This window comes from Salvelinus namaycush, chromosome 11, assembly GCF_016432855.1.
Source record: "Salvelinus namaycush isolate Seneca chromosome 11, SaNama_1.0, whole genome shotgun sequence".
Lineage (NCBI taxonomy): Eukaryota > Metazoa > Chordata > Actinopteri > Salmoniformes > Salmonidae > Salvelinus > Salvelinus namaycush.
In genome coordinates this window covers 33,266,307-33,408,238 of record NC_052317.1, presented here as the reverse complement: position 1 = coordinate 33,408,238, position 141,932 = coordinate 33,266,307, and the positions used below count along the sequence as shown (strand labels likewise).

Here is a 141,932-nt window from a genome sequence, read left to right as displayed (position 1 = left end):
CAGGAGAAAGACCAGGCAGACACCCTGACCAATACTTGCACAGAAAGGTAAGCAGAGGCGGGTTATTTATAAAGTGAATCAAAGTGAAGAACAGCAGATCAGGATAAATGTACTGGATAAATGTTACTTGTCATCATAGATCACCTTCACTTTGCTGCACTGACATAGAAGAAAGTTGTCACTTGGTTGAAACCAGCATCATGGAGGAAGAGGAAACTCCAGATGACATTGAGAGGAGCCACGCTTCAGCATCCGCATCAACTGACTGTGAGGAGGCCTCACTGCAGACCACTAGAGTTCATCTGAAGCTCAAAGACGAGGAAGAGGTCCTGAAGAGTCAATGTGCTGAAGAAGGTGTGATTTTAGAGGGTTATAATGGTGATACAGTGAACGAAGCCGAGGCAGAAAATCCACAAGAGCATTTACTGACGGCCTGTCATATTGTTTCCTGTGCTGAAGAGCCAGAGAACATAGTCAATGAGCGATCAGAGGAGGTTTCTAGAGATTCCACTGGGGATGTAAAAGAGCATCCTGAAAAAAGTGCTAAGAGGGAGAGAGTGGGAGAGAAGGAAAATGGAGAGGAGAAGAAGGTAGAGGAAGAGATGGAGGAAAGAGATGATAGAAACGGGGGAGGATTGGACAAACTAGAGGGAAAAGAAACAGCATGCGAGGGAGATATGGGCAAAAGAGAGGAGAGAGAGGTATTAAAGGAATTGGAAAAAACAGAGGAAAAGGATGTGGGGGTTAGGGTGGGAGTGGAGGAGAAGGAACAAGGAGGAATGATTGAAGAAGAGGATGACAGGATAGCAGGTGATGAAAGGGAAGTAGGAGAAGAGGACACAAAGCAGGAAGAGGTAATTTATGAAGAGATGATGAGCATAGTAGCGAGGGATGACATGATGGAAAGTGGAGAGAGGAAGGATAGGGAAGGAGAGACTGAGGGAAGCACATTTATAGAGGAGGTGATAGAAACCAAAGAAGATGGAGAGATGATTGGAGTACAACAGAAAGAGATCATGAAAGAGATAGATGAGAGTAAGGCAAGTGAAGAGATGAGTGCAAAAGAAGAGGCGAAGAGAGCGGTGGAAGGAGTGGATACCATGAGAGAGACTGAGGAAGAGGCAGCTGGAAAGAGGGTGGAAAAGATGTCGATTGATAATGAGAAACAGAACCTTGAGGCACAGCACGTTTTAGAGAGAAGACAAAGAGATATAGATCTTATAAAGGATGTTGTGGGAGAGGGATATGAGGAGGGAGAGAAAGAGATGGAAGTGGGAGATGTAATCAGGGAGGAAGAAGGAGATAGTATACGTGTGGTCCAACAGGAGACCGATGAGAAGAAGAAGAAGAAGAAGAAGAAGAAAGGAGAGATGAAAGAGCAACTAAAGACACCAACAATAGAGGAAAGAGAAGAAGACCTGAAAGAGATCAAGATAAACAGCAAAAAAAAATATGAGGGAGAAAACGAAGCGATGGATAGTAAAGTGGCGTCTGAAAAAGGGGTGGGGAGAGTGCTGGTCGTGTCTAAACAACAAACACCCCCTAAAGTGTATCAAGCAAGATCAGTGCCAGTGGTACCACCCAAGCCACATCACTGCAGAATAACTGCACTGAACCTCAGACAACAGCAGCACCAGAGGGAGAGGAGAGAGACAGACAGAGACAGTGGAAAGGGAAAGGTACACAGGACTTTGGGACAGCAAGATAAGGAGAGAAAGATGGAAGGAAAGCCAGAGGATGACAAAGTCAGCGAGACAGAACGAGGGTGGAATGAGGATGGGGAAGATGAGGGCAGAGGCAAAAAGGAGGCACAGAGTGGGGGGGTGAGGGAGAGGAGGAGAGATGTGGATGAGGGGGGAGTGAAAGACATGATGAAGAACAGTCCAATCAGTATGTGTTTTGATGAAGCTGTTGCCATGGGAATCAAGAGAGGGAGAGAGAAAGAGGGCAGTGAAAGGGAGAAAAAAAAAGAGAGAGGATATGAAGTACAATAAAGAGAAAGAGGTGGACATAAAAGCCAGTAAATGTTATAGTCATTGACTCTGTCTGGATGGTTAGTATACAAACGTATCATTTATGTATAGTTATATTTTCCATACTGCCTGTATTATTCAGCCTGGGCCTAGAACCCCGTCCCACTAATATTCAGGGCTACTCAGAAAACTGATCCTCTGCAGACCCCCCCCCCCCCCCCCCCTCTCCATCTGTAAATGTCCTCCTTTTTGTTGCTATTTTCAACCTATTAAACTAACTTACAATTTTTACTTGGTTTCAATCTACAAAGAGTTGTAAATTTACACCCAAGTATGTAAATCTCAGGTATCACATCTCATGCATAACCATGGGTATTGTGAGCAAGAAAATTGTATAACTTCTTATGAGCAATGGCTAGGTCATTATTTGTATCAATTCCATAAACCAATGCATTTTCTGTTTTTAATTCGTTGTTGTGAATAAATTTATTCTGCAGACAAAAATAATTGTCTTATTTGTATTTTCAAAAATTATTTTACAAGTAGGTGTCCTGACTGATTTCACAGAAATATCACAATATAAGGACATTTATTATAAAGTTTATGGTAACCCTTTCACCATTTTTCCGGAATATATATATCTATATATACAGGACCAGTCCAAAGTTTGGATATACCTACTCATTCCAGGGTTTTTCTTTATTTTTACTATTTTCTGCATTGTAGAATAATAGTGACGACATCAAAACTATGAAATAACACATATGGAATCATATAGTAACCAAAAAAGAGTGAGACAAATCAAAATATATTTGAGATTTGAGATTCTTCAAAGTAGCCACCCTTTGCCTTGATGACAGCTTTGCACACTCTTGGCATTCTCTCAACCAGCTTTATGAGGTAGTCACCTGGAATGCATTTCAATTAACAACTGTGCCTTGTTAAAAGTTGATTTGTGGAATTTCTTTCCTTCTTAATAAGTTTAAGCCAATCAGTTTGAGCCAGTGTAGGGGTGCTATACAGAAGATAACCCAATTTGGTAAAAGACCAAGTCCATAATATGGCAAGAACAGCTCAAATAAGCAAAGAGAAACAACAGTCCATCATTACTTTAAGACATGAAGGTCAGTCGATCCGGAAAATTTCAAGAACTTCAAGAAGTTTCTTCAAGTGCAGTCGCAAAAACCATCAAGCGCTATGATGAAACTGGCTCTCATGAGGATCGCCACAGGAAAGGAAGACCCAGAGTTACCTCTGCTGCAGAGGATAAGTTCATTAGAGTTAACTGCATCTCAGATTGCAGCCCAAATATATGCTTCACAGAGTTCAAGTCACAGACACATCTCAACATCAACTGTTCGTTGAAGACTGAGTGAATCAGGCCTTCGTGGTCGAATTGCTGCAAAGAAACCACTACTAAAGGACATCAATAAGAAGAAGGGACTTGCTTGGGCCAAGAAACACGAGCAATAGACATTAGACTGGTGGAAATCTGTCCTTTTGTAACGGCATTCCTCCTCCTCTTCATACGAAGAGGAGGAGTAGTGATTTGACCAAAGTGCAGCGGGTTGTGAATACATAATGATTTATTAAATCAAACGATGAAACACGAAAACAAACACTTGGAAGGAGTTTACAAAATAACAAAACGGAGTAGACAGACCTGGACATGGAACTTACATAAAATACACGCAGAACTCACGAACAGGAACAGACTACATAAACCGAGACAGTCCCGTGTGGCGCGACAAACACTGACACGGACGACAATCACCCACAAACAAACAGTGAGAACAACCTACCTTAATATGACTCTCAATCAGAGGAAACGTCAAACACCTGCCTCTAATTGAGAGCCATACCAGGCAACCCAAAACCAACATAGAAACAGAAAACATAGACTGCCCACCCAAAACTCACGCCCTGACCAATAAACACATACCAAACAACAGAAAACAGGTCAGGAACGTGACAGAACCCCCCCCTCAAGGTGCGAACTCTGGGCGCACCCCTACAACTCAAGGGGAGGGTCTGGGTGGGCATCTGTCCGCGGTGGCGGCTCCGGCGGTGGACGAGGACACCACTCCACCACTGTCTTTGTCCCCCTCCTTAGCGTCCTTTGAGTGGCGACCCTCGCCCCCGACCATGGTCCAGGAACCTTCACTAAGGCCCCTCCTACATAGAGGAGACAGCTCAGGACAGAGAGGTAGCTCAGGACAGAGAGGTAGCTCAGGACAGAGAGGTAGCTCAGGACAGAGAGGTAGCTCAGGACAGAGAGGTAGCTCCGGACAGAGAGGTAGCTTCAGACAGAGAGGTAGCTTAGGACAGAGGGACAACTCTGTACTAATGGCAGCTCCGGACTGGGTGGCAGCTCCGGACTGGGTGGCAGCTCCGGACTGGGTGGCAGCTCCGGACTGAGTGGCAGCTCCGGACTGGAGGGCAGCTCATGACTGGAGGGCAGCTCATGACTGGAGGGCAGCTCATGACTGGAGGGCAGCTCATGACTGGAGGGCAGCTCATGACTGGAGGGCAGCTCATGACTGAAGGGCAGCTCATGACTGAAGGGCAGCTCATGACTGAAGGGCAGCTCATGACTGAAGGGCAGCTCATGACTGTAGGGCAGCTCATGACTGTAGGGCAGCTCCTGACTGGCTGGCGGCTCCTGACTGGCTGGCGGCTCCTGACTGGCTGGCGGCTCTGGCAGCTCCTGACTGTCTGGCGGTTCTGGCAGCTCCTGACTGACTGGCGGATCTGGCAGCTCCTGACTGGCTGGCGGATCTGGCAGCTCCTGACTGGCTGGCGGCTCTGGCAGCTCCTGACTGGCTGGCGGCTCTGGCGGCTCCTGACTGACGGACGGCTCTAGCGGCTCCTGACTGACGGACGGCTCTAATGGCTCGGGACAGACGGGCGGCTCTAATGGCTCGTGGCAGACGGATGGCTCAGAAGGCGCTGGGCAGACGGATGGCTCAGAAGGCGCTGGGCAGACGGATGGCTCAGACGGCGCTGGGCAGACAGATGGCTCAGACGGCGCTGGGCAGACAGATGGCTCAGACGGCGCTGGGCAGACAGATGGCTCAGACGGCGCTGGGCAGACAGATGGCTCAGACGGCGCTGGGCAGACAGATGGCTCAGACGGCACTGGGCAGACGGATGGCTCAGATGGCACTGGGCAGACGGATGGCTCAGATGGCACTGGGCAGACGGATGGCTCAGACGGAGCTGGGCAGACGGATGGCTCAGACGGAGCTGGGCAGACAGGCAGTGCAGAAGGCGTTGGGCAGACGGCCGACTCTGACCCGCTGAGGCGCACAGTAGGCCTGGTGCGTGGTGCCGGAACTGGTGGTACCGGACTGGAGACACGCACCTCAAGGCTAGTGCGGGGAGCAGGAACAGGGCACACTGGACTCTCGATGCGCACTATAGGCCTGGTGCGTGGTACCGGAACTGGAGGTACCGGGCTGAGGGCACGCACCTCAGGGCGAGTGCGGGGAGAAGGAACAGTGCGTACAGGGCTCTGGAGACGCACAGGAGGCTTGCTGCGTGGTGCCGAAACTGGAGGCACTGGGCTGGAGACACGCACCACAGGGAGAGTGCGTGGAGGAGGAACAGTGCGTACAGGGCTCTGAGGACGCACATGAGGCTTGGTGCGTGGTGCAGGCACTGGTGGTACTGAGCTGGGGCGGGAAGGTGGCGCCGGATATACCGGACCGTGTAGGCGTACTGGCTCCCTTGAGCACTGAACCTGCCCAACCTTACCTGGTTGTATGCTCCCCGTCGCCTGACCAGTGCGGGGAGGTGGAATAACCCGCACCGGGCTATGTAGGCGAACCGGGGACACCATGCGTAAGGCTGGTGCCATGTAAGCCGGCCCAAGGAGACGTACTGGTGGCCAGATATGTAGAGCCGGCTTCATGGCACTTGGCTCAATGCTCAATCTAGCCCTACCAGTGCGGGGAGGTGGAATAACCCGCACCGGGCTATGAACACATACAGGAGACACCATGCGCTCTACTGCGTAACACGGTGTCTGCCCGTACTCTCGCTCTCCACGGTAAGCCCGGGAAGTTGGCGCAGGTCTCCTACCTGACTTCGCCACACTACCCTTTAGCCCCCCCCCCAAGAAATTTTTGGGTTGTACTTGCGGGCTTCCAGCCTTGCTTCCGTGCTGCCTCCTCATATCGTCGCCTCTCCGCTTTAGATGCCTCCAGCTCCGCCTTGGGACGGCGACACTCCTCTGGCTCTGCCCAGGGTCCTTCTCCGTCTAGAATCTCTTCCCATGTCCAATCCTCCTTGACCCACTGCTGCTGTCGTTGCTGTCCGTTAACCCGCTGCTTGATCTGGGTTTGGTGGGTGATTCTGTAACGGCATTCCTCCTCCTCTTCATACGAAGAGGAGGAGTAGTGATTTGACCAAAGTGCAGCGGGTTGTGAATACATAATGATTTATTAAATCAAACGATGAAACACGAAAACAAACACTTGGAAGGAGTTTACAAAATAACAAAACGGAGTAGACAGACCTGGACATGGAACTTACATAAAATACACGCAGAACTCACGAACAGGAACAGACTACATAAACCGAGACAGTCCCGTGTGGCGCGACAAACACTGACACGGACGACAATCACCCACAAACAAACAGTGAGAACAACCTACCTTAATATGACTCTCAATCAGAGGAAACGTCAAACACCTGCCTCTAATTGAGAGCCATACCAGGCAACCCAAAACCAACATAGAAACAGAAAACATAGACTGCCCACCCAAAACTCACGCCCTGACCAATAAACACATACCAAACAACAGAAAACAGGTCAGGAACGTGACACCTTTGGTCTGATAAGTCCAAATGTGAGTTTTTTGGTTTCAACATCAGTGTCTTTGTGAGACGTAGAGTAGGTGAACGGATGATCTCCGCATGTGTGGTTCCCACTGTGAAGCATGGAGGACTTCCAGGCTGTGTAAGGGCTATTTGACCAAGAAGGAGTGCTGCATCAGATGACCTGGCCTCCACAATCACCCAATCTCAACCCAATTGAGGTGGTTTGGGATGAGTTGGACCACAGAGTGAAGGAAAAGCAGCTAACAAGTGCTCAGCATATGTATGAACTCCTTCAAGACTGTTGGAAAAGCATTCCAGGTGAAGCTGATTGAGAGAATGCCAAGAGTGTGCAAAGCTGTCATCAAGGCACAGGGTGGCTACTATTTTGATTTGTTTAACACTTTTTTGGTTACTACATGATTCCATATGTGTTATTTCATAGTTTTGATATATTCACTATATTTCTACAATGTAGAAAATAGTAAAAATAAAGAAAAACCCTTGAATGAGTAGGTGTCCAAACTTTTGACTGGTATTGTATCTTATCACCAGTCTCAACATCAACAGTGAAGAGGCGACTCCGGGATGCTGGCCTCCTAGGGAGAGTTCCTCTGTCCAGTGTCTGTGTTCTTTTGCCCATCTTAATCTTTTCTTTTTATTGGCCAGTCTGAGATATGGCTTTTTCTTTGCAACTCTGCCTAGAAGACCAGCATCCCGGAGTCGCCTCTTCACTGTCGATGTTGAGACTGGTATTTTGCGGGTACTATTTAATGAAGCTGCCAGTTGAGGACTTGTGAGGCGTCTGTTTCTCCAACTAGACACTCTATTGTACTTGTTCTCTTGCTCAGTTGTGCACCGGGGCCTCCCACTCCTATTTCTATTCTGGTTAGAGACAGTTTGCCCTGTTCTGTGAAGGGAGTAGTACACAGCATTGTACGAGATCTTCAGTTTCTTGGCAATTTCTCGCATGGAATAGCCTTCATTTCTCAGAACAAGAATACTGATGAGTTTCAGAAGAAAGTCCTTTGTTTCTGGCCATTTTGCTGCCTGTAATCAAACCCACAAATGCTGATGCTCCAGATACTCAACTAGTCTAAAGAAGGCCAGTTTTATTGCTTCTTTAATCAGAACAACAATTTTCAGCTGTGCTAACAAAATTGCAAAAGGGTTTTCTAATGATCAATTAGCCTTTTAAAATTAAAATAAATCTGCCGTTTCCAGCTACAATAGTCATTTACAACATTAACAAAGTCTACACTATTTCTGATCAATTTGATGTTATTTTAATCGACCAAAAATTTGCTTTTCTTTAAAAAACAAGGGCATTTCTAAGTAACCCCCAAACTTTTGAATGGTAGTGTGTATATATGTATTATTATTCTTTCATTTTTTTCTCACAAACACTGCTGCTTGCCAGCTTCGAAAAGATGTGCAATAGTAGAAATGATTATGTTGTAAACATTTCACAGAGGCACTAGCACTGCATATTCGTTTTTGTGTAACAAGGGTGATTTTATTTGAAGAACAATGTCTAACACTGTTTCTTTCAGTACACAAATAGCTGCAATAATGGATGTGCTAGAAAGGCAGCTGTTGCAGAAATAACCAAACTTGTAGACGAGGGCACCGTCGTGCTACGGCTTGAAATGTGTCGGAAAGAAAATGAGATAGAAGGCCTTCAAAATAGTTTGCAACTTATTTCTCTTAAATGTTTTGCACACATTTGTTTACATCCCTGTTAGTGAGCAGTTCTCCTTTACCAGGATAATCCATCCACCTGACAGGTTTGGCATTTCAAGAAACTGATTAAACAGCATGATCATTACACAGGTGCACCTTATGCTGAGGACAATAAAAGACCACTCTAAAATGTGCAGTTTTGTCACACAACACAATGCCACAGATGTCTCAAGTTTTGAGGGAGTGTGCAATTGGCAGGCTGACTGCAGGAATGTCCACCAGAGCTGTTGCCAAAGAATTGAATGTTTATTCCTCTACCATAAGCCGCCTCCAACATAATTTTAAAGAATTTGTCAGTACGTCCAACCGGCCTCACAAACGCAGACCACATGTACCCACTCCAGCTGAGGACCTCCGCATCTGGCTTCTTCACCAGCTGATAAAACTGTCGGTTTGCACAACCAAAGAATTTCTGCATAAACTGTCAGAAACCGTCTCGGAGAAACTCATGTGCGTGCTAATGTAACGGATGTGAAATGGCTAGCTAGTTAGCGGGTACGCGCTAGTAGCGTTTCAATCAGTTACGTCACTTGCTCTGAAACCTAGATGTAGTGTTGCCCCTTGCTCTGTAAGGGCCGCGGCCTTTGTGGAGCGATGGGTAACGATGCTTCGTGGGTGACTGTTGTTGATGTGTGCAGAGGGTCCCTGGTTCGCGCCCCGGATCGGGGCGAGGGGACGGTTTAAAGTTATACTGTTACATTGATGCTGTTGACCCGGATCACTGGTTGCTGCGGAAAAGGAGGAGGTTGAAAGGGGGGTGAGTGTAACGGATGTGAAATGGCTAGCTAGTTAGCGGGTACGCGCTAGTAGCGTTTCAATCAGTTACGTCACTTGCTCTGAAACCTAGATGTAGTGTTGCCCCTTGCTCTGCAAGGGCCGCGGCCTTTGTGGAGCGATGGGTAACGACGCTTCGTGGGTGTCAGTTGTTGATGTGTGCAGAGGGTCCCTGGTTTGCGCCCGTGTCGGGGCGAGGGGACGGTTTAAAGTTATACTGTTACACTAATCGTCCTCTCCAGGGTCTTGACCTGACTGCAGTTTGGCGTAGTAACCAACTTCAGTGGACAAATTCTTAACTTTGATGGCCACTGGGCATGCTGGAGATGTGTGCTCTTCACAGATAAATCCCGGTTTAAACTGGTTTTCTGATCCATGCCCCTACTTAAATTTTTTTAAATCTGTGACTATCAGATGCATATTTGTATTCCCAGTTGCATGTTGCGTTTATATCTTTGTAAAGTGTAGAAACATAATTCACTCTACTTTCATATCACATCAAAATAATTTCACAAATGTAAAATAAACATTTACTTTACACTGTTTTAACCGGTTTTAACACTGTTGCAATCGACACACACAGGTATTCGGAGACGCAGATAGCTAATTAGCACAGGTAGTCCACCCCGTCTTCCGTCTGTTTTTCATAAACAAGCGCTGTAACATGGAAATATGGCCGTATGGGAACCCTAACCCTATAAAGGTGTATATCAATTGAATTTTAAATGAAAACATTTTTTTTTTGTCTATATGAAAGATAACGTCCTTATGCATCCAAAACCGTACTGCAAGTGATGCGTGTTAATGTTCAGACTGAGCGGGGCGGCTTTTAACAAAACTCCCCACTGCAGAAGACGCCTTCGAACAATGACTTAAGTGTAATGTAATGGAACTGAGAGTCATGGTCAAGGCTGACTATGTGCAGAGCCTTTTGTAACATAAGCAATGGTGTGTATTCATGGATGCCAAGGGAAGTTAGGCTTCCCAAAAATTGACCAAGAAAAAAAAGAAAATGTATCCTTCATCACTCTGTGTTTTCATAATTTTCCTTCAATTCGCAGGAGGCTGAACGTACACCATATGACCAAAAGTATGCTCGTCGAACATCTCATTCCAAAATCATGTGCATTAATATGGAGTTGGTCCCCTTTTCTTGCTATAACAGCCTCCACTCTTCTGGGAAGGCTTTCCAATAGATGCAGGAACATTGCTGCGGGGACTTGCTTCCATTCAGCCACAAGAGCGTTAGTGAGGTCGGGCACTGATGTTGGCCGAGTAGGCCTGGCTCGCAGTCGGCATTCCAATTCATCCCAAAGATGTTCAATGGAGTTGAGGTGAGGGCTCTGTGCAGACCAGTGAAGTTCTTCCACACCGATCTCGACAAACCATTTCTGTATGGCCCTCGCATTGGGCACGGGGGCATTGTCATACTGAAACAGGAAAGGGCCTTCCCCAAACTGTTGCCACAAAGTTGGAAGCACAGAATCCTCTAGAATGTCATTGTATGCTGTAGCGTTAAGATTTCCCTTCACTGGAATTAAGGGACCTAGCCCGAACCATGAAAAACAACCCCAGAGCATTATTCCTCCTCCACCAAGCTTTACAGTTGGCAATATGCATTCGGGCAGGTAGCGTTCTCCTGACATCCGCCAAACTCAGATTCGTCTGTCAGACTGCCAGATGGTGAAGCGTGATTCATCACTCCAGAGAACGCTTTTCCACTGCTCCAGAGTCCAAAGGTGGCGAGCTTTACACCACTCCAGACGACATTTGGCATTGCACATGGTGATCTTAGGCTTGTGTGTGGCTGCTCGGCCATGGAAACCCATTTCATTAAGCTCTCGACGAACAGTTATTGTGCTGACATTGCTTCCAGAGGCAGTTTGGAACTCGGTAGTGAGTGTTTTAACTGAGGACAGACAATTTTTCAGCACTCGGCGGTCCCGTTCTGTGAGCTTGTGTGGCCTATCACTTCCTAGCTGAGGCATTGTTGCTCCTAGATGTTTCCACTTCACAATAACAGCCCTTACAGTTATTCTGTAAGGGCAGAAATTTGACAAACTGAGTTGTTGGAAAGGTGGCATCCTATGTCAGTGCCACGTTGAAAGTCACTGAGCTCTTCAGTAAGGCTATTCTACTGCCAATGTTTGTCTATAGAGATTGCATTGCTGTGTGCTCGATTTTATACACCTGTCAGCAACGGGTGTGGCTGAAATAGACAAATCCACTAATTTGAAAGGGTTTCCACATACTTTTGTATATATAGTGTATATTACCCATGTCCTTGTTCAGCCATGACTCAGAGAAGAATAGTATATTACACTTCTTAATATCCCGTTGAATAGATAGTCTCGAAAGGAGCTCATCCAGTTTATTCTCCAGCGACCGCACATTCGCCAATAGAACAGAGGGTAGAAGCAGTTTATTAATTTGCCACCGTAGTCTCATCAGGGTGCCTGTGCGCCGGCCTCTATAGCACCGTCTTCGCCTGCTTCAAGTGTTGGGGATTATGGCCTGGTCCGGGATAATCAATATGTCTTTCACCTCCGACTCATTTAAGTACGAGTCCTCGTCTTAATTGAGGTTCTGATGTCCAGAAGCTCTTTTTGGTCATAGGAAACGATGGCGGAAGTACCAAAAAATAGCACAATTGGTCAGGAGCCCGTAAAACGGACACCATTCCTTCCAGGGCGATTCTTCCATCTTCATACTGTATGCACATTATGTTGGTTAACTTGAGTGTACTAGTCTGGAATGCATTAAAAGTCAGTTCATTTCCGTCTTTGGATTGAAGTCTCTGACTATTGACTATAATCTGAATATTAATTATACTGTGTGAATAAATCAGCCTGAGACTATAACCGTCCTACTAAGATTCAGGGCTACTCAGAAAACTGATCTCTCGCTTTCTCTTCCTCTCTCGCACATGCTCTCTCCCTCAAATTACTTTTAATAAATCTGCAAAGAGTTGTCAATTTACACTCAAGTATGGAAATCTCAGGTATCACATCTCATGCATAACCATGGTGTTGTTAAGGATGAGCAAGCAAATGTAATAACTTATGAGCATTGCCTAGAGATGTTTTTGTCATTATTTATATCAATTCCATAAACAAATGCATTTTCTGTTTTTAATTTGTTTTTGTGAATAAACTTCTTAGGCAGAGAACTAATTGTCTTTTTTTGTGTTTTCTGATTGATTTCACAGAAATATCCCCATATGTGGGCATTTAATGGAACGTTTACGGTTACCTTTTCTGTCGTCATTTCCGTTATCCGTCGTTTGGAAAGAGAACATATTTTTTCGCAGACAGTGCTGCTTGCCAGCTTCGACAAGCTGTACAGTAGTAGAAACAATTATGTTATAAACATTTCACAGAGGCACTAGCATTGCAAATTCGTTTGGTGAAACAACGGTGATTTTATTTGAAAACAATGTCTAACACTGTTTCTTTCAGTACACAAATAGCTGCAATCATGGATGTGCTAGCAAAGGCAGCTGTCGCAGAAATAACCAAACTTGTAGACGAGGGCACCGTCGTGCTACGGCTTGAAATGTGTCGGAAAGAAAATGAGATGGAAGGCCTTCAAAATAGTTTACAGCTGATGGAAAGAGAATTCCGGAAAGCTCAAAGCGAAGTAACAGCACGAGTGACAAATGACAGGCAACATGCTGAGGAACGTCAGGTTGGGAGTGGGACTCCACAAAAAGGTGAGGCGAGCTGACTCGATTTAGTGCTATCAAGTCAGCTTATTTTGTCACTGTTCGCGGTTTTGTTTGATACCTTATTATGGGTTCACAACTTTGAAACCTATTGTTATTCTCTTTTTTGATCAAATAATATATGCTTGAGTTAACTTTTTTTTCCTAATTTGCCACACCGAAACTAAAGTCCATGGTCTAAAGAAATGACACAATTGCCATATTATAACCAGTCTCACTTAAAACATATGTTGCCCCGTTAGACCTATGAGATTCCCTTAAAACACACCACCTTCATACAGTTACAACCAGAAGTGACTTCTTCGTAGCTGGTTAGGAGCATAAACGTAGGAGAATTAGGTTAGGGTTAGCTAAAATGCTCTCCTGACCTGCTACGGAAATTCACTTCCGGTCATGGCTGGTGTGTTTTTAGGGAGTCCCTTTGAACTAGATACTTTGAACTTTTTATGCAGATGTCATTCCTCGTGCTGAACAAATTTGCCTCAAGGACCCTCAGGATAGATTTTACTCAATTTAAAAAAAAGTGTACTTCTCAAATAACACAATTCGGGAATGTAGGCCAATGCTACATATCATAACTAACCCTTAGCTTTTCTCAAACTACGTTAAGACATGGCTGAGTCATTGATAAAACAGGAAATTCGATTTTACGTGTTCATTTATGACCTTTTGTAAATCCACTTCACAAAGACTTTACCATGATGAACCATGTTAATAAGTTGGGCATTGATACTGTATTTTAAATAAGTAAACTAACAATTCACTTTTTTGATTATGCAACACCAATGCTTAATTTAATCATATAAAATTGACTTCTCATGGACTAAAAGTCAGATTCACTCCAAATGTGGTCTTTGGACTCAACACAGTAACCCCCCCCCCAAAAAAACTTTTCAAAATGACATCGATGCATTTAAAGATTTGTATTTAACTAGGCAAGTCAGTTAAGAACAAATTCTTATTTACAATGACGGTATACCCCGGCCAAACCCGGACGACGCTGGTCCAATTGTGCGCTGCCCTATGGGACTCCCAATCACGGCCGGATGTGGTTCAGCCTGGATTCGTACCAGGGACTGCAGTGTCGCCTCTTGCACTGAAATGCAGTGCCTTAGACTGCTGTGCCACTCTACCAGTAGATGCATATTAGCACATACGCTAATATACTAATATGCATCAAAGGGTTTACTGGTACTCATTAAAGTCCCGTAGATCACTTCATTACTCCATTTTTGTTTAGAAAGCTCTACTATACAAGCTTCTGACTTAACTTCATTGTTAAAGTATAAAAACATGATACCAAACCTGTTCACAGGGTTGGTTAACTCTTGACATTCCTTGGGTCTCCACCGAACTTGGTAAATCCACTTTTTTAGTTTTAACGCTTGACATTTTTGGAATCACTTACAAAATGAATTACATTTGGATTCCCTGGTGCCACTAGGGCAGTTTAAAACCCTGATGATAAATGAGTTCACGTGAGGTGTGCAATTGTTTTGATTTACTTTAATAATTTGTGGGTGAAGTTTGACGTTCTAATGTAATGTTCTTGTTATTCTATCTTGTATGTTCTAGTTGTATCTTTTATTTTATGTCCTCAGGGAACCATTTGAAAATAAAACCCTGGTCTCAATTGGGCTCCCCTGATTAAATGCAAATTATTCAAATATTTTTCTCGTGAACCATAGGACCAAATGAAAATAGGCCCATGGTACATGTCTTAACATGAGCTTTTCTCAAACTAAGACAAGGGATTGGTCAAAAGATGGCTGAGTTATTGACAAATCAATAATCAGATTTTACGTGTCCAGTTATAAATCCACTCCACAGTGGCCTATCAACTTAAAACTGTTCATCCTTATCATGTACATCCCTAAGATGAACCACACAGAATTTGGTATTGACATCTCAAAGAACAGGGACACTATTAACTAATTCTTTGCATATGTAACGCTAATGCTCAAAATCATCTGCAATATCTCATGAATCATACGTCAGATTCACTCCAGATTTTGTATTTGAAGTCATTGAATTAGCCTCTAATGAATTTGAGATTGATTAGTTGCTGCTTTTAAAGTTGGCGAAGCTATCAGGCACCATATCACATCAGGGCTATAAGAACTGAACCGATGGACATGGGGCGAGGAAATTTCATATGTAAACCTTATGTATATGTCCTTAGAAGCTGTGTGAATATGAAGTCACTGCAACATTAGATGGCTGCACCAGACCAGTTGGTGGCTCTATAGATGTCATTGGCACCATAGGATACTAAAGCAATAACTATTGATCAAGTGGACTTGGTCTCAAGCAAATTGTTAGATTTAAATAATGCAGACAAACAATGTGAAATATTGTGATTAGTATATCGGTATAATCACATTGTTGCGCTATTATGTGGTCTGAACGTATTGAAGTGGATCTTTTTTTCTGGAAAATGTAAAACCTTAAGTCCTGCCGTTTGCGCAGTCTGCGACTATCTTTAAGTGCAATCAGTGAAAGCATTACCATGTTTATCTCTCAATATCACAAGGATGACGCAAGTGAACTTTAGTTTAATGCTGTACGTTTGAATGCAGGAGGTAATCATTCTTAAGTCATTACTTAATGTTTTGAGTTTATATACCAATTCGGAGGTCAGTTTGACTGGTTTATGTTAACTTTTGTGACATATTTTCAGCATTAGTGTATTGGTATATTGAGGTTCTTTGATTTCTGGGACTTTTATTATGTCTGTCTGTGTAAATGATTTAAATCTCAGTTGGTACATTCCACATTAGTGTTCCAAAATACTTCAATACTCTCACAGCTGTACTACTTGGTTTGTTATCCAAATGATCTCATGTCCTTTCTGTCATCCTGTGAACTCCATTCATTGTTGCTCGCAGCAATATTTTGACTTTATCATTTCTAATAATTATATAAACAGTCTACTCTACTTCCAGGTGATGAAGAGAACCAGAAAGCCCAAGCCATGCCTGTAGAGAACCCAGTAGAGAGCTTCAATGAGCTGCAGCGGTCTGGACACCTTGAAGAGGCGAGGGGTGGACTGGAGTTTCTGGTGAAAGCAGAGCAGGTGGAAGAACATGTAGCCCAGGGAACCATAGAAGATCAAGGAATCACAGAAAGTGTGGACTTTAGAATGGATGAGAGAGATAGTCAGCTGTGGTCCTCTGTTACACAAGGACTAAGTGGGAATAATTCTGGCCACCCAGATGGGTCTTACTCTACAGGGAGATGCTTACAGATGTTCTCATCTCAGGCAGATCAATATCCCGCTCCCATCCCATCCCATCCTTCCTGTATGTCTTTGTCCATTGTAGGGAAACCACTGGATGACATATTCAGCACTGTCCCACTGAAAGTGGAGCCTGAGAGGCATCCTGTGTATCATGACAATGCCATGTCTGAGTCCATACATGTTGTAGCTGAGCAGGGGCAGTACAGAGATACTCTACATCCTGTTGTGAGGGAGGGCTTGATTTTACAGCCCAGAATGCAGCAGCCAGGACCTTCTTCACATGTGCTCATGAGAGCAACTGAGAGCACATCAGAGTCACACTCACACAACCAAGAGCATATTCTTAATAAGAACAGATTGAAAACAAAGAGGATGGTAAATGTTTGGAGAGCTGTACCAAACCAAAAAGTGTTCATCTGCTCATTGTGTGGAAAGAGCTTCCACCGCCATTGTCAACTTGAAGCACACCAGCACTCTCATGCTGAAGTCAAGCCATACAGATGTATTGAGTGTGGGAAAAGTTTTACTCAGAAAAAAAGACTTAAGTCACATCAGAGTGTTCACACGGGTGAGAGACCTTTCAGTTGCAGAATCTGTGGCAAGATGTTTACAAGGCAGGACAACTGTCAAAGACATGAGCGATTTCACAGTGGACAAAAGCCATTTAATTGTGTTCAGTGTGGTAAAAGTTTCACGGTTCTCAGTAACCTCAAACTACATCAAAAACATCAATGTAAATTTGCCAATGTCAGAATGTAAGATTGCATGTTGTAAAGTGTATTTCTCAGCGTTGTACACTTAATGAACTGTTAATATCGATTGTTGATCCGTTCAACTGTACTGAGATTAGCAGGTTTAGGTTTCCAACATGACACTGGTTTCTAAATTATGAATTAAGTATTTTCTTTGCCTCACTAGGAAAGCAACAGTTGCATGATAGCTTGAATTTTCTTGCGCATATGCTCCTGTAGTTACGGTTAATTTTTGTGATCATAGCAGCTGTTTGAGTTAGTGCATTTTGGGGTTAAAAATTAAGTTGACATTTGATTGCATTGTAAAACATCTTTACAATTTCTTCAATGACTGCAGTGTAAGTACAATGCAAAAAAATGTGAAACTGTGTTTTTTGACAACTGTCAATGAACCCCTATTTTTGTTTACGGATAGTTGAATTGTTGCCACACAGTTCAACGGTAAGCTAGGCTGACTATGTAACTTAAATTGCATGATTAACATTATTGCTTGAGAATTGTGTATAGTGTTGGTTTTGACATTACTAATAATAGCCTAATTGTTTCTTCCTGTTGTAGCCACTGTAGGTGTCCACTCCCAATTGTGACTGTCAGAAGGATGCATTAAAGGCTTATTTTGGCTTGGCGTCTGCTCTAGGCCTGATTTCCCAAAAGCCTCTTAAGGCTAAGTTCATCGTTAGAACCTTCGTAGGAGCATCATTAAACCTCTGCGCTGTTTCCCAAAACCATCGTTAGCGACAGTTGCACTTGAAAATGCTCATTATTTACCGACTGCCTCAGACCACTGGTAGAACAGCTAAGTGCGTCATTAGATACTTCTTTTCCCTTCTGTGTCACTTTATACACTGAATATCTTTGCAAAACATAGAATCAAGATGTTTGTCTCTGTGACCGACGATAACTTCAGAACGAAATCGACCACACATACTAAGTTGCCAATGTCTTTTCAATTGTTACAAATAAGCGAAAGGCGAAAAGATGCTTCAAAAGAAAACCGATGACTGCATTAAAAGATAAATACAGTAGGATTATAGGCTTTGGTTAGATTCCTGGGACCACCCATACTAAAAATGTATGCACCATTGGAGGCTGGTGGGAGGAGCTATAGGAGGACGGCTCATTGTACTGGCTGAAATGGAACTAATGGAGTGGTATCAAGCACGCATGTTTGACTCCGTTCCAATAATTCCATTACAGTGAGCCTGTCCTATAGCTCCTCCCACCAGCCTCCACTCGTATGCACGCATGACTGTAAATCACTTTGGATAAAAGCGTTTGCTAAATGGCATATTTTATACTTCAAATATGTTGAAATCAAATTCATGTTCACTCAATTGAGCTACTGTCTAATTTTTGCCTCAATATATTATATTATCTGTAATAACAGGTGCACAATGATGTGCCAAATGTGATTTAGCTAAGGCTAAGCCGACTCTATTTGCAGTCATGGGTTATAACAGATCTCTAGGAGTTGACCCATCATCAATCTTGTGGCATCAATACTTTACGTATTTCTGAGCACCTCCAAGATGATAGCTACTGCAGGAACACCCCGAATTGCTGGTCTAGCAATACAAAAGTTGCATGTTCGTTTTATTCTAACCTTTTCTCCTAATCTTTATACACTGCTCAAAAAAATAAAGGGAACACTAAAATAACACATCCTAGATCTGAATGAATGAAATATTCTTATTAAATACTTTTTTCTTTACATAGTTGAATGTGCTGACAACAAAATCACACAAAAATGATCAATGTAAATCAAATTTATCAACCCATGGAGGTCTGGATTTGGAGTCACACTCAAAATTAAAGTGGAAAACCACACTACAGGCTGATCCAACTTTGATGTAATGTCCTTAAAACAAGTAAAAATGAGGCTCAGTAGTGTGTGTGGCCTCCACGTGCCTGTATGACCTCCCTACAACGCCTGGGCATGCTCCTGATGAGGTGGCGGATGGTCTCCTGAGGGATCTCCTCCCAGACCTGGACTAAAGCATCCGCCAACTCCTGGACAGTCTGTGGTGTGGCGTTGGTGGATGGAGCGAGACATGATGTCCCAGATGTGCTCAATTGGATTCAGGTCTGGGGAACGGGCGGGCCAGTCCATACCATCAATGCCTTCCTCTTGCAGGAACTGCTGACACACTCCAGCCACATTAAGTCTAGCATTGTCTTGCATTAGGAGGAACACAGGGCCAACCGCACCAGCATATGGTCTCACAAGGGGTCTGAGGATCTCATCTCGGTACCTAATGGCAGTCAGGCTACCTCTGGCGAGCACATGGAGGGCTGTGCGGCCCCCCAAAGAAATGCCACCCCACACCATGACTGACCCACCGCCAAACCGGTCATGCTGGAGGATGTTGCAGGCAGCAGAACGTTCTCCACGGCATCTCCAGACTCTGTCACATGTGCTCAGTGTGAACCTGCTTTCATCTGTGAAGAGCACAGGGCGCCAGTGGCGAATTTGCCAATCTTGGTGTTCTCTGGCAAATGCCAAACGTCCTGCCCAGTGTTGGGCTGTAAGCACAACCCCCACCTGTGGACGTCGGGCCCTCATACCACCCTCATGGAGTCTGTTTCTGACCGTTTGAGCAGACACATGCACATTTGTGGCCTGCTGGAGGTCATTTTGCAGGGCTCCGGCAGTGCTCCTCCTACTCCTCCTTGCACAAAGGAGGAGGTAGCGGTCCTGCTGCTGGGTTGTTGCCCTCCTACGGCCTCCTCCACGTCTCCTGATGTACTGGCCTGTCTCCTGGTAGCGCCTCCATGCTCTGGACACTACGCTGACAGACACAGCAAACCTTCTTGCCACAGCTCGCATTGATGTGCCATCCTGGATGAGCTGCACTACCTGAGCCAGTTGTGTGGGTTGTAGACTCCGTCTCATGCTACCACTAGAGTGAAAGCACCGCCAGCATTCAAAAGTGACCAAAACATCAGCCAGGAGGCATAGGAACTGAGAAGTGGTCTGTGGTCACCACCTGCAGAACCACTCCTTTATTGGGGGTGTCTTGCTAATTGCCTATAATTTCCACCTGTTGTCTATTCCATTTGCACAACAGCATGTGAAATTTATTGTCAATCAGTGTTGCTTCCTAAGTGGACAGTTTGATTTCACAGAAGTGTGATTGACTTGGAGTTACATTGTGTTGTTTAAGTGTTCCCTTTATTTTTTTGAGCTGTGTATTTATATTTCCCCTAACTGCCAAAGTAGATTCTTCCCATAATTATTCTTTGTTACAGCGCAACAAGCAACCTGGTCTCAGATAAATACGTCCTCCAATATGTACTTTTTTTTACACCTTTATTTAACTAAGCAAGTCAGTTAAGAACAAATTCTTATTGACAATGACGGCCTACCGGGAAACAGTGGGTTAACTGCCTTGTTCAGGGGCAGAACGACAGATTTTTACATTGTCAGCTTGGAGATTCGATTCAGCAACTTTTCGGGTTACTGGCCCAACACTTTAACCAGTAGGCTACCTGCCGCCCCATGATGTATAACAAGTTACATCATCCAATTCGGTACTTCCGGGTAAGACGTATGATACTATACATCCTCTAATTCGTATGATACTGTACAACCACTATTCTATTCATAATGTAACATATCATACTGAATAATACATGTTGAAAAATTCTGATATTCACCACTGCTCTTTCACTATATATTTCCATTCATATGTTAACACAGTGCATTCGTAAAGTATTCAGACCCCTTGACTTTATCCACATTTTTAAAATTTAAATGGATTAAATAAAGTTTTCCTCAATCTATACACAATACCTCATAATGACAAAGAAAAAAACTGGTTTTTAGATTTTGCAAAGTAAAATAAACAGATGCATTATTTACATAAGTATTCAGACCCTTCACTATGATTTTCAAAATTGATCTCAGGTGCATCCTGTTTCCATTGATCATCCTTGAGATGTTTCTACAACTTGGAGGACACCTGTGGAAATTCAATTGATTTGACATGATTTGGAAAGGCACATACCTGTCTATATAAGGTCCCACAGTTGACAGTGCATGTCAGAGCAAAAACCAATCCATGAGGTTGAAGGAATTGTCCGTAGAGCTCTGAGACAGGATTGTCGATGCACAGATCTGGGGAAAGGTACCAAAAAAATTATGCAGCATTGAAGGTCCCCAAGAACACAGTGGCCTCCATCATTCTTAAATGGAAGAAGTTTGGAACCACCAAGACTTCCTAGAGCTGGTCGCCTGGCAAACTGAGCAATTGGGGGAGAAGGGCCTTGGTCAGGGAGGTGACCAAGAACCCGATGGTCTCTCAGACAGAGCTCCAGAGTTCCTCTGTGGAGATGGAAGAACCTTCCAGAAGGACAACCATCTCTGCAGCACTCCACCTATCAGCCCTTGATGGTAGAGTGGGCAGACAAAAGCCACTCCTCAGTAAAAGGCACATGACAGCCTGCTTGGAGTTTGCCAAAAGCCACCTAAAAAACTCAGACCATGAGAAACAATATTCTCTGGTCGGATGAAACCAAGATTGAACTCTTTGGCCTGAATGCCAAGCGTCATGTCTGGAGGAAACCTGGCACCATCCCTACGGTAAAGCATGGTGGTGGCAGCATCATGCTGTGGGGATGTTTTTCTGCAGCAGAGACTGAGACTAGTCAGGATCGAGGGGAAGAAGTTTACAGTGGGATAAAATTAAGCATAGTGGGCAGAACAAGCAAGGAGGTGGGCAAAGCCGAGCTTGAGCTCAGTGCGTTTTGTGGTGGTGGGGCAAGCAAGTAGAAAATACGGAGTGTTGCACCGTGATTGGCTCAGTGTTCTGTCACTCATGGGGACACTACATCACTGCCAAGTCTAAGGGGAGAGCTACAAAATTCTAGCCCCTTGGGTGCTGCCATAGAGTTACATTAGAAGTGCCCATCCAAGAAGGCTCAAGGTCATTGGCCACAGATAAAATGACGTCAAATCACGTTATATGTACAGTAGCTTTGATTGGACTGATCATGTCAACATCATACTTTCAAAATCTTAAATGTTAAACAACAAGTTGGAAATCGCAAATTCAACAATGAGTGGTGTCGTGGTAATTTCCTGTATTACTAAATGATGAGAGTTTACAAACCACACACAAGTCAGAGTTATATTTTAAATTCCATCTTTAATTATATGAGCTTCACCATAGCCCTTTGACTCTCAGATCAATTCAGTGTCTATAAATGAATTCTCTGAGAGTGCTTACAAAATAATTCTTACTATCTTTTAAAGCCAAGATACACCCCTCTCAACTCACATGACGAACCACAGATCTTAGGAACTTCATAAAGGGCCTTTTACTTGAAAGAGGAGTATCCCATAGCCAGATAGCATTAGCTATAAATTATCGTTCAGTTTGGTCTCTTAGACGAGTTTCTACTTCTCGTTCTTGGTACTTTCTAGTACCAAAACATTACCTCATCCAATGGCATATATCAATTGTCAATTCTAGATACTCCCATCTCAAATACACCCCCTCTTCTCCCCACTCCTGGAGAAGCTCACTAAGGGGAGTGAACCTCTAGGTCATATACTATGAAAGATAAGTTCAACATCAGAGGGGTAATACAATATTTCCAGACACTGCCATACTCCCCCCCCCCCCAATGGGAAAATGAGGGAATGACTGGAGTACAGACATAGTGGAGCCCTTCACAGATATATTCATTATGAAGACAATGTTCAAACCTGACTTCTCCCTTTCTGATATTCTGCATATTACCAGACATGTAAAAGACAAGCCTGACCTCTCCCCTCTCTGGGCCCCAAGTGACTTTTCCCTAGAGAGAAAGGAAAATGCAACTGCCAACAGTATAGTCCAAAAGAACACATTCTAATGACAAGTATAAAGTAAATAAAACATCTTATTTATCTATGTTACTTAACTAATTCTGATTCAGCTACGACAGTGGTTTGGAAGGAATCAGTGACAGTGGCTAACATTAACTGCAAGAATTGCAAAGCAAACACTAGCCTGCTATTCAGTGGAGTGGCTGTGTGGTGCCAAATCTGGGATTAAGGGGCTCTTTTCCAAATTTAAAATGATAAACATTCAACATTGGCCATGCTGTCAATGAAGCAATGTTTTGTGCCGCGCTCAAAACAACTGTTAACTTGGAACTGCAAAAACTTGACTTCAGCGAGTTCAAGACAACTGGGAAGTCGGAAATAAACAAGCTCCAACAGGGAAAATAAGTTTTGAACGGTCATCCAACTCTGAATTGTAAATCCAGGCTCTTTCTAGAGCTACGAGCTGAAGATCAATGACGTCATCATGATTCGACCTGAGTTCCCAGTTGTTTTGAAAGCAACATAAATCCAGAGAATGCCAGACTTTGATGACAAAATTTGTCCGCGAAGGACCACCACACCACCCTCCTGTTCAAGTGAGCACAGCACAACAAGGTGAGTCAAAAAATGTATTGTATGCTGCTGCATAAATGATGTAATATGCCAGGGAGATATGTATACTGTAGCTAAGAAAGTAATACTAAGTGTATGTTGTGTAGGAAGATGTTAGTAGCCCATGTGCCTCAACCTAATAATTTGGTCTATTTACCCCTCTTAATTTCACCTACTGTTCTGACTTGGTAGTGCACATGTAGTCTATAACCTGTTTTAGAGAAATGTAATCATTGAATATTGTAAGAGCTTTCATTGTCTGCTGAAATGCCTCCTTTATTTATCCTACGGTGCTGACTTGGTGTACAGATTGCCTCTTATCTGCTTGTCGTCCCCTTATGCCATAGTTTGTACATCTTAATTGTCATTGGAAACCACATTTGTTTAAGCAAGTCAGCCATAGCAGCTATGTTTTTTTTTAAGGCAGTAAATGAGGCTGAATTAACTGTTTTGCTGCCAGACAAGGCACCGTTTGTCACCGTTATAGTGCAATTAATGTATTGGTTAGTGTTGTGGCATTGCTGGCATGCATCCATCCCACTTTAGTTTTTTTTCCTCCACCAATATTTACATGCTCAAATCGCCACTGCCTCTCAGGCTGTTGACCTGATTCAGATTGGGTTAAAGTAGTGGAATAAGGTGTTGGGTTTTAATGAGTATGGTTAGTTGGTAGGGTAATTAAAAATGTATATTATTTTTTTCTGGTCCCCCTTGCACATTTTGTATTACAAAGTGTAATGGGGCGGCAGGTAGACTAGTGGTTAGAGCATTGTGCCAGTAACCAAAAGGTTGTTGGATCGAATCCCCAAGCTGACAAGGTCAAATCTGTCATTCTGGCCCTGAACAAGGCAGTTTACCCATTGTTCCCCGGTAGGCCGTCATTGTAAATAAGAACTTGTTCTTCAGGATTGACTTGCCTAGTTAAATAAAACATTGTTCAGTTGGAGGCGGTAATGTAACGTATTGGATGCAAACCTCCGTTAAACCTCACCGAAGAAGAAGTTTAGGGTAAACCTTTGTCGTCATTTCCGTTATCCATCTTTCCAGACTTCTTTTTTTTACCAAACAATGCTGCTTGCCAGTTTCGATAAGCTGTACAGTAGTAGAAACGATTCTGTTATAAACATTTCCCAGAAGCACTAGCACTACATATTCGCTTTTGTATAACAGCAGTGATTGTATTTGAAGAACAATGTCTAACACTGTTTCTTTCAGTACACAAATAGCTGCAATCATGGATGTGCTATCAAAGGCAGCAGTTGCAGAAATAACCAAACTTGTAGACGAGGGCACCGTCGTGCTACGGCTTGAAATGTGTCGGAAAGAAAATGAGATGGAAGGCCTTCAAAATAGTTTACAGCTGATGGAAAGAGAATTGAGGAAAGCTCAAAGAGAAGCAGCAATACGAGTGACAAATGACAGGCAACATGCTGAGGAACGTCAGGTTGGGAGTGGGACTCCACAAAAAGGTAAGAGTATGTGCTTATAGCAACGCGGGTAAATTTACATACACTAGCGTTGCTTTCCATTGTATCCATAAAAAGGATGCCAGCTGATTCATGATTTTGACTGCCTGAGAAACACTGCCCGTCTGTCTCTCGTCCCGACTCGTTCATTACAATGGGACAGCTGGAGATAGAATGTTTCCATATTCAAAATGTTGCAAATGTCGGTGAGACAGACAAATCTCCGCTGTTGAAATCTAAATGTTAGTCTAAAAGAAATGTGAGATCATGTCTAGATGCTTTTTATAGTGGAGATTACGTTTATAAATTGCCTGGCTAGGTTGATGAGGCAGTGGATTGCACAGTCAGATGGAACAGAGTAAATAGGCATTTTAATGTCATTGATTTAGCTGGTGGTAACTTGTGTAATAGACACAGGTGGAATGCGGTTTTAATCATTAAGCATTCAGGATTAGACCCACCCGTTGTATAAGTAGAACATAAAACAATTTGACAAATAGTTGCACCCATGAGTTTTATTGACTAATGTCAATAAAAGGTCCGCCAAAGCTGATTAAAAAATGAATTGATATTAATGCTGTAAGTACAGGAATTGTTTTCTCACTGGGAAATGAATATCCAACTAGTCAGTGAAAACTGTAGTTGTGAGCTTGTTAAAGTATTAGACACTATGTCCTGGGATTTCCTATGATCTTCTATGTAGAAAAACCCCTTAGCATCTAACAACTTGTGTAGCTTGTGAAAAATGTTACGTGTGTGTTGGTGAGAGTCTAAGCTTTTCATAGATAGCTTTTAATAGTTTGTAGCTCAAACCATTCATATTCTACACAAACTTAAGGATCTGCCCTTGTCTCACAAACACCACTCTAGCTCAGCCCCTGTTAATCACAGACTAATGGTTGGTAACTACGTATGATATCTGGTATCTATGCAGAAGAACTGTAAGAATCCAATGGTACAGCCCAGTAGTCTGTAGCTGAAACACACAATGTTTAAAAGGGGTTAAAGTCCAAAAAGCATCACGTTACGGTAGGACTCATTGGGTTAAACAGGTCTGTTGTAACTTCTGGCTTCCCACAGATACAATTGAAAGCAAGGTTAGTATATGTAATATATATATATTTATGGCATTTAGAAGACTCTTTTATCCAAAGCAGCTTAGTCATGCATGCATATATTTTTTTGCATGGGTGTCCGGGAATCGAACCCACTACCCTGAAGTTACAAGCACAATGTACCAACTGAGCTACAAAGGACCACACCCCTTGTTGTAAATACACCCGAGGCGTGTTGACATTTGGTGCTATCAAGTCAGGTTATTTTGCATTGTTCAAGGTGTTGTTCTATTGCTTATTTGACTTTACAATTACTATACTTCCAGGTGATGAAGAGAACCAAAAAGCCCAAGCCATGCCTGTAGAGAACCCAGTAGAGAGCTTCAATGAGCTGCAGCGGTCTGGACACCTTGAAGAGGCGAGGGGTGGACTGGAGTTTCTGGTGAAAGCAGAGCAGGTGGAAGAACATGTAGCCCAGGGAACCATAGAAGATCAAGGAATCACAGAAAGTGTGGACTTTAGAATGGATGAGAGAGATAGTCAGCTGTGGTCCTCTGTTACACAAGGACTAAGTGGGAATAATTCTGGCCACCCAGATGGGTCTTACTCTACAGGGAGATGCTTACAGATGTTCTCATCTCAGGCAGATCAATATCCCACTCCCATCCCATCCCATCCTTCCTGTATGTCTTTGTCCATTGTAGGGAAACCACTAGATGACATAGTCAGCACTGTCCCAGTGAAAGTGGAGCCTGAGAGGCATCCTGTGTATCATGACAATGCCATGTCTGAGTCCATACATGTTGTAGCTGAGCAGGGGCAGTACAGAGATACTCTGCATCCTGTTGTGAGGGAGGGCTTGATTTTACATCCCAGACTGCAGCAGCCAGGACCTTCTTCACAAGGGCTCTTGAGAGCAACTGAGAGCACATCAGAGTCACACTCACACAACCAAGAGCATATTCTTAATAAGAACAGATTGAAAACAAAGAGGATGGTAAATGTTTGGAGAGCTGTACCAAACCAAAAAGTGTTCATCTGCTCATTGTGTGGAAAGAGCTTCCACCGCCATTGTCAACTGGAAGCACACCAACACTCTCATGCTGGAGTCAAGCCATACAGATGTCTTGAGTGTGGGAAAAGTTTTACTCAGAAACAAAGACTTAAGTCACATCAGAGTGTTCACACGGGTGAAAGGCCTTTCAGTTGCAGACTCTGTGGCAAGAGGTTTGCAAGGCAGGACAACTGCCAAACACATGAGCGATTTCACAGTGGACAAAAGCCATTTAGTTGTGTGCTGTGTGGTAAAAGTTTCACAGTTCTCTGTAACCTCAAACTACATCAAAAACATCAATGTAAGTAAATTTGCCAATGTCTGAATGTAAGATTGCATGTTCCGTGTTTTCCTCAGCATTGTACACTTAATGAACTGTTCAACTGTACTGAGATTAGGTTTACAATCAAGTATTTCAAGATGTCATCCAATGATTTTTAAATAGTGATATTCCAAGTATAAATACAGTAAAGTACACCACAAACTAAAGGGTAAGACATTTTTACTTGTGCTTTGTCATGTCTTACCTGGACCACCAATTGAGATATGCCTTTAGATTTATATTTTTATTTCACCTTTATTTAACCAGGTAGGCTAGTTGAGAACAAGTTCTCATTTACAACTGCGACCTGGCCAAGATAAAGCAAAGCAGTACGACACAAACAACAACACAGAGTTACACATGGAATAAACAAACATACAGTCAAGTATGTAGTTACACATATATAAGTATATATATATGTAAGTATGTAGTGTGTATGTATGTATGTATATACACACACACACAACTATTTAGTATACATAGTTAAGTAAATCAGGTGTAAATGAGGTGAAAAGGAGACTGGAGTACCACTTTAAAATGTTGAACCTTTTTTAATGTGATTTATCTTTGCCTCATCAAGAGAGCAACAGCTGCATGCTAGCTTATATTGCTTTGTGCATATTCTCTTGTATTTATGATTCATTTCCGTAGCACGTCCAATAGTGTTACTTTGTTGCATGATCGTAGCAGCAGTTCGAGTTAGTACATTTTGAGGTTAAAATAAAGTTTACATTTGATTGCATTGTAAAAATTGTAACATTTCTACAAGGAGTTTGCAGTGCAATGCAACGAAATGTGAAACTGTCAATCAACCACTATATTTGTTTACGGATAGTTGAATTGTTGTTCGACTGCCAGCTTGGCTTACTGGATGTGCAGAGCCTTTTGTAACATAAGTTGCATGATTAACGTTACTGCTTGAGGATGTTGTACCCTGTTGGTTTTGACATGACTGATAATAATAGCCTAATTGTTTCTTCCCGTTGTAACTAGGTGTCCACTGTCCCAAGTGCGACTGTCAGAAAGATGCTTCAACATTTGTTTTGGCCCAGAGGCTGAGACTTGCTGCTCCAGGCCCGGTTTAAGGTTAAGCTCATCGTTAGATCCTTCGTAAGAGCATCGTTAAATCTCTGAACTGTTTGCCTTACCCAGAGCTGCCAACTCTAACGCATTGGCCGTGAGACACGCATTTGAGCCTCTTCTCACGCATCGAAAAGTACTGGTTTTATTTTTCAAATTAGTCATTTTCAACTGTGCTCCAAATGTTATTAAATTGCAGGTGCTCCGATTTCAAAACCATCACAAGCGGAACCTTTATCATTATTGGCCTGTCTTGCCACGGCACTGTGAACTGCGGCACATTAAAGCATATGATTGGTCTAGTTATGTAATGGATCAAGATGATTGGATGCGCGTTTTAAAGAAAAAACACTCAAGATTAATGTGGTGCTGAATGGAGAGAGAGAACGTTCTCCGGAGTTTATAAAACTGTAAAAAAAGCAACACGGTAGTGCTGTTTTATGTACAATGCTGTCAACAAAATTAGTTTGCTGTTACTCCCATCTCTATTGCAGAATACAGCCTTTTGACAGCATGTACTAAAGTTGATTTAATCCACACTTGCATTAGTCCCCTCGTTTGGTGATTGGCATTTAGGCTGTGACATCGAAAAGGCAGCAGATGGAGACCGACAGTATATTTTAGCATGAAAGTTTGGTAGGGTGACCTGATTCTAGGGGGGAAATAAATATAACAATTATTTGGTTGGAGTGTAGGGTCGTCTAAAGGGCATTTTATTATCTATTTACTTTATTTACCAGGTCAGTGGAACAATTCTCATTCTTAACAATGGGCTAAAATATAGGGTAATTGATATACTTGTCACCAAGAACACTACTATTATTCCCCACACTTGTTTTATTATTCCGCTTCATCACAATTTTGCCAGTGTAATCACATATTTGAAATCTGATATGCCTAATTGTCTTTCAAAATGAATTATAGGAGGCTGTATTTTTTCAGCCATTCATAACCCAGGCCCTGCATGTCCCCAGGCACCCTCATTTGTTGACTTCTGTGATCGAAAAAGCCTTGGTTTCATGCATGTCAACATCAGAAGCCTCCTCCCTAAGTTTGTTTTACTCACTGCTTTGGCACACTCTGCCAACCCTGATGTCCTTGCCGTGTCTGAATCCTGGCTTAGGAAGGCCACCAAAAATTCAGAGATTTCCATACCCAACTATAACATTTTCCGTCAAGATAGAACTGCCAAAGGCGGAGGAGTTGCAATCTACTGCAGAGATAGCCTGCAAAGTAATGTCATACTTTCCAGGTCCATACCCAAACAGTTCGAACTTCTAATTTTAAAAATGAATCTCTCCAGAAATAAGTCTCTCACTGTTGCCGCCTGCTACCGACCCCCCTCAGCTCCCAGCTGTGCCCTGGACACCATTTGTGAATTGATCGCCCCCCATCTAACTTCAGAGTTTGTTCTGTTAGGTGACCTAAACTGGGATATGCTTAACACCCCGGCAGTCCTACAATCTAAGCTCGATGCCCTCAATCTCACACAAATCATCAAGGAACCCACCAGGTACAACCCTAAATCCGTAAACATGGGCACCCTCATAGACATTATCCTGACCAACTTGCCCTCCAAATACACCTCTGCTGTCTTCAATCAGGATCTCAGCGATCACTGCCTCATTGCCTGTATCCGCTACGGGTCCGCGGTCAAACGACCACCCCTCATCACTGTCAAACGCTCCCTAAAACACTTCTGCGAGCAGGCCTTTCTAATTGACCTGGCCCGGGTATCCTGGAAGGATATTGACCTCATCCCGTCAGTTGAGGATGCCTGGTCATTCTTTAAAAGTAACTTCCTCACCATCTTAGATAAGCATGCCCCGTTCCAAAAATGCAGAACTAAGAACAGATATAGCCCTTGGTTCACTCCAGACCTGACTGCCCTCGACCAGCACAAAAACATCCTGTGGCGGACTGCAATAGCATCGAATAGTCCCCGCGATATGCAACTGTTCAGGGAAGTCAGGAACCAATACATGCAATCAGTCAGGAAAGCAAAGGCTAGCTTTTTCAAGCAGAAATTTGCATCCTGTAGCTCTAACTCCAAAAAGTTCTGGGACACTGTAAAGTCCATGGAGAACAAGAGCACCTCCTCCCAGCAGCCCACTGCACTGAGGCTAGGTAACACGGTCACCACCAATAAATCCATGATAATCGAAAACTTCAACAAGCATTTCTCAACGGCTGGCTGGCCATGCCTTCCACCTGGCTACTCCAACCTCGGCCAACAGCCCCCCCCCCCCCCCCCCCCCACAGCTACTCCTTTACTCAAATCCAGATAGCAGATGTTCTGAAAGAGCTGCAAAACCTGGACCCATACAAATCAGCTGGGCTTGACAATCTAGACCCTCTATTTCTGAAACTATCCGCCGCCATTGTTGCAACCCCTATTACCAGCCTGTTCAACCTCTCTTTCATATCGTCTGAGATCCCCGAGGATTGGAAAGCTGCCGCGGTCATCCCCCTCTTCAAAGGGGGAGACACCCTGGACCCAAACTGTTACAGACCTATATCCATCCTGCCCTGCCTATCTAAGGTCTTCGAAAGCCAAGTTAATAAACAGATCACTGACCATCTCGAATCCCACCGTACCTTCTCCACTGTGCAATCCGGTTTCCGAGCCGGTCACGGGTGCACCTCAGCCACGCTCAAGGTACTAAATGATATCATAACCGCCATCGATAAAAGACAGTACTGTGCAGCCGTCTTCATCGACCTGGCCAAGGCTTTCAACTCTGTCAATCACCATATTCTTATCGGCAGACTCAGTAGCCTCGGTTTTTCTGATGACTGCCTTGCCTGGTTCACCAACTACTTTGCAGACAGAGTTCAGTGTGTCAAATCGGAGGGCATGTTGTCCGGTCCTCTGGCAGTCTCTATGGGGGTACCACAGGGTTCAATTCTCGGGCCGTCTCTTTTCTCTGTATATATCAATGATGTTGCTCTTGCTGCGGGCGATTCCCTGATCCACCTCTACGCAGACGACACCATTCTGTATACTTCTGGCCCTTCCTTGGACACTGTGCTATCTAACCTCCAAACGAGCTTCAATGCCATACAACACTCCTTCCGTGGCCTCCAACTGCTCTTAAATGCTAGTAAAACCAAATGCATGCTTTTCAACCGTTCGCTGCCTGCACCCGCCCGCCCGACTAGCATCACCACCCTGGACGATTCCGACCTAGAATATGTGGACATCTATAAATACCTAGGTGTCTGGCTAGACTGTAAACTCTCCTTCCAGACTCATATTAAACATCTCCAATCCAAAATCAAATCAAGAATCGGCTTTCTATTTCGCAACAAAGCCTCCTCCACTCACGCCGCCAAACTTACTCTAATAAAACTGACTATCCTACCGATCCTCGACTTCGGCGATGTCATCTACAAAATAGCTTCCAATACTCTACTCAGCAAACTAGATGCAGTTTATCATAGTGCCATCCGTTTTGTTACTAAAACACCTTATACCACCCACCACTGCGACCTGTATGCTCTAGTCGGTTGGCCCTCGCTACATATTCGTCGCCAGACCCACTGGCTCCAGGTCATCTATAAGTCCATGCTAGGTAAAGCTCCGCCTTATCTCAGTTCACTGGTCACGATAACAACACCCACCCGTAGCATGCTCTCCAGCAGGTATATCTCACTGATCATCCCAAAAGCCAACACCTCATTTGGCCGCCTTTCCTTCCAGTTCTCTGCTGCCTGTGACTAGAACGAATTGCAAAAATCGCTGAAGTTGGAGACTTTTATTTCCCTCACCAACTTTAAACATCTGCTATCTGAGCAGCTAACCGATCGCTGCAGCTGTACATAGTCCATCTGTAAACAGCCCACCCAATTTACCTACCTCATCCCCTTACTGTTTTTATTTATTTACTTTTCTGCTCTTTTGCACACCAGTATCTCTACTTGCACATTGATCATCTGATGATTTATCACTCCAGTGTTAATCTGCTAAATTGTAATTATTCGCTCTTATTGCCTATTTATTGCCTACCTCCTCATGCCTTTTGCACACAATGTATATAGACTCATTTTTTTCCTACTGTGTTATTGACTTGTTTATTGTTTACTCCATGTGTAACTGTGTTGTTGTCTGTTCACTCTGCTATGCTTTATCTTGGCCAGGTCGCAGTTGTAAATGAGAACTTGTTCTCAACTAGCCTACCTGGTTAAATAAAGGTGAAATATTGTAATTTTTTTTACAGTTTTGAATAAGTCATACAGATGAAATGCTCCAGGTCTCTCATATAATATTTTGACGTGTGTATTGTGCACGTTAGGCAGAGATGATTGGGGGACTCACACCTCATAAACGTATATTTTGTCTATGCAGAGTAAAATTATGGCAAGGATCTACAACTAGTAGGCATAAACCACCTGAATATTGATATTCATTAGATTTTTCTTGAACGTTGGATGATTTTGAGAAATATATTGTTATAACCAGAACATTTTCAAACATCCAGCACTTGGGAAACATCGATCAGGGGTGGCCAACCCTCCTGGAGAGCAAGCAGGATTTTTTCCCATCCCTATTTTAAAGAGTTCACCCAAAATACAAAATGTTTGTGTCCTTACCTTGAAAGCAGTCTATGTACAAGGAAACTGCAATCTATGATTTGGTTACCCACTGTCATCAACCATTAATATAACTATTTCCTGTGCAGGGCCTTGGTGCAGTGGTTACACTCTCCGGCACACGTCGCCTACAACTTTCCACCTGAGACCAGGGTTTAATCCCTGCTTCCAAACTTCCCACTGTTTTTCCCAATTTCATTACTGGCTGAAAAAAGTGTCAAACCACCCAAAAAACATGTTTCAAAAAAATATTAGGGGGGGTGCTAGTGACCGGCAACATGTGAAGACGCGTCTTCTTGGTGCTCCGATCCAGGGCAAACAATTTACTATTAATACTTGACCAACACCTCCCACCGTGTTCATTTTGTAACATTTAATTTGGAATCGAACCCAATTTACTACTCTGACTTTTTTGGAGTGAAAAATTTGGCCTTTTAATCGTTAAAATGTCTAGACAAGGTGGAGGTGGAAAGTTAAGTTCCTAGGCGTACACATCACAGACAAACTGAAATGGTCCACCCACACTGACAGTGTGGTGAAGAAGGCGCAACAGCACCTCTTCAACCTCAGGAGGCTGAATAAATCGAGAGCATCCTGTCGGGCTGTATCACAGCCTGGTACGGCAACTGCACAGCCTTCAACCGCAAGGCTCTCCAGAGGGCGGTGCGGTCTGCACAACGCATCACCGGGGGCAAACTACCTGCCCTCCATGACACCTACAGCACCCGATGTCACAGGAAGGCCAAAAAGATCAGCAAGGACAACCACTCGAGCCACTGCCTGTTCACACCGCTATAATCCAGAAGGCGAGGTCAGTACAGTTGCATCAAAGCTGGGACTGAGAGAGAGCTGTTTTTCAATCTCAAGGCTATCAGACTGTTAAATAGCCATCACTAACTCAGTGAGGCTGCTGCCTACACTGAGACCCAATCACTGGACACTTTAATAAATGGATCACTAGTCACTTTAAATAATGCCACTTTAATAATGTTACATATCTTACATAACTCATATCACATGTATATACTGTAATTTATACCATCTACTGCACCTTGCCTATGCCGCTCGGACATCTCTCATCCATATACTTATATGTACATATTCTCATTCACCCCTTTAGATTTGTGTGTATTGGGTAGTTGTTGGGGAATTGTTAGATAATACTGCACTGTTGGAACTAGAAGCACAAGCATTTCGCTACACTCGCATTAACATCTGCTAACCATGTGTTTGTGACCAATAAAATTTGATTTGATTTGACAACGGCCGAGAGTAGTAGAGATATACCAGTACAGAGGGATAGGCCAAAAAGTAAAATAAGTTTCAGTAAGATTGGATTTTTAGCATTTATAGCAATGGTTATTAATTGTACTGCAGGGATGGATCAGAAGTCTCAGAAAATTGAGGTTGTGGTGGCATCTGCAGAGAGGTATTTGGGTGTACGAGACTTAGAGTTACAGGATGTTAAGTGGCAATGTCCCATCCTTTCAGGGTGTAGTAGGGGGGGGTGTTAATTTTATTTTATATAATTTTGAAATTGGTGAGTATAGTGTTAGATGGTAGGGTATTTGTTTAGTACATTTTTATTTTTCAAAGTATAAGGGAGTTGTACTCCAGTCTAGTAGGTGTCGGAAATGCAACAAATTGGATGCCAACCGCCGTTAAACCTCATAGAAGAAGACAACAACGGCCGCGGGCCACAAAGGAGCAGGCCTCTGCTGAAGCCTCGGGCTCACCTGACACGGACTCTGATCCCCCCTGACATAGCCATGGTAATGGCGGCTATCATTGAATCTGAACAGGCTGTGCTGGCTAAGGTGGAGTCATTATCCACTGATCTATCCGCACAAATAGCTATTTTCGCCACCGAGGTCAACATAAAGATTGACCGCGTTAATGAAGACTTGGCGAGACATGACACCCGTCTGAATTTTTTTATTTCACCTTTATTTAACCAGGTAGGCTAGTTGAGAACAAGTTCTCATTTGCAACTGCGACCTGGCCAATATAAAGCATAGCAGTTCGACACATACAACAACACAGAGTTACACATGGAATAAACAAAACATACAGTAGAAAAAAAGAAAACAAAAAGTCTATATACAGTGTGTGCAAATGAGGTAAGATAAGGGAGTAAAGGCAATAAATAGGCCATGGTGGCGAAGTAATTACAATATAGCAATTAAACACTGGAATGGTAGATGTGCAGAAGATGAATGTGCAAGTAGAGATACTGGGGTGCAAAGGAGCAAGATAAATAAAAACAGTATGGGGATGAGGTAGATAGATGTGCTGTTTACAGATGGCTATGTACAGGTGCAGTGATCTGTGAGCTGCTCTGACAGCTGGTGCTTAAAGCTAGTGAGGGAGATATGAGTATCCAGCTTCAGTGATTTTTGCAGTTCGTTCCAGTCATTGGCAGCAGAGAACTGGAAGGAAAGGCGGCCAAAGGAGGAATTGGCTTTGGGGGTGACCAGTGAGATATACCTGCTGGAGCACGTGCTACGAGTGGGTGCTGCTATGGTGACCAGTGAGCTGAGATAAGGCGGGGCTTTACCTAGAAGAGACTTGTAGATGACCTGGAGCCAGTGGGTTTGGCGACGAGTATGAACCGAGGGCCAGCCAACGAGAGTGTACAGGTCGCAATGGTGGGTAGTATATGGGGCTTTGGTGACAAAACGGATGGCACTGTGATAGACTGCATCCAATTTGTTGAGTAGATTGTTGGAGGCTATTTTATAAATGACAACGCCGAAGTCGAGGATCGGTAGGATGGTCAGTTTTACGAGGGTATGTTTGGCAGCATGAGTGAAGGATGCTTTGTTGCGAAATAGGAAGCCGATTCTAGATTTAATTTTTGATTGGAGATGCTTAATGTGAGTCTGGAAGGAGAGTTTATAGTCTAACCAGACACCTAGGTATTTGTAGTTATCCACATATTCTAAGTCAGAGCCGTCCAGAGTAGTGATGCTGGACAGGCGGGCAGGTGCGGGCAGTGATCGGTTGAAGAGCATGCATTTAGTTGCATTTCGGAGCAGTTGGAGGCCACGGAAAGAGTGTATGGCATTGAAGCTCGTCTGTAGGTTTGTTAACACAGTGTCCAAAGAACTGCCAGAAGTTTACAGAATGGTGTCGTCTGCGTAGAGGTGGATCAGAGAATCACCAGCAGCAAGAGAGACATCATTGATGTATACAGAGAAGAGAGTCGGCCCGAGAATTGAGCCCTGTGGCACCCCCATAGAGACTGCCAGAGGTCCGGACAACAGGCCCTCCGATTTGACACACTGAACTCTATCAGAGAAGTAGTTGGTAAACCAGGTCAGGCAAATCATTTGAGGAACCAAGGCTGTCGAGTCTGCCAATAAGAATGTGGTGATTGACAGTCGAAAGCCTTGGCCAGGTCGATGAATACGGCTGCACAGTACTGTCTCTTATCGATGGCAGTTATGATATCGTTTAGGACCTTGAGCATGGCTGAGATGCACCCATGACCAGCTCTGAAACCAGATTGCATGGAGGAGTAGGTATGGTGGGATTCGAAATGGTCGGTAATCTGTTTGTTAACATGGCTTTTGAAGACCTTAGAAAGGCAGGGTAGATATAGGTCTGTAGCAGTTTGGGTCTAGAGTGTCACCCCCTTTGAAGAGGGGGATGACCGCGGCAGCTTTCCAATCTTTGGAAATCTCAGACGATACGAAAGAGGTTGAACAGGCTAGTGATAGGGGTTGTAACAATTTCGGCAGATAAGTTTAGAAAGAGAGGGTCCAGATTGTCTAGCCCGGCTGATTTGTAGGGGTCCAGATTTTGCAGCTCTTTCAGAACATCAGCTATCTGGATTTGGGTGAAGGAGAAATGGGGGAGGCTTGGGCAAGTTGCTGTGGGGAGTGCAGGGCTGTTGACCGGGGTAGGGGTAGCGAGGTGGAAAGCATGGCCAGCGGTAGAAAAATTCTCAATTATAGTGGATTTATCGGTGGTGACAGTGTTTCCTAGCCTCAGTCCAGTGAGCAGCTGGGAGGAGGTGCTCTTATTCTTCTTTTTTGAGTTTGTGCTACAGGATGCAAATTTCTGCTTGAAAAAGCTAGCCTTAGCTTTCCTAACTGCCTGTGTATATTGGTTCCTAACTTCCCTGAAAATGTGCATATCACGGGGGCTATTTGATGCTAATGCAGAACGCCACAGGATTTTTTTGTACTGGTCAAGGGCAGTCAAGTCTGGAGAGAACCAAGGGCTATATCTGTTCCTGGTTCTACATTTTTTGAAAGGGGCATGCTTATTGAAGATGGTGAGGAAGGCACTTTTAAAGAATGACCAGGCATCCTCTACTGATGGGATGAGGTCAATATCCTTCCAGGATACCCGGGCCAGGTAGATTAGAAAGGCCTGCTCGCTGAAGTGTTTTAGGGAGCGTTTGACAGTGATGAGGGGTGGTTGTTTGACCGCGGACCCATTATGGATGCAGGTAGTGATCGCTGAGATCTTGGTTGAAAACAGCAGAGGTGTATTTGGAGGGCAAGTTGGTTAGGATGATATCTATGAGGGTGCCCATGTTTACGGATTTAGGGTTGTACCTGGTGGGTTCATTGATAATTTGTGTGAGATTGAGGTCATCAAGCTTAGATTGTAGGATGGCCGGGGTGTTAAGCATGTCTCAGGTTAGGTCACCTAGCAGCACGAGCTCTGAAGATAGATGGGGGGCAATCAGTTCACATATGGTGTCCAGGGCACAGCTGGGGGCAGAGGGTGGTCTATAACAAGCGGCAACGGTGAGCGACTTGTTTCTGGAAAGGTGGATTTTTAGAAGTAGAAGCTCAAATTGTTTGGGTACAGACGTGGATAGTAAGACAGAACTCTGCAGGCTGTCTCTGCAGTAGATTGAAACTCCGCCCCCCTTTGGCAGTTCTATCTTGTCGGAAAATGTTATAGTTAGGGATGGAAATTTCAGGGGTTTTGGTAATGTTCCTGAGCCAGTATTCAGACATGGCTAAGACATCCGGGTTGGCAGTGTGTGATTGGGTAGTGAATAAAACAAACTTAGGGAGAAGGCTTCTAATGTTAACATGCATGAAACCAAGTCTTTTACGGTTACAGAAGTCAACAAATGATAGCGCCTGGGGAATGGGAGTGGAGCTGGGCGCTGTAGGGCCTGGATTAACCTCCACATCACCAGAGGATGAGTAGGATAAGGGTACGGCTAAAGGCTAAAAGAACTGGTCGCCTAGTACGTTCGGAGCAGAGAGTAAAAGGAGCAGATTTCTGGGCACGGTAGAGTAGATTCAAGGCATAATGTACAGACAAAGGTATGGTAGGATGTGAATACAGTGGGTGTAAACCTGTGCATAGAGTGACGATGAAAAAGATATTGTCTCTAGAAATATCATTTAAACCAGGTGATGTCATCGAATGTGTGGTAGGTGGAACTAAAGTGTTAAATAAGGCGTATTGAGCAGGGCTAGAGGCTCTACAGTGAAATAAGGCAATAAATACTAACCAAAACAGCAATGGACAAGGCATATTGACGTTAGTGAGAGGCATGCGCAGCCGAGTCCAGTGAGTGGCTTCTGGCAGCTTGCGTGCCAGGGCTAGCAAGTTAGCAGAAAGGCCTTGGAAGGACGTCGCGATGGATGAACGTCTGTTGTGGCCGCCTCGTGCTATTACGTCGCCAGACGAATCAGCAGGGCTCCGTGTGGTAAACCAGGCCAATTGGCAAAATAGGTATGGTTGCCAAAGAACTTGTCCGATGGGCCTCTTAAGCTAACAGTCCGATGTGCTCTGGACAGCTAGCAGGCTAACGGATGGGCATTCAAGGGACGGCGGAGCCAGTTGAGAAAACCCCCTCGGGCAAATCACGTCGGTGGTCCAGTCATGATGGGTCGGCGGGGGTCCGGGCCAGTTGACAAAATAGGTATTGTAGCACAGGGAGTGGCTGATGGGCTTCTTTGGCTAGCTGAGAGAATAGTCTCGAAGATGGCGCAAATATTTACTCCGACAAAGTGGTGACACTGGAAGAGCAAGTCACCCGGCTATCATCAGATGTTGTCAAACTCACTTGCAAAGTTGAGGACCTCAAGAACAGACAGCGTCAGGGGAATGGTCGCATTTTCGGGGTGAGAGAGGGACTCGAGACAGTAGGCGTAATGCAGCCTACCCTGTCCATAGCTAAACTGCTACAGGAAATGCGATTACGCCCCCACCCTTGACCGTGCGCACAGAAACATACAGTCCATACCGAAGAGTGGAGAGTCGCCCAGACCCATAGTAGTTCAATTCCACTACCTTCAGGAGAAGGATGTCTTCCGTAAGGCAGTGCGAGCGGCTCCCATCACCCACGACGGCTGGAATATTCTCATTTACTCTGACTATACAGCGGCAGTCATGAAGAAGTCAGCCTTCAACGAGGTGAGGGGCTTCTACACCGCTGTCTGGACACCAAGTTTGGCATTCTTTACCCAGCTGTACGGAAGATAACCACTCCCTCCGGCGAGCAGAAGACATTCTTAGACCCAACCAAGGCCAAATAATACATTGTCGTGCACCTACATCCACAGGAGGACAGGCAAAATAATACTAACTAGCCATTGTGGGCTCATACTGTGACCCTGCACTAGCCGTGCTAACGCGACCAAGGACCAACTAGTGAATTCATGTCTTGATTAGAAACCCTGCTGCCAAAAAATGACAATTATTCATCCAGTAACTTAACGTTAAGAATGATGTTATGTATAGGGTGACATGTTCACACAAGTACAATATAGTTTGAATAGTATTGTAATGAAACAGAGGGAGCAGGTCTCGGACCCTCGATCTTCTAGCCCGAAGTCCAGCGCGCTATCGACTACCGCAAAAGCATTTACAATACATGACACAGTTAGCTTTTACCAACTAGATGCGGCTGTACAGCCACCGTGATAGGTGGCGCGGTAATAATTAGCCTAGTCGCTACCAAAGTCTAACCACTGAGCTCTCTTTCCATGCCTTAATAGGATACCCAACTAACATACTGTGAGCATGTTTAATACATAGAAGTTTATACTCCCAAAGGACCATGTATTATCCTTTACTATTTTACTGTTTGTTCCGCCCTGGTGCTTGGTGGCGGATTGCACGGGTTTGCAGGTTGTATAGCCGAGCGAACACTGCAGGACGGGTATTAATTAACAAGCGTTTTCCAGTCAATTTTCGGTGTTCTTGGAGTATGTATGTGAATGTACAGTGGCAAGAAAAAGTATGTGAATCCTTTGGAATTACCTGGACTTCTGCATAAATTGGTCATAAAATCTGATCTTCATCTAGGTCACAACAATAGACAAACACAGTCTGCTTAAACTAATAACACACAAACAATTATACGTTTTCATGTCTTTATTGAACACACTGTGTACACATTCACAGAGCAGGGTGGAAAAAATGTGAACTTTTGGATTTAATAACTGGTTGACGCTCTTTTGGCAGCAATAACCTCAACCAAATGTTTTCTGTAGTTGCGGATCAGACCTGCACAACGGTCAGGAGGAATTTTGGACCATTTCTCTTTACAAAACTGTTTCAGTTCAGCAATATTCTTGGGATGTCTGGTGTGAACTGCTTTCTTGAGGTCATTCCACAGCATCTCAATCGGGTTGAGGTCAGTACTCTGACTGGGCCACAATCCTGACCTCAACCCGATTGAGATGCTGTGGCATGACCTCAAGAAAGCAGTTCATTGCATCCAAGTCTAGACAGATCCAGACCGAAGCCCAACAATGTCATTTCAAAATCAGGTGCAGTAATTAACCAATTTCTAGAATCCTATAATTTGTCTGATCTATGGAAAAGGAGCAATCCCAATGCTAAACAGTAGTCTTTTTTTCCTCCAGTCCAGCACTCATACTCTAGGATTTACTTTTTCCTGCTGGACAATAGAATTCTTTCTTTTGTAACTTAATAGCCAATATCACAGCATCTTTATCTCAGACCATAGCCCTGTCCAGCTAGATATCCGCTTTCCGGACAGTACTGTGTCACAACGCGTGTGACGACTTGACCAACTTCTACTATCCTGTAGTGCGTTTAAAAAAAACAACATAAACTCATATTGATGTCTTTTTACAGATCAACTGCACCCCTGTTCTGTCTCTCTCTACTGTGTGGGAGTCGTTAAAAGCATATCTAAGGGGCCAAATTATTTGACAACAAACAGCGCACCAAAAGCTTATCAGAGCTATCTCAACTCATTCTAGATGTGGACAACAGATATGCCTCTTCTCCGACTCCTGAACTCTACAAAGAGAGACTGCTACACCAATCGGAATTTGACAATCTTTCCACCAAACAAAGGGAGCAGCTTCTGTTTAAGTCGAGGCAAAGATTCTATGAACACGGAGAGAAAGCTGGCAAGTTGTTATCTCACCAGCTTTGACAATCTGCTGCTAGCAGCACCATACCTGAAATCCACATCACCAATGAACTTTCATGGTCCAAACACACCAAGACAGTCGTGAAGAGGACACAACAAAACATTTTTCCCCCTCAGGAGACTGAAAAGATTTGGCATGGGTCCCCAGATCCTCTAAAGGTTCTACAGCTGCACCATCAAGAGCATCCTGACCGGTTGCATCACCGCCTGGTATGGCAACTGCTCGGCATCTGACTGTAAGGCGCTACAGAGGGGTAATGCGTACGGTCCAGTACATCACTGGGGCCAAGATTATTGCCATCCAGGACCTACATAATAGGCGGTGTCAGAGGAAAGACCATAAAATTGCCAGAGACTCTAGTCACCCAAGTTATAGACTGTTTTCTCTGCAACTGCACGGCAAGTGGTACTGGAGCACCAAGTATAGGACCAAAAGGCTTCTCAACAGCTTCTACCCCCCCCCAAGCCATAAGACTGCTGAACAATTAATAAAATCGCCACCGGACTATTTACATTGACAGTGTACTTTTGTACACGGCTGCTACTCGCTGTTTATTATCAATGCATTGTCACTTCACCCCTACCTACATGTACAAATTACCTCAACTAACCTGTACCCCCGCACACTGACTCGGTACCGGTACCCCCTGTATATAGCCTCGTTATTGGAATTCTTATTGTGTTACTTTTTTTATTATTTTTTACTTTAGTCTATTTGGTAAATATTTTCTTAACCAACAGTGCAGTTCAAGAAGAGTTATGGGCTTGTAAGCATTTCACGGGAAGGTCTATACTTGTTGTATTTGATGTAGTGTTACATATTTACCTACAGAATAATACAAATTGCCCCGAGACCACGTTAAATAAATCTGACATTAAGGTAAGATTTGAAAGGATAAAGCTGATGTGAGAGCAGCTCTGCCTTTCTTTCGATCCCATCAGTATCAACACATGTGCCAACGACACACTTAGTGAATGTTTTCTCTGTGGTGTTTTGGGTAACGCAAGTGACTACGATGCAGCGGATACCAGTCCCTACTCTCTGCGGCTCTACATTGCGCCTCATCGTGGAAGGCAAAGTCCCACTGAACTTCTGGTGCGAACACAAAGTGAAAATCAAAGATGTAAACCACTGAGCCGATTTAAGAGCTACCTGGTTTCTAAAGTGTAGTCTCAAAGCTCTCCACTTTTATAAGGGTTTATTCAAACATATATTGATTTTAGGCCTATATTAAATTATGACAACCCCAAATGCTTTATTATATTGATTAAGCTCCACTGTTGGATTTTGATTAAAAGTAACTGTCATTTTATTCAGCTGGCTGAAAACCACTTGTTTGTCACACGCACACATCATGTATCCTGTCATAAACCTTGCACTGTTTTCTCATGGTCACACTAAGCTGAATGACTATTAGGCCTAGTTGATGGGTATTATAACCTACATCAGAATTGGAGGAATACACCATTTACTTGTTGATATAACTTGTCATGTTTCTCATAGCATGTCAAATAGTTTGTCCAGTATGTGTGTGTTTTATATGACTAGCGCTGCTGTTTTGTGCTGGCAGGTTGGGTTCTGTGGGAGCTGGAGCCCTGTGGGTCTGTTGAGGTGAACCAGGCAGTGCAGGCAGGAATTTAAAAGTCAGTTCATTTCAGTATTTGGATTGAAGTCTGACTTAATTATACTGCCTGTATAATTCAGTCTGGGCCTAGAACCGTCCCACTTAGATTCAGGGCTACTCAGAAAACTGATTTTCTCTCTGTAAATGTCCTCCCTTTTGTTGCTATTTTCAACCTATTAAGTTAACCTAACTTACAATTTTTATTTGGTTTCAATCAATCTGCAAATGGTTGTCAATTTACACTCAAGTATGGAAATGTCAGGTATCACATCTCATGCATAACCATGGATTTAAGGATGAGCAACCACATTTTAACCTCTCTGGGATATGTGGGACGCTAGCGTCCCACCTCGCCAACAGCCAGTGAAATTGCAGGGCACCAAATTCAAACAGAAATCTCATAATTAAAATTCCTCAAACATACAAGTATTATACACCATTTTAAAGATAAACTTATTGTTAATCCAGCCACTGTGTCTGATTTCAAAAAGGCTTTACGGCGAAAGCACACCTTGCGATTATGTTAGGTCAGCGCCTAGTCACAGAAAACCATACAGCCATTTTCCAAAGAGGGAGAGGTGTCACAAAAGACAGAAATAGCATTAAAATTAATCACTAACCTTTGATCTTCACCGGATGGCACTCCCAGGACTCCATGTTAGACAATAAATGTGTTTTGTTCGATAAAGTTCATCTTTATGTCCAAAAACCTCATTTGAAATTGGTGTGTTATGTTCAGAAATGCATTGTCTCAAACAAACATCCGGTGAAAGTGCAGAGAGCCACATCAAATTACAGAAATACTCATCATAAACATTGATCTAAGATACAAGTGTTACACAAACGATTATAGATAAACTTCTCCTTAATGCAACCGCTGTGTCAGATTTCAAAAAAACTTTACGGTAAAAGCACACCATGCAATTATGCTACGTCAGCGCCTAGCCACAGAAAAACATACAGCCATTTTTCAACCAAGCAGAGGTGTCACAAAACTCAGAAATAGATTATAAATATTCACTTACCTTTGATGATCTTCATCAAAATGCACTCCCAGTTCCACAATAAATGTTTGTTTTGTTCGATAAAGTCCATCATTTATGTCCAAATACCTCCTTTTTGTTCGCGCATTTAGTTCACAAATCCAAATTCACAAGGCGCAGGCACTTAGTCCAGACAAAGTCAAAACAGTTTCATTACAGTTCGTAGAAACATGTCAAACGATGTATATAATCAATCTTTGGGATGTTTTTATCATAAATCTTTAATAATATTCCAACCGGACAATTCCTTTGTCTTTAGAAATGAAAGGCAACGCAGCTCACTCTCACGGGTGCGCGTGTGACTTCGCTCATGGCATTCTGCCAGACACCTGGTTCAAACAGCTCTTATTCTAAAGACTGTTGACATCTAGTGGAAGCCTTAGGAAGTGCAATCTAACCCCATTTACACTGTATATTGGATAGGCAAAGACGTGAAAACCTACAAACCTCAGATTTCCCACTTCCTGGTTGGATTTTTTCTCAGGGTTTTGCCTGCCATGTGAGTTCTGTTATACTCACAGACATCATTCAAACCGTTTTAGAAACTTGAGTGTTTTCTATCCAAATCTACTAATTATATGCATATTCTAGCTTCTGGGCCTGAGTAGCAGGCAGTTTACTCTGGGCACCTTATTCATCCAAGCTACTCAATACTGCCCCCCAGTCCCAAAGAAGTTTAACTTCTTAGGAGCATTGTCTAGAGATGTTTTGTCATTATTTGTATCAATTCTCAAAACCAATGCGTTTTCTTTTATTAATTGTTTTGGGTTATGAACTTCTGCAGAGAACTGATTGTCTTATTTGTGTTTTCAATTTTATAAGTAGCTGTTTGACTGATTTCACAGAAATATCCACATAAAAGGGCATTTATTAGAAAGTTTATGGTAACCCTTTCTGTCGTCGTTTCCGTTATCAAGCTTTCCGGAAGAGAACTTTTTTTTCACAAACAATGCTTCTAGCCAGCTTCAAGGAACTGTACAATAGAAGAAACGATTCTGTTGTAAAAATTTCACAGAAGCACTACATATTCGTTTTTGTGTAACAACGTTGATTTTATTTTTAAAAACAATGTCTGTTTCTTTCAGTACACAAATAGCTGCCATCATGGACGTGCTAACAAAGTCAGCTGTTGCGGAAATAACCAAACTTGTAGACGAGGGCACTGTAGTTCTACAGCTGGAAATGTGTCGGAAAGAAAATGAGATAGAAGGCCTTCAAAATAGTTTACAGCTGATGGAAAGAGAATTAAGGAAATCTCAAAGGGAAGCAGCAACACGAGTGACAGATGACAGGCAACATGCTGAAGGAATTCAGGTTGGGAGTGGGACTCCACAAAAAGGTGAGAGGCAAGCTTACTCTTAGTGGTACAAGTCAGGTTATGTTGCATTGTTCAGTGTTTTTGTTTTATTGCTTATTTGACTTTATATTTTCTCAAATTACAAACTGTCTACTTCCAGGTGATGAAGAGGACCAGAATTCCCAAACTATGCCCGTAGAGAACCCAGTAGAGAGCTTCAGAGAGCTGCAGCGGTCTGGACACCTTGAAGAGGCGAGGGGTGGACTGGAGTTTCTGGTGAAAGCAGAGCAGGTGGAAGAACATGTAGCCCAGGGAACCATAGAAGATCAAGGAATCACAGAAAGTGTGGACTTTAGAATGGATGAGAGAGATAGTCTTTGGTCCTCTGTTACACAAGGACTAAGTGGGAATAATTCTGGTCACCCAGATGGGTCTTACTCTACAGGGAGATGCTTACAGATGTTCTCATCTCAGGCAGATCAATATCCCGCTCCCATCCCATCCCATCCTTCCTGTAACTCTTTGTCCACTGTAGAGAAACCGCTGCATGACATAGTCAGCACTGTCCCAGTGAAAGTGGAGCCTGAGAGGCATCCTGTGTATCATGACAATGCCATGTCTGAGTCCATACAAGCTGAGCATGGGCAGTACAGAGATACTCTGCATCCTGTTGTGAGGGAGGGCTTGATTTTACAGCCCAGAATGCAGCAGTCAGAACCTTCTTCACAAGGGCTCTTGAGAGCAACTGAGAGCACATCAGAGTCACACTCACACAACCAAGAGCATATTCTTAATAAGAACAGATTGAAAACAAAGAGGATGGTAAATGTTTGGAGAGCTGTACCAAACCAAAAAGTGTTCATCTGCTCATTGTGTGGAAAGAGCTTCCACCGCCATTGTCAACTTGAAGCACACCAGCACTCTCATGCTGAAGTCAAGCCATACAGATGTATTGAGTGTGGGAAAAGTTTTACTCAGAAAAATAGACTTAAGTCACATCAGAGTGTTCACACGGGTGAGAGACCTTTCAGTTGCAGACTCTGTGGCAAGATGTTTACAAGGCAGGACAACTGCCAAAGACATGAGCGATTTCACAGTGGACAAAAGCCATTTAGTTGTGTTCAGTGTGGTAAAAGTTTCACGGTTCTCAGTAACCTCAAACTACATCAAAAACATCAATGTAAATTTGCCAATGTCAGAGTTTAAGATTGCATGTTGTATAGTGTTTTCCTCAGCGTTGTACAGTTAATTAACTTTTTACATATGTTGATTGTTGAGCCGTTCAACTGTACTGAGATTAGCAGGTTTAGGTTTTTTAATTGTCATTGGTTTCTACATTATGAATGAAGTATTAAAGATGTTAATCCTCTTTTTCATGTAATTTTTCTTTTCCTCATCAAGAGAGCAACAGCTCCACTTTTCTACCCATTAACTCAATTATCCATTTTTACTTGGTTTTAATCAATCTACAAAGAGATGTCAATTTACACCCTAGTATGGACATCTCAGGTATCACATATCATGCATAACTATGGGTATTAAGGGTGAGCAAGCAAACGTAATAACTTCTTAGGAGCATTGTCTAGATACTTTTGTATATATAGTGTATGTGGACACTGCTACAAATGAGTGGATTTGGCTATTTCAGCCACACCCGTTGCTGACAGGTGTATGAAATCAAGCACATAGCCATGCAATCTCCATAGACAAACATTGGCAGTAGAATGGCCTTACTGAAGAGTTCAGTGACTTTCAACGTGGCACCGTCATAGAATACCACCTTTCCAACAACTCAGTTCATCAAATTTCTGCCCTGCTAGAGCTGCCCCGGTCAACTGTAAGGGCTGTTACTGTTAAGTGGAAACGTCTAGTAGCAACAACGGCTCAGCCGCAAAGTGGTAGGCCACACAAACTCACAGAACGGGACCACCGAGTGCTGAAGCGCGTAGCGCGTTTAAATTGCCTGTCCTCAGTTGCAATACTGACTACCGAGTTCCAAACTGCCTTTGGAAGCAACATCAGCACAAGAACTGTTCGTTGGGAGCTTCATGAAATGGGTTTCCATGGCCGAGCAGCCGCACACAAGCCTAAGATTACCAGGCACAATGCCAAGCGTCGGCTGGGGTGGAGTGGTGTAAAGCTCGCCGCCATTGGACTCTGGAGCAGGGGAAACGCGTTCTCTGAAGTGATGAATCAAGCTTCACCATCTGGCAGTCCGACAGCCCGAATGCCAAGTGCAAACTATAAAGTTGGGTGGAGGAGGAATAATGGTCTGGTGCTGTTTTTCATGGTTCGGGCTAGGCTCCTTAGTTACAGTGAAGTTAAATCTTAAATCTTACAACGTACAATGATATTCTAGACGATTCTGTGCTTCCAACTTTGTGGCAACCGTTTAGGGAAGGATCTTTCCTGTTTCAGCATGACAATGCCCCTGTTCACAAAGCGAGGTCCATACAGAAATGGTTTGTTGAGATCGGTGTGGAAGAACTTGACTGGCCTGCACAGAGCCCTGACCTCAACTCCATCAAACACCTTTGGGATGAATTGGAATGCTGACTGCGAGCCAGACCTAATCGCCCAACATCAGTGCCCGACATCACTAATGCTCTTGTGACCGAATGGAAGCAAGTCCACGCAGCAATGTTCTAACTGCATGTAGTGGAAAGCCTTCCCAGAAGAGTGGAGGCTGTTATAGCAGCAAAGGGGAACCAACTCCATTTTAATGCCCATGATTTTGGAATGAGATGTTCGACGAGCAGGTGTCCCCATAGTTTTGGTCATGTAGTGTATGTTTTGTCATACTGTATGTTTCTATTCCGTAAACCAATAAGGGCATGTATTAGAACGTTTACGGTAACCCCTTCTGTCCTAATTTACGGACATTAAACAATGCTGCTTGCCAGCTTCGACAAGCTGTACGATAGTAAATACAATTGTTATAAACATTTCACAGAGGCACTAGCACTGCATATTCGTTTTTGTGTAACAACGGTGATTTTATTAGAAGAACAATGTCTAACACTTTCATTCAGTACACAAATAGCTGCAATCATGGATGTGCTATCAAAGGCAGCTTTTGCAGAAATAACCACATTTATGGACGAGGGCACCGTCGTGCTTCGGGTTGAAATGTGTCGGGAAAGAAAAGGAGATAGAAGGCCTTCAAAATAGTTTACAGCTGATGGAAAGAGAACTGAGGAAGGGAAATTCAAGTTGGGAGTGGGACTCTACAAAAAGGTAAGACGCAAACTGACTCTTAGAGCTATGAAGCCAGGTTATTTTGCATTGTTCGAGGTTTTGTTTGATTGCTTATTTGACTTTACAATTACTCTACTTCCAGGTGATGAAGAGAACCAAAAAGCCCAAGCCATGCCTGTAGAGAACCCAGTAGAGAGCTTCAATGAGCTGCAGCGGTCTGGACACCTTGAAGAGGCGAGGGGTGGACTGGAGTTTCTGGTGAAAGCAGAGCAGGTGGAAGAACATGTAGCCCAGAGAACCATAGAAGATCAAGGAATCACAGAAAGTGTGGACTTTAGAATGGATGAGAGAGATAGTCAGCTGTGGTCCTCTGTTACACAAGGACTAAGTGGGAATAATTCTGGCCACCCAGATGGGTCTTACTCTACAGCAGGGGTGTCAAACTCATTCCACGGAGGGCCTAGTGTCTGCAGGTTTTTGGTTTTTCCTTTCAATAAAGCCCTAGACAACCAGGTGTGGGGAGTTCCTAACTAATTAGTGATGTTAATTCATCAATCAAGTACAAGGGAGGAGCGAAAACCCGCAGACACTCGGCCCCCCGTGGAATGAGTTTGACACCTGTGCTCTACAGGGAGATGCTTACAGATGTTCTCATCTCAGGCAGATCAATATCCCGCTCCCATCCCATCCCATCCTTCCTGTAACTCTTTGTCCATTGTAGGGAAACCACTGGATGACATATTCAGCACTGTCCCACTGAAAGTGGAGCCTGAGAGGCATCCTGTGTATCATGACGATGCCATGTCTGAGTCCATACAAGCTGAGCAGGGGCAGTACAGAGATACTCTGCATCCTGTTGTGAGGGAGGGCTTGATTTTACATCCCAGACTGCAGCAGCCAGGACCTTCTTCACAAGGGCTCTTGAGAGCAACTGAGAGCACATCAGAGTCACACTCACACAACCAAGAGCATATTCTTAATAAGAACAGATTGAAAACAAAGAGGATGGTAAATGTTTGGAGAGCTGTACCAAACCAAAAAGTGTTCATCTGCTCATTGTGTGGAAAGAGCTTCCACCGCCATTGTCAACTGGAAGCACACCAACACTCTCATGCTGAAGTCAAGCCATACAGATGTATTGAGTGTGGGAAAAGTTTTACTCAGAAAAATAGACTTAAGTCACATCAGTGTTCACACGGGTGAGAGACCTTTCAGTTGCAGACTCTGTGGCAAGATGTTTGCAAGGCAGGACAACTGCCAGAGACATTTCACAGTGGACAGAAGCCATTTAGTTGTATGCAGTGTGGTAAAAGTTTCCCAGTTCTCTGTAACCTCAAACTACATCAAAAACATCAATGTAAATTTGCCAATGTAAGATTTCATGTTGTTCAGTTTTCCTCAGCATTGTACAGTTAATGAACTGTTTGTGCTAATTGTTGATCCATTCAACTGTACTGAGATTAGCAGGTTTAGATTTCCAACATGTCATTGGTTTCTACATAATTAATAAACTATTTAAGGTGTTGAACCTCTTTTTAATGTCATTTTTTCTTTGCCTCAAGAGCCCAACAGCTGCATGGATTGAATTGCTTTGCGCGTGTTCTCCTGTAGTTACGGTTAATTTCCGTAGCAGCAGTTCGGGGTCGTGCATTTTGGGGTTAAGATATAAAGTTTACATTTGATGATCGCATTGTAAAACATCTTTAACATTTCTACAAGGACATGTTTGTGTAAGTTCATTGCAACGACATGTGGAACTGTTATTTTGTTACAACTGTCAGTGAATCGCTATATTTGTTTACGGATAGTTGAATTGTTGCCACAGTTCGACTGCCAGCTAACGTTAGCCTGCTACATTTTTTAACATAAATGCATAATTATTGCTTGAGGGTTTTGTTCACTGTTGTTTTTGACTTGACTACTGTTTTTTGCCGTTGTAGTTAGGTGTCCACTGTCCGAAGTCCGACTGTCAGAAAGATGCTTCAAAAGCTTGTTTTGTTCCGGCTGCTCCGACCTGCTGCTCTACTCTCTGCAGCTCTACGTTGTGCCTCATCGGGGACCGTGGACGTCAAAGTCCCGCTGAACTTCTGGTGCGGAGACCGCGTAAAGATCAAGGATGTGTCAACCACTGAGCTTGTTTACGAACCTGCAACTGGTAGCTACCTGGTTTCTAAAGAGTACTCTCTGAAAGCTCTGTCGACTTTTATAACGATTTATTTTATCAGAACTTGATTTTTACATGTTCATACACCCAAAGTGCTTTTTCTTTTATTGATTAGCCTCCACTGTTGGACTTAGATCTGAAGTCACTGTAATTTTATTCAACTGGCTGAAAACCAATTGTTTGTCACACGACACATCATGTATCATGTAATAAATGTTTCACTGTTTCCTTGTTACAGTCACACTCCGTGGAATGGGTATATAGTTGATGGGTGTACCCACATCAGAATTGGAGAAATACATAATTTACTTGTTGATATAACTTGTCATGTTTCTCATAGCATGTCAGATAGTTTGTCCAGTGTGTGTGTGTGTGTGTGTATATGACTAGCGCTATAATGGCACAGATACGAAGATGAGTCCTTTATCTCTATGGTTGCGCCTCATTGGGGACTGTGGAGGTCAAAGTCCCACTAAGGGTTAATGAAAAACTGAAATTGATCTTAGGTCTATATTAATTGATGTTAACCCCAAATGCTTTCTTATATTGATTCATCTCCACTGTTGGCCTTTGATCTGAAGTCATTGTCATTTTATTAAGCTGGCTGAAAACCAATTGTTTTTCACACACACACATCATGTATCCTGTCATAAACTTTGCACTGTTTCCTTGTTATGGTCACACTAAGCTGAATGGGTATAGGCATAGTTGATGTGTATAATACCCTACACTGGAGTGGAGGAATACACAATTTCCTTGTACTACGTTGATATAACTTCTGTCATGTTTCTCATAGCATGTCAGATAGTTTGTCCAGTGTGTGTGTGTGTGTATGACAAGCGCTGCTGTTTTGTGCTGGCAGGTCGGGTCCTGTGTGAGCTAGAGATCTGTGGGTCTGTGGAGGTGAACCAGGCAGTGCAGGCAGCCCAGTCTGCCTACCAGGCCTGGAGCCGGACATCAGGGATGGAGAGGGCACACATCATGATAGAAGCTGCCCGTATCATTGAGGTATCCATCCCAGAATGCATCTCTTTTTGATACCAGAGTTTGATGATCAGTCACTCCAAATTCACAGTCTGTTCTGCCCCCCATACAGTCAGAACTGAACACAGAATCCATCTCATTGCTCAAGATTATACTGTTTGCACACGCTGTAGGTTAACTTGAGTGTACTAATTTGGAATGCACTCAAAGTCAGTTCATTTGAGTTTTTGGATTGAAGTCTCTGACAATTGAACTTGCTCTCCTGTTGTGAGCAGAACAGGAGAGAGGACATTGCGGAGATCGAGGTGGTGAACAACGGAAAGTCCATCACAGAAGCCCGAATGGACGTGGACTCTGCCAGACTGTGTATAGAGTATTACGCTGGGGTGGCCAGCACTCTGGCAGGTTGGCATGATGATGGATAGGGGGGGTTACACTGGGCCATAATAGGAATTCTGATGCAGTTGGGGGGAGGATTGTTGGCATTAGTGTGTAGTAAAGATATCAAGATGACTAGGTATGCCGCTGACCACTAATGGTGTTGATTGTCACTGTTTGCCCGTTCTGTCCATCTAGGCCAGCATGTCCAGCTACCCAGAGGCTCCTTTGCCTACACACGGCGGGAGCCTCTAGGCGTCTGTGTGGGGATCGGTGCATGGAACTACCCCTTTCAGATAGCAGCCTGGAAGTCGGCCCCAGCCCTGGCCTGTGGTATGACCACACACTCTTTTAAGTTACAATATAAAGTCAAACACACACTTTATTACCATAATTGTTACTATGCAAAACAATGCAACAGTAATCTTTTAAACTTGCTCAATTTACATTGACATAAACACAGATTGAAATAAAAATGTTCAATAATACACAAACATTCCTTTTCCCTCTGTCTTGCTCTCACCCCATCAGGCAACTCCATGGTGTTCAAGCCTTCACCTATGACTCCAGTGACGGCGGTGCTGCTGGCGGAGATTTATGCCAAGGCCGGGGCCCCAGAGGGACTGTTCAACATAGTTCAGGGTGGGCAGGAGACGGGCAACCTGCTCTGCCACCACCCGGACGTGGCTAAGGTCTCCTTCACTGGCAGTGTGCCCACAGGCAAGAAGGTAAATCTAACAATCCCAGAATAAGATCGCAATTTACGTTTTTTGTGTTGAGACTATAATTCATACAACATCCATTGTATTATGGGAAAAGTAGTCTTTGGCATTAACACATAACAAAACACTCTTAACCCTCAGATTATGGAAATGTGCTCCAAGGGGGTAAAGCAAGTGACTCTGGAACTTGGTGGGAAGTCTCCTCTGCTCATCTTTGAGGACAGTGACCTGGGGAACGCAGTGAAGGGGGCTCTCATGGCCAACTTCCTGTCCCAGGGCCAGGTAGGGTGTAGGGTGTGCAACTTTCAGCGCTTTTGATCCCAAGTTTCAGCTCTTTCAATGCAGTGACACAGTCCTTAACACCAGCTCCTCTATGAATGTACTTTTTTTTACCTTGTGTGTCTTTGTTCAACCCAGGTTTGCAGCAATGGGACCCGGGTGTTTGTTCAGAGGCAGATGTTGCCTGAGTTCCTGGAGGAGGTTGTGAGAAGGACCAAGGACATTGAGATAGGGGACCCACTACTGGAGAGCACCCGTATGGGAGCACTGGTCAGCCGGCCACACCTTGACAGAGTCCTGGGCTATGTCGATCAGGCCAGGAAAGAGGTACAATTCAAAGAGACTAAAAGTATCTCTTTTCAATAGTATTATCTTAAGTTCCTGGTAAGCCGTAAGAATCAGATCAGACCAATAATAAGGGGCAAAAATTATGTCACTGACAAGTAAATTGACTGCTTTACTGACTGCATGACTGAGATGAAGTAAGACCTTTTGACTCTGACTCTAGGGTGCCAAGGTGTTGTGTGGAGGGGAACCCTTCGTTCCTTTAGATCCCAAACTCAGAGGTGGATACTACATGACACCATGTGTATTGGGTGAGCCTAGTTTTTATTATTATGGACTATTGGAAGTATACTCCCCTACCTATGTATTTGGACTCTCTATACTTGAGCATTTTGGATTTGAGATCAAATCTTTTATATGAGGTGACTGTATGGAATGTCACCTTTTATTTGAGGGTATTTTCATACATATCTCATTTAGAAATTAAAGCACTTCATAGATCTAGACTCCCCCGTTTGAAGATGTGAGTATTCTGACAAATTTCACTTTTAGTTTACCAAAGTAGTAAAAAAGTTGAATATTTGGTCCCATATTTCTAGCACGCAATGACTACATCAAGCTTGTGACACTACAAACTCGTTGGATGCATTTGTAGTTTGTTTTGGTTGTGTTTTGGGTTATGTTTTGCCCAATAGGAACTGAATGATGACTGGAGTAATTTACTTTCCGTGAGTAGATAAGATGAGTAGATAAGATGTTTCTGAACACTTCTAAATAAATCTTAATAACGCCATGATTAAGGAAAAATCATGAATGAACAAGGATGAAAGTTAAAGGCTATAACAAATCATGCTAACCTCTCATCCATTGCCAATAATGAAGAGATTAGCATTTTTGGAGGGCTATTATCTTTCTCCCATAACTTTCTCACTCATCATCATTCACGATGCATTCATGATTATCCATAATCATGGTAGCATCTACATTCACATAGAAATGTTCACAAACATTTTCTATTCTTACTTCCAATAAAAGTGTCTCCAAAATGAGACAATACATTATTCGCCATTCACTTCCTATTGGACAAAACATAATCTGTGACACAATCAAAATATGCAACTTTTCAGGGAAGTTAGGAACACATATACACAGGCAGTTAGGAATGCTAAGGCTAGCTTTTTCAAACAGAAATTTGCATCGTGTAGTACTAACTCAAAAAAGTTCTGGGACACTGTAAAGTCCATGGAGAATAAGAGCACCTCCTCCCATCTGCCAACTGCTCTGAGGCTAGGAAACATTGTCACCACCGATAAATCCACTATAATTGAGAATTTCAATAAGCATTTCTCTACGGCTGGCCATGCTTTCCACCTGGCTACCCCAACCCCGGTCAACTGCCCGGCACCCTCCACAGAAACCCGCCAAACCCCCCACCATTTCTCCTTCACCCAAATCCAGATAGCTGATGTTCTGAAAGAGCTGCAAAATCTGGACCCCTACAAATCAGCCGGGCTAGACAATCTGGACCCTCTCTTTCTAAAATTATCTGCCTGAAATTGTTGCAACCCCTATTACTAGCCTGTTCAACCTCTGTTTCGTATCGTCTGAAATTCCCAAAGATTGGAAAGCTGCCGCGGTCATCCCCCTCTTCAAAGGGGGTGACACTCTAGACCCAAACTGCTACAGCCCTATATCTATCCTACCCTGTCTTTCTAAGGTCTTCGAAAGCCAAGTTAACAAACAGATTACCGACCATTTCGAATCCCACCGTACATTCTCCGCTATGCAATCTGGTTTCAGAGCTGGTCATGGGTGCACCTCAGCCACGCTCAAGGTCCTAAACGACATCATAACCGCCATCGATAAGACATTACTGCGCAGCCGTATTCATCGACCTGGCCAAGGCTTTCGACTCTGTCAATCACCACATTCTTATTGGCAGACTCGACAGCCTTGGTTTCTCAAATGATTGCCTCGCCTGGTTTACCAACTACTTCTCTGATAGAGTTCAGTGTGTTAAATCGGAGGGCCTAAATTGTCCGGTCCTCTGCCAGTCTCTATGGGGGTGCCACAGGGTTCAATCCTCGGGCCGACTCTCTTCTCTGTATACATCAATGATGTCGCTCTTGCTGCTGGTGATTCTCTGATACACCTCTACGCAGACGACACCATTCTGTATACTTCTGGCCCCTCTTTGGACACTGTGTTAACTAACCTCCAGACGAGCTTCAATGCCATACAACACTCCTTCTGTGGCCTCCAACTGCTCTTAAATGCAAGTACAACTAAAAGCATGCTCTTCAACCGATCGCTGCCCGCCCGACTAGCATCAGTACTCTGGACGGTTCTGACTTAGAATATGTGGACAACGACAAATACCTAGGTGACTGGTTAGACTGTAAACTCTCCTTCCAGACTCACATTAAGCATCTCCTATCCAAAATTAAATCTAGAATCGGCCTCCTTCACTTATGCTGCTAAACATACCCTCGTAAAACTAATTATCCTACCGATCCTTGACTTCGGCGACGTCATTTACAAAATGGCCTCCAACAGTCTACTCAGCAAATTGGATGTAGTCTATCACAGTGACATCTGTTTTGTCACCAAAGCCCCATATACTACCCACCACTGCGACCTGTATGCTCTTGTTGGCTGGCCCTCGCTTCATATTCGTCGCCAAACCCACTGGCTCCAGGTCATCTACAGTTGAAGTCGAAAGTTTACATACACTTAGGTTGGAGTCATTAAAACTCGTTTTTCAACCACTCCACAAATTTCTTGTTAACAAACTATAGTTTTGGCAAGTCGGTTAGGGCATCTACTTTGTGCATGACACAAGTCATTTTTCCAACAATTCTTTACAAACAGATTATTTCACTTTATTATTCACTGTATCACAATTCCAGTGGGTCAGAAGTTTACATATACTAAGTTGACTGTGCCTTTAAACAGCTTGGAAAATTCCAGAGAATTAAGTCATGGCTTTAGAAGCTTCTGAAAGGCTAATTGACATCATTTGAGTCATTTGGAGGAGTACCTGTGGATGTATTTCAAGGCTGACCTTCAAACTCAGTGCCTCTTTGCTTGACATCATGGGAAAATCAAAAGAAATCAGCCAAGACCTCAGAAAAAAAATTGTAGACCTCCATAAGTCTGGTTCATCCTTGGGAGCAATTTCCAAATGCCTGAAGGTACCGCGTTCATCTGTACAAACAATAGTACGCAAGTATAAACACCATGGGACCACGCAGCCGTCATACCGCTCAGGAAGGAGATGCGTTCTGTCTCCTAGAGATGAGCGTACTTTGGTGTGAAAAGTGCAAATCAATCTCAGAATATAAGCAAAGGACCTTGTGAAGATGCTGGAGGAAACAGGTACAAAAGTATCTATATCCACAGTAAAACGAGTACTATATCGACAGAACCTGAAAGGTCGCTCAGCAAGGAAGAAGCCACTGTTCCAAAACCGCCATAAAAAAAGCCAGACTACGGTTTTCAAATGCACATGGGGACAAAGATCGTTCTTTTTGGAGAAATGTCCTCTGGTCTGATTAAACAAAAATAGAACTGTTTGGCCATAATGACCATCGTTATGTTTGGAGGAAAAAGGGGGATGCTTGCAAGCCGAAGAACACCATCCCAACCGTGAAGCACGGGGGTGGCAGCATCATGTTGTGGGGGTGCTTTGCTGCAGGAGGGACTGGTGCACTTCACAAAATAGATGGCGTCATGAGGCAGGAAAATTGTGTGGATATATTGAATCAACATCTCAAGACATCAGTCAGGAAGTTAAAGCTTAGTCGCAAATTGGTCTTCCAAATGGACAATGACCCCAAGCACACTTCCAAAGTTGTGGCAAAATGGCTTAAGGACAACAAAGTCAAGGTATTGGAGTGGTCATCACAAAGCCCTGACCTCAAGCCTATCAAAAAATTGTGGGCAGAACTGAAAAAGTGTGTGTGAGCAAGGAGGCCTACAAACCTGACTCAGTTACACCAGCTCTGTCAGGAGGAATGGGCCAAAATTCAGCCAACTTATTGTGGGAAGCTTCTGGAAGGCTACCTGAAACGTTTGACCCAAGTTAAACAATTTAAAGGCAATGCTACCAAATACTAATTGAGTGTATGTAAACTTCTGACCCAATGGGAATGTGATGAAAGAAATAAAAGCTGAAAAAAATCATTCTCTCTACTATTATTCTGACATTTCACATTCTTAAAATAAAGTGGTGACCCTAACTGACCTAAGACAGGGCATTTTTATGAGAATTAAATGTCAGGAATTGGGAAAAACTGAGTTTAAATGTATTTGGTTAAGGTGTATGTAAACTTCTGACTTCAACTGTATAAGTCTTTGCTAGGTAAAGCCCCACCTAATCTCAGCTCTCTGGTCACCATAGCAACACCCACCTGTAGCACGCGCTCCAGCATGTATATTTCACTGGTCATCCCCAAAGCCAACTCCTTTGGCCGCCTTTCCTTACAGTTCTCTGCTGACTGGGACGAATTGCAAAAATCACTGAAGCTGGAGACTTATATCTCACTCACTAACTTTTAGCATCAGCTGTCAAAGCAGCTTACCGATCATTGCACCTATACACAGCCCATCTGTAAATAGCCCACCCAACTTCCTCATCCCCCATACTGTTATTTATTTTTGCTCTTTTGCATCCCAGTATCTCTACTTGCACATCATCATCTGCACATCTATCACTCCAGTGTTAATGTTAATTGTAATTATTTCACCACTACGGCCTATTTATTGCCTTACCTCCCTTATCCTACCTCATTTGCACACACTGTGTATAGATTTTTCTATTGTGTTTATGACTGTACGTTTGTTTATCCCATGTGTAACTCTGTGTTGTTTTTGTCGCACTGCTTTGCTTTATCTTGGCCAGGTCGCAGTTGTAAATGAGAACTTGTTCTCAACTGGGCTACCTGGTTAAATAAAGGTGAAATAAAAAATGTAATTAAAATTTAAAAAACCAGGAGAAGCTAGTTAGGTTAAATGAGGCTGCAGTGCATGCGCTTTCTCATCCTACAGTTACAAATAACAGCAACTCCATTCAGAATATTAAGTAGCAGCCTACCTGTTGGCTCTTGGTCATTTAACCCTGTCCCTGTCCTTGTCCTTTAACTTTTAATTCTGTCATTTTAATTCCATCTTCCATTGATTAGATATCTCTGAACTGTTGCCACACACGGAGGCTTTATGACTGAAGCCTATTGGCGCTTTGATGACTTATGATTTGTCGACAACAACAAGCTACACGCTTCAGACTCCACTCTCGTGAAAAGCAAGATCAGCAGCATAAATTATAGAATTTATCTTTCTACTGCAGCAGTCACATTCAGATCTGTACGGGTCCTACCGGACAAGTTATTTAAAATTGCACATACCCGAGACCCGTGACAATTATCTTATCAGAGCCGACCCAGACCCGTGACATTATTCTGGATTCGGAGCCACGTGGGCCCCGTCTCGGGTATTGGGGTACAGGTGGATCCTTGAAGACCTCTAGTCACAAGCTTGATGTAGTCATTGTGTGCAAGTAATATGGTACCAAATACTAAACTTTTGACTACTTTAATACACTAAGTGAAATTTGTCAAATCTTCAAACGGGGGGAGTAGATCTATAAAGTGCTTTTATTTCTAAATCAGATATGTATGAAAATACCCTCAAATAAAAGGAGACATTCTGTACTGTCACCTCATATGCAACATATATCAAATCCAAATGCTGGAGTATAGACACATTTTAATTTTTTTGCATCACTGTCCAAATACATACATAGGGGAGTATTTATAGTCTCTTTAGCCAATACTCATTGTACTGGTTTGCTATTTATCTACCTCTTTCTTTCTCTCCCTCTTGTCCCTGCATCTCTTGGCCATAGGTGACTGCACGGATGACATGACATGTGTGAAGGAGGAGATCTTTGGGCCTGTGATGTCTGTGTTGTCCTTTGAAACAGAGGAGGAAGCTTTGCTGAGGGCCAACGACTCCGCCCTGGGCCTGGCTGCGGGGGTCTTCACCAGGTGATGATGTCATATAACACAGTTATCAGGGTTGTGTTCTGTAGAGAGAACATTTTTGAAACTGAGTGAAACAGGACGGTACTTCCTGGAGTTGTCCAATAAGAACAGTCAGTGTTCCTTTTTGAGTTTCAAAACGTTTTGCTACATTATACCATGACCACCACCCTTCAGCTTGAGGTAGACATTTAATCCCACTTCAGTGTTTGACCTGTTTCTTGCCATGTGTCTGGCCTGTAGTGACGTCAAGCGAGCACACCGTGTAGTGGAACACCTGAAGGCTGGATCCTGCTTCATCAACAACTATAACATCACCCCTGTGGAGGTGCCCTTCGGAGGTTTCAAGATGTCAGGTAGTCCTACCGTATTCACACCAGATACCTGTTCTTTTCCTCTGAGAGTATCAGAATTTAAACATGTAGGGGTTATTTGTAGTGTAGTAATCACGTTGGTTTGTTTGAATGCCTTTTTCATAAACATTTTCCACAGTATTTTGTGTTAGGTAGACTACTGTCAACAATAGTAATAGCATGTGTCAAGAATAAACATTTGCTGTTGTCTCTCCACAGGCATCGGGAGAGAGAACGGTCAGGTGACTGTAGAGCACTACACACAAATGAAGACTGTGTTTGTGGAGATGGGGGATGTTGACAGTCTCTTTTAAACGTCAAGCCAGACCAATGGAGTCATGCACCTCGGAGATGTTCTGGGGGATGAAATGCCAGCGTCCTGAGACAGAAAAAGGTCTCTGGTACGTAGATAGTTGAATGAAGGATACAGTAATATTGCCATCCATCTCTGATAGTTTAGCTGTTAGTTATTCTCTTTTTTTTTTTTTTTTTAAATACTGTGATAAGATCTCCGTTCTGAGCCAAATGGATAAATCGAAAGCCGTGCCTTGATATTTTGTAACAAAAGATTTATTAAATTGATTCTCATAACTATGGATGCCTTACATAAAAAAAGTACTTGACATTATGCAGCATGTGTTGCACTTTTTGTCCCATTTTCACTGTTTGCCAATGGATGTAGGTTACAACAGGGTAACTGTGGTGCCGTCATCTGTCAGACGTTTGCCATTTCTGTAACTTTTTGGTCACTTAGACGCTCTTATCCAGAACGACTTACAGGAGCAATTAGGGTTAAGTAGTACCTTGCTCAAGTGCACATCGACAGTTTTTTATTTATTTATCTAGTCAGCTCGGGGATTCGACCCAGCAACCTTTCGGTTACTGTCCCAACCTCTTAACTGCTAGGCTACCTGCTGCCCCATTTCTTTGTACAATTGTATTTTTACTTGTACTTTGTATGTATCACCAAATCAATGTTTACCATTTCAAAGTTGTGTGCATGTCTTTTCATTTCACTCTTTTTCATTTCTTCATTAATATGCATGACAAGTTTATAAATGGGCTTTAAATTAATGCTTTAATTCCATAAATATCATACTTACAATATTTTATATTTCAGGCATCATATATGGAACCAGCATGTCATAAGTTTTTAATTAATTTCATAAAAAAGAAAAGTTAAAGAACAAAGTATAAAAAAATATACAGCTACATAAAACAAATGGAATTGATTTTCCTATGAATGGAAAAATATATAAAAAATGTCTAAGATATTGTAGCTATATATTATGTGTTGTATAGGCAATGAACTGCAAAAAAAAATATCGTAAGGCTGGCTTTACTACTTGAGTTTTAATAGTCTGTCTAGAAAATGTTCAAACAGGCATAGAAATTAAACATTCATGTAAACATGCTTGGTGAGTAAAATCCTTGTAATCTAGTGAGGAAGTTACATCCTCGATCCACATTCATGTTTACTGTGTCTGACAGGAAGCTGAAAAAGCAGGGCCTTCACTGCTGTCTTCATCCCCAAAAAATTATTGCTCTTTTCTTCCTTTTTTCTTTGCCAGTTTACTGGCAGCACCTTGACTCTGTTTGAAAGAATATCGTTTTTACACCATTGTGCTGTTGGTCACCCATGCAGCTCTATCTTCTTTTCTTCCAAAAACACAACACAAAAACCATTGTTGATCACAACCAACCAACTGCCCACAAACTCACTTACCTTTGCCACAGGTTTCTTGGGTTTCTTGAACTGTGCAGACTCTTAGAGAGAAAAAAAATAAGCTATTATCGATATGTTAAATTAGTTCATTTATTGTTATTTATACCATAAAACGCATCCAGGTTTCATACGAAGAAAGTAAAAGAGATTGATTTGATTATCATTCCTTATTACCATCTTCAGAGGGAAAGTCATCTTCTTTGTATCTCTCATTGTCTGGATCCTGTGAATACTCAAACAAGACAGTAAATATCAGCAATCTACTGTGACTGAAACCTTGGCAGTTAGCACATTTCATTATTTGCATTGGTCTAAGTGTGTGGAGAGAAGACTCCTGTCTTCAGATCAAACGTGTTCAAGTTAGCCATTTTATTTGTGCTTTAGTTAGGAACAGCCCACCTGTGCACCGGTTGGCGCCAGCCCTAACAGAGTGCTCTGCGTAGCCGTGGAGACCTGATTCTCCTTCAGGTAGTTCCCCTCTTGCAGCTTCTCCACACGGCCCTGCTCCGCCGCCACCCTCACCTTCAGGGTGTGGAAAGGGGTGTGCACCTCACCCACTCTGAAGTGCACCGCCATGCCCTCGAACCACAGGTTGTCGTTCACCCCCTCCTTGAAACCTGGAGGCTCATAGTCAGCAGGGGTGACTGGGTAGAGAGGAAGGAAAAATAACGGAATAATTAATGATTGATTGACTGACTCACTGAACATCATGCTTTGTGAGCTTTCTAAGTCCTATTAAACAACTGCATAATGTAATACAACCAAGAGACATCGTATTTTACTAAAACTACAATGAATTAAATGAGAAGCATTTGCTTTTGTCAATTTCGAAAGAAGTGACCCAATAATTAATTTCTGTCTTGAGGTTCCAATACAGACATATTAAAGGGCTGTGGAGATCATGAAATTTTCTCAGCCGGTGATTGTCATTCAAATAACTGCCGGTCTCGTTTAGCAGCTCCGGCTGCCACCCATAGCCTACAAGCCACTGATGTGGACCTTTGGAACATCTACATTTTAAAACGTCTAATAAATCCATATAATATAGCCTACAGCATCACAATAAATCCATTATTTTAGATAGTTCTAAAGAAAGATGATATGAAGAAAATCAGAAGAGCATATTCTGAGTTATGTTAGGCCCTGATCTGGCTGTGCCATCTGGCTGTGGGTTACACTAGTTCATTTAGCAGGCAAGATTTGCTTATAATTCCAGTGGAATTATTTTATAGTACTAACAATACAATTGAACATAGCTGATTAAAATGGAAAGGATATTTTCCCCCAAACAATTTGAGGTTTCTTTAACTTTAACAATTTGAGGTTTCTGTTTCTTTAACTGCTCAACACAGAATTCTGTGTTGAGCAGTTAAAGAAACAGGTCCTCCTATATGCTTAAAAGTTATTTATGCAACTTTAGTTGTGATACAAACCTTAGGCTATATGTTTGATTTCTAATACATTCTAACATGCTGACCTCACCGCTTGCGTCGTGTGCGCATTGCAAAATAAATGTACACATACATGTTATTCAATCATTGCACCCAGACTGCTCGCGTATGTCAACGAGTGTCTCCTTAGCCAGGCGCTAAAATAGAACTTGGTTCTATTTGTGACGTGTGACGCACTGCAAGTCCTGCCTCTCCCATCTCCTCATTGGTTTTAAGGAGCATATTCCCAAGTGGGTGATTGAAAGATGAACTGAGGTCCACACTCCAGTCCAGTTGTTGGTGGTAATGCACCTTAAAGTTGGTTGCCAACTGCCATATAAAGTCCAAAGAAGAAGAAGAAGAATCCAGAAGGAGGAGATTACTAGAAACGAACTCTGTTTAACCTTTTATCTGTGGATTCATTGTTGGAGTAGAGGACCTTGTGCATTTCAGGTAAAATAACAACCCAATGTTTATTTCCCAGGACAAATTAGTTAGAAAAAGCTAGCTAGCTAAATTGCCATAAATGTTTAATGCTTTTCGACCTATCCCCAAATTAATATAGTTGGTTCAGAGTTTGTTTTTATATTTCAACCTGTGTCCTGATCACGTTTGGTGTGGGTGGACAAAATCAACATGCGCGCAAGCAAGTGGTTTGGTCAGCATGTAAGGCTGCATGATGCGACAAATTATTATTTGAAAAAAGTTGCATGAAAGGGAAGCGCTCTGCTCTGTTTCTTGCACAGGCAGCACACACTTCATCAGTCTCTCATCAGTCTCTCATTCCAGCGTTGTCAGGGTTTAGCCAGGGTAGGCCATCATTGTAAATATGAATTTGTTCTTAACTGACTTGCCTAGTTAAATAAAGGTTAAATAGAGGCTCTGTAGTCTATGGGCTGGCTCTCCAATCATGTTCCAGGGGTCTTGGGCCTATATAAGCTATGTTTGGAGTTATTTGGCCACTTCAGTTGTGATACAAACTTTAGCAAAACATACAGTGCCTTTGGGAAAGTATTCAGACCCCTAGACTTTTTCCACATTTTGTTAAATTACAGCCTTTCCCTCTGCAATCTACACACAATACCCCATAATGACAAAGCGAAAACAGGTTTTTAGAAATTGAGCTCAGGTGCATCCTGTTTCTATTGACCATCCTTGAGATGTTTCTACAACTTGATTGGAGTCCACCTGTGGTAAATTCAATTGGACATGATTTGGAAAGGCACACACCTGTCTATCTATATAAGGTCTCACAGTTGACAGTGCATGTCAGAGCAAAAACCAAGCCATTGGGTTGAAGGAATTGTCCGTAGAGCTCCGAGACAGATTGTGTTGAGGCATAGATCTGGGGAAGGGTACCAAAAAATGTCTACAGCACTGAGGGTTCACAAGAACACAGTGGCCTCTATCATTCTTAAATGGAAGAAGTTTGGAACCACCAAGACTCTTCCTAGAGCTGGTCCGCCCGGCCAAATTGAGCAATAGGGGTAGAAGGGCCTTGGTCAGGGAGGTGACCAAAAACCTGATGGTCTCTCAGACAGAGCTCTAGAGTTCCTCTGTGGATGTGGGAGAACCTTCCAGAAGGAAAACTATCTCTGCAGCACTCCACCAATCAGGCCTTTATGGTAGAGTGGCCAGACGGAAGCCACTCCTCAGTAAAAGGCACCTAAAGACTCTCAGACCATGAGAAATAAGATGCTCTGGTCTAACGAAACCAAGATTGAACTCTTTGGACTGAATGCCAAGCGTCACATCTGGAAAAAACCTGGCACCATCCCTACGGTGAAGCATGATGTTGGGAGCATCATGCTGTGGGGATGTTTTTCAGCAGCAGGGACTGGGAGACTAGTCAAGATTGAGGCAAAGATGAATGGAGCCAAGTACAGAGAGATCCTTGATGAAAACCTGCTCCAGCTCACCTTCCAACAGGACAACGACCTTAAGCACACAACCAAGACAACGCAGGAGTGGCTTCGGGACAAGTCTCTGAATGTCCTTGAGTGGCCCAGCCAGAGCCCGGACTTGAACCTGATAGAACATCTCTGGAGAGACCTGAAATTAGCTGTGCAACAACACTCCCCATCTAACCTGACAGAGCTTGAGAGGATCTGCAGAGAAGATTGGGAGAAACTCCCCCAAATACAGGTGTGCCAAGCTTGTAGTGTCATACCCAAGAAGACTTGAGACTGTAATCACTGCCAAAGGTGCTTCAACAAAGCACTGAGTAAAAGGTCTGAATACTTATGTGATATTTCAGTTATAAATTAGCAAAAATGTTTTTTTTTTAAAGAAAGGTTTAATCAATTTAAGAATAAGGCTGTAACGTAAACAAATTGTAGAAAAAGTCAAGGGGTCTGAAGACTTTTCCGAAGGCACTGTATAAGCCTATGGGCTAGGCTACAGGGTGCATACAACTATGATTTGATAATATTCTTACCATTCAGGCTATTTTCAATTTAATCTTGTCTTTACATATACTAAATAATATGTGTAAAATTAGTTTTGATTTAGAATGGGCCATTATCATGCACCTGTCGGAACAGGGACAAGGTAAAAAAAAATACATGTCATCTGTATGCACTTGAAAAGCAAATGGGAGGACGCTTTTCCAGTGGTTAATTTTCAGGCCAGCCAGGTAGGCTACTTTGATCGTAAAGCGAAGCAATGTGCTTAATATTAGGAAAGTTGGGAAATACATACAGTAGGCCAAGACTATAGAAAGCTCATGAGATCTTCCTCTTTTTAATAATAGAGGCCATCAAAACTCTGTTTTCTCACGCAATTGCATAGCCTATACAAATGTTGTGCAACAGGAACATTTATTTTATTCCATGCATCAACCAGCTATGAGGCGCTGGCACTCACTGCGCAACAGGTGATCCTTTTCCGCTCAAACTCTGAATGCCAGGGCTCTCATGAGAAGCATTTCGCTACATTACAAGCATTTCACTACACCCGCAGACAAGCATTTCGCTACACCCACAAGAACATCTGCTAAATATGTGTATGTGACCAATAAAATTTGATTTGATGAAGTGTTTGTTTGGATTTTCGAATGCATTTGCATTGATGTCAGAGTCATTAGTGGGACGCTAGAATGCTGAGTACCGAATATTAACAACTGGCCGTTAGCAAGTTTGGTAGGCTACTAATGACCATCATAAGCATCAGAGTTTTGGAGAAACCTAGTTACTGTGACTCATGGTCACATGGAATTTGACTGCAATCATGACTCCTGACTGCCGTTGTGGCAGTAATACGGTCACCGTAACAGCCGTATACATATACAGTAGTAATCCTTACTGTCAACAAAAACAAAGGGATTTGCCTTACTGTCGTCAAAGTAGTAGAGCTTCATGGTGAGGCAGACATCATTGGGGAGCACGTCCAAGTTCTGCATGAGGAGAAACAGCTTCCTGATCAAGAGGACAGAGGCCTTCTTGGTATCCTCCATTGTGATCTGCATCTCCACATTCTGGTTTCTGGGGATTCAAAAGGAGATCAGATATTTATCTTAGGCTGAATCAAAGCTTAAACGAGAAGATTGAAGCCACAAATTCACCTCAGAATGTCCATCTGTGGTCCTTTGTCTGTGTATGTGAACTTGAACTGGTATGACTCGATGATGCACTAATGGAGGGAGAAGCAACCATTTACATTTTAGAAGCAATAGAACTTCAGGGAACTTAGGTTTGTGTGTGTGTGAAGGGTTTTAAGGAGTGAGAACTTACGTTGGGATTATCTGGATTGGTGCAGACCTGCATATCATATTATACAAATTATAAAGCTTCCATTTCATTGAAATAGTGAGACCATTTTTAAATACAACAGTTGAGGACAAAATATGTATTTAGAAAAGACACATTGTTGCCTAGATTCACCTACCCCAATGAAGACAACCTGAAGCTGTAAAAAGATAAGAAAATAGCCACAAGTTGTCTGTTAAAACAAAACAAAATGATGAAACACATTCAAAAGAACCATAAGGTCCTGTACTTACATATCCTCTCTCTAATGCGTCGAAGCACCCCATCAGCCTTCAAAATAATAATTTAATGTCAGAATATGACCACCATCAAATGTAATTTGAGTGTTGTCTGATGTGGGAAGCTGCTGTTTTGTATGAACTTGAATTATGTCTGTCCTGCAAAATAGTGTACTTACCACTTTACAATTTTGCAGACACCAGGTGTTGTGCAGTCTTCTCGTAAAACTTTGATGCATAAATCTGGTGGATACATAAAAACAGTTGCTGAAAAAGACACTATGATAAAGACAGTATTATTTTTGGTCGTGTGGTGAGAGGTGACACAATTAACGTTATGCATGTGCTTGTTTACATCATTTTTAAACAACATGTCTTTGGAAAATAACCTTAACTGCCCTCACATCACCTTCTAGATATCGAGATCTGTAGGCGTCCTCCGGGAATATTCCTCTGAGATATGTGATGGAAGAAACGGCGAGGGCCATCATTCGCTTCACAAAGACCAGGGACTTTTCTTCAGTTTTCAGTTCGTTTTGAAATAAACTGGTCCACTACAGAGGGGGAAAATAATTTCCGAATCTGGTGGGATGTTCAATGACAGTGCAGTTCTCATGCAAGACCACTTGAGTACGCCAGATGACTGACTGATGACAGAACTGACGTAAACTAGCTAACTATGCCAGCAAATATCATTGCCGAGATTGAAAGTACGTTTTCTCCGTTTCACCAAGTGAAACGTATATTAATGTCGATATACATTTACACAAGCTCATATTAATCAAGTGTTTCTTTGTCATACCTCTGCTGTCTCCTGTTTTTTTGGCCTACTACACATCTTTCCAGCTGCCATCGTGAACGTCGTTGGTTTGTCGTTAGCTAACTTACAGTAGCTAGCGGCCTAACTTTACAGTACTGTCAATTATTTCTAAATTATTTATATATTGTTAAAATAAGTGTTTATAGGTAGCTAATGTTCATGTGATATACTTTTGTCATAGACAAAACCACTAGGTAGCTAGCGTACCTACCCCCTTGTTCAACCTGAGGTAAAAAGTACCGCGAGACCGAGTTTAACTGCACTTTTTTTCCTAATGTAGAATAGTGTATACATACAAGAAGTACACACATAGATAATGATAACATAGGGGGTACAACAAATTACAGATTATACAAAGACCTTAAAAGAAACACACATATTGATTGTTTTAACAGCTTTCTTATTAGAAGAATGTTGGATGGTCTTAATGTACTGCTCGAATTCCTTATAGAAAACACGGAAGAGTGTTTTTTTATTAGTGAATTTACATTTATGAATATGACATTTTTACATTAGCACAATTAGATTTATGAGGTAAAATTGTTTTTCTTTATCTTTGGTTAAGGAAACCGAGCAGCACATTCTCCCATAAAAAACAAAAGTCATCAAGAATATTAACAATTATAAAACTGAATATCTTTCCATAATTGTTTTACATGTAGACACTGGCAAAAAAAAATGCTAAACTGTTTCTGGATGCTCAACACAAAAAGTACAATCAATGTACACTCAATGTCTTTTTTGATTTTCTTCAGGTAATGATTCGCAGGATAATACTTATGGATCATTCTGAAAGAGACCTCTGACCTTTTAACAAGCAAGTATGTGTGATAATAAACATACTTTTTCCCAACAGATATTAGTGACCAATGTATTCCAGTAACTTGTGACATAAGGAATGGATACAATATCCCTTTGAAAAAAAGCACTTATAGATCTGTTGTTCTGAGGGAGCAAGGAGAAACATATTTACCCTATTGGAGAGTCAACTGGATTAATCGAGGGTAGGTCAAGAAGGTGAGGTCTGGCTACACCTCTAAATAACATGAGAGTTCCAGATGGAATAGCATCAAAGACTATGGCGAACTCTAGGTGTTACAGGGATATTGTAACGAGATAAAAAATCCTCATAATTGAGTAACAATCCTTCTGCATTAAAAAGTTGACTCACCAGCAGGATATGATTATTGAACCAGTTCTATACAAAATGTCCTTATTGTTCCAAATGAAATACCTATGTGGGGGGAAATTATGTTTATATATTAACGACCACCCAAAGAATACTTGTCTATGAAAAGCAGATAATTTTTACAGGAATCTTATCAATGTTATAGTTACAAAGTAACATAAAATTGATGCCACGTTAACTGCACTCAGCACGGCACGCGCGCCTGTTGTGATGTGCAGTTCTCGAACGATTCGTTCTTTTTGAACGACTCTTTTTACTGACTCGAGTCATGATTCGTTTTTCTGAGTAACTTGTTCATTTTAGTCGTTCATTTGGCTAGTGCTGGCCGCAATAAATCCTACATGATTAAACCGGAAGCAACCCACATATAGACGGTCCATGAATATACGTACAGTATGTGAACATGAGCAGATTACCTTGAAAACAACAGTCGGACATCTTGGACGCAGTTTTCAAATTCTTATTACGACTGTTTTGCACATTTTTCAATTAACCCATATTTAATTTTCATCATAATAAGTAATACAGCACGTAATTAAAAAAACGTGTTTAGTGTATTATTATTATAAAGCATGGCAAGAAAAAAACGTTAGCGTTCTTTGCTTTGTAAAAGTTTTTATTTAGAAGATGAAATGACATTGAGATGTAAATAAAGAGACAAAAAGCTAACTGAATTTTCGCCACAAGTTTTTTCCTGTAAAGCTTATGTTCCTCATTTCACAGACTATCCCATCTGTGGCCTAAAGGCAAAAACGAATGTCCACCTCAGATGTTACAAAAAGGATACAGCAGAATAAAATAGGCCGACATCAATGACACTAAGATAAGAGTGTCTGCTAAATGACTAAAATATAAAACATCTCCAAGCTATACGTTAATATAATCTTCATAGTTTGGTCATAATAATTTCCACTCTACCCAAACACATGACAGATAAGGGGATGCTGAAGATGTTGTTCTACAGTTCCCAGGCACAGAGGTAGGCTACTGCTCTTCACCATTGTTCTCTTGAAATGTACTGTAATTATATCTGTCCTACAGCAGGCTTCAGACATGTGTCGTCTTACTGCTGCTTGGAGAAGAAGTCTTTGCTCTTCTGCACGTCGGGCTTGATGGTGTCACTTCCTGGTTTCCAGCCGGCAGGACAGACTGAGAGGAAACACCAGAGAAGAAGTGTGAGTCTCAGAACAGTGCAAAACCCACTTTGAACCTGAGCTTCTAACTTTTTAAATTGAACCTTTATTTCACAAGGAAAGTCAATTAAGAACAAATTCTTATTTACAATGACGGCCTACTCCAGCCAAACCCGGACGAAGCTGGGCCAATTGTGCACCGCCCTATGGGACTCCCAATCACAGCCAGGATGTGATACAGCCTATATTTGAACCAGGTACTATAGTGATGCCTCTTGCACTGAGATGCAGTGCCTTAGACCACTGCGCCACTCGGTAGAAATTGTTACAAATTTCAATTTGTTGTGGCTAACGTTAGTTAGGTAGCTAATGTTAGCTATGCCAGGGGTCAAGGTTAAGAGTTACGTAGGTGAAATGGTTATGGGAAGGGTTAGCTAACATGCTAAGTAGTTGCAAAGTACCAAAAAAGTAGTAAGTAGTTGCAAAGTTGCTAACTAGCTAAAATGCTAAAGTTGTCCATGATGAGATTCGATCACGCAACCTTTGGGATGGTAGATGTTTGTGTTATACATAGGGCTGTGATGATACTAGTATCGTGATGTTTTCCATGGCAAAAATGAAAACACAATGCAGACCAAACTCTGGTCCTTTAAAAACCTGCTGTATGTAAAATATTGTGTGCTATAGCTTGGAAAATAAATCAATGTGACTCTAGATGACAACATAATGATTTTGTTTCCTACATTAGGGCTGTTTTCCTGAAGAAATTAAATACGCTTTGTGTTTTGTTTCCTTGCCACGATTAGAGTGACCACATTTAAAATACCCAAATGTGAGATAACAGGATAATTTTGCGGGACAGTGTAGCCTACGTGCAAAAAAACATTTGACAGCCGCCACCCCCAGACACACACACAAATCCCAAGCATGGAGCAGCGGAAAAAAATTATGTTCCAAGGGGGGCAATAAAAATGACGTCATCGTTTCTCAGTTTGTTCCGACAGATTTAACCTATTGAATATCATTATAGAATATGCAGAAAATGCATCCTCCAATCTGCCTATGCCCACACATATTGTCTCAATTTTTACAAATATTTTTAATACCCTCAAACACCAAGTTAGGCATACCTAATTTCAAAATAGGACATGGCATCATCATTGTCAATCGTGAATAATAATTATTCACGTTTTAACAGTGAAATCTCCAAAACTTCATCTGCATGCCAATCATTTGATCTCAATCAGTTTCATGGGAATATGCATTCAAGATCTTCTTGAATTACTGTTTCGTAAGCAAATTACAGCAGATGGTGTTAATTAACAAACAATTTAGCCTTCCTGTACTTTGTTCCAATCAAAGCAAATTCTGCCTATTTTTTGGGACTATTCAACTTAGCATCTCATAAGAAATTAGGTGGTGTTTTTGGTGTAACAGTGATGTTATACACAGCTATTATAGTTGGTTATGTTATGAAGAATACTAATTAATCATTATGTGATCTTCCAAGACATTGATTCAGCTTTGATGTAACTTTACTAAACAAGCACCATTGTGAGAAGTGGTGGAGCAACTCCGGTGCGCTCCGGTACAACCCTGCAGTCCGCTGAATCGAACAAGCAATTGAAGCGCATACAGCCTACTCTATTGCCTCGCACAAATTTTGGTGATGCAGAAACGAGAACTCACATGTGTGGATGTTTTATGAAAATCTGGGGATATTTAGCCAAGGAAACATTTCTGGTTGGTGAGTTTAGTAGTAGCAAATATGTTGAATGAGCAACTAATGAGTATGGAGAGCCTCACAGGTTTGACGAAATTACCTTATCTTTCAATCTAATACGGCTATTTACTTACTTCATCAGACGCACACTTTTTGTAAGTCTTGTCTTGCGCAGAATATGAGATTGGTGAAGTGTTTAACATCACCAGTAGGCTACCAAATCCTTATGATATACTGTATATATTTTCATAAGCACAACGTGAATGCAAGACCGGTTGGAATGTCTGACTGAAATACGGGACAAATAAACCTTTTTTTCCCTAATGAGTGGTGTTTGAATTTGTTGATAAAATGCAGGACATGATTGTTTGGAAATCCGGGACATGTGGTCCCACTAACCATGATACTAACGAGTATTGCGATACTGGTATCGTTCCGGCCCTATTTATACGCCCACCCATCCTTTTGCCTTAAATAACCTTTTGTCTTATGTAACCATACCAGACATAACATATCATACTAATTTGGATGTCTCAGATTTTTGTTTACTGTGTTACGTCTAGTCTATGAGACCAGGCTGAAATATGGCACTGCAACAAGTTGGGCTAATTCCATGCTGGATAAGGTGGCATGGTTTTTGGAAAACAAAAAGTCAGCAGGGGTAGTCATGTACCTTCTCCGTGTTTGTCAGTGAACTGAAAGGCCTGCACCAGACGCAGGGTCTCGTCAACGGAGCGTCCCACCGGCAGATCGTTGATGGTGATCTGCCTCAAGACGCCCTTGTCGTCAATGATGAAGAGGCCCCTGAAAAAGCAAACGGGGAATAAATGGAGTGATTTTTTTCTAAACCTACAGGATCAGACATATGTAACAGAGGTGGTTCGGTGAACAATGCTTGCGTGATATGTAACCTTGCCTGAAACCTGATGACTTGTGTTAGCTACCCAAACCAATGCCTAGGCTTTAGCTTAGCAGGCTATTAACACAGTCTTGTGTTGTGCACATTACCCGGGTTTGGACCCAGTCGGTCAGAGACACTGAAATTTGACCCTTGAACTTTTTCTGTTGTGAACCCACCTGTAGGCAATGCCCTCATCCTCCTTCAACACCCCGTAGTCCGTGGAGATGGAACGCAGTGTGTCGGCTACCAGAGGAATCTTCATGGCACCCAGACCGCCCTGCTTACGAGGTGTGTTGGTCCTTTAAAAACACACAGAGAAAGTAAGAGACTGTCTTTTTGTTTTGTCTGACACCAAGCATCCCTGCAAGTCATGGTATGCAGACGGGACAGGGATAGTAGGAAAGGTGTTTCTGTGAGCAGGGGGAACAACAGACCTGCACTAGCTGCACTGTAACTTATTCTGTGTCACCTAGGGCTTCATTTTCGAAGGGCAAAAAAAATGTGAAAAGTGAAAAATCCTCAAGTACCAAGCAAGATGGCAGAAGTGGGAATCGACAGAGGCACCAATGACCTCACAACCGATCTTCCTAAACTCCTCGGCAGCGTCACTGAAGGCGATGATCTCAGTGGGGCACACAAAGGTGAAGTCCAGCGGGTAGAAGAAGAACACCACATACTTCCCTGCAGGCAGGCAGCACAGGACACAAACACAAGATAGACACACTATTAGACACTTATTCAATTCCAATGCAGCCTGGAAGCAATGAATACATTCAGTGTGCATTCAAGGTAACTAATAGGTCATTACTGTAATAATAAACAAAAATCATGTAAAATCATGAAACCAGCCACAAATCCTAGCACAGAGCCAAAATAAGACAGTTCAGGTTCAGAATAGTATGAAGCATTGTAGTATGCCTACCAACCTCTGTAATCAGACATGCTGATGTCTTTGAACTGGCCGTCTGGCATCACTGCTTTGGCCGTGAAGCCAGGGGCCAGATGCCCGATGCGTGCTTTACCTGCAGCCATCTTCACTTTGCCTGGAAAAAAAACACTTTACCTGTTTCCTACTGTTTATTTGAAATGTATGTAACTCTGTCCTTGAGCTGTTCTTGTCTATTATTGTTCTTTATTATGTCATGTTTTATGTAGACCCCAGGAAAATTAGCTGCAGCTTTTGCAACAGCTAATGGGGATCCTAATAAAACAACAAAATAACAAATATGTATGCATCAAATGTACAGTATAGCAACATTAACTACTAAATGGCAGTACACAAAAACACTGTAAAATAACTGGACACGAAGGATGAACTGGAAAGCTCTCTCCATCCTCTTTCTCTATACATATGTACGATTTTAACTTGGTCCCCCTGCTGCAGAAAAACTTTCTGTAACAACCCCTATAAAAATGTCCAAAATAATTATAATTATAATCGACATATTAACTATGCCTGATTTTATTTTGCTGCCTGATTTTTTTTACTGCTGTAGCAAACTGGCTCAAAATTAAGATCGTACATCTCTAGACACTTTCAGCATTGAAGCTATAAATATAATGTGTACAGAACTGAAAGCAATACAAGAAGGACATTGATTCAAATGAAGAATTCACTTCTTTCATTTCCAACACCTAATCAACAGGTGTTTCCTCAATGAGCAATTGTAGCTTTATTTTACGCATCAATCAAAGAGTTCAACTGGTTGTTCTTGCCTGACAAAACTTCACTTTATCACGCACGCAGTCATTTTTCCTCAGCGTGCATGTAGGCAAACTTTCTCTAGTACAGACAATGTTCTCGAACAGGGCATTTGATTACTTGAGTTCACTGTTCAAGGTGAACTGACGCTCTGGCGCACTTTGGAATTTACTCAGCCAATAAACGCACCGCGATGTAGCCGCGTAGGCCTGTGACAGTCCTTTTTTTTTTTATAGGAATTTGATTGTACTATACATTAATTAAATCCTATATGAAAATGTGTCGTTTGCTTTAACTTATTTCATAAAAAATATTTATTCCTGAACTAACTAAAAGTTAAAGCAAAACACGATTGTTTCACAATGATCTGAGTTTTTTTCTCGACAGTGATTTTCCTCATCTGATTTTGTTGTCCAATATTCCATTGAACAAATGGTGTAGGCCACCTTGACATCCTCCCCCCAAAAACTATTGTAAAAGCTCAACTGCATTTATTCTGTCGTCAAAGAAAACGAGAAGGCAATACAAGTGTAACTAAACAGTCATAGTATAACTAAGCTTTGACTTTCTTTTTTTCGTAACCGAAATAACCGAAATAATTATTTTGCCTACTTTTCAAGTTAAATTCAAAGCGTACAATTCACATACCTCTACTTCGGTCCCACTGCGGCAGCTTGAGAGGAGGAGTGCAAAGAATGACAAGAATCGCTTGAAAATATATACGGCAGCTCAAATCTCGCGATGTTATAACACCGGCAATGGCCACAGCGCAGTCATTCAGTTGTTATGAGTATTTGACTACCTCACACGGCACCATGACTTTGCAAATTTCCTTCCTCATGCCAGTAACCTGCGGTTAAAAACTCGTATGAGTAAGGATGAGTAAGGACTAAATCACAGTAGTAAATAAATTATGTCCCCCACTCTTGTCTTCTCTTATCATCTTTTCTCATTTCTATTCTTCACAACTTGCAAAACTTATAGATGTAAGCCTACATAACATACGTGACAGTTATTGCATAACATATTGTGGTCAATAATGGCTGATCTCTCTGAGGGTATCTCAGCTGGAGTTGGGATATGCATAAAAAAACATTTCCATATAACACTAGTACAAGCACCCCCTATTTGATCTTTTGATGTCTAAATTCTTATAACCCTACAATTAAAAATTTGATCTTGTCATCTTCAAAGATACTGTATGTTTCTCAGTGATTCTCAGGGAGAGCAGCAGAAGCCCACATCAGCCCCCTCCTACGAGCCCCTATCCTAATCCAAGTGAACAGTCATCCTGGGGTCAATCCGTTCAGGGGTAGGAAACTCCAGTCCTCGGGGGCCTGATTGGTGTCACACTTTTTCTCCATCCCTAGCAAACACAGCTGATTTCATCAAATTTCATTCTAAACTGAAGATCATGATTAGTTGATTATTGGAGTCAGGTGTGTTAGCAGGGGCTGGGGCAAAACTGTGACCCCAGTCAGGGCACCGAGGACTGGAGGTGCCCACCCTGCGTCACACAGTCAGGAAGCTCCCATCATGTGACCAGTGGTGGAAAAACTACTCAATTGTCATACTTGAGTAAAAGTAAAGATACCTTACTAGAAAATGACTCACGTAAAAGTGAAAGTCACTCAGTAAAATACTACTTGAGTATAAATCTAAAAGTATCTGGTTTCAAATGTACTTATGTTTTGTGGTGGTAAAAGTACTCAATTGTCATACTTGAGTAAAATAAATGCTATAAATCAAATTCTTTATATTAAGCAAACCAGATGGCATGATTTTCTTGTTATTTTCATTACGAACAGCCAGGACTCAGACATAATTTACAAACACGGTACTGTTGTTGAGTCTTATAGATCAGAAGCAGTGGGGATGACAACGCATTGTATTGATAAGTGTGTAAATTGGACCATATTGCTGTCCTGTCTGAGCATTCAAAATGTAACAAGTACTTTTGGGTGTCAGGGAAAATGTATGGGAGTAAAAAGTTCAATGGGCTGCTATAGTCTGAGAGGGAGAATGCGAAGATGAGAAGGTGGACTGGAGGTAATTTTTGATAGCTTACTACTACTATAATTGACTTTAATAAAAATAATATGTTTCTTGCCCATGATAAAGCTATTTATCAGTGTCATTGACCTCACAATAAGCCAGATTCAAGTAAATTGCATTGTGGTGCTGAAACTTGAAGCGGCACAATCAATCGGAAATATATAGCTCATAGTGCTGAAAGTAGGCAACTTGTCTTCATCTTAATTAAAATGTATATTAACAACAAGAGGGCTTTGTGTTGGAGCCCATTTCTTCCTATTTAAGAAGTAAGAGGTAGGCCTACCTGTTTGACGTATTCATTATCTCCAGCACCAAACCATGGCGCGTTTCTATGATCTGTGGTTAAAAAGATAAGAAAAAAGGTCCAATTTTTTTTTCTCTGGAACATCACAGGGTAGGATTAAAAGTAAGAAAAACAGTGATTTTCTAAACCTGCAATATGTTTCTATCCAGAGGGAGAGTATTCTCTTGCTCCTCATGTCACTGCATATCTCATAATGTTTGAAAATCACTGTTATTAAAATACATAACGTAGAAATGCGTCGTTTTCACATATGTAGACACTGGTTTGGTGCTGGACCTCCACATCCGGCTTCTTCACCTGCAGGATCGTCTGAGGGGGGTTGGAGGGGAGTGCTAAGAAATATTTCTGTCTGTAATAAAGCCCTTTCATGTGGAAAAACTCATTCTGATTGGCTGGGCGTGGATCCCCAATGGGTGGGCCTGGCTGCCAACTGGGTGGGCATATGCCCTTCCAGGCCCACCCATGGCTGCACCCCTGCCCAGTCATGTGAAATCCATAGATTAGGGCCTAATTCATTTATTTCAATTGACTGATTTCCTGAACTGTAACTCTGTAAAACCTTTGAAATTGTTGTGTTTATATTGTTGTTCAGTATAAGAAGAGTAGCCAGCAGTTAAAGCGTACATTTTTCTGCGTCGGTACTCTGTCTGGGGTGGAAAGGTAGGCCTAACTTTTGAAAGTACTATGCTTAGCTTCATAATGACCTCTCAGATTTAATTATTTACAAACAGGGACATTTTCATTGCAAACAAGACACACTGATTTGGCATTGCAGAAATATAATAAGATAAGATGAATGCATAGGCCTATCTCTCAGACTCTGTCCTTCTTAGCCTGTAATGGTGTGTGGTATTAAAAAAGATTCTGCTAAGGTCTTCAGTCATGTAAATTGATGTAGAATTGCATGACAATTTTATCCATGTAACCCTTATTATAAATAATGTACACTCCCCTTCTTACACCACTGCATGTGACTCAACACGGACACCCCTATAATCTACACACACACACACACACACACACACACACACACACACACACACACACACACACACACACACACACACACACACACACACACACACACACACACACACACACCCATATAATCTACATTATACAGCAGAGGGTGTCCAATTACTACCCGACTTTATTACCCCACGTTGAAATTACACTTTATGACATCCACTTTATTCACTCATCTTCAACCTCTGATTGTTTAGTCTAGTGACCTTCTTCTACTACTACTAGTACTACTAGTGTATGGGGTCACACTAACAATGCCATAGATGGGGTGGTGGAAGACCAGTGACCACCTTAGCATACTTACTCTGAGAATTGCAGTAATGATCTGTTAGAATAGCCTCGTATTACCAGACTGATTACAGAATGTAAGCTCCAAATAATTCTGTATGGTTTTACGAGGTTACTGTTGTTAGAATAGAATGGACTAGACTAGAAGATGACTTTATATGCTCTGGAGAGGGAATTTACCTTGCACATAGAATATATCTGTTAGATCTGTGTTGGCATTTAGGGTGGTGGTTAATCGTAACAACATTCTGTACTTAACCACAGAAGGATTTTTCTCAGTTTTACTTCCTCTTCACCCCCTCTACTAGTGCTATGTTGCCTATGTTGGCTTAGTAGTAAAATAAAGACCTCGAAGGAACACACCTAGGTGCATAGTCTGTTACAATATCAAATACCTTAACGGCGGCAGCACCTTGTAATGGAGACATTTTAAGATGAATAAAGTTCATATTCGGTTAAGAGTCATTTTCTGTGTTCTATTTGAGACACTAATTTGTGTACGGGTTAGATTAGAGAGTTTAACAGTCACATGTACAGGGTTGCAGATGTAATTGCATGGTACAGTGAAATTCTTTAGTGCCGGGCACCAACAAAGCAGGACAAAGTGAAATAAAACAATACAAATATAATGCACATTTAAATAATAATATATAGTGTACATATTAACAACTGTGGGGTGGGGGCAGGGTAAATGTCAGTTGAGGGGGGGTGGGGCTGTGTGTAAATGTACATTTGGGGAGAAGAAGGGAGGACAGGGGGAGCAGATTGCTGATTAGTGGTGGCTATTCAGTATTTTATGATTTTTTTTAAACCATTATTTAACTAGGCAAGTCAGTTAAGAAAAAAATATTATTTACAATGACGGCCTACCCCGGACAACACTGGGCCAATTGTGCGCTGCCCTATGGGACTCCCAATCACAGCCAGATGTGATTCAGCCTGGATTCAAACCAGGGACTGTAATGACACCTCTTTCAGTGAGATGTAGTGCCTTAGACCGCTGCTTCACTCGGGAGCCCAATGGGTATGATGAGACTTGATTCTAGACTTGATACTGAATGTTCATGATTGTTAAGGACTATCTGTTGATAGTGATTGACGCCAGACTGGAGGTACAAGGACCAAGGACACTGATTGATATTGTATTCTGTGACACTGTGATTCTGTAGCAGCTGATCTAGTGACTTCCTACAAGCCTCTCGTTGGGTGTTTCCAGAACATTGGTGCTGTCCCACTGGGCAGACATCAACTCAACTTTCATTGAAATGACGTGGAACAACGTTGATTCAACCAGTATGTGCCCAGTAGGGTGAGATTTGAATATAAGGACCTGCTTAGAGAAGGCGAGTTAGTCATTTTCTCTGCTTCTGTGCTGGAGGTGTCTCCCTGTTGCAACTGTCATTTACTTTATTAATAAAGGGGGCAGTATTCGGAAGTTCGGATGACCGACATGCCCAAAGTAAACTGCCTGTTACTCAGGCCCAGCTAGGATATGCATATAATTGGTAGCATTGGATAGAAAACACTCCGAAGTTTCTAAAACTGTTAAAATAAGGTCTGTGAGTATAACAGAACTGATATGGCAGGCAAAAGTCCGAGGAGAATCCATCCAGATTTTTTTTTTTGAGGTCACAGGCCATTTCAATGCTTTTCTGTGGGATATTCAAAGGAATTCCTCCCAGATTGCAGTTCCTATGGCTTCCACTAGATGTCAACAGTCTTTAGAAATTGTTTCAGGCTTGTTTTTTGAAAAATGAGCAAGTAGTTGTAGTTTTTCAAGATGTCTCTCATTAGCACTCTAGTCTTGTGGCGTGCGTGGATGAGGCCGCGCACTTCGTTAATTATCTAGTATTGAACATACTACATTCAGTCTTAAATTGTATCGTTTATTTACATATTAGGGTACCTGAGGATTGATTAGAAACATTGTTTAACTTGTTGGGACGAAGTTTACCAGTAACTTTTGGGATTTCTTTGTCTGCATGTTGAACGAGTGGAACGATGGATTATTGAATCAAACACGCCAACTAAACTTACTTTTTTGGGATATAAAGAAGGACTTTATCGAACAAAACGACCATTTGTTGTGTAGCTGGGACCCGTGGGATTGCAAACAGAGGAAGATCTTCAAAGGTAAATTATTTATTTTATCGCTATTTCTGATTTTTGTGACGCCTCTGCTGGTTTGAAAAATGTTTTTAATGCTGGTGTATGCGGGGCGCTGTCCTCAGATAATCGCATGGTATGCTTTCGCCGTAAAGCCTTTTTGAAATCTGACAACGCGGTTGTATTAACAAGAAGTTAAGCTTTTAAATGATCTAAGACACACGATTTTTGCATTTTGAATTTCGCGCTCTGCCATTTCACCGGATGTTGTCGAGGTGGGACGCTAGCAGAACACCTAGCCCAAAGAGGTTTTAACGACCACTCTCGTTTTTGTCCACCTATTACACAACTACACTAAGAAATCATATGTCTCCACAGTGGTCATGTAGCCTGATCCCAGATATATTTGGGATGTCAGCTCCTAAGGCCAATGGGACCAGGCTAGTCATTTTCTGCCCTCAGATGAAAAGATGCTACAGAGATTATTGTGTGCAATCTGAAGGGCCCCTCTCTCCTTCACCTCACCCTTCTGCTGCTGTCACTGGGATGATGTCTTTGCATGTTGTTGCCATGGACACCACATGAAGGGCCAGATAGGAGGGGACCAACACAATAAACTCTTATTAAACCTGCAGGCAACAATTGGTGGTCTACAGATCAAAAAGAGGCCTGTTCAGCTTTCAAAAACACATTAATACAGACATAAATAGTACCTACCTATATCAGCATCACCAAAACACTAATTACATAGTATTTGACTGTTTGAAGCCCACTAGACCATAATCTGTTCTCTATTCTCATATACCGACTGCCAGTGCAAATGTGTTCCTTCTGCTGTTGCTAGGGACCTATAGAGATAAAATGTTATATTATGGGAAGTATGAAGCAACTTATATACTGCCGTGTACATGTAGACAGGATATTACACACTATGTCATCCAGACTTATATAATTGAGTCCATCAGCTGACTATTTTCCTCACAACAACAAGAGCCTCATGGTGCTCAACAGTCCCTCTTGTGAATGAAGACAGGTCGGGATGATTAATTTGAACCATTCACCATAGTAGAGCAAAATTGTCAGCTTTCTAAGACCTATGTTTTACTTGAGTGCAATAGATTTTCGTTTATTTTCGTTTATTAATTCGACCATTTAAAAAAACAAGCACACATAAAACTTGAAAAAGCCATACATGCACATGAGTAAAATCATTGAGGATAACACACAAAGTCTGGGACTTATTTCCATTGTGGTCCTCTTGAGACAAGATGGCTAGACAAGATTGAACACAGTATGGCAGTGAAACAATAAAACAAAAACAGAGAAGAAGAACATCTATCTCATCATTCCAGTTACATCATAGGGGTTATTCATATGGGCACAGAAGACATCAAACATATTTTTACTTATTTTTACCCAGAGAGGACATTTATTTTATGGGATGAGGCAACTCATTCCATTCTGAGGCTCCAGTATACAAGAAAGTACCTTTCCCAGCATTACTCCTGAACCTGTATAAGCACACATCAGCAACACCTGATCTGGTGCTGTGGTTGTGTGCATCCCTAACACGAGGAAAGTAATCACTTAGATATCTGAGCGCAGGACCATAAATACTCCTGTAAACCAAACCTAGTCTAATCTGGGACACCCTAGCCTCAACAGGCAGCCAGTTTAGTTCCTGAAAGCAGCTCCTGCCTATGTGAGTACGTGGACTCACCTTCAATACTACCCTGATCAGCTTATTCTTGGCTATCTGGAGCTTCCCCTTCATTAATTTATATAAGCCCCCAAACCAGGAAGTACTAGCGTAGTCAAAATGGCATTGAATGAGGGCATTAGCTAGCACTTTCATGGAGTCCTTATCAAGCAGCTTGGACTTTCTAGCCAAAAACTTAGTCCTGGCATTAACCTTCCCTAGCACTTTATTGGCCATGCTCACACCTCCCAAGCTTCCATCAAGGATACATCCCAAGTAGCTAACAGAGGTTTTAGTAGTCAGCACCTCACCCCATAATTCCACATTGATTTCAGAGGACCTACTCAATTTAGGTCTGGATCCAAAAATAATTGCCTCAGTTTTCCAAAAGAGCAGAGATAGCTTATTATCTCCAAGCTATTTGCTAATGTTAGTATGCTCTGTGCTAAGTATGCTCTCCAACATAATTTTACTTTTGTGAGACACCAGAAGTGTAGAGTCGTCTGTATAAAGAAAAAGATGGCAAGAACAAGCATCTTTCATATCGTTAATATACAATAAAAACAGCAGAGGCCCAAGCATGCTCCCCTGCGGAACGCCACATCTCATTGGTTTTGCCTGAGACAGTGAACCATTAACCTCTACTACTTGCTCCCTTCCTGATAAATAGGACTTTACCCATCCTAGAGGGATACTGCTTAACCCCAGTGCCTCCAGTTTGGAGATTAGGAGACAGTGGTTAACTGTATCAAAGGCCTTCTGTAGGTCAAGCAGTACCATTCCACACAGATTTCCCTCATCAATCTCTTTCCTGATGAAGTCAGTCAAGTAAAGTAGACATGAATCAGTGGAGAATGTTTTTCTAAAACCCGACTGAAAATCATACATTAGACCTTGTTTGTTAACATATTCATACATTTGCTCATGTACAACTCTCTCCAGGATCTTTGATGTTACACAGAGGATAGATACAGGCCTATAATTCCCAGGGTCAGACTTTATCCCCTTCTTATACAGAGGTATAACTTTAGCTTGTTTCATGTCCCTGGGAAAGGTACCTTGTTCAAGAGAGAGATTAACGATATGCGTACTACAAGGGCCAATTTGCTCAGCAGAATCTATAAGAAGTCTTGCAGGAATATTATCCAGATCTGGAGTTTTGGAGCATTTAAGCTCTGCCAGCATACTGACTATTTTGGCAGTTGCTACCTTTGCAAAAGAAAAAGAGTTTGGCTGAACCCCCAACTCTACATAATACTTCTTGACTCCGTTGCTTCCATACAAACCAGAACTGGTGGCAGCTTGCTAACCAGCTTGCTGGCAACATAAGTAAAAAAGAGTTGAATTCATTGGCAACCTCTGCTTTTTCATGTATCATCTCCCCCCTGATGTTCAGTCCAATACTGTTTAGTTTGTTTTTGGTAGTACTACTACAGCCTAGTTTCTTAAATGATTTCCAAAGCTTTTTAGGGTCCTTTTTGTTCTCAATTATTTTCTCAGCAAAGTAACCCCTCTTAGCTTCATCCATCCTGCTCTGTGCTTAATTTCTGTGACGTTTATATAGGACAAAATCACGCTGCTCTTGAGAGTTCTCACATTTTTTTAAAGGCCTTATTCCTTGCTTGGATAGATTCTAGAATCTCATCTTTAAACCAAGGGCTAGATCTCTGCTTTACCCTGACCCGTCTAATGGGAGCCATCACATTCACCACATCAAGGAATCTACATTTAAAGACTTCCCAGGCACTGTCTAACCCTACACTATCTAGCACAGGTGACCATACGACACATAATTCACATTTACATTTCAATTACATTTACAATTAACAATACACAATACACCTTTACATTTCAATTACATTTACAATTAACAATACACATTTACATTTCAATTACATTTACAATTCACAATACACATTTACATTTCAATTAAATTTACAATTCACAATACACATTTGCATTCTACAATTCATAGGACACAGGGTATTAGAATAGAAGTATTGTGTTGATGAAGATGTATGACCAAATTGGTGTGATGGGTCTCACTGTGAGCCTGATTGGCGGTGTCATGTCCAGGCCTGCCCTGTGATTGGTTGTTATTTCCAGGCCTGCCCTGTGATTGGCTGTCATGGGGAGCTAGCAGGGGTTCTTCAGTGAGAGGGTTTATACTAGAGCTCACCTCACAGCAGGCACTGACAGCAGGGCTGCTCTCTCTCTCATCTCCCTGGACAGAGCAAGAGCAGCAAGTTATTTACAAGGGCCTCCTTCACACCTGTCAGCTCTCTCTGGATGGATCTTGGCCAGGCGCATACAGGACTGACAGAGCTGATGTCTCTGATTTTATTCAATTCAATACAACTTTATTGGTTCCATTAGGACAACTATTATTAACATTTTGTGAAGTGAACCGAGCTGACTAAATGCATCTTGAGAGAAATGTGTGGTGTGGTGACAGAACACCTCTGAGTTGTTTTGAACCTTCATCTGCTCTGATCTCTACTTCCTAGATTGCTTACCATGTAGACTCGAGGCTTGCATCTCATGCATACTGGAGTTCAATCAAATTATTGCATAGCAGGTGCCATAGTGAAGGGCTCAAAGAGGCAGTCTCAATGAGGGTTCCTTTGATCAGAGCTGATGTAAGATGGAGAGACTTCTAAATCCACACTTGTAGGCAAAGTAGAACAGTATCACACAGATACTTTCTTACTGGTAAATGCACAAATAATTTGCTTTGCTACTGGCTTTTGTCACCATACTTTCTCCCATGTAAGTTAAACCAGGAGTTACCAAACGTTTTCATTCGGGACCTCCCTTCCAGTTGGACTGAGTCCCCCCCAATATTCGACGGATATAAAAATGTGTCACTGCAACTTTAATTTTTCTCCCGCGTTTTCCCCAAGCAGAAGTTGACAGGAAATTATTAGCAAAATTGGCGCCATTTTTGGAACAATTAGACAGAGAGAGCTGTGCTTGTTTGTCCTTGTTTCTTCTGATAAACTTTTATAGCTACTCGCATCCACGGTATGTAAATGTTTACCATAAGATGTGTTTAATGCTCATGGTCAGGAAAGTATCACTGAACAGCGTTTGCGAAAACGCGCTAACGTTACTGAGATGAGAAGCTAGAAGTGGAGTTGCATCCACCGAATTTCGCCGCTTAACGTTAGTTATTGCGTTCGTAAACGAATGCATGATTAGTTAGCTAGCTACGGGTCTTTATTCAAGACAGTTGGATATTGTTTCCAATGTAGCTAGATAGCCACTTTGTTAGTGCCGACATTAAGACAGCAAAAATGACTTGGTTATCAATGCTTTCTTCTAGTTGCAAAATGGTCATGGAGGAGGCAAACAAACTCATTGGCACAGGGAAGAGACATCTCGTCATGGGGGACGTGGTATCAGCGGTCAACTACCTTCAAGAAGCCTGCGGGATGTTGTGAGTAGGGGTGGAAGTCAAGTGACACACTGAAAGAATTGGTCTGTAACAATATTCGCGATTACTTATTCATTTATTAATAAATAACTTTGCCTTATTTTTTTTTATTTTTCCCAGAGCCAAAAGTTATGGTGACACAGCAGATGAGTGTGGGGAGGCTTTCTTCCTGTGTGGTAAAGCTCTCTTGGAGCTTGCCAGGTAGGTGTTCACTGTCCATCACAGTATTTTAATCTATGCGTTATAAATGGTGATTAGTGATGTACCCCACTGAACGCTGGTCGTAAACAGTATTTTGCTCTCAGAACCACTGCTGTTACAGTTGTAACTAAGACTTAAATGTAATGTTGTTGTGTCGCAGGATGGAGAATGGCGTCTTGGGGAACGCTCTGACAGGTGTTCCAGAAGAAGAGGAAGAGGAGAAGCCCAAAGACTCCAACATTGAAAGCACAGACAATGTTGATGGTAAGCATTTTGCATTGTTAAGCCACATGTTGTTGAAGCTTGCCTAAAGGTACAGCGGTCATGTTGAAAAAAAGTATACAATTTGGCCTAGTCGTTGTTGATCTCTCTGATAATGCTGTATAATGTGGTAGTCACATTTACCTGTTAAAAAAATATATATATTCTTACACGCTTCTCAATATACCTTTGTTATTATCACAGAGAAGACCAGGGATGAGCTCAGAGTTCAGGTCTATGATGCCATGGCAGAAGAGAAGAACGGCGAGAAGGCAGATTCAGATAAGAACACAGTGGAGGAGACTGGAGGAGGCGAGGAGGGACAGACTGTGAACGGCCATGTTAACGGTTCTGACATCACGAACGGCAAGGAGAAAGTTATCGGAGAGAAGGGTGACAAAGCTGAGACTAAAGAGTCATCAGACAACCCAGAAGAGGAGGATGGAGGTTTGAGGCAAACCCGTCATAATGTTTACGCAATATCTTTGATGCAAGAAAATAAATGTCATGCACTCACACACTTCTGTCAATGTTTCAGATGTTGAGGATGGGGAAGAAAAGGTGAGACTTCATCTACTACTGACCTATGTGTGTTCCTGCCGATGGTTTAGCTGCTGTAAAGTCAGTAAGTTAACATTCGATTACCGTTTGACCTCAGGAGGACATACCGGAGGACAGTGATGATGAGGAAGTGGGCAACCTGCAGTTAGCCTGGGAGATGCTGGAGGTGGCAAAGGTCATCTACAAAAGGTACGGTAGGAAATAAATACCCACTCGTCCCTGTTTTACCCTGCTATCCTCCAGTTGTAGGGCTTTCAAATGCGAACTCTATTCAAGTCTATTCCAACAAATCAAATTGAGCCGTTGGATTGATGCATATAAGACAGACTTAATAGTTTGAGAGCCTGAGTTTGTTTGTGTTCTATTGAAGGAAAGAGGGTAAGGAGGACCAGCTCCTGGCAGCCCAGGCCCATCTGAATCTGGGAGAAGTAGCGGCTGAATCAGGTACTTTCCCAACCACCGCTGGTACTTTGGGTTGGCCCATTTTTATATGGATTGCTATGGGGTTGGCTCATACATTGTGCTTCTGTGAGGTGTGTTCCTAACTACCTGTTCGATTTCCTCCCCAGGCAATTACAGCCAGGCGGTGGATGACTTCCAGGAGTGCCTGTCCCTGCAGCTGAAGCACCTGGCCTCAGACAGCCGCCTGCTGGCTGAGACTCACTACCAGCTGGGCCTCACCCTCTGCTCTGACTGCCAGTACAGCCAGGCCATCGAACACTTCAACCACTCTGCTAGGGTTATCAAGAGCAGACTAGGTGAGGAGGTGAATGTGATCAGTGAGATTCTCATTTTGAAATGAATTGTTTAAATCAGTGGGAACCAACCTTTTCTGAGTAGAGATCACTTTCGCAGTCAAAAAGCAAGCAGAGATCTACTATATCTATATAATCAAAAAAAGAAACGTCCTCACTGTCAACTGCGTTTATTTTCAGCAAACTTAACATGTGCAAATATTTGTATGTACATAAGATTCAACAACTGAGTCATAAACTGAACAAGTTCCACAGACATGTGACTAACAGAAATGGAATAATGTGTCCCTGAACAAAGGGGGGGGTCAAAAAAGTAACAGTCAGTATCTGGTGTGGCCACCAGCTGCATTAAGTAATGCATTGCATCTCCTCCTCATGGACTGCACCAGATTTGCCAGTTCTTGCTGTGAGATGTTACCCCACTCTTCCACCAAGGCACCTGCAAGTTCCCGGACATTTCTGGTGGGAATGGCCCTAGCCCTCACCCTCCGATCCAACAGGTCCCAGGCGTGCTCAATGGGATTAAGATCCGGGCTCTTCGCTAGCCATGGCAGAACACTAACATTCCTGTCTTGCAGGAAATCACTCACAGAACGAGCAGTATGTCTGGTGGCATTGTCATGCTGGAGGGTCATGTCAGGATGAGCCTGCAGGAAGGGTACCACATGAGGGAGGAGGATGTCTTCCATGTAACGCACAGCGTTGACATTGCCTGCAATGACAACAAGCTCAGTTCGATGATGCTGTGACACACCGCCCCAGACCATGACGGACCCTCCACCTCCAAATCGATCCCTCTCTAGAGTACAGGCCTTGGTGTAACGCTCATTCCTTCGACGATAAACGTGAATCTGACCATCACCCCTGGTGAGACAAAACCGGGACTCGTCAGTGAAGAGCACTTTTTGCCAGTCCTGTCTGATCCTCTGGCCCAGCAACGGTGGGTTTCTGACCATAGGCGACATTGTTGCCGGTGATGTCTGGTGAGGACCTGCCTTACAACAGGCCTACAAGCCTTCAGTCCAGCCTCTCTCAGCTTATTGCGGACAGTCTGAGCACTGATGGAGGGATTGTGCATTCCTGGTGTAACTCAGTGGCAGTTGTTGTTGCCATCCTGTATCTGTCCCGCAGGTGTGATGTTCGGATGTACTGATCCTGTGCAGGTGTTGTTACAAGTGGTCTGCCACTGCGAGGACGATCAGCTGTCCGTCCTGTCTCCCTGTAGCGCTGTCTTAGGCGTCTCACAGTACGGACATTGCAATGTATTGCCTTGGCCTCATCTGCAGTCCTCATGCCTCCTTGCAGCATGCCTAAGACACGTTCACGCAGATGAGCAGGAACTAGAGGTCGACCGATTAATCGGAATGGCCGATTTAATTAGGGCCGATTTCAAGTTTTCATAACAATCGGAAATCGGTATTTTTGGGCGCCTATTTATTTATTTTCTAGTTATTTATTTAAATATATATATATATTTTTACACCTTTATTTAATCTTTATTTAACTAGGCAAGTCAGTTAAGAACAGATTCTTATTTTCAATGACGGCCTAGGAACGTTCTGCCTCGTTCAGGGGCAGAACGACAGATTTTTAACCTTGTCAGCTCGTGGGATCCAATCTTGCAACCTTACAGTTAACTAGTCCAATGCTCTAACACCTGATTACATTGCACTCCACGAGGAGCCTGCCTGTTACGCGAATGCAGTAAGCTAAGGTAAGTTGCTAGCTAGCATTAAACTTATCTTATAAAAAACAATCAATCAATGACTGTCATTGCTCCAATGTGTACTTAACCATAAACATCAATGCCTTTCTTAAAATCAATACACAAGTATATATTTTTAAACCTGCATATTTAGCTAAAAGAAATCCAGGTTAGCAGGCAATATTAACCAGGTGAAATTGTGTCATTTCTCTTGCGTTCATTGCACGCAGAGTCAGGGTATATGCAACAGTTTGGGCCGCCTGGCTCTTTGCGAACTAATTTGCCAGAATGTTACGTAATTATGACATAACATTGAAGGTTGTGCAATGTAACAGGAATATTTAGACTCATGGATGCCACCCGTTAGATAAAATACGGAACGGAATAAACGTTTTGTTTTCGAGGTGATAGTTTCCGGATTAGTCAAAGGTATATGGTTTAGAGAGAAATAGTCGACGCGTTATAATTCCTGTAATAACTTGCGGCTGAATTTGAAAGGGGTTCCTTCGTTATTTTACCGTTCATGTCTTCCATAGAGAATGTTTTGATCTACTTCAAATAAGGTCTGTGTTTCGCGGAGGAGCAGACTGACAGGGGACCATGCAGACAAGCTCTGCTCTCTGCACTACAACCTAACATTTCTTAACTGGGAATATTGAAGACCCATGAAAGCTGGTGGTTCATTTTAACATATGTTCTCATGTTATTTGAGACTAAATTGATTTTATTTATGTATTATATTAAGTTAAAATAAGTTCATTGTTCATTCAGTATTGTTGCAATTGTCATTATTTCAAAAATGTGTGTATGATATATATATATATATATATCATACACACACACACATTTTTTAAATAATGACAATTGCAACAATTGCCGATTTTAATCGGTATCGGCTTTTTTTGTCCTCCAATAATCGGTATCGGCGTTGAAAAATCATAATCGGTCGACCTCTAGTTTAAACCCTTTACAATGAAGATCTGTGAAGTTAATAGGACGTTTCTCTTTTTGGTGTGTGTGTGTCACGTGCACACTACCGTTCAAAAGTTTGGGGTCACATAGAAATGTCCTTGCTTATGTAAAAAAAAGCACTTTTTTTTTTTTAGATTTAAAATAACATCAAATTAATCAGAAATACAGTGTAGACATTGTTAGTGTTGTAAATTACTATTGTAGTTGGAAACGGCTGATTTTTTTAATGGGATATCTACATCGGCTTACAGAGGCCCATTATCAGAAACCATCATTCCTGTGTTCCAATGGCATGTTGTGTTAGCTAATCCAAGTTTATAATTTTAAAAGGCTAATTGATCATTAGAAAACCCTTTTGCAATTATGTTAGCACAGCTGAAAACTGTTGTACTGATTAAATAAGCAATAAAACTGGCCTAATTTAGACTAGTTGAGTATCTAGAACATCCGCATTAGTGGGTTCGATTACAGGTTCAAAAAGTCCAGAAACAAAGAACTTTCTTCTGAAACTCGTCAGTCTATTCTTGTTCTGAGAAATTAAGGCTATTCCATGCGAGAAATTGCCAATATCTCATACAAAGCTGTGTACTACTCCCTTCACAGAACAGCGCAAACTGGCTCTAACCAGAATGGGATTAGTGGGAGGCCCCAGTGCACAACTGAGCAAGAGGACAAGTACATTAGTGTGTCTAGTTCATTATCCTTTTGGAAGACCCATTTGCGACCAAGCTTTAACTTCCTGACTGATTTCTTGAGGACGTTGCTTCAATATATCCACATTTTCCTGCCTCATGATGCCATCTATTTTGTGAAGTGCACCAGTTCCTCCTGCAGCAAATGATGCTGCCACCCCCGTGCTTCACGGGTTGGGATGGTGTTCTTCGGCTTGCAAGCATCCCCTTTTTTCCTCCAACCATAACAATTCGTCATTATGGCCAAACAGTTCTATTTTTGTTTCATCAGAACAGAGGACATTTCTCCAAAAAGTATGATCTTTGTCCCCATGTGCAGTTGCAAACCGTAGTCTGGCTTTTTTACGGCGGTTTTGGTGCAGTGGCTTCTTCCTTGCTGAGCGGCCTTTCAGGTTGTCGATATAGGACTCGTTTTACTGTGGATATAGGTTATTTTGTACCTGTTTCCTCCAGCATCTTCACAAGGTCCTTTGCTGTTGTTCTGGGATTGATTTGCACTTTTCGCACCAAGTACGTTCATCTCTAGGAGACCGAATGCGTCTCCTTCCGGAGCGGTATGACGGCTGCGTGGTCCCATGGTGTTTATACTTGCGTACTATTGTTTGTACAGATGAATGTGGTACCTTCAGGCGTTTGGAAATTGCTCCCAAGGATGAAGCAGACTTGTGGAGTACAATTTTTTTTTCTGAGGTCTTGGTTGTTTTCTTTTGATTTTCCCATGATGTCAAGCTAAGAGGCACTGAGTTTGAAGGTCGGCCTTGAAATACATCCACAGGTACACCTCCAATTGACTCAAATTATGTAAATTAGCCTATCAGAAGCTTCTAAAGTCATGACATAATTGTCTGGAATTTTCCAAGCTGTTTAGAGGCACAGTCAACTTTGTATGTAAACTTCTGACCCACTGGAATTGTGATACAGCGAGTTATAAGTGTCTGTAAACAATTGTTGGAAAAATGACTTGTCATGCACAAAGTAGATGTTGTAACCGACTTGCCAAAACTATAGTTTGTTAACAAGAAATTTGTGGAATGGTTGCAAAACTTGTTTTAATGAGTCCAACCTAAGTGTATGTCAACTTCCGACTTCAACTGTACCTGTGGCGCTGATGTTTAGGCCAAGGTATGTGTCGTTTTTTTGTGTGCTCTAGGGCAATGGTGTCAAGATGGAATTTATATTCGTGGTCCTGGCAACTGGACCTTTTTTGGGAGAAACCGACGCCTCACAAGTCCTCAACTGGCAGCTTCATTAAATAGTTCCTGCAAAACACCAGTCTCAACGTCAACAGTGAAGAGGTGACTCCGGGATGCTGGCTTTCTAGGCAGTTTTTCTGTCCAGTGTCTGTCTTTTGCCCATCTTAATCTTTTTATTGACCTGAAATGTATTTTTCTTTGCAACTCTGCCTAGAAGGCCAGCATCCCGGAGTCGCCTCTTCACTGTTTCTAAATGACCCCAAACCTTTGAACGGTGGTAGTGTGTGTCTATATGTGTATGTATAAATAGGACTTCAAAAGTCTATGCAACATTAATCTAATAAAACCAGTTATGTAGGAATGAGGTGTGTGTAGTAGGCCTAATACATTATCACATCATATTGGCTATATGCTTACCCCGCCAAAGTTCTTCTCAGATCATATATTTCACAACTCTAGCTTTGATAACAAAATAGATCAGTTGTATCACTTGCGAGGCACAGCTGAGCATAAATTGAAATCTGATGGTCAGTCTACGGAGGGAGAGGGCAGCAGAGGGTCCGCCTCTCACGGTCCCTGTTCTCTCCTTTCTTCCGGTGAGACTGACCAGAGGGGATAGACTTCCACCTGATGGCGAAACTCGAGTGGCACCGCATTATTTCTGCATCATGCACATATTCATGTTCCTATGACCAGAGAAAGTGAAATATTCCTGGATATTAAAATGGACGCGATGCAGGCCTATCGGTAGTTGGCTACTCATTCATTGCAGCTACAGCGTGAGTGGAAGTAGGGTGAAGCGTGTTATTAATTTGAAAGATCATCTCTTTGCGGTATTCTGTCTCTCTGGTCATGGTTATGAAATCTCACATAGGCTAGTGTCATACTTTGCTGTGGGGTCATGGAAGCAGTAGGTACGGTGATTTGAGCTATTCGATTGGCCAGGGCAGCAGACATAGTTGATTTAGCCACAGCTCTCCTCGACAAATGAAACGGTTCCAAATGGGAACACTTCTGAATCAAGTGCACCTACCGCCAACAGCACAAGACGACCGGTTGGTGGCTGCTGGTTTTATTATTGGAAAATGTTATTCTTCTACCTTGTAACACCCTTGTATTGTTTGTCTCCCAGCCAAGCTCCAGGAGGTGCTGGAGAAGGCAGAGGGGCCAGAGGTGGCCCCTGAGGAGAGAAAGGAGATGGAGGAGCTGAAGGCTCTGCTGCCAGAGATCCAGGAGAAGGTTGAGGATGCCACCGTGGGACAGAAAATGGCTGCGACTGTTGCAGCAGAGGCTGTGATGCAGGAGACACTGGTGAGAAGGGGATTGAGATGGAGGGGGCTCTAACCAGTGATTGACCCAGTCCTAGCCCACTTACTTTTTTTAGGCTCTCTTAATGAAGGTTTGAATTTATGCAATACGTCGAGCATGAAGTTTGATTCCACTTTTCGTTGTTTTTGGGGGGGGTTTCAGGCAGGTGGTTCAGCGTTTCCAACTCCGAGTGGAAGTTCTCAAAACGGAGGGGCGTCTGCATCTATAGTAAGCCTGCGCCTCATGATTTTAGTCAGCTTTATTGGTTGATTTGTTGTCCTTTAAACAACGTATTCTAAGGGATATGTCGGTGTGTCCTCCCCTCACTCAGATTCAGGTCAGATCCACATATGGAAACGCCCCCACAAAGTCTCCAGCCTCTGACATCTCACACCTGGTCAGAAAAAAGGTCAGTGAAGTGAAACTATTTGCTTCCAGATACACCCCCCCCCCCCCCCCCACAGTATCCACAAACACCTTTTTGTATTGTTTAACAGAGGAAACCAGGAGACAGCCCAATAAAGGAGAACGACTCTAAAAAGGTTAAACAGGAGACTCAAGTTAACAGCAACAGAGACAACGGTGTCAAAGACAAAATGGAGTTTGAACGGTATGTATGGAGTATGTATTTTCCACTGCAAGTAGTGACTATTTATTTATCCTTTAAATAGGCAAGTCAGTTTAGAACAGTCTTATTTACAATGACAGCCTACCCTGGCCATGCTGGGCCAATTGTGCACCGCCCTATGGGACTCCCAATCACAGCCAGTTGTGATACAGCCTGGAAGCGAACCAGGGTCTGTAGTGATGCCTCTAGCACTGAGACCGCTGCGCCACTCGGGAGCCCAAGACAACCTGTAAGGTTGTTATGGAATACCTACATGTACTACTCAACTTGTTTTTTTAAATGTATGAAGTAAATCACCCTCTGCTCTTTTCACATTCAATAGCATGTGTGACTTCAGTGATGCATTCATTGTGATTATTATGATTATCATGTTTCCCCCTGCAGCCAGTGAAGCCCTGGTGACTTTGATGCCAATTCCTGATTGTCATCACATCGTCCTACTGCAGATCAAGTTGTAATTGTGTCATGTTCCTATTGTGTACCTCTTTTTTTCATATTTGTAAGGTTTTGTACCAGATCAATAAAGACTACCTACTTGATCAATTTGTCAACTTTGATTTGTGTAGACTTCAAAAAGAAGACCCACCTCTTGGAAAAACAAACTACTGTCCCAGTTCCTCCTCACATTGATCAATGGAGTACTCAAAACATAATGAATTTGTATGCTTATGGTATTCCTGGCTGTGGCCATCCCAGCTGAAATCGTGAAATACTTTGGCGTAGGAGCAGAAGGTCACACTAGTGTCGGAAGCACAATGCTAAACCACTAACGGCTCATTTCAATCCCTATCGCTGAAGTATAGTGCGATTGAAATTAAGGTAAATTCCGGTTGAGCCGACATGCAGGGTTTACTGTGAGTGCAGGCTCCGAACGCAGGGATATTGCCTTGCAATTCCAACCGCACTGCTTGAATCTAGGCCTAAGTCTCTGGCTTAGTGGTAACAAGTCTGCATGGTTTGTTCATTTTTTCATTTGATTTATGGGAGAGGTGAGGAACTGGGAACTATTGACTGTCATGTTTGTGTACTGTTAAGCAGCTGGATTCAATCCGTATAGCAGAAGATCTGTTAAAATGAAGGTTCTTTCCGATTGAGCTGACATGCAGCGTTCACCGTGAACGTCGCCTTTAAATTTCAATCGAGCTATAACACAGAACTGGGATACAAATTGAATCCAGCCCTAACTGCTAGACCACCCAGCACGGTTAACACTATTAGACAGTTGTCTATGTGATGTCATTGATTAACCATGAACGCAATCTGACACAATCAGAACACCAAGGCCTGATTCCTATTGAAACATGTCAGGATACCATTTTAATATTGTTAGTCTCTTAAATCAGATGTGCATTGCCCTTTCCTTGACAAACACTCAGTTCCACAAAGCGAGGGGGAAGAGGTGCAACGCAGGACAAATACATCTGCATGGCTAAGCAGGAACTTCCCCCTCCACTGGAATTTCCCCTTGTGCAAGAATAAGTCAAACAGGTGTTCTGAAGACGAGAGGGGTGTGTGTTTTGTTCTTTAAAGCCACTTCGTCAGGTTGACATCATCGTCGTCTGAGGTCTGGCTGCTGGTTTCAGACTCGGAGCCCCCGTCCTTTTGTAAGTGGGCCTCGGCCACACACCTCCAGTGGGTGAAGTGGAGGGAGATGATCCCATTCCTCTTCAGCTAGGAAGAACAAGAACCTAAGTAAAAACACAAACCTAAGCCTTGTTTATACCTGGTGTTAACATGCATCCTTTGTCCTGATCTTATCCACATTCTTATTGTGCCCACACTAGCCGTTGCATCTACACATTGTAGTATTGTGTGTCACTTATCCGTCCACTGTGTCCAGATTTGCCGGTTACTTCCTGTACACAAATTATGACAGATTCTTTCAAAATATGAATGTATTTATTTTAAAACAAGTGTTGATTGTAAGCTATAAAAAGAGTACCAGTACCAGTAAAAAGTTTGGACACATTTATTTTTACTATTTTCTACATCGTAGAATAATAGTGAAGACATCCAAACTATGAAATGACACATGGAATCATGTAGTAACCAAAAGTTTTAAACAAATCAAAATATATTTTTGATTTGAGGTTCTTCAAAGTAGCCACCCTTTGCCTCGATGACAGCCTTGCACACTGTTGGCATTCTTTCAACCAGCTTCATGAGGTAGTCACCTAGAATTGCATTCCAATTAACAAGTGTGCCTTCTTAAAATTTCATTTGTGGAATTTCTTTCCTTCTTAATGCATTTGACCAATCAGTTGTGTTGTGACAAGGTAGGTGTGGTATACAGAAAACAGCCCTATTTGGTAAAAGACCAAGTCCATATTATGGCAAGAAAAGCTCAAATAAGCAAAGAGAAACGACAGTCCATTACTTTAAGACATGAAGGTCAGTCAATTCGGAAAATGTCAATAACTTTGTACGTTTCTTTAAGTGCTGTCGCCAAAACCATCAATTGCTATGATGAAACTGGCTCTCATGAGGACCACCACAGGAATGGAAAACCCAAAGTTACCTTTGCTGCAGAGAAGTTCATTAGTTGCCAGCCTCAGAAATTGCAGCCCAAATAAATGCTTCAGAGTTCAAGTAACAGACACATCTCAACATCAACTGTTCAGAGGAGACTGCGTGAATCAGGCCTTCATGGTCGAATTGCTGCAAAGAAACCACTACTAAAGGACACCAATAAGAAGAAGAGACTTGCTTGGGGCAAGAAACACAAGCAATGGACATTTTGGAAATCTCTCTTTTGGTCTGATGAGTCCAAATTTGAGATTTTTGGTTCCAACCGCCGTGTCTTTGTGAGATGCAGAGTAGGTGAATGGATGATCTCATGTGTGGTTCCCACCGTGAAGCATGGAGGAGGTGTGATGGTGCAGGGGTGCTTTGCTGGTGACACTGTCGTGATTTATTTAGAATTCAAGGCACACAACCAGCATTCTACAGCGATACGCCATCCCATCTGGTTTGCACTTAGTGGGACTATTTGTTTTTCAACAGGACAATGACCCAACACACCTCCAGGCTGTGTAAGGGCTATTTGACCAAGAAGGAGAGTGATGGAGTGCTGCATCAGATGACCTGGCCTCCACAATCACCCGACCTCAACCCAATTGAGATGGTTTGGGATGAGTCGGACCGCAGAGTGAAGGAAAAGCAGCCAACAAGTGCTCAGCATATGTGGGAATTCCTTCAAGACTGTTGTAAAAGCATTCCCCATGAAGCTGGTTGAGAGAATGCCAAGATTGTGCAAGGCTGTCATCAAGGCAAAACGTGGCTACTTTGAAGAATCTAAAATATATTTAGATTTTTTAAAACACTTTTTTTGGTTCCTACATGATTCAATATGTGTTATTTTATTGTGTTGACGTCTTCACTATTATTCTACAATGTAGAAAATAGTAAAAATGAAGAAAAACCCTTGAATGTCCAAACTTTTGACTGGTACTGTAGAGATGTATAAAAACTCCCAGTATTTTACTGGGTAAAACAAGTATTGATGCCATAAGTCCATTGTACTAAATGTCAATGATTTTAGAGGCCAGTATGATGATTATTTAAATGGTTTGACCATGCAGATCAGTCAGATCACAATGAGTCTTAATAATCTACACCGGTCAAAAGATTTGGGCACAATCAGAATGTGGACAACATCAGGACAAAGAACGCATGTTAGACCCAGGTATAAACGGGTCTCCAGACACAAGCCTGGTCCCACACTATGTGCTTGAGACAACTCTACCGTACAGCATGACAGCAATGGAAGAGTTGGCAACAGCACATACTCTAGGCTACCTCAGCACTAGCCATTTTCATTATATTTAAACACGTCACTTCCTATGAAGTTTAAAGCAGTCACCGAAGATGCTCATAACATTAATGATATTATTGTAAGATCGTGTCACAAACTCAGACGTACATGTTCAGTTTTAGTCTGGAACTCTCTGAGCTCTTCCTGAGTCAGGGGCAGGAAGCTGTCATCGTTTTCTGGGTATTCCTGCCAGCCCATGGCCTTCAGTAACCTGCAACGAAACAGTGAACACTGCTTAGTAGACTGATGGTGTGTGTGTGTGTGTGTGTCTGTGTCAGTCATACCGGTGTTCTGCCTCCAGTGAGCTAGACAAGTGATCAGTGTCTGAGTCGCTGAGGGAGTGAGACAGGCCGTTCTCATTGCAGACTCCCTGGCTGTAGGCTTTGGGCTCTGGGGTGCTGCTCTTGCCCTGAGGAGTCATTTACACCAAAGAATAGACACCTTAATAAAACAGGTCACTTCTGCTTACATATGTAGTGAGCCATGTAACGCTCCACATTTGACATGCCTCTAGTTTATTTTCGTTCAGTCAGACTGTGAATTTACCTTCAATTGGTTTGAATGTAACATTTTGGATGTTGTTTTGGAGGGCCTTTGCGTCCCAATTGTACATTTTCTAGGGGTGTTATGTACCTCTCCAGGTGTCCCAGGGCTGCTGCTGGAGGTCAGGTCACCGGTGATCTCGTCCTTCAGCGTCCGCAGGAAGTCACTCTTCCGGTCTGGTCCGCGCCGCATCAGCTTCAGCCGTGACGAAGAGGCGATATCTATGGGAGGAGTCGTACTGAAAGGACGCTGATAGAAAAGAGGGAGGAAAAATGTTGAGCCCTTGCTTGTGGTTTCTAACAGTTAAGTAAACTTTTTCTCCCTTTATTTTGCTCCTCGGGACTGTATTTGTATGGCCTGCTATACGCTCTCTATGAACCCCTTTGGCCTGTGTAAGGGGTCTGGAGAGCTGCCCTCACCTCTTTGGGGGTGTTGTGGCTATGTAGCTGGGTGGCGGTGGCGGAGGGTTTGGCTGCAGACACAGGGCTGGTGAAGACAGAGTCTCGTCCTGACAGGTGGAGGCCAGGCTTGGTGGAGTCTCTCCCACTCGGCTTCCACTGAGGGGGCTTGGTGGGCACCATGGCAGACTTGGACACCAGGTTCTTATAGACTGAGTGGGTAGAGCTAGCAATGGTGGGCAGGGCTTTGCTGCCATTGATGGGCGGGGCTCCGGAGCTGGCGAAGCCAGTAGAGAACGCAGTGCATCCTGGGTCCTCCTTGGAAACCTTCTTGATCACCAGCATCTTAGACACCATCTGTTTGCCACTAGGCGGGTTCTCTGGAGAGATGGGAGCAACTAGTTAGGAGGGGGGAAATGACATGGAGACAAAGGGAGTGGGCTGAACTTTGTGAAGATGTTACTGGTGTCAACTTTGTAATGTCAATAGATCAATTAATCTATTAGAGGGATTACCCCATACTCCAGCGTGAGGAGCCACTGGCCTCATCTGGTTCCCAGGCTTTCCAGTTGTTTCAGGGTTAAGGGAGGGCTGGTAGGAAAACATTGACATTATTTCACAAGTTTGTATATACAGTATATTTCCTATGATGTTTTATGTTTAGCTGTACTAATCCAGGTATTTTCCCTGTTAGGTCTTAAATGTCACTATGCTCATTGACTAATATGTGACATATGGCACAGTAACTCAAGACTGTAAAATGTGACAAGAAGTTGTCAAGAGGTTTTGAGGAATGGAGGATGAGATTATTACTCACAAAGTCCTCTTCCACAAACTTCAGATTGTCCTCCCTGCTGTGTTCATCATTGGGGAACTTGTCCTGGTAGAGGGTCCCAGGGGCGCTCTTGCGGGGATGGAAGTTGCCGTTGCGCTGCCGGTGTCCCCCCTGCCTGTCCCCTCCTCCCGTCCCATGGCGTTTGGGTTGGCGCCCCGGGTGGTGGTGCCTGTCCTGTGCCGCCCGTGGCGCCCCGTGCCAGGTGGGATGAGCCTCCTTCCAGCAGGACCCCCCCGCTAGACCACCATGCCCCCCCTTCGCCACCCCAGAGTCCACAGAGTCATGTCTCAGGAGGAGAGAGGGCTGCTGCCACCCATCACCTGCAGACACACACAGGACAGTAAGTTTAATACTATGTAACGAAACAAACACCGCTCTTTCAAGCAGACTGTCAACAAACCACACATCACAAACACGTTTTTGGGGGGCGCGCAGGGTGTTCTGATCGTCAGGGTTACCTGCGGGGGCATGCAGGGGCCCGTTGTTAAAGAAGCCATCGGAGGAGTTGTGTCGGCGGCGGCTCACGGCAGTACGGCTGTTCCGGTGGTGATGGGGGTCGCCATGCTTCTCTAGGCTGGCTGCAGAGGACTGGATACAAAAATAAAAAGTTTATCACATGCACAAGTACAGTGTAATGCCTTTCTTGTAACCGCATTCCCAACAATGCAGTAATCAATAGTATTATAAATAGAACAAAAACACATGAGAAATAAGAACACTAGAAAGTAAGTAAGCCATATACAGGGTAAAAAAAAGTCTAAGAAAAACGGCAAAAGAATCACAAAAAAGTTGCGTCGGAGCTCGCAAGATTGCAGCCATAGAGTACGACGTCATCATTGTCAAAAAAATAAAGGGCAGTGAAGTGAAACCACGTGCTCCCAGATCATACCCCTAGTCCTAGTATCTCCACACACACAATTATGAAACAGGAACGAATTCTCTCACAACCAACTCAAAATGTTTCATTGATTTATTTAGCAATACAATGTCACACAGATACATAATACATATACACTATATATACAAAAGTATGTGGACACCTTTTCAAATTAGTGGATTCAGCCATACAAGTTGCTGACAGGTTTATAACATCGAGCACACAGCCATGCAATCTCCATAGACAAAACATTGGCAGTAGAATGGCATTATTGAAGAGCTCAGTTATGTTCAAAGTGGCACCATCATAGGATGCCACCATTCCAACAAGTCAGTTCATCAAATTTCTGCCCTGCTAGAGCTGCCCTAGTCACCTGTAAATGCTGTAATTGTGAAGTGGCAACGTCTAGGAGCAATAACGGCTCAGCCGCGAAGTGGTGGGCCACACAAGCTTACAGAACGGGATCACCGAGTGCTGAAGCGCGCAGCTCGTACAACTCGACGGGACTGACCTCAACCCCATCGAACACCTTTGGGATGAATTGGAACGCAGACTGCGAGCCAGGCCTAATCACCCAACATCAGTGCCCGACCTCACTAATGCTCGTGGCTGAATGGAAGCAAGTCCCTGCAGCAATTTTCCAACATCTAGTGGAAGGCCTTCCCAGAAGAGTAGAGACTGTTATAGCAGCAAAGGGGGTACCAACTCCATATTAATGCCCATGATTTTGGAATGAGATGTTTGACGAGCAGGTGTCCACATACTCTTGGTCATGTAGTGTATCTATGTAATATACAGTCATGTGGACATTAAGCAGCTTAGGTTTGGTGTTTATGTAATAACTTTGTGTTGTCCATCAGTCACTACTATCAGCTTGATCTTACTGGACTGCCAATGTTGAGATCGGTATCCACAACTAATTTGGCTGGTGTACAACCTGAAAAAAATTACCTGGTATAGGCTACACTCTGATGACCAGATTACTCCAAGCTCTTGCTGAGAGTAAAAAAACACTGTTCTCATTTAGCTGAATCTCAATCCTGTGTCTAGTAGTCCCAGGAGCAAGACAATACCACAACAGGCTCTCTTGCTTTTCACACTTCTCCATCTGTCCATTCACCTTCCCTTTCTAGTTAAATAAAGGTGAAATAAAAATAAAATAAATAAAATTCTACTGCTTTCACTTACCACACGAAGAAAACACATTACAAATCATACAGAGCCTGGAAGATAGCAACTCTATGAGGAATGAATAATAAAACAAGCAAAATCCCCTTCACTCCCTGTCAGTTTCTTCATCCTCTCTCCATTACAGTCTACATTCATTCAATATGACTTCCTTGATTTTCTCCTGTCTGTTTCCCTTCGTACAAACTGTATCTCTATTTTTCCTGTGCTGATTGCAGTCAGTCTGCCCCCAATAAGCCTGCCCCTGGTTGTGCGCACACACAAACGTACGTAAATACACACACGGTCTCACCTTGGCAGGCTGGGGCGTGGAGAAGTTAAGCCAGGCAGGAACAAAGTCATGCTGCGCCATTTAGGTCCAGTGTCTCCTGTCAGTGGATCGAGGCATCAAACCTCATGGCAAGGATCTGACACAGAGTAAAATGAATGAGAAATCTTGGATTTTGGGACAAAAGAAACACATTGTTACATAAGACTTGTCATTATTACCCCAGAGTCTTTGGCTCTGAAGTCCTCTCCTCTTCCTCTCAGTCTCTGCCTCCTCTGTGGGATTGACTCAGAGTGTGTGATGGAGAGCAGCACCTCACTGCCGAGCCCTCCTCCTCCTCCAGGACAGAACAGCCCCTTTCCCCAGAGGCAGACCCCGTCGTCCAGGGTGAAAAGTTGGGAGTCGGGTCACAGGATTCTGGGATTATCTGGAATGGTGATCCAGAGGCGCGTTGTTACCCCCAAATTCGTCCTGATCACTCTACCCGAAGCAGGTAGGATTCTTTGTCAGGGGACGAGACACATGGAACCTGCTTGATCCGTTTGTGAAACAGAAGGGTCTGATTGGCGGGCTCAGTAGACAGGCAAGTGAATTGCCCAATGGGAGAGGCAGGTGCAGGTTGTCTGCTGAGATTGGAAGCTCTGGGGCATCGAGCCCTGTCAGTGTGAACGGGACAGTTCCACTATGACATCAGAAGTGTGCTGGAAGGAGGTTCTGGCTCTTCTCCTGCCACTATGAGTGCCAGCTCTTAGTCATTTTAGGCTCTACCCAAACACATGCAGAAAATAAATCAATTCAGAGACCTCTTTTTATTCCAATGGAGGTCACTGAAAACCACAGCTCACCTCATTAAACTGGTGAAAAGGCTGTCTGGGGTTGAAGAAAAAAAAAAAGGTGTCTAGTATTACAGTCACATGACAGTAAAGGCAGTAGAATCCACTGTTACATTTCTGACATCTTCAATTCCGGTCAGTGAAATGTTGATACTGCAGAACAACGCATTATAATGCAGCTTTTCAATGCATGCTAAAGACAAATGGTGTCTCAACGGCTGGTTAGATTGGTTGCTTTCTTCATCTGTCCTATTATATTTGCTGGTATAATTAGCTGTAGTTGTGTGGTTGAAGGATGAGAGTGCAAAAGTTTTTAAACAGTATAACAGCAATCTCTTACAATCAGTGTTCTGTGTGTCACAACACACCTGGGACTCCTTTGTTGAAAGACAAAAAATAAACGTGTACATAAAAGAGGGAACCTCTGAAAGGCAAATATCTTCCTTTCTTCAAAGCAAAGAAAGTGTAGGAACATATGGAGCATGTGTCAGGAAAGGTGCTGTGCAGTTACTCCTAGTATTTTCCGTCCTCTTGTAGTGTTGCTTTCACATGTAGTAATATCTGCACTTATGCAGACCGGACCTGCAAACACAAAACAGAAATACTTTTGAATCTCAGACACACCGGTAAGGTTGTAATGCACAGACCCTTAGCTTACAAGTTTATGCAGGTGTATACCCGAGTCATGTTTCCAGCACAATCTGTACTGTACGTCAAACTTAATGAATAGTTCTCCCAGAACACCTTTGATGAACCCACAATATAGCTTCTCATTCAAAAAACAGCAAACACATTGCAATGGTAAAAATAAACGTTTTGAAGCAAAACAATCAAAAACCAGAGCTCTTAAGACATTTTATACTCTCTTATAAAACTGCAAGCTTTTATCAAATATGTATACCAGTCTAAAAATATTCTAGACCTGAAATGTTTCTCACTCTCTCCCAGCTCCTGATCTAAATCGGGCAGTGAGTGATTGTGTGTTCTAAACTACTAAGAACTGCGACCCATTCACAGCATGTCATCATCATTAATGATCATGAGGCTGCAGTGCTTCCTAAATACAAATCAATAAACATGACTTTCCTAGTTAAAAAGGTCCAATTATATTTCTTTTTTTATTAAAAAATCCTTTATAGCACTGTGATAGGCTGTCCAATGGCTTCCATTGTGTATTGAGTTGACCAAGTTATTGTGGACACATTCACTTTTACAAACAAGTTAAGACATTGTCAAAATTCTTGGCAAGTTAAGAAATAATTTGAGCAGATTCAGGAAGCAAAAACTTTGATCACTGCTAGTTAATTATCTGGCTAGCTACAAAAGTATGGACACCCCTTCAAATTAGTGGATTCGGCTATTACAGCCACAACTGTTGCTGACAGGTGTATAAAATCGAGCACACTGCCATGCAATCGCCATAGACAAACATTGGCAGTAGTATGGCCTTACTGAAGAGCTCAGTGACTTTCAACATGGTGAAGTGGAAAAGTCTAGGGGCAACAACGGCTCAGCCGCAAAGTGGTAGGCCACACAAGCTCACAGAACGGGACCGCAGAGCTCTGTAGTGCGTAAAAATCGTCAGTCCTCTGTTGTAACACTCACTAGCGAGTTCCAAACTGCCTCTGGAAGAAACGTCAGCAAAATAACTGTTCGTCGGGAGCTTCATGAAATTAGTTTACATTGCCGAGCAGCAGCAGCACACAAGCCTAAGATCCCCATGCACAATGCCAAGTGTTAGCTGGAGTGGTGCAAAGATAGCCGCCATTGGACTGGAGCAGTGGAAACGTGTTCTCTGGAGTGATGAATCACGCTTCACCATCTGGCAGTCCGACGGCCGAATCTGATGCCAGGAGAACGCTACCTACCCAAATGCATACTTACAACTGTAACGTTTGGTGGAGGAGGAATAATGGTCCGGGGCTGTTTTGCATGGTTTGGGCTTAGTTCCAGTAAAGGGAAATCTTAACGCTACAGCATGCATTGATATTCTAGATGATTCTGTGCTTCCAACTTTGTGGCAACAGTTTGGGGAAGGCCCTTTCCTATTTTATCATGACAACTCCCCCTGTGCACAAAGCAAGGTCCATAGAGAAATGGTTTGTCGAGATCGGTGTGGAAGAACTTGACTGGCCTGCACAAAGCCCTGATCTCAACCCCATCGACCACGTTTGGGAAGAATTGGAACGCCGACTACGAGCCAGGCCTAATCACCCAACATCAGTGCCGGACCTCACTAATGCTCTAGTGGAAAGCCTTCCCAGAAGAGTGTAGGCTACTACGGCAGCAAAGGGGGAACCAACTCCATATTAATGCTAATGGGCTATGATTTTGGTATGAGATGTTCAACGAGTAGGCGTCCACATACTTTTGGCCATGTGATGTACAGTATATTCCTTGTAAACTCGTTGTAACCAAGTTGTTAGCAAGCTAGCTAGCCACGACTTTCACCAAAGCTAGCAAGTCAACTAGCTAACATACAGTAACTCGCATAACTACGACCCAGTATCAAACACATACAATATATTTTTTGCAACAGAGTAACGTGAAGTTGTTTCTAATATTGCTATCAAATTTCTGCAAATAGAGGTAAACAGACCTTCGCTTCGTTGGCACGGCTTCAAAATGGCTACCGCGTTAGCCCACACGGGTTCGGGGGATTGGGGCGCTAGCTAGCTAATCACGTTATATCTACCGTTAGCTTGCTAGATTTGATATGATGATGCCAAAACCTACTTATATCAAGCAATATCTTAACGAAATATGATTTTAAAAAGATATCTTGACTATTAATATTCCTTTAGCACTACAATACTTCCTGCTATGTGCCTCCAGATTAAAGTGGCGATTGGGTGTTTGTTTGGGTTTTTGGAGCGCTCGCGGAGCTTACTTATCTGGGGTACGTTCAAGTTCTTATAATTTTGCAACCTCAGGCGCGTAGCATTTTGTTTCAAACTGAATAGGAGTGGGATTTTTTGTATACTAAAAACGTCGAAACAGATTAGAAAGAAATTAGAGTTAAAACATTTTGCGATCAAAATTGCCTTTATTTCTTTATTTAACTAGGCAAGTCAGAAACAAATTCTTATTTACAATGACGGCCTACCGGGGAACAGGGGGTTAACTGCCTTGTTCAGGGGCAGAACGACAGATTTTGACCTTGTCAGCTCGGGGATTCGATCCAGCACCTGCCGCCCCTGTTTAACTAGTACTAAAACAAAGTACTAGCTAGCTACATATTTGTGATATTGAATGCAACACACTATTTTCCAGGCAGGCCCACTAATCAAACGCTGCAGAAATCAAACTTTCGTCAGACACAGTGAATCGAGTAATCGACCTTACAAGCCTATGCAATGGCTAATTTATTATTGATCTGCACAACATGAAGATCAAGGGTGACTACATTTTTTAAGCACAGGCTTTTCTTAGAACATGTCTATAAATTTTGATATCTAACGTTGTTAGATAATGCTAAAGAGGTCAAAGCTTGTTAGCTAGCTAGCTAACCAGTTTGATCTTATGTTCTAAAATGCACATGCACCTCTTCCCCTTTTAAGTAAAAAAAATATATCTCATTTGCATTGAAGTGACAATTGAATCCTTGTGTGGTAAGTAAGAACATTACACCAGCTCCTATGACACCATCATATTGGTCTATCTGTCAAATTGACCTTGCAACAAATAGCCAAAAACATCTGGGTTTTCTGGACCAGGATACACAGTGGGCCAGATCATATTAAACCCTACTGAGAAATGCTTTCTGCAACACTGTCTTTTTTTACTCCCATGGTCCAACATGGCGATCTCTGCAACGGATACTCTGCGGGTCCAGCTGCACGGTGAAGAGGGAATGTTTTTATACCAGTTCCAACCATTTGATATCTCCACAAGTTTCCATGGCAACTAAGCTACTGTTCCGGAGACTAGCCTCCTCCAGGTTTCTGACCCTCTGGTCCCTAAGCTGCTCTGCCTCTTTGTTCTGCCAGGGGCACCCCACTCCCAGGGCCCCTGGGAGGAGAGAACCAACATCGCCTCAGCATGAAAACCCTGGTCAATGCCTTGGCTTCTCCGCCCTCCTTCCATTCCTGGGTGCCCCCCTGCTGATAGCGGTGACCCAGTCCTACCTCCCCGAGGTGGCCTACGCCCAGGTGGTCTATGGGGCCTCCATCATGTCCTTCCTGGGCAGGGCCCGCTGGGGCTTTTCCCTGCCTAAGGGAAGCCCTGCCCAGCAGACTGGATAAACCTGGGCAACAGTGTGGTGCCCTCCCTGCTGGCCTGGCTGGCTCTGCACTGCAGGGACAACATCGCAGAGGGAGCCCTGGTGGTCATCATGCGGCTGTGCCTGGCCCTGCACAACAATCAAACTCTGCTGCCTGGCTACCCCAGCTGGTTGAAAGCCTTGGAAACCATACTTACTCTGGTAAGAAACCTTCTCCTTGGATGCCACATTGACACTGAAGGAGATGTGCCCGGAGAAGAAAATCAAGACAGTTGACTAGGTAATGGTGGCTAGGGGATACTCACTCAGAGTTTACACTTGAGAGCTAAAGTATCTCAAGAAGACAAGTGAATGAATAGTGGAACACAGATCAGGGTCTTGTTCAGTAGGAGTTAACGGGAGAAAATGGAGGTGGTGCAACATTGTTTAAAACAAAAAAAAGAAATTTTCACATATGGATTTTATTTTAATCAATGTGTTATTCATGACACATCTGTTCCTCAACAGGTGAGAATTGAAATATAAATTTACTTTAATCTAGTGCCGTTGCTGAATGAAGGTGATACAAGCTACAGTATTTTCAAACAAAGGGACATTTCTCAGTGTTTTTGGAATGGTGAGTACGGACTAAAAAAGGCACTGATATTTACAGTGTTATTTTTTTTATATACACAATGGCTGCGTTTCAGTCAATGAGACATATTAAACAGAAATACTGAGTGCAACAGTTCTACTACAGAGTAATGTACCTTAGTGATCATTTAACAAACGCTGTGAGCACAGCAGAACGATACCATAAGCTTACCATTTCCAACCGTAACAAAGTTTCACATGAGGGGCCATAAGTAACATTTTGCTCATAGTAGCTTCTTCCTTCAGCAGTCAAGTAAGTGCAGTACAAGGTTTAATATAACTCAGTGTAAACACATGAAGCCCATCGCACTAGCAGTCAGTCAACCTTCAGTCAACATGGATAACTCACAACTCTCATGGAAGTTAAACATAGTTTTGGTGGTAATTTTGAGAAATTGAAGTTGGGCAAAATTAATATTCAAATTCCATTAAAAGTGCACAGGTTGAAACAATTGATATGATATCACAAAGAGTGACAGCCAGCCATCCCATTCTCAGAAACAGACAAACATCCTTCGTACACGTCAGTGGAGAATATAATGGTCCTGAAAGTGCCAATGTTTTTAAGTTCACACAAATAAGCTGAGACAATACAGTAACAATGAAAGCTATTGACCATCCAGAAACACTGGCACACTTCTCTGAAACAGAACAGTGAAGTGACTGATTGATTGATGGAGACAGATGGGTCTGCCATGTGACTGACTGGGAGTAAGTACTGTAGCCTAGCCAGCTCATTTGAATCAACAGTTTCTTGGTTGGCAGTGTCCCAGTCATCCGTTTGGCTCAGTGTACGTCTAGTTCAGTTACATAAAAGCAATTAAAAAAACAATCCAGAATAACAAAACAATCCAAACATTCTGAAATCCATCTATTCCACTCGAAGTCCACAGAAAGTGATTTGTCTTGTATTTTGAAAACACCAAACTCTTCTAGCTAAAAAATTCTGTGTTCATGCTCTGTGAGGAGCTCAAAAGAGTATTCTACAAGTCTCATCCCAACTGTAGTTCACCCTCCATTAGCTAACAGAGTACAATGTGTGACCATGGGTATAGCAGATAACGGAATTCGATTCTGCTGCGGCATTCTGCCACTGCTGTTCAAAAGTTAAATACATTGCTGGTGAAGGCCATGTTGATAATAAACTTGAGGACTCGTCTTTGATATGGCTAAGAACGTCATATGCAGTTGTCTAGTGTGTCCAACCTGGGTAGCAAACCCAGTCTCCTGCTGCACCACAGAGTCAGCCCGCTAAGGGCAAATTCATGATAACGGAATTACGCTGAGACTCACTTTAAAATATGTCAAACAAAAACCAATGATTAAAGTTAAACCATAGAACTCGATGCACAATGGCTACTTTGAACAATTTCCAATGGAAATTTTACAAAAACACATTTACATTAAGAACTGTGCCGTTACAAGTATGGTAACAGAATAAAACTGAGGGAGATTTTACAGTAATTCTGTTACGAAACTTTGCATCTGCACAGTTTTTCTAGTAAATGTATATTTTGTTACTGTGTTCAAAGTAGTAGTTGTGCATAGAGTTCTATGGTTTGTTAAACTTAGAAATATGTTTTTTATTCACTCATGACTGCACGGCCAGGCACGACTCCAACACCATCATTAAGTTTGCTGATGACAACAGTGGTAGGCCTGATCACCGACAACGATGAGACAGCCTATAAGGAGGAGGTCAGAGACCTGACCGTGTGGTGCCAGGACAACAACCTCTCCCTCAACGTGATCAAGACAAAGGAGATGATTGTGGACTACAGGAAAAGGAGGACCGAGCACGCCCCCATTCTCATCGACGGGGCTGTAGTGGAGCAGGTTGAGAGCTTCAAGTTCCTTGGCGTGCACATCACCAACAAATTAACATGGTCCAAGCACACCAAGATAATTGTGAAGAGGGCATGTCAAAACCTATTTCCCTCAGGAGACTGAAAATATTTGGCATGGGTTCTCAGATCCTCAAAAGGTTTTACAGCTGCACCATCGAGAGCATCCTGACGGGTTGCATCACTGCCTGGTATGACAACTGCTCGGCCTCCGACCGCAAGGCACTACAGAGGGTAGTGCGTACGGCCCAGTACATCACTGGGGCCAAGCTTCCTGCCATCCAGGACCTCTATACTAGGCGGTGTCAGAGGAAGGCCCTAAAAATTGTCAAAGGCACTGATAAGGCACCACCCTAGTCATAGACTGTTCTCTTTGCTACCGCACGGCAAGCGGTACCGGAGCGCCAAGTCTAGGTCCAAGAGGCTCCTAAATAGCTTCTACCCCTAAGCCATAAGACTCTTGAACGGCTAATCAAATGGCTACCCAGACTATTTGCATTGCCCCCCCCCACCCACCCACGCTGCTGCTACTCTGTTATTATCTATGCATAGTCAATTTAATAACTCTCCCTACATGTACATATTACCTCAATTACCTCGACATCGGTGCCCCCGTACATTGACTCTGTACCGGTATGCCCTGTATATAGCCCCGCTATTGTTATTTACTGCTGCTCTTTAATTATCTGTTATTCTTATCTCACTTTTTTTATAGGTATTTTCTTAAAACTGCATTGTTGGTTAAGGGCTTGTAAGTAAGCATTTCACTAAGGTCTACACCTGTTGTATTTGGCGCATGTGACAAATACAATTTGATTTGATTTGTTTGGCATACATTTTAAAGTGAAAAATCTGAGTCTTCTGATACCATGGAATTGCCCCTAAGCTAAAGCCATTTTGGCATTTATAGCTCTGTAGCTAACTCAAGTATCCAGATCTCAGGCAAGGTTACTCGTCATGTAATCTCACGGTGCCAGACATAAAACCGTATTCTCGTCTGAGAATGAGGTTTGTTCCAGAAAAAAAGAAAACGGCTACTCATCAGGTTTTGCGGGTTCACCGAACCACCTCCCTTGGTTCTACTAGGGCTCAATCTCAGAGCACGGCCACGCCCCCGTCACAGCGACTGGTGATCATGTTGCCAATCTCCGTCCAGGTGTCCAGGTGGGGGTCGTAAATCTCCACAGAGTCCACCGTCACGGGGGCCGAGAAGTCTCTGCTGGAGGCCCGTCCCCCCACGGCATACAGCAGTCCGTTAACGGCTGACACGGACACCCCGGCCCTCGCCACTGCCATGGGGGCCACCTCCACCCATTTCTCCTTTTAGAGGGAAGGAGTAATGGATACATAGTTGAGAGTAACCGTCTGAGGGAAATTAGAGGCGTTGTAGTGTTTCCATCTACAGTTGAAGTCGGAAGTTTACATACACCTTAGCAAAATACATTTAAACTCCGTTTTTCACAACTCCTGACATTTAATCCTAGTAAAAATTGTCTTAGGTCAGTTAAAATAAAATGGTGATCCTAAGAATGTGAAATGTCAGAATATTAGTAGAGAGAATGATTTATTTCAGCTTTTATTTCTATCATCACATTCCCAGTGGGTCAGAAGTTTACATACACTCTATTAGTATTTGGTAACATTGTCTTTAAATTGTTAAACTTGGGTCAAACGTTACGGGTAGCTTTCCACAAGAAATTGGGTGAATTTTGGCACATTCCTCCTGACAGAGCTGGTGTAACTGAGTCAGGTTTGTAGGCCTCCTTGCTCGCATGCGCTTTTTCAGTTCTGCCCACAAATTTTCCATAGGATTGAGGTCAGGGCTTTGTGATGGGCACTCCAATACCTTGACTTTGTTGTCCTTAAGCCATTTTGCCACAACTTTGGAAGTATGCTTGGGGTCATTGTCCATTTGGAAGACCCATTTGCAACCAAGCTTTAACTTCCTGACTGATGTCTTGATGTTGCTTCAATATATCCACATAATTTTCCTGCCTCATGATGCCATCTATTTTGTGAAGTGCACCAGTCCCTCCTGCAGAAAAGCACCCCCACAACATGATGCTGCATCCCCGTGCTTCACGGTTGGGATGGTGTTCTTCGGCTTGCAAGCATCCCCCTTTTTCCTCCAAACATAACGATGGTCATTATGGCCAAACAGTTCTATTTTGTTTCATCAGACCAGAGGACATTTCTCCAAAAAGTATGATCTTAGTCCCCATGTGCAGTTTAAAACCGTAGTCTGGCTTTTTTAATGGCGGTTTTAGAGCAGTGGCTTCTTCCTTGCTGAGCGGCCTTTCAGGTTGCTGATTATAGGACTCGTTTTACTGTGGATATAGATACTTTTGTACCTGTATCCTCCAGCATCTCACAAGGTCCTTTGATGTTGTTCTGGGTTTGATTTGCACTTTTTTGCACCAAAGTACGTTCATCTCTAGGAGACACAACGCGTCTCCTTCCTGAGCGGTATGACGGCTGCGTGGTCCCATGGTGTTTATACTTGCGTACTATTGTTTGTACAGATAAACGTGGTACCTTCAGGCGTTTGGAAATTGCTCCCAAAGATGAACCAGACTTGTGGAGGTCTGCAATTTCTTTTCTGAGGTCTTGGCTGATTTCTTTTGATTTTCCCATGATGTCAAGCAAAGAGGCACTGAGTTTGAACTCAAATTATGTCAATTAGCCTATCAGAAGCTTCTAAAGCCATGATATCATTTTCTGGAATTTTCCAAGCTGTTTAAAAGGCACAGTCAATTTAGTGTATGTAAACTTCTGACACACTGGAATTGTGATACACTGAATTATAAGTTAAATAATCTGTCTGTAAACAATTGTTGGGAAAATGACTTGTGTCATGCACAAAGTAGATGTCCTAACCAACTTGCCAAAACTATAGTTTGTTAACAAGAAATTTGTGGAGTGGTTGAAAAACTAGTTTTAATGACTCCAACCTAAGTGTATGTAAACGTCGGACTTCAACTGTATGTATGTGTGGTGTGTGTGTATGTGTGACTGTGCCCATCACTCTGGAGGTTGTGTCATGCCAAAACTATAGTTTGTTAACAAGAAATGTGTGGAGGGGTTTAAAAACTAATTTGAATGACTCCAACATAAGTGTATGTAAACTTCCGACTTCAACTGTACATAAAGCTATGATGAGGTATGGTGACAACGTGTGGCTTTTTAAACAAGGCTGTATTTACAGTGCATTCGGAAAGTATTCAGATCCCTTGACTTTTTACAAATGTTGTTAGGTTACAGCCTTATTCTAAAATTGATTAAATTGTCCCCCCCCTCAATCTACACACAATACCCCAGTGACAAATCAAAAACAGGTTTTTAGAAATGTTTGCAATAAAAAAATTAAAAAAAGACATTTACATAAGTATTCAGACTCTTTTCTCAGTACTTTGCTGAAGCACCTCTGGCAGTGATTACAGGCTAGAGTCTTCTTGGGTATGATGCTACAAGCTTGGCACACCTGTATTTGGGGAGTTTCTCCCATTCTTCTCTGCAGATCCTCTCAAACCCTGTCAGGTTGGATGAGGAGCGTTGCTGCATAGCTATTTTCAGGTCTCTCCAGAGATGTTCGATCAGGTTCAAGTCCGGGCTCTGGCTGGGCCACTCAAGGACATTCAGAGACTTGTACCAAAGTCACTCCTGCATTGTCTTGGCTATGTGCTTAGGGTCGTTGTCCTGTTGGAAGGTGAACCTTCGCCCCAGTCTGAGGTCCTGAGAGTTCTGGAGCAGGTTTTCATAAAGGATCTCTCTGTACTTTGCTCCGTTCATCTTTCCCTCGATCCTGACTCGTCTTCCAATCCCTGCTGCTTAAAAACATCCCCACAGCGTGATGCTGCCCCCATTATGCTTCACCGTAGGGATGGTGCTAGGTTTCCTCCAGACGTGACGCTTGGCATTCAGGCCAAATAGTTCAATCTTGGTTTCTTTAGACCAGAGAATGTTGTTTCTCATGGTCCTTTAGGTGCCTTTTGGCAAACTCCAGGTGGGTTGTCATGTGCATTTTACTGAGGAGTGGCTTCCGTCTGGCCACTACCATAAAGGCCTGATTGGTAGAGTGCTGCAGAGATAGTTGTCCATCTGTAAGGTTCACCGATCTCCAGAGGAACTCTGGAGCTCTGTCAGAGTGACCATCAGGTTCTTGGTCACCTCCCTGACCATGGCCCTTTTCCCCTGATTGCTCAGTTTGGACAGGCAGCCAGCTCTAGGAAGAGTCTTGGTGATTCCAAACTTCTTCCATTTAAGAATGATGGAGGCCACTGTGTTCTTGGGTACCGTCAATGCTGCAGAAATGTTTTGGTACCCTTCCCCAGAGCTGTGCCTCGACACAATCCTGTCTCTGAGCTTTACGGACAATTCCTTTGACCTCATGACTTGGTTTTTGCTCATGCACTGTCAACTGTGGGACCTTATATAGACAGGTGTGTGCCTTTCCAAATCATGTCCAATCAATTGAATTTACCACAGGTGGCCTCCATTCAAGTTGTAGAAATATCTCAAGGATGATGAATGGAAACAGGATGCATCTGAGCTCATAGCAAAGGGTCTGAATACTTATGTCAATAAGGTATGTTTTGTATTTTTTCTACATTTGCAAAAATGTCTAAACCTATTCTCGCTTTCTCATTATTTTAGAATAAGGCTAACGTAACAAAATGTGGAAAAGGGAAGAGGGTTTGAATATTTTCCGAATGCACTGTATAAATCCACCATAACCCCCTCACCTCTTCAGGACAGTATTTCTCCACTGTCTCTAGGGAGCCCAGTGCCTCGTTCCAGCCCCCCACAGCGTATATGCAGTTGTTGAGGCAGGCCACGCCCACGTAGGCCCGCCGGGTCACCATGACGGGCAGGGCACTCCAGCGCCGGGAAATGGGGTCGTACACCTCCGCAGAACGCAGCTCCATCCCCTCATCACTGATCCCCCCGATCACATAGATGAAGCCTAGACATAGGGGAGATGGGAATGATCAGCGGCCATTCAGAAAAATTCTGTCATTGAGACAGCAGAAGCCATTATATTGATACAGTATATTCTGTTGTAAATGTTTTATGTATTGTTATGTATGAATTGAATTACCCTGTAACTCGCAGCATCCAAAGTAATACCGAGGCACTGCCATGCTTCCAATGATCTCCCACTTATTCTCTGTCGGGTCGTAGCGCTCCATTGTCTTCCCTATCTCTGATCCAACCCAACCACCTGCAGGAACACAGCAGTGAGGAGACATGGTATTAATACCTTATCCCATAGACCCAAGTGACAGACTCTTGGACACTAATTTCTTCATTCCCTTCTTTAAAAAAAATAACTGACATGACTGATTTGGTGAAAGCTATGCAGTGGAAACCTTGCTTTCACTTGTCCAATCATGTTAGATCTGTGATGACTTCAAGGAGGGGAAACATTAAGCATGTATTCCCAATCAAGGCCTTGGCTTCGTTAGTTTACCCAGTGCGTAGAGAGCCCCGTGACAGGGGCAGACCCCGACACCACAGCGAGGGAAATTGAGAGAGGCCACAGCTGCCCACTGCTTAGTCACCGGGTCGTATCTCTCTGTGCAGTCAAATATCATGGAGTCCTTCTCCCCTGGGAAATGACAAGAAACAGAATACTAGAAACATAACTGTATTGCCCTGAGAAAGACACAGGTTGAAACACATGGCATGTTCTCCACACAAACAAACACAGAACCACACAGACAGGACTCATTACTGAGTGGACTATCCTGGTTAAATAAATAAAATGAGAGTCTCACCTCCCACGACATAGATCATGCCCTCCAGCACAGCCACTCCCAGCCCGCTACGGGCCTGGTGCAGGGAGGACACGGTGGTCCAGTACTGGCTGAATGAGTCAAAGCGTTCCACGCAGCTCAGGGCCCGGCTGTCACTCCAACGGCCGCCCTGCAGCCTAGTGTAGCCTCCTGAGACAGGGGAAACCAACCGTGACGCAACAGCCTGGATCACTTCATGAAATGGAATAATTCAATTTGGATCGAGCTGGTACTCATATAATCTGCTGAGTTTACACTGAAGATGCTACAACAAAAATGGCCACCCCAGTTCTGTTGTCATCAACATATAAAGGTGGCCAGGTGCTGAACTGAGGTTTACCTACCTATGGCATAGAGGTATTTCCTGGCCTTTCTCCTTGGCCTCATCTTGGCTGGCTGTAACAGGCTGTACATCTTATTCTCTTTGGGAGACTTGCTGACCTCTGTGTATTCCCTCAGCAGTGTCTGCAGCGCCACCCGCAGGCTGAAGTCAGAAATGCCTACACAGAGAAATGATATGATGTCATCGATTAGCAGCACAACAATAAAAATCAGGGGGAAAGATACTGGTTTGGGGATAAGTACATTTTAATGGTGTGAGGAATATAAAAGGATCTAAGAAAATCAGTTATTGATAAATCAGGAGAAATAAGGACATTCCTTCCTGACAAATCAGGAGGAAACATCTTTCCATCTAACCTTCGATGTACTTGAAGAGTCTCTGTGGGGAGAGCAGGGGGAACCTGACTGGGTCCAGCACCTCCACCACATGCTTCTTCCTCTTGGTCACATCCTGTAGGACCCAGTCCATGGCCGCCGTGAACACCTGGTACTCATCCTCGATTCGCAGCTCCTCGCTCCGCAGCAGCTTCACCAGCTGGCCCTTGGACAGGCCCCAGAACTCGTCCGACACACACACCTAAAGGTCAGATGTTTTGAATGTGATTTTGTTTTTTGATGTCAGTGGTAACAGGTTATTCACTTTTTGTTACACACCCTCAGCAGATTAGAATGAGATGAAATGAGAAAAGAGCCTCAGAGGCAAAGAGGGAAGAGAGAATCTGAAGACAGACAGACAGAGATGGAGGAAGAAAGAGACCATGCGTAGCACCTCCAGAAAGTGGACCTGGATGTAGTTCTCAGTGAACGCCAGCATGTCCATGCAGGCAATCTGCTCAAGGAACTGGTATACCCCCACACAGTTGGACGGGTCCATGTGGCCCTTGAGGAACTCTCCACAGATAGACACCACCTCACTCAGCTGCAGCATGTCTGCTGCCACCATCAGCTCCTGCATGTTCTCCACCGTCACATTAATCATACCTGGACGGGTTCAGTTCAAAGAAACACAAAATAATCTGTATCATGTATTACTGTTCTTTGTATGAACACACTACGTGTACACTACACACTCAGTAAATGGTACATTTCCTGACAGGGCGAACCTGTGTATATGAACTCCAGCAGGACCTCAAACACTGGTGCCTCCACCCCCAGGATCTGGACCTCTTCCTTGTCTGCCTCGCTCATCCCCCCAGAGAAGAGAGCGGAGAAGTAGGGGCTGCTTGCAGCCAGAACCAGCTTGTGGACACTGAACACACGGCCTCCCAGCCGCAGCCTTACATCACAGAAATCTGTCCGGAGGCGCATCTTGTTCATCTGGGCCAGGATGAGTCGGGCGTAGCGGTCCGATGCAAACAGAGCCTGCTCAGCGGACTGGGTCGTCACACTAGTTGCAGGTATGTCACCGCCGCCAAAGCCACTGCTCCCAGGTGGGGAGCGAGGTGGAAACATCACAGAGGACATGATGGCTCAGTAACAGGGAGGGAAAAAGACGGGGGCGGTGTCACAGACACGGTCTACCCTTACTGCTGCTTCATGGTGCAGGACTCTTCAAGTGGACACATCATCTGACTCTAGGGAGAAGAGCACGAGAAACATGAAAGATGATACAGTATGTTATGTTACATTTGAGATTGTAACAAGCTGGTATAACGTTACAATACAAAATAACATCATTATGATAAAAAGTGCCAAATATTTGATGCTGGTCTTCTGTTTGTTGCTTTTGTTTTCAACTGTGTTTGTGAGAACAAGAAATAGAGGGGGATGAATTCTTTCCTCTATTGAGTTCAAGTGATGCATTATATAACTGTTCATGTATCAGTTATCAAAAAGGTCCCTTGTTTTTATATCATCACCACCATCTGGACTAGTTCAAACTGTACAACCAGCTCATGACAACATATTTGCTATAAAACACAGCATTTCATCCACCATTGATCTGTGACTTTGCTCTATGGATGCTAGCTAAATCTTGGATACAAAAATAATGAAGTTAGTTCACCTCACTTACTAGCAACCAGACCGAGATGGATTTATAATCATGTTAATTTAGTTAACGGTATAAAAAGTATAACAGCATCATCAGATCGATTGGTGTGTCCCACTAGTCTGGCTACTAGTGTACCGTCGCCCTAGAGATCAGTTGGTTGGTAAGCAAACATACCTGCAGCTAACGTTAGCTAGCTAACGTTAGCGCCTGCAAAATTATGTGACAGATAGGGTCAGACCATTTTATTATTTGAATGGTAAATCACGACAATAATCGAAAATGTTCAAATGGAACCTTGTCTACACAAAGGAAATATAATACACCAACCTGCACAGTTGCTTGTTAGTCCACATTAAGTTTCCATGTTAGTTAATTTCCAGCAGGCAACTTCCGCAAACAGATCTGTCAATCTTTTTTCTGGATCGACTGTACGGTCTTGAGTGGATGGAATACTAGCTCTAACTAAGCAGATACCAAACGTATAATGAAGTCAACACCAGTAGATGGCATCATTGCCCTTAGCGTGCAAGTGAAGCACATGCAAAAAATAACCAGGGTTGGGACCAAAGGCCTGCATTGCTGCCTGCTTGCCTACCAAAATGAAGGCCACAGTCATTGAGTTAAAACCACATGATTATTATATCTATAATTCTGCATGTAGCACTTGGTCGTAAGGAAAAGCAAGACATGGCCTATAGTTTGCAATATCTCTATATTTTCTGTAGTTTGGTTATAATTTGTCCACAGTGCTGTTGATTGTTAAATGACAGGGCACACAGTGAGTGTTAACATTTTTTAAAATAGGGTTTAAGAGGTCATGGACCCTAGCCTTGTATATAATCCACCAGACTGATTTCCGCTGCGCTATTGGTTGTGAACCATTCATGTAAGCTTGTGAGATCAGACGGTTTGCGAGGCTTTACATGGCCCCTACATGCACTTACTGCACACTTACCTGTAGCCCCTGCTTAGTGCTGAAGCTATTAACATTATGGCCATTAACTGTGTGAAACAACTGGCTAATCAGATATGTCAATTAGAGCAGAATCAGGACAGTAAGCCTATAACAAGCTCGTTAATGTTTTTTGTAGAACATAGGTTACTGTACGAAAAGTGAATTGATTCAATTTACTTTTTGAACCTGAACCTGTTGACTGTCATTAAATAGACTTTCTTTGGCCTGACGACACAGGGCGGACATTTATAGCCCACCAACCCATTACTTCTTTCATTTTTGGGACATTTGGATGATTTGATTGTCTAGAACCCTGTTCACGGTGTCTGAAACCTGTTCCTCTTTAACCTTAAGGTTAAAAAGGTCAATTAATCAAGACAATCAAGAAATTGGTTCAATTAGCTCATGCGATTTAAAGAAGATCTTCAAATCCCTCTTCTTCTCCACTAGTTAGCCCTTTATAAATGGAATCTATAAATCAAGTCAAAGTTTATTGGTTGCGTACACAGTTTAGCAGATGTTATAGCAGGTGCAGTGAAATGCTTATGTTACTAGCTCCTAACAATGCAGTAAAATGTCAAAGTTTTTGAAATGATAAATTATATCAAGAAATGGCGGAACGAATTCAATTAACAATTCAAATAGCACTGTAACAGTAATCCAAATGCAATCTACATATATATACAGCAAATTAATTTACACAAGAATGATATGTACAGCAGTAGATATATTAGAGTGAGCTATGTCAAGAATCCAGTATATAAATAAATATACAGTGTGAATTAACAGTGTAACTAAAATGCAATGTACTGTACAGTAGTAGAAATATTAGAATGAGCTATGTCGCAAATACAGTTTTGAAATGCACAGTACAAAACCCCATGGCAAAATGGACAGAAGGGTACACCTGATATCCATTCAGGTGCAGGGTACACCTGATATCCATTCAGGTGCAGGGTACACCTGATATCCATTCAGTGAGGTTTTGTATCTCGTGTATCTCCCTAATATCAAATGCAGTCCGTTCTGTGGCCTTGTGAGGGATATCATCAGTAGAGTATCTTTGCCTGACTGTAGGTCTTATATTCTCTTACTCCTCCTGGCTGACCTCGCCATCCTTACACTTCCAGCTCTAATTCCTCCGTGATTAGTCCCCAGCGGCCCTTCAGCCATCTGCATGTAGCTATTGGTTTCCAATCCCAGGCCACATCCAAGTGACACTGGCCCTGTGCCAGCCCAGTGGCCATATTAATCTTTCAGAGCTGAACACCTTTACACTGTTGACTGTCGAGGTGGACTGAGGTTCTTGTTCACGGACAGAGGTGAGATAATTTTGTGAGGATTATGAGGGCCAATTGGGTTCCGCAGTTAAATCAGAGGTCATACTCAGTGCAAGTGGACTCAAACTGATCAGGTGAGACTCGTGAGAGTAACTGGGATGGAAAAGAGGACTCCCGGGTAAACTGTGGCAATTGTAAGTGGATTTCCTGGATAAATAAATACATTAATAATTATAATTATATGATGAGGGTGAGTGAAGAAGGGTTATGAGGTTTAATTAGAGGAGGACAGTGTGTTAAAGATGGATCCCCTGGCTGCCAAACTAGCTCCTACAGATCTTATTTGCTGGATTAGCATCCCCCTGGATGGTTTGTTAGCAAGCATAGGGCGGTCAGTCAGCAGGAGGGAGTAGCATACTAACACTGCTGAACCAGCAGAACGTCTGGCCTCAACCCTCTATCTGACCAGAGATGCCAGAGGTAGCTTTTGCCAAAAGGTCAACCATGTAAGGTTACATAAACATGGGACAATATAAGACTTCATGGTAAAACTTAATGAAGGGATTCTAAGTAGTCTATAAACAGTTAATTGTTTGCTTATAGATTTTCTTTATAAGTGAATTAGATCCCCGAGGTAGTAATGCCCTGGGATAGACAGTCACTTGACTAATATAATGAAGCATTAAGGCCCGAGGAGGTGTGGTACATAGCCAATATACCTTGGCTAAGGGTTGTTCTTAGGCACGACGCAACGCCATATAACAAATCCCAGAGTTGCCTTATTGCTATTATAAACTGGTCACCAACGTAATTAGAACAGTAAACAAGTAATTTTGTGTCATACCCCACAGCTTTCAGCCAATCCGCATCCAGGACCCAAACTACCTCGTTTATAATTAAGCAATAAGGCCCGAGGTTGTGTGGTATATGGCCAATACCGCACGGCTAAGGGCCGTTCTTATGCACGACACAACGCGGAGTGCCAGTTTCAGGTCAAGTCATTGGAAATATACTACAAATGCCCGAGGTGCCTTATTGCTATTATAAACTGGTTACCAACGTAATTAGAGCAGTAAAAATACATGTTTTGTCGTACCTGTGGTATACGGTCTAATATACCACGGCTGTCAGCCAATCAGCATTCAGGCCTCGAACCACCCAGTTTATAATACCAAATAAATAGGATAAATGACTCAGTCAACACTGGCGACAAGAACGGTTCAGCAATGGAACAATGTGTGCACAGTAGTGATAAAATACACAGCAGGCCTGGATAAAATTGAGAAGACAAGTAAAAATCTAAGCAAGCATGTATATAATAAAATTACAGTTAATAAAATAAGATTTTTACTAGGTTGAAATGACATTAAAACAAATTGTATAACGAGGATAAGCCTATTCTTTGTAATTGTGTGAGCATTGACTGGATGTCATGAAGCAGTTAGGACAATTTTTGTTTAATGTTTGGGGACCTTCAAGATTCTGCAGTATTACAAAACAGACAATGTATGCACAACTAACCACATTTTTTCATGCCTTCCACAAACCATCCAAGTGTATATATGCTGGTGAAAGGAAAGAATCACCAGTGTCAGTCACTGGGCTACAGTCTGCCACCAACATAGCAACTGGCTGCTGATTGGCTGCCAGTCAGAGATCAGCTCGCCGTTTCATTGGTGGACCAGGTTGGTGTGGAACCGGAGAGGCAGACAGAGACAGAGGGAAGAGAGCCGTCATTGGCTCAATTGCCAATGCCTGAGAGCAGGTTTGACGGTGTAGTTTAGGGTTGTCACTAGTTACCAAAACCACAAAGTCATAAACCCCGCCTATTTCTTATATTCCTCGGCTCAAAATGTGATTTTAACCTAACCTGAACCACACTGCTAACCTTATGCCTAACCCTAACCTTAATTTAAACCCAAAAAGCAAATGTTTGTTTTCATTATTTTTTACGATATACTGTAGACCATTTTTACTTTGTGACTGTGGTAACTAGTGGAAACAGTATTTTAGGTGTGACTATAAAGGTACTTCATTCTCCTCAAGCCCTCCTTGCTCTGAAGTTATTTCGAAGGGGGGATTGTGATAGTAAGAGAGCAAGGGATTGTAAAAAAATAAATAAAACAGTACGTGAATTATCAATGGAAGAATGCAAATGTGCAAATATTGCCATGATAGAAAGAGATGAGGGTTATGGCGGGAAGACAGTTTCAGGTCAAGTCAGTCAGAGAGTTCAAACCAGGTAGCATCGATTATTAGGCTCAAACTGATAAAGTGAAGTTGGGACGAAAGTTAAGGGTTAAATTGGAGGTGTAATCGGAGCTGTCATTCTGTCACTCAGTGTTGCAGTGCAAAATTAACCTATGCAATCTGTCTCGTGTAATCTGTCTCGGTGATGCTTTGTCTTCTGTCCACTTTATAATCAGGAACACACTGACACGCACAGACACACACACACACACCCTGTTAGTGAGTCAGCAGCAGCTCATGGTGGCTGGCACGGTTGCAGTGAGAACATACAGGCTGTCCTGACTCCACTGCATCTGGTCCATCCTTCCCGCCAAGCAGGCTGTCCTGTCCACTCTCTAAACCCTGCCCATTTCTACAATTTCTCTTCTTAAATATGCACTATGCAAAAATTGCTCCTCCATTTCCTGGTTGCTAAAATTGTAATAGTTTGCCACATAAACTTCAGTTTATGTGACTAAACAAGCAATTATAGTGTAGAGAATCATTGTACCATCTAAACCATTGTGAAATTGCTTTTCGATAACCAAAAATATAGTATTTTCAGCTGTTTTAAACTGGTATGCAAAACCGGGGAGCATAGAAATAGTGCACATAGAACAGATCTACTGCTTCTTCAACCTGGTCTCAGAGCATTTTGTATTATTCTGTACGTATATCTGTGACACTCCATGTGACACTCCATATGTTATGTTTCGTATGGTATGTATACATTTCCATCACTCATTTGAGATATTATGTTACGAATTTCCAAAATATACAATATGTTTAGTAATTTTCAAAACGTACAAAATGTTTACAAATTTGCAAAATGTATGATATGTTACAAATTAGCTAGGTGGCTAATGTTAGCTACTGTAGCTTGTTAACGTTAGCTAGGCTAGGGGTTAAGGTTAGGGTTAGGTAGTTAGGTAGTAGTTAGGTAGGTAAACCCTTAGGGTTAGGGGAAGGGTTAGCTAAAAGGGTTAAGGTTAGGGTTAGGGGAAGGGTTAGCTAACATGCTAAGTAGTTGCAAAGTAGCTAAAAATTGGTAAGTAGTTTAAAAGTTGCTAATTAGCGGAAATGTTAAGGTTGTCCGTGATGAGATTCGAACACACAACCTTTGGGTTGCTAAACGTTCATGTTATACACCCATCTCGACCAACCACTCTCCTTTCGTTTTTACCTCAAGTAACCATCTGTCTTATGTAACCATACCAAACGTAACATATATTAAATGGGGTATCTCGGATTTACGTGCTCTGAGACCAGGTTGGCATCTTAAACTTGCTTTCAATGAGAATGAAAGATCTATCACATTTCTATGCAAATTTTGTCTTCTCCCAAAAAGTTGAACTTCGCAGCTTTCAAATTTGACTTTAAACCTATCCCTAACCTTAACCCTAAAATGAACTACCCTTCTAACCTTATTCTTAACCCTAACCCTAAATTTAACCACCCTTCTAACCTTATTCCTAACCCTAACCTTAACCCTAAATTTAACCACCCTTCTAACCTTATTCCTAACCCTACATTTAACCACCCTTCTAACCTTATTCCTAACCCTAACCCTAAATTTAACCACCCTTCTAACCTGATTCCTAACCCTAAATTTAACCACCCTTCTAACCTGATTCCTAACCCTAACCTTAACCCTAAATTTAACCACCCTTCTAACCTTATTCCTAACCCTAAATTTAACCACCCTTCTAACCTTATTCCTAACCCTAACCTTAACCCTAAATTTAACCACCCTTCTAACCTGATTCCTAACCCTAACCCTAAATTTAACCACCCTTCTAACCTGATTCTAACCCTAACCTTAAATTAACACCAAAAAGCTTTTTTGAAGAATCTGACTTTGTGGCTATCTTATCTAATGGAAACCCTCATCCATTCTTTCTCATTTGACCCATGTCGCCACTTTTTTTTCTCTCTGTTTCTGATTGACTCATGTGTTATGTCCCTATGTCGCTTCTCAATCACTCTCATCACACCAGGATTTTGAGGATTTTATAGAGGTGAAAGAATGTCCTGAGGCTGGGGGGATGATCTGTCCATAAGCAGCTGCTCGGGTGAGAGATTTCACTCCCGCCTCGTGTGTAGGATTGGCAGCAAAATTTAAAGGCATAGTGATGTCTTCATAAGATATATATTGTAATTGATTGGTTGCATTAACACACACTTGGAAGAAGTAGAACAAGGACAACACAACTTCAACAAAACCCTCATCAGTTTATTGTCTTCAGCAAGAAAAATTAAGAATCTCACATTGCTTAAAGTCGCTCCAGGAGCTTCCTCAATGCTCCTGTCTAGTTTTTAAGAAAGACTAAAACACCCTCCATCAAACCAACCACAAAAGTTTTACAGTATCTCAATACAGAGTGTCTTTTGTCCTCAAACTTGACATATGTGCCAAGAACAAAATTTATTATTTTCCTTAAGCTATGTAGGCCTACATGTCATGAGGAAATATTAATCGCTCTTCTTGAGCAATGCCACAGTTCAAGTAATAGAGACAGAATGTACACTTCCGCATCTCTGGCAGTTCACACAATGTTCTTAAAAGGTCACGTCATCAGATGAATAACACCACCAATTAAAAGATAGTGCATTTCTGTGGCAAAAGCTGACGACCCCCCATAATTATAATAATGAATTTCTAAAATTACAAATACTGTTGGATTGCACTTTCCTCAAGCTTTCATCTTCTGTGGCATATTTCAGAAAATATATAATATCAAAAAATACAAAAAGCTTATACTTTGAATAACAGAATATAATATACAGTACTTCAATTTATGTTTTGATCAAGCACGTGTGGTGTGTTTTCCGCCATCACCATAAATGTCATTTTCTGGTCGGAATATATACTTTTATCACTAATAGCAAGTGCTTTGGTTATTGGATACAATATGGAAAATGTCATTCTAAGGATATCCAGAAAATTGTTTATGCTACATACAGTACATATCAACTGGTAACTGGGTTATATTTTGACAAAAAAAAAAGCAGCGCTACTGTCAAGATGCGCCACATCAGTTCCTATATTTGCATGACTATGTACTGAAATACCCAGAACATGTTTGGTATGTATACCACAGCTAGCTACGCCACTGAGTCAGCCATCTTGTTTTTCTGTACCATTATATTCTAATTCCACTTTTATGATCTTCCGTGCATGGACATCACAACAATTAAAATGTTTTGAAATAAATTCTAAATTCCAAGGTATTGGGTGTATTACAATCTCATTCTACATTAGCACCAGTACTTGTGTTGTCAAAATGGGACCCTAGAAGTCTAAATAAAAAACAGCACCTGACAAATACCAACATATTGTGACGTAGTATATGTAGTCAGTCATCTCCCGGATGACCAGGCCCACTAAAACAAATAAAATCCCATGAAAGAAAAAGTGAAAAATGGGTACAAAAAAACAAATAGCAAACAGAATCTTATAAAAAACTAAGTCCTAGCTGACATTCAAGTTCCGGTCAAAGTTCCAATTAAGTGAAATTACATTCACCAATCCGTTGGAATCATCCTAGTGCAAATTTCACACATTCTTCTTCGAGAAAAGAACGCCCTCAAGTTGTTCTCGTAGGATAGCTTCAGTACGCAAACATGTCCGCCCTCAAGTTGCTACAGTACACAAACACGTCCGCCCTCAAGTAGTCCTCATAGGATAGCTACAGTACGCAAACACGTCCCACAGCTGACTAATCTACATCTCCGGAGCGGCTGCAGGGAGTCCAGCGGGTAGTTTAGTTTGAGTCTGTAGAAGGTGGTGTTCCTCCGTCTGTTGTAGCAGGCAGTCCTCTGTGGCTGTGTGTGGCAAGGCTGACGAGACAGGAGTGACGTGGACAGGGTGCTCCAGCCGGACGTCCAGGGCCTGGTTGTGCTGTGCCAGGGAGTTGAGGCGGTAGTGCAGAACGAGCTCCTTCAGAGAGCAGTGGAGGTCGTAGGGCTCAGCGAAGCCATAGCCACGTGGCGTGCTATAAATCATGCAATGCTTCACTTCTACATTAACACTGAAAGGATACAAAATAAAAATATAGGTTAGTACCAGTGTAGTGGCCCTAAGCCTTGGGAACATGGATCACAGTGAAGTAACTTATCAAGAGCCTATAAAACAGTGTAGCAGTATTCCCATATTCTTCCAAGTCTACTTTCCTTCATGACCATTACATATTGTTATTTTTTCACAGGAAGAGGACACTCACACTACGGAGCAGGCGTAGCAACCCTGCTTGCTGCTCTCGCGAATCAGGAAGGTTCCGGTGGGTTTGTCCATCAGCATCTCCTCAGCCTGCGTCCTGCTCAGCTCGCCCACGAACCAGCTCCCCTCGTCATGGTGCGCCAGTCTCTCACCCTCGCCCTTCAACACGTAGGTGCTGCACACACCAGAAAGGACATTTAACAAATCTTTAATTGATAAGAATCGTAAATGATAAGTAAGTAGTGTGCATACTATTTATACATTAGTATTGAATAAGTTCTAAACAGTTATAAGCACTACAAGCATTTCTTAGCACAACTAAATACAATTAAGAAGTATTATAACAACTTAGGTCTATAATGTGAAATACTTACTTGTCACTGCTATTGTCTTGGAACCCCAGCCAATCGTTAATGCGTTTCTGTTGCACACCTTCGTGATTCAGCCAACTGAAAACCAAAGAAAATGAATGTCAGTGACAAGTGTTTGAAAAAAGCTACTTTTCATTAACCGTGACTTTAATAGAATAGAATAAAATAGAAGTATTGTAACGTACTTGAGGTACTCGTCTCTGATGTTGCGTAGCTCTATGAGGTCAGGCCTGAGGCTGTTGATCCTCCTGTCTGTCTCTCTGTAGTCCTGGACCTGGGTCCTCAGGTCCTGTTCCAGATGGACCTTACTGTCATAGATCTCCCCCAGCCGAGACTTTAGCTTCTCATAGTTCATCAGGAATCTGGGGAGCAAAGGTCATGAGGGGTCAAAAGAAGGGTCAGGGGTAGTGCCACTGGCCTGAGCTGAACCACAGCTGCATACAAGTCAAAGGGAGGAAACAATAAAAAGACATCCATCTATCCACACTATGAGCATACGTCTCACATTCCATGCGAGATAGACCAAGATGCAACCAGACTAGTTACCAGACTCACCTCTCCAAGTCCTTCTCTGTTCCCTTAGATCGAATGCTCCTCTCACACTCCTCCCCATAACGCTCCTGCTCGCGACACTGCTCCTCGAAGATCAGCATGGTCTCGTTAAAGGCCTCTATCGCAGTTCTCTTCATCTGGATCTCCTGTGAGGTTTTAGTGTAGGCCTCGTACAGACAGTCAAACTGTTGACTCTTCTCCTGGTACTGACTGTGGTACTCCTGTAGCTTCCTCCCGGCCACATCAACACTGTCCACTTTCACCTGCTCATCCTGGATACAGACAGACATATTTAATACATTTATGAAACTCACGGCTGGTCCAGCAGACATAAACTTGTTGTCTGTGCATGATGATTGTCTTCAATTTAGTTACGAAACCAAAGGCAAATTTCCTTCCCTGACAAATGTCAACTCAACTCTATTGCATTCTTTGAAGACCGTCTTGAAACAGCAGATGAGAGGTGCCTACTGCCTACCTGTTGGAAGCGGGAGACAGGGTGTGTGAGCATGACGTCCAGTACAGCGTTGTATTCCACCAGAGGATGGTGCTGGTAGTGCCAGATGAGCTCCACTACAGAGCAGAAGGTCAGGGGCTCTGAAAAGCCATACTTCCCCTCACGGTGGTAGATCTTAATCAGCTTGCTGTGCCCGTCTTTCCTCAGCGTTAGCGTGAAGTCTCCTTGTGTCTTAGTGGAAGCGTCACGAACCAGGAAGGAACCATCAGGTGTGTCGCGGAGCTTCTCGTTGACTTCCTCCCTGGAAATGTCTCCCCAGTACCACTCAGCATCCTGCAGGGGATATACTGGGGCTTCCCTTAGGCAGTTGTCGTTCATGAAGGAGGTAATGGGTTTGGCTGACCTGGGAGGGAGAGCTGAAAGAAAAAGAGATCAGATCAGGATGACAGTTTGTAAGAAAAAGCTGTTTCAGCACAAGTGGGGGGGTGCATCTCTATTCAACCCCCCCATACACACACACTCTCTCCAGACACTGTCAAATCTCCAGACAAGTCTAGGCATGTCCCCAGCTGATAACAGTTTCTGTCCTAATGGCCCAGATCGACCATACCAGGACTGAGAACATGCCAGACTGCCACATGCTCTGAAACAAAGACGGTGGACAAGATCGGTCAGTGAAAAAGAGGGTAGGTTCACACACACAAAGCCGGCTAACTCCAGTATGCTTTTAATATTTTTTTCTTGCAGGGGAAATAGATTTGACATATTTTTCAACAGGTCAGAAAAACCAACAATGAAGCTAAAGCAAATGTAAATGCTGCAAATTCTGCCCATTTTCACTGGTCTGTCAGTAAAGTGCAAATGTAAGCCAAACTTTGGATGGGGTAAATTTTACATCCCCTGCTTGTCCAGTGTCCAAACTGCAACCGCCCCAAAACCATAAACCATCCATCTTCAGGGAGGATTCTAAAGTTATGATCATATATAAAACAATTTAATTTTTCAGACTTTCTCAACCCTCTTAAAGGTGCACTATGCAGAAATCGCTCTGCTATATCCCGGTTGCAAAAATTCTAAAAGTTCTCCTAATTTCCGTTTATGAGACAAAACAAGCAAGTATAGTGTAGAGAATCACATTTATATGTGAAAAGTTACATATTGCAGCTTTAACTTTTCCATATACATTTTAAAACTAACAACAACAAAAAACGTCTGGATCTCTACAAAAATGACAAGAGGGGGTTGGGGATGGGGGGAGAAAACCACATCAAGAGGAGGAGAAAGGCGATATGTTTCACTAAAGGACAGAAGTACCTTTCAGGAACCTGTAGCAGAATTGCACATAACTTCAGTCAGGAGGAAATGTGGGTTTCTCGCTCCCTCCGCTCTCTCTTTTTTTAACAACTTTAAAATAAGCACAAGACAGGTGCAAAAGCACTATGGCAGACAGGCAGCAGAAGCTGAAACCCTGGATTCCTACTAGACTTAGCAAAATTCACCCTGCACACCTACTGTATGCATGCATGCATGTATGTATGTATGTATGTATGTATGTATGTATGTATGTATGTACAGTTGAAGTTGGAAGGTTACATACACTTAGGTTAGAGTCATTAAAACGTGTTTTCAACCACTCCACAAATTTCCTGTTAACAAACTATAATTTTGGCAAGTCGGTTAGGACATCTACTTTGTGCATGACATAAGTAATTTTCCAACAATCGTTTACAGACAGATTATTTCACTTATAATTCATTGTATCACAATTCCAGTGTGTCAGAAGTTTACATACACTAAATTGACTGTGCCTTGGAAAATTCCAGAAAATTATGTCATGGCTTTAGAAGCTTCTGATAGGCTAATTGACATTATTTGAGTCAATTGGAGGTGTACCTGTGGATGTATTTCAAGGCCTACCTTCAAACTCAGTGCCTCTTTGCTTGACATCATGGGAAAATCATAAGAATTCAGCCTCAGAAAAAAATGGCATCTTCACAAGGTCCTTTGCTGTTGTTCTGGGATTGATTTGCACTTTTCGCACCAAAGTACGTTCATCTCTAGCAGACATAACTCGTCTCCTTCCTAAGCGGTATGACGGCTGCGTGGTCCCATGGTGTTTATACTTGCGTACTATTGTTTGTACAGATGAACGTGGTACCTTCAGGCGTTTGGAAATTGCTCCCAAGGATGAACCAGACTTATGGAGGTCTGCAATTGTCTTTCTGAGGTCTTGGCTGATTTTCCCATGATGTCAAGCAAAGAGGCACTGAGTTTGAAGGTAGGCCTTGACATACATCCACAGGTACACCTCCAATTGATTCAAATAATGTCAATTAGCCTATCAGAAGCTTCTAAAGCCATGACATCATTTTCTGGAATTTTCCAAGCTGCTTAAAGGAACAGTCAATTTAGTGTATGTAAACTTCTGACACACTGGAATTGTGATACAGTGAATTATAAGTGAAATAATCTGTCTGTAAACAATTGTTGGAAAAATTACTTGTGTCATGCACAAAGTAGATGTCCTAACCGACTTGCCAAAACTATAGTTTGTTAACAAGAAATTTGTGGAGTGGTTGAAAAACGAGTTTTAATGACTCCAACCTAAGTGTATGTAAACTTCGGATTTCAACTGTATGTATGTGTGGTGTGTACGTGTGTGTGTGTGACTGTGCCCATCACTCTGGAGGTTGTGTCATGATGTAAAGTAGCCTAGGGGCTAATACACAAATACCGTATTATGAGGAATAGAGTTTATAAAAGCCCATATAAAGATACATTAATTATGTATTTCAGTTCATGCAACACAAGGAATTGTCCCTCTCTTTGACACAAACCAGCCCAATGCACCATGTCATTCACTGTAATCGCTTATAGAGACTACTAAATAAAAAATATCACACGATGTGATATATTCTAAACTATTACAATATCACATCAAGTAGCATAGGCTACACGTGAATTGATAGTTTGAAAATAAGGCATGCGACAAGTTAGTAGGCTTTCAGTGCTTGCGTACGAATTAAATATGGTCGGCTACAGTAGACTAGAGGAGAAAGGGGAACAAAGCAGTCGTTTCATGCGGAATTTCTTCTCTACTCAACATTGTTCACGCGCTGGTAAGATGCGTTATAACATAATAATACGATACAGAGTATTTCACCAACCTACGACCAAAAATATAATGTTTAATTTTGATATCTCTTTAGTAACACGAAGCAAGACAAAGAGCAAAACCACCGCGTCAAGCAAGTCCACGAGAAAAGTATTACGTAATTGTCAAGCAGCGAATTGCACTTTGCATGTCTGGGCAAAGCCCATAGAGGGGACACACAATAATGTACCAGCACGGACACCTGTGTGTGCACAACTGGCCAAATGTCAACGTTCAATCATCGTTGGAATTGATGATTAATATGATAATATGCATAATGATTACAGATCCAACAAATACCTGGAGGTGCCTGATCCATTTCGATGTAGAATATGACTTCAGAGGGATAAAACATCCCGTTCCAAACGTTTATATTGCAAACCGTCGTGTTATGAGGTATCTTTCAATGTCTTGCGATGCGTGAGAAATACAACTTTTACTTGCACCAGAGTGAAAGGATCATAATGGCAAGTCGTTTTAGGAACATATGCGGCCGATTTCAGATTAGACAGCCAGTAGCAGGATTGTCCATTAGTCCAATTTCCGAGAAAATCATTTGCGCCAAACTCGTAATTGGTTCAATACATTTACTCACAGAAAGTGTTCTGCAAAAAAATATAGTCATTTCCAGCCACGTCTGTCAGTATGGCCGGTAAGGCGCCGCTCCAAACTTCATCGCGCAGATGTAGCAGTCAGGAGATTTTAAACGGATCTGGAACATCATCTTGGGAGAAACCAAAAGACACCACTTTCAGAGGGAGGGCTGCCCCCACAAGGCGGATTGCTTAAAGCAGACAGACAGAAAATAGTATACATTTCTGATGTAAATCTGAAATAGTATCATGTTGTCTTGTATTTGAGTGATTGTAGCCTATATAGCATTATAGACAGAAGATTATTTAGACAGAAGATTATTAGTGGGTATTGTGTGATAACCGCACCCATAAATTGGAAGTGGTACCTTCCCTGCCCTATCATTTCATTGAAGGATCTCAATGCAAGGTAATTTGCTGATTTATTTGACGACACGGATGGAAGGAACTACCATGCACACAGATAAATTGTTTATTTTCAATAATTATTCTCAGAATTGCAAAGGCATGGACAGGCAGATCCTGATCGATGAGTAAATGAACAACAATAACCAATATGAATAGCTTTCCAGGTGCTGTTTAAATGTTACAAGATACTACTAACCGAATCAGTTATATAAATTGGACCTAGCGGTAATATGTGGTAATATGCTGTTAATTGAAATTAGATCATCATTAATATGCAGGTATAGGCCTACCACTATTACTACAGTACTATTACATTTGACCTTATAATGTACATCTAAGATCATGATAAATACACACAATTGACACCAGGATGTCTTGCTCCCAGACAGACTAAATAACTTTTTTGCTCGCTTTGAGGACAATACAGTGCCACTGACACGGCCCGCTACCAAAACCTGCGGGCTCTCCTTCACTGCAGCCGAGGTGAGTAAAACATTTAAACGTGTTAACCCTCGCAAGGCTGCAGGCCCAGACGGCATTCCCAGCCGCGTCCTCAGAGCATGCGCAGACCAGCTGGCTGGTGTGTTTACGGACATATTCAATCAATCCTTATCCCAGTCTGCTGTTCCCACATGCTTCAAGAGGGCCACCATTGTTCCTGTTCCCAAGAAAGCTAAGGTAACTGAGCTAAACGACTACCGCCCCGTAGCACTCACTTCCGTCATCATGAAGTGCTTTGAGAGACTAGTCAAGGACCATATCACCTCCACCCTACCTGACACCCTAGACCCACTCCAATTTGCTTACCGACCCAATAGGTCCACAGATGATGCAATCGCAACCACACTGCACACTGCCCTAACCCATCTGGACAAGAGGAATACCTATGTGAGAATGCTGTTCATTGACTACAGCTCAGCATTTAACACCATAGTACCCTCCAAACTCGTCATCAAGCTCGAGACCCTGGGTCTCGACTCCGCCCTGTGCAACTGGGTACTGGACTTCCTGACGGGCCCCCCCAGGTGGTGAGGGTAGGTAACAACATCTCCACCCCGCTGATCCTCAACACTGGGGCCCCACAAGGGTGCGTTCTGAGCCCTCTCCTGTACTCCCTGTTCACCCACGACTGCGTGGCCATGCACGCCTCCAACTCAATCATCAAGTTTGCAGACGACACTACAGTGGTAGGCTTGATTACCAACAACGACGAGACGGCCTACAGGGAGGAGGTGAGGGCCCTCGGAGTGTGGTGTCAGGAAAATAACCTCACACTCAACGTCAACAAAACAAAGGAGATGATTGTGGACTTCAGGAAACAGCAGAGGGAGCACCCCCCTATCCACATCGACGGGACAGTAGTGGAGAGGGTAGTACGTTTTAAGTTCCTCGGCGTACACATCACGGACAAACTGAATTGGTCCACCCACACAGACAGCGTTGTGAAGAAGGCGCAGCAGCGCCTCTTCAACCTCAGCAGGCTGAAGAAATTCGGCTTGTCACCAAAAGCACTCACAAACTTCTACAGATGCACAATCGAGAGCATCCTGTCGGGCTGTATCACCGCCTGGTACGGCAACTGCTCCGCCCACAACCGTTAGGCTCTCCAGAGGGTAGTGAGGTCTGCACAACGCATCACCGGGGGCAAACTACCTGCACTCCAGGACACCTACACCACCCGATGTCACAGGAAGGCCATAAAGATCATCAAGGACAACAACCACCCGAGCCACTGCCTGTTCACCCCGCTATCATCCAGAAGGTGAGGTCAGTACAGGTGCATCAAAGCAGGGACCGAGAGACTGAAAAACAGCTTCTATCTCAAGGCCATCAGACTGTTAAACAGCCACCACTAACATTTAGTGGCTGCTGCCAACATACTGACTCAACTCCAGCCACTTTAATAATGGGAATTGATGGAAATTGATGTAAAAATATATCACTAGCCACTTTAAACAATGCCACTTAATATAATGTTTACATACCCTACATTATTCATCTCATATGTATATGTGTATACTGTACTCTATATCATCTACTGCATCTTGCCATCTTTATGTAACACATGTATCACTAGCCACTTTAACTATGCCACTTTATGTTTATATACCCTACATTACTCATCTCATATGTATATACTGTACTCTATACCATCTACTGCATCTTGCCTATGCCGTTCTGTACCATCACTCATTCATATATCTTTATGTACATATTCTTTATCCCTTTACACTTGTGTGTATAAGGTAGTAGTTGTGGAATTGTTAGGTTAGATTACTCGTTGGTTATTACTGCATTGTCGGAACTAGAAGCACAAGCATTTCGCTACACTTGCATTAACATCTGCTAACCATGTGTATGTGACAAATAAAATTTGATTTGATTTGAATATGTGTATTTCTGTCCTTTTAAAGAACAGATAAGCAATGTAAGGCATATACATTCTGTCCAGGCTACAATCCAAAGGGCCATCTAGCCTTAACTTTGTGGCAGTGAATATAGCCTAGTTGAACAAGGCCTGTGTTGGACAGAGGCCTTTCTCTGTTGGTGCCCAGTGGTTTATGGCAGGCATCTTTTGACCTCTACTCCATAGTGGAGAAGGTGATGAACCTCAGCACCCCGATTTCCCACCAGGAAGGAGAGAACAGAGCTTTTCCAGTGTCCTCTAGGCCCTCTGGGTCTTTTCAGTGTTCACAAGTCCATCTGAGTCTTTCCAGTGTCCACTATTCCTTTTGAGTCTTTCCAGTGTCCACAAGTCCCTCTGAGACTTTCCAGTGTCCACAAGTCCCTCTGAATCTTTCCAGTGTCCACTAGTCCCTCTGAGCCTGCATCTACTTTAACCATCTCTGTCATAGAAACACAACACATGCATGCACACACCCATACACGTTCATGATCGCTCACAAAGGTACGCACATTGCCACGCACGCTCACACTCTCTCTCTCACACACACACACACACACACACACACACACACACACACACACACACACACACACACACACACACACACACACACACACACACACACACACACACATATACACACACGTGTATAGTATGTGTATATCTAGTACACCCTCTAGATGTACTGTATTTGAATTATTTGCATTTTCTTTGTGGAATTTGCATTCCTTATGCAAACTATTACTTATAGCAGAAAAATGCCACCCACGCCAGACAGAGGACTTGTGAAGCATTCGACCTCCAGTTGACAGGTGTGTATGTGTCCAAGTTTGTGTGTGTGTCTATGTTTGTTCATGTGTGCGTGTGTTGGTGCGCACGTGCATGTGTGTACTCTTTGTGGGTTCTTAGTGCTAGTCAGTGGCTGCCCATCCCCCACCACTCACCCTGCAAACTCCTCATGTCAATCAGTACACAGAATGTGGCCTCATGGCCTCTGGGTCTGACCTTTGTGACATCATGTTTCACTTCCCGTGCCCTACCCTGCTAACACTAGCATCAGTGCTGGATCTGTATTCTGTATATGGGGAAGAGATGGCTAGCCCTTGAATGTGTCTGTGGCGTGCAAACATCAAGACAATGTAAAAGGGGACTACAGTGACATTTTATATGATTTTGTGTGTTAACATGTCAAATCTTATTCATCACATGCTTCGTAAACAACAGGTGTAGACTAACAGTGAAATGCTTACTCAGTGTGTGTTTGTATGGAAGGGGATACCTAGGTAGCTGCACAACTGAAGGCATTCAACCAGAATGTCTTCCGCATTTAACCCAACCCCTCTGAATCAGAGAGGTGTTAACTGCCTTGCTCAAGAGCAGATGTTTCACTTTGCCGGCTTTGTGATTTGAACCAGCGACCTTTCAGTTACTTGCCCAACGCTCTTAACCGCTAGGCTACCTGCCTCCCTCTTATGCTTAAGTGTATTATCAGTGTGAGTGAGAAGTGTATGTAACTCTGGCAGGGATAAACCAGTGGGCTCCTGTGGGCTCTGGTCCTCAGATTTAGGCAGCCCTGATGAGATCAGTGGAGGCTAATCGCAAGCTTAAAGGGATAGGTTGATACTGAAAGCCTTAATGGGATAGGCTGTTACTGCAACTGTACAGTGAAAATCTCACTTTTCAAATCAAAACAAATTTTATTTGTCACATACTTCATAAACAACAGGTGTAGACTAACAGTGAAATGCTTACTGGTCTTTTTCCAACAATGCAGAGTTAAAGATAATGATAAAAAAAATTAAACAGTGACACGCAGAATAAATACACAGTGAATAGCGAATAACAATAAAGAGGAAAAATAACATGGCTACCAAATAATTGCAGCATTACCGCAAAAATGGAAGAGGAAAGTATAAGGGGTAAAAGCAGGGAACTTGTCTGTCGGCCCGGCATTAAAGACCATAATTGGTTAAAGAAAATTGTGAGTAATAAAAAAGTATAGCAGTTTCGTTTAAGGACCAAAAAATATACAGCTGTGCCATACAGATTGCAAAATAGTCGGGATGAGATTTACGACGTACCGATTCCATGTCACATGGTTTATGAATGTATACGCAAAATTCTAAACTTTTAATTTATACAAAATTCTTGCACCCAATAGAGTGTTATATACACTGCTCAAAAAAATAAAGGGAACACTAAAATAACACATCCTAGATCTGAATGAATGAATTATTCTTATTAAATACTTTTTTCTTTACATAGTTGAATGTGCTGACAACAAAATCACACAAAAATTATCAATGGAAATCAAATTTATCAACCCATGGAGGTCTGGATTTGGAGTCACACTCAAAATTAAAGTGGAAAACCACACTACAGGCTGATCCAACTTTGATGTAATGTCCTTAAAACAAGTCAAAATGAGGCTCAGTAGTGTGTGTGGCCTCCACGTGCCTGTATGACCTCCCTACAACGCCTGGGCATGCTCCTGATGAGGTGACGGATGGTCTCCTGAGGGATCTCCTCCCAGACCTGGACTAAAGCATCTGCCAACTCCTGGACAGTCTGTGGTGCAACGTGGCGTTGGTGGATGGAGCGAGACATGATGTCCCAGATGTGCTCAATTGGATTCAGGTCTGGGGAACGGGCGGGCCAGTCCATAGCATCAATGCCTTCCTCTTGCAGGAACTGCTGACACACTCCAGCCACATGAGGTCTAGCATTGTCTTGCATTAGGAGGAACCCAGGGCCAACTGCACCAGCATATGGTCTCACAAGGGGTCTGAGGATCTCATCTCGGTACCTAATGGCAGTCAGGCTACCTCTGGCGAGCACATGGAGGGCTGTGCGGCCCCCCAAAGAAATGCCACCCCACACCATGACTGACCCACCGCCAAACCGGTCATGCTGGAGGATGTTGCAGGCAGCAGAACGTTCTCCACGGCGTCTCCAGACTCTGTCACGTCTGTCACGTGCTCAGTGTGAACCTGCTTTCATCTGTGAAGAGCACAGGGCGCCAGTGGCGAATTTGCCAATCTTGGTGTTCTCTGGCAAATGCCAAACGTCCTGCCCAGTGTTGGGCTGTAAGCACAACCCCCACCTGTGGACGTCGGGCCCTCATACCACCCTCATGGAGTCTGTTTCTGACCGTTTGAGCAGACACATGCACATTTGTGGCCTGCTGGAGGTCATTTTGCAGGGCTCTGGCAGTGCTCCTCCTACTCCTCCTTGCACAAAGGAGGAGGTAGCGGTCCTGCTGCTGGGTTGTTGCCCTCCTACGGCCTCCTCCACGTCTCCTGATGTACTGGCCTGTCTCCTGGTAGCGCTTCCATGCTCTGGACACTACGCTGACAGACACAGCAAACCTTCTTGCCACAGCTCGCATTGATGTGCCATCCTGGATGAGCTGCACTACCTGAGCCAGTTGTGTGGGTTGTAGACTCCGTCTCGTGCTACCACTAGAGTGAAAGCACCGCCAGCAGTCAAAAGTGACCAAAACATCAGCCAGGAGGCATAGGAACTGAGAAGTGGTCTGTGGTCACCACCTGCAGAACCACTCCTTTATTGGGGGTGTCTTGCTAATTGCCTATAATTTCCACCTGTTGTCTATTCCATTTGCACAACAGCATGTGAAATTTATTGTCAATCAGTGTTGCTTCCTAAGTGGACAGTTTGATTTCACAGAAGTGTGATTGACTTGGAGTTACATTGTGTTGTTTAAGTGTTCCCTTTATTTTTTTGAGCAGTGTATATGGGGGATGCAACCTTCCCAGCTCTGCAGATTTTGCTGCGAAGAGACAGAATCATTAGATCATTTGTTTTGGAACTGTCCATTTGTAGCTTGTTTTTAGTCACAGGGCCAGGAATGGCTGAAGAATTGCAACATTTACCTGGAGCTAACTTTGCAGATAGCACTACTGGGTGATCTGAAAGGTGATAGTCAATCGATCAATAATATAATAATACTTTTAGCAAAAATGTTTGTTTTTAATTTACAATCTGTAGAAATTATGAAAATAGAAAGGATCAGAACTTTTGTGAAACATCCCAGCACAGTTGAAAAATATATGGCAAATAGAAATCCAATATGGATGTGTTAAGAAATAGATGGGAGGGGTTGAATGGAGCTGAAGGTTGGGAATAATAACAACTAATAACAACAAGATAACTAATGTAAAACATACTCTGTCCGTAAAACCTATATAGGTTCAGAACTTTTGTGAAAGAAATAGATGGGAGAGGTTGAAGTTAGAGGAAGTACAGGAGTAAAAACAAACAAAATATAACTATTGTAAAATAGACTGTGCCCGTAAAATGTATATAGTATGTATAAGCTGGAAGTAGAAGCCTAAGCATTCTTGGTCACCAGTTTACTCCAATTAGAGGACGGGTGGTAGGGTTAGAAAGTAATAAAGGAAAATATATTTTAAAAAAGACGTGTATATACAGTGGGGCAAAAAAGTAATTAGTCAGCCACCAATTGTGCAAGTTCTCCCACTTAAAAAGATGAGAGAGGCCTGTCATTTTCATCATAGGTACACTTCAACTATGACAGACAAAATGAGAAAAAAGAATCCAGAAAATCACATTGTAGGATTTTTAATGAATTTATTTGCAAATTATGGTGGAAAATAAGTATTTGGTCACCTACAAACAAGCAAGATTTCTGGCTCTCACAGACCTGTAACTTCTTCTTTAAGAGGCTCCTCTGTCCTCCACTCGTTACCTGTATTAATGGCACCTGTTTGAACTTGTTATCAGTATAAAAGACACCTGTCCACAACCGCAAACAGTTGAAGTGTACCTATGATGAAAATTACAGGCCTCTCTCATCTTTTTAAGTGGGAGAACTTGCACAATTGGTGGCTGACTAAATGCTTTTTTGGTCCACTGTATGTGAATGTATATGTATTTATATATATGTATGTGTATATGTATGTATTTATGTGTGTATGTATGTATCCGTATGTATATGTATATATATGCAAAATATATATGGGGGATAGGAAGTGATTCAGACAATTACATTGATGGAAGCTACAATCTATCTGCAATATTAAAGCTGATCTACCCCCTAATAAAAAAAGTACAAAAATACAAAGTTTTCTTTTTTACATATCGATGTGCAGGGGTACAAGGTACATTGGAAAGACTATTCTCAGCAGATCCTCTCAAGCTCTGTCAGGTTGGATGTGGAGCGTTGTTGCATAGCTATTTTCAGGTCTCTCCAGAGATGTTAAATCGGGTTCAAGTCCGGGCTCTGGCTGGGCCACTCAGGGACATTCAGAGACTTGTCCCGAAGCCACTCTTGCGTTGTCTTGGTTGTGTGCTTAGGGTTGTTGTCCTGTTGGAAGGTGAACCTTCACCCCAGTCTGAGGTCCTGAGCGGTCTGGAGCAGGTTTTCATCAAGGATCTCTCTATACTTTGCTCTGTTCATCTTTCCCTTAATCCTGACTAGTCTCCAGGTCCCTGCCGCTGAAAAACATCCCCACAGCATGATGCTGCCACCACCATGCTTCACCGTAGGGATGGTGCCAGGTTTCTTCCAGACGTGACACTTGGTATTCAGGCCAAAGTGTCCCATCTTGGTTTCATCAGACCAGAGATTCTTGTTTCTCATGGTCTGAGAGTCTTTAGGTGCCTCTTGGCAAACTCCAAGCAGGCTGTCATGTGCGTTTTCCTGAGGAGTGGCTGCCGTCTGGCCACTCTAAAGGCCTGATTGGTGGAGTGCTGCAGAGATGGTTGTCCTTCTGGAAGGTTCTCCCATCTCCGCAGAGGAAATCTAAAGCTCTGTCAAAGTGACCATCGGGTTCTTGGTCACCTCCCTGACCAAGGCCCTTCTCCGTCGATTGCTCAGTTTGGAAGGCGGCCAGCTCTAGGAAGAGTCTTGGTGGTTCCAAACTTCTTCCATTGAAGAATGATGGAGGCCATTGTGTTCTTGGAGACCTTCAATGCTGTAGACATTTTTTGGTACCCTTCCCCAGATCTGTGCCTCGACATAATCCTGTCTTGGACCTCTACGGACAATTCCTACGACCTCAAGGCTTGGTTTTTGCTCTGACATGCGCTGTCAACTGTGGGACCTTATATAGACAGTTGTGTGCCTTTCCAAATCATATCCAATCAATTGAATTTACCACAGGTGGACTCCAATTAAGTTGTAGAAACATCTCAAGGAGGATCAATGGAAACAGGATTCACCTGAGCTCAATTTCGAGTCTCATAGTGAAGGGTCTGAATACTTATAAGGTAGATTGCTGAGGATTTGTATTTATTTAATACATTTTAGAATAAGGCTGTAACGTAACAAAATGTTGAAAAAGTCACATGTACTGACCTCGCCTTCTGGATGATAGCTGGGTGAACAGGCCGTGGCTCGGGTAGCTTAGGTCCTTGATGATCTTCTTGGCCTTCCTTTGACACCAGGTGCTGTAGATGTCCTGGAGGGCAGGCAGTGTGCACCCGGTGATGCATTGGACAGACCGCATTACCCTCTGGAGAGCCCTGCGGTTGCGGACAGTGCAGTTGCCGTACCAGGCGGTGATACACCCCGACAGGATGCTCTCCATGGTGCATCTGTAAGAAGTTGTGAGGGTCTTAGGAGGCTGAATTTCCTCCTGAGGTTGAAGAGGCGTGGTTGCGCCTTCTTCACCATACTATTTGTGTAGGTGGAACATTTCAGATTGTCAGTGATGTGTACGTCGAGGAACTTTAAGCTTTTCACCTTCTCCACTGCAGCCCCGTTGATGTGGATGGTGGCGTACGTTCTCTGAAGTCCATGATCAGCTCCTTCATTTTGTTGACGTTGAGGGAGAGATTATTTTCCTGGCACCACTCCACCAGGGCCCTCACCTCCTCCCTGTAGGCTGTCTCATCGCTGTTGGTAATCAGGCCTACCACTGTTGTGTGTCTGCAAACTTGATGATTGAGTTGGAGGCGTGCGTGGCCACGCAGTCATGGGTGAACAGGGAGTACAGGATGGGGCTGAGCATGCACCCTTGTGGGGCCCCTTTGTTGAAGAGCAAGTTTATTTTTATTTTATATAGCCCTTCGTACATCAGCTAATATCTCGAAGTGCTGTACAGAAACCCAGCCTAAAACCCCAAACAGCAAGCGTTGAAGATCAGCGTAGTGGAGGTGTTGTTGCCTACCTTCACCACCTGGGGGAGATCCGTCAGGAAGTCCAGGACCCAGTTGCACAAGGCGGAGTTCAGACCCAGGGCCCCGAGCTTAATGATGAGCTTGGGGGGTACTATGGTGTTGAAGGCTGAGCTGTAATCAATGAACAGCATTCTTACATAGGTATTCCTCTTGTCCAGATGGGATAGGGCATTGTGCAGTGCGATTGCATCTCCCGTGGAGCTATTGGGGCGGTAAGGTGGAGGTGATATGATCCTTAACTATTCTCTCAAAGCGCTTCATGATGACAGAAGTGAGTGCTACGGGGCGATAGTCATTTAATTCAGTTACCTTCACTTTATTGGGTACAGGAACAATGGTGGACATCTTGAAGCAAGTGGGGACAGCAGACTGGGATAGGGAGAGATTGAATATGTCCATAAACACTCCAGCCAGCTGATCTGATAATGCTCTGAGGATGTGGCTAGGGTTGCCGTCTGGGCCAGTAAGCCTTGCTAGGGTTAACATGCTTAAATGTCTTACTCATGTCGGCCACAAAAACGAGAGCTCACAGTCCTCAGGAGCGGCCCGTGTCGGTGGCACTGTGTTATCCTCAAAAGCAGGCGAAGGTGTTTAGCTTGTCCGTGATTGTCTGGAGGCCTTGCCACATACATCTCGTGTCTGAGCCGTTGAATTGCGACTCCACTTTGTCTCTGTACTGATAATTTTGCCTGTTTGATTGGTTTACGGAGGGCATAACTGGACTGTTTGTATTCAACCATATTTCCAGTCACCTTGCCGTGGTTAAATATGGTTCCCGTTTTCAGTTTTGCATGAGTGCTGCCATCTTTCCATGGTTCTTGGTTTGGATAGGTTTTAATCATCACAGTGGGAACAACATCCTCTATACACTTCCTGATGAACTCAGTCACCGTGTCAGTGTATATGTCAATGTTATTCTCAGAGGCAACCTGGAACATATCCCAGTCCGCGTGATCAAAACATAAATGCAGCATGT

At 42.9% G+C, this 141,932-nt stretch overlaps 11 protein-coding genes and 1 pseudogene across 14 annotated transcripts in view; 7 read left to right on the top strand and 5 right to left on the bottom strand.

Annotated features, from left to right (window-relative positions):
* The window catches only part of LOC120056050 (probable serine/threonine-protein kinase kinX), a 3,843-nt gene extending 1,372 nt beyond the window's left edge, over nt 1-2,471 (top strand). The window contains exons 3-4 of the mRNA XM_039004194.1: nt 1-47; nt 140-2,471. The exon at nt 1-47 is cut by the window's left edge and continues 633 nt beyond it. Of these exons, the coding sequence (XP_038860122.1) occupies nt 1-47; nt 140-1,994 (1,902 nt within the window). The 3' untranslated portion in view covers nt 1,995-2,471. The remainder of the gene's footprint in view (nt 48-139) is intronic.
* A 10,126-nt stretch (nt 2,472-12,597) lies between these two features.
* Nucleotides 12,598-17,653, top strand: LOC120056062 (zinc finger protein 90-like). Its single transcript, XM_039004209.1, has 2 exons — nt 12,598-13,023; nt 15,981-17,653. The coding sequence occupies exons 1-2, from the start codon at nt 12,747-12,749 to the stop codon at nt 17,033-17,035; spliced, it is 1,332 nt and encodes a 443-aa protein (XP_038860137.1). The 5' UTR covers nt 12,598-12,746; the 3' UTR covers nt 17,036-17,653.
* Nucleotides 17,654-24,486: 6,833 nt separating this feature from the next.
* On the top strand, nt 24,487-33,573 carry LOC120055625 (oocyte zinc finger protein XlCOF8.4-like). 2 transcript variants are annotated; one of them, XM_039003509.1, is made up of 3 exons: nt 24,487-24,921; nt 26,300-27,328; nt 33,112-33,573. In XM_039003509.1, exons 1-3 carry the CDS (start codon nt 24,645-24,647, stop codon nt 33,360-33,362), a joined length of 1,557 nt encoding a protein of 518 aa, XP_038859437.1. In that variant the 5' UTR covers nt 24,487-24,644; the 3' UTR covers nt 33,363-33,573. The 2 variants fall into 2 exon arrangements, with proteins under 2 accessions (XP_038859437.1, XP_038859438.1); XM_039003510.1 differs by lacking the exon at nt 33,112-33,573 and having other exon boundaries at nt 26,300-27,624.
* An 11,452-nt stretch (nt 33,574-45,025) lies between these two features.
* LOC120055624 (zinc finger protein 34-like) lies at nt 45,026-46,748 on the top strand. The gene is made up of 2 exons (XM_039003508.1): nt 45,026-45,421; nt 45,540-46,748. Exons 1-2 carry the CDS (start codon nt 45,151-45,153, stop codon nt 46,583-46,585), a joined length of 1,317 nt encoding a protein of 438 aa, XP_038859436.1. The 5' UTR covers nt 45,026-45,150; the 3' UTR covers nt 46,586-46,748.
* Nucleotides 46,749-50,193: 3,445 nt separating this feature from the next.
* aldh9a1b (aldehyde dehydrogenase 9 family, member A1b) lies at nt 50,194-60,774 on the top strand. Its single transcript, XM_039004193.1, has 12 exons — nt 50,194-50,307; nt 50,518-50,732; nt 51,604-51,749; nt 52,001-52,130; nt 52,302-52,436; nt 52,635-52,831; nt 52,967-53,107; nt 53,243-53,431; nt 53,613-53,700; nt 59,295-59,436; nt 59,674-59,786; nt 60,003-60,774. Exons 2-12 carry the CDS (start codon nt 50,555-50,557, stop codon nt 60,095-60,097), a joined length of 1,554 nt encoding a protein of 517 aa, XP_038860121.1. The 5' UTR covers nt 50,194-50,307; nt 50,518-50,554; the 3' UTR covers nt 60,098-60,774.
* Nucleotides 60,775-61,398: 624 nt separating this feature from the next.
* On the bottom strand, nt 61,399-67,777 carry zte38 (zebrafish testis-expressed 38). Its single transcript, XM_039003231.1, has 11 exons — nt 67,727-67,777; nt 67,334-67,478; nt 67,104-67,167; nt 66,940-66,976; nt 66,825-66,845; nt 66,671-66,697; nt 66,502-66,569; nt 66,273-66,421; nt 61,909-62,153; nt 61,684-61,732; nt 61,399-61,550 (listed from the first exon to the last, which is right to left on the bottom strand). The coding sequence occupies exons 1-11, from the start codon at nt 67,775-67,777 to the stop codon at nt 61,417-61,419; spliced, it is 990 nt and encodes a 329-aa protein (XP_038859159.1). The 3' UTR covers nt 61,399-61,416.
* Nucleotides 67,778-69,531: 1,754 nt separating this feature from the next.
* Nucleotides 69,532-75,164, bottom strand: LOC120056048 (peroxiredoxin). Its single transcript, XM_039004192.1, has 6 exons — nt 75,041-75,164; nt 73,617-73,733; nt 73,218-73,371; nt 72,867-72,989; nt 72,463-72,593; nt 69,532-70,082 (listed from the first exon to the last, which is right to left on the bottom strand). The coding sequence occupies exons 2-6, from the start codon at nt 73,720-73,722 to the stop codon at nt 69,997-69,999; spliced, it is 600 nt and encodes a 199-aa protein (XP_038860120.1). The 5' UTR covers nt 73,723-73,733; nt 75,041-75,164; the 3' UTR covers nt 69,532-69,996.
* A 9,614-nt stretch (nt 75,165-84,778) lies between these two features.
* LOC120056047 (histone-binding protein N1/N2-like) lies at nt 84,779-94,121 on the top strand. The gene is made up of 14 exons (XM_039004191.1): nt 84,779-84,894; nt 85,196-85,309; nt 85,427-85,507; nt 85,668-85,771; nt 85,973-86,215; nt 86,307-86,329; nt 86,427-86,518; nt 86,700-86,773; nt 86,899-87,087; nt 92,779-92,957; nt 93,117-93,182; nt 93,286-93,363; nt 93,452-93,564; nt 93,967-94,121. The coding sequence occupies exons 2-14, from the start codon at nt 85,203-85,205 to the stop codon at nt 93,971-93,973; spliced, it is 1,356 nt and encodes a 451-aa protein (XP_038860119.1). The 5' UTR covers nt 84,779-84,894; nt 85,196-85,202; the 3' UTR covers nt 93,974-94,121.
* Nucleotides 94,122-94,870: 749 nt separating this feature from the next.
* Nucleotides 94,871-105,218, bottom strand: LOC120056046 (vasculin-like protein 1). 2 transcript variants are annotated; one of them, XM_039004189.1, is made up of 11 exons: nt 104,938-105,217; nt 101,727-102,920; nt 101,530-101,644; nt 99,631-99,760; nt 99,155-99,492; nt 98,853-98,928; nt 98,359-98,717; nt 98,030-98,188; nt 97,681-97,805; nt 97,505-97,607; nt 94,871-95,253 (listed from the first exon to the last, which is right to left on the bottom strand). In XM_039004189.1, exons 3-11 carry the CDS (start codon nt 101,587-101,589, stop codon nt 95,107-95,109), a joined length of 1,497 nt encoding a protein of 498 aa, XP_038860117.1. In that variant the 5' UTR covers nt 101,590-101,644; nt 101,727-102,920; nt 104,938-105,217; the 3' UTR covers nt 94,871-95,106. The 2 variants fall into 2 exon arrangements, with proteins under 2 accessions (XP_038860117.1, XP_038860118.1); XM_039004190.1 differs by having other exon boundaries at nt 95,156-95,270; nt 104,938-105,218.
* Nucleotides 105,219-106,137: 919 nt separating this feature from the next.
* LOC120055362 lies at nt 106,138-106,840 on the top strand (annotated as a pseudogene).
* A 2,814-nt stretch (nt 106,841-109,654) lies between these two features.
* Nucleotides 109,655-117,559, bottom strand: LOC120055622 (intracisternal A particle-promoted polypeptide). Its single transcript, XM_039003507.1, has 10 exons — nt 117,495-117,559; nt 116,278-116,748; nt 115,944-116,155; nt 115,532-115,751; nt 115,177-115,332; nt 114,815-114,982; nt 114,508-114,645; nt 114,136-114,258; nt 113,780-114,000; nt 109,655-110,357 (listed from the first exon to the last, which is right to left on the bottom strand). The coding sequence occupies exons 2-10, from the start codon at nt 116,636-116,638 to the stop codon at nt 110,133-110,135; spliced, it is 1,824 nt and encodes a 607-aa protein (XP_038859435.1). The 5' UTR covers nt 116,639-116,748; nt 117,495-117,559; the 3' UTR covers nt 109,655-110,132.
* Nucleotides 117,560-123,843: 6,284 nt separating this feature from the next.
* On the bottom strand, nt 123,844-131,081 carry LOC120056045 (phosphatidylinositol 3-kinase regulatory subunit gamma-like). Of its 2 annotated transcripts, none has more exons than XM_039004186.1 (7): nt 130,685-131,081; nt 127,252-127,646; nt 126,777-127,045; nt 126,407-126,583; nt 126,225-126,299; nt 125,855-126,025; nt 123,844-125,662 (listed from the first exon to the last, which is right to left on the bottom strand). In XM_039004186.1, exons 1-7 carry the CDS (start codon nt 130,737-130,739, stop codon nt 125,356-125,358), a joined length of 1,449 nt encoding a protein of 482 aa, XP_038860114.1. In that variant the 5' UTR covers nt 130,740-131,081; the 3' UTR covers nt 123,844-125,355. The 2 variants fall into 2 exon arrangements, with proteins under 2 accessions (XP_038860114.1, XP_038860116.1); XM_039004188.1 differs by having other exon boundaries at nt 130,980-131,045.
* Between the last annotated feature and the right edge of the window lie 10,851 nt (nt 131,082-141,932).

Coding starts and splice junctions, on each gene's coding strand:
- LOC120056047 (XM_039004191.1), top strand. CDS start 85,203: ATGGTCATGGAGGAGGCAAACAAACTCATTGGCACAGGGAAGAGACAT. Junction 85,772..85,972: donor AAGCACAGACAATGTTGATG/GTAAGCATTTTG, acceptor TTATTATCACAG/AGAAGACCAGGGATGAGCTC. Junction 86,216..86,306: donor CCCAGAAGAGGAGGATGGAG/GTTTGAGGCAAA, acceptor TCAATGTTTCAG/ATGTTGAGGATGGGGAAGAA.
- LOC120056062 (XM_039004209.1), top strand. CDS start 12,747: ATGTCTAACACTGTTTCTTTCAGTACACAAATAGCTGCAATCATGGAT. Junction 13,024..15,980: donor GAGTGGGACTCCACAAAAAG/GTGAGGCGAGCT, acceptor CTCTACTTCCAG/GTGATGAAGAGAACCAGAAA.
- LOC120055624 (XM_039003508.1), top strand. CDS start 45,151: ATGTCTGTTTCTTTCAGTACACAAATAGCTGCCATCATGGACGTGCTA. Junction 45,422..45,539: donor GAGTGGGACTCCACAAAAAG/GTGAGAGGCAAG, acceptor GTCTACTTCCAG/GTGATGAAGAGGACCAGAAT.
- LOC120056048 (XM_039004192.1), bottom strand. CDS start 73,722: ATGGCTGCAGGTAAAGCACGCATCGGGCATCTGGCCCCTGGCTTCACG. Junction 73,372..73,616: donor CAGCATGTCTGATTACAGAG/GTTGGTAGGCAT, acceptor GCCTGCCTGCAG/GGAAGTATGTGGTGTTCTTC. Junction 72,990..73,217: donor CACTTCTGCCATCTTGCTTG/GTACTTGAGGAT, acceptor GTGTTTTTAAAG/GACCAACACACCTCGTAAGC.
- aldh9a1b (XM_039004193.1), top strand. CDS start 50,555: ATGCTTCAAAAGCTTGTTTTGTTCCGGCTGCTCCGACCTGCTGCTCTA. Junction 51,750..52,000: donor AAGCTGCCCGTATCATTGAG/GTATCCATCCCA, acceptor TGTTGTGAGCAG/AACAGGAGAGAGGACATTGC. Junction 59,787..60,002: donor CGGAGGTTTCAAGATGTCAG/GTAGTCCTACCG, acceptor GTCTCTCCACAG/GCATCGGGAGAGAGAACGGT.
- LOC120055625 (XM_039003509.1), top strand. CDS start 24,645: ATGTCTAACACTGTTTCTTTCAGTACACAAATAGCTGCAATCATGGAT. Junction 24,922..26,299: donor GAGTGGGACTCCACAAAAAG/GTAAGAGTATGT, acceptor CTATACTTCCAG/GTGATGAAGAGAACCAAAAA. Junction 27,329..33,111: donor ACTACATCAAAAACATCAAT/GTAAGTAAATTT, acceptor TTTCCTGTGCAG/GGCCTTGGTGCAGTGGTTAC.
- LOC120056046 (XM_039004189.1), bottom strand. CDS start 101,589: ATGGCGCAGCATGACTTTGTTCCTGCCTGGCTTAACTTCTCCACGCCC. Junction 98,929..99,154: donor AGTTTGTGGAAGAGGACTTT/GTGAGTAATAAT, acceptor TTTTCCTACCAG/CCCTCCCTTAACCCTGAAAC. Junction 97,806..98,029: donor GCCCTGGGACACCTGGAGAG/GTACATAACACC, acceptor ATGACTCCTCAG/GGCAAGAGCAGCACCCCAGA.
- zte38 (XM_039003231.1), bottom strand. CDS start 67,777: ATGGCAGCTGGAAAGATGTGTAGTAGGCCAAAAAAACAGGAGACAGCA. Junction 66,698..66,824: donor TTCAGGTTGTCTTCATTGGG/GTAGGTGAATCT, acceptor TATGATATGCAG/GTCTGCACCAATCCAGATAA. Junction 62,154..66,272: donor GCTCTACTACTTTGACGACA/GTAAGGCAAATC, acceptor CTCTCTACCCAG/TCACCCCTGCTGACTATGAG.
- LOC120055622 (XM_039003507.1), bottom strand. CDS start 116,638: ATGTCCTCTGTGATGTTTCCACCTCGCTCCCCACCTGGGAGCAGTGGC. Junction 114,983..115,176: donor GAAATACCTCTATGCCATAG/GTAGGTAAACCT, acceptor CCCCTGTCTCAG/GAGGCTACACTAGGCTGCAG. Junction 114,259..114,507: donor CGGGGCTCTCTACGCACTGG/GTAAACTAACGA, acceptor GTGTTCCTGCAG/GTGGTTGGGTTGGATCAGAG.
- LOC120056045 (XM_039004186.1), bottom strand. CDS start 130,739: ATGTTTTATCCCTCTGAAGTCATATTCTACATCGAAATGGATCAGGCA. Junction 127,647..130,684: donor AATGGATCAGGCACCTCCAG/GTATTTGTTGGA, acceptor TTTTTCTTTCAG/CTCTCCCTCCCAGGTCAGCC. Junction 125,663..125,854: donor TGCTACGCCTGCTCCGTAGT/GTGAGTGTCCTC, acceptor GTATCCTTTCAG/TGTTAATGTAGAAGTGAAGC.